Here is a 144,179-nt window from a genome sequence, read left to right on the forward strand (position 1 = left end):
GTGTCCTTGCAGCACTAGGACACTTAGGCTACTTCTCCTCAGATCTCAGCAAACAAAGACTGTCTTCCAGAGGAAACGAGAGCCGGACTATAGGGCACTGATCCTCCAGGTCTCTGAAGGAGTGGCAGCATGCAATATGCCCAAGCAGGAGCTTTGCTGTTCACTTTTTGGACAAGTGAAGCAGAAAGCCCACTGTGTGCTTTGGGACTACCGCAAGATAAGATGGTTCCCAGGTTGTAGGGGACAGCTGAAGGCCCCGTGATTCATGTTGGAGTCAGCATGTAAGCTCTTACCTGGAATGAAGCAGATTGAATGAATCAGTGGATGGGTAGTGTATCATATCAAATATTAATAATGTAGCATTAGTGATGATGATCCATAGCTTTTGGCTACTTGAAACTTCCTTCCTAGAGAAGGTTGTTGCCTCTCACCTCCAAAAGTAAACAGACATAGAAGCCAGGGACCTCTTGTCTCCTGCTATTCCGCCTTTCCGACAAAGTGCTAGACTAGAACAGACTGACTATGCACGTCATTCATCACCTATGGCTTTTGGAAGTGAACTCTGATGGGTTTGTGGGTCCCATACCTCAGTGGGATGCAAGATGCCTACCTAACACTACAGTCTGTCCTGCAGCATAGAGGTCTTCAGAGGGAGTGGGGAAAGAGATTCTGGCTATCAAAGGTGGCAGTGAAATGGCAGATGTGGCTGTGGGAAAGCAGGGAGATGCAAAGTAACATTTTGATACGGGCTTACAGTTCCATCCCCATTCAAACTAACTACAGTAATGAGAACAGTGGCTGCATGAAAACGGAGTTTCTGTGTAGGAAATGTATCTCTTCATCCTCCCTCTGCCTTTTACAAAGCTCAAGAAAATGACTGGAATTGTCTTTGCTGGTGATAGCAGATTTCCAATATGTTGTTACCCACAGAGGCAAGGATATTTTGGGGCACTTTTAATGTTAAAAGCTCATTTTGTCCTGGTACAAACTATTATCAAAATTAATGTTATTAATGAACTTTTGACTAAGAGCCAAAGAAAGAGAAGCTTTGGACAAAAACCCTTTTGAATGAACACACATCCTAGTCCAACTCTCTTCTGTTTCCTCTGTGTAACTGTGGAGAACCATCTGATAGAAAATAGATGCCGTTCTATGGAGCAAGGATGCTAAGTTCATATGGGGTTGTGAGTTGTCCCCCATTACAGGGACAGCATGTAACCTAGGAATCTGTGATTTGTAAGCCTCTTAAAAAGTTTTTGCACAATGAGAACCTGGAACTGGGAAAAGTAACTGATTTCTTATGTTGATTTATTGTCTTTTCCCTTCAAATAGTAGAAGTACTGCTGTGATACACGCCAGTTTTAAAAACAGACTACTGTGATGGTACTCTTCTACGAATAAGAAATAAATAAAAAAAGAGTAAACATATAATAAGATTAAGATACTATATATATCTGTGTCTAAAAAGCACTGTACTGGAATTGTAATACTACATAAGTGCTTTGGTAAAAATAAAGCTTTCAGTTTGTAATGTTCACGGAAAACACAGAGCTCTGGACCATCACCATCTCTCTGTTTAGCAAGATAGGAATGCAGCAGGTATACCACCAATTCAAGCAGCTATATCCAGATGGACCTTTAGAAGGCATTCCTTTTGTTAACAAAAATGGGTTTGGAGGGTATATATTCTACTGAGTGGTCACACACACCCCCCAAGAAAAAACCAACCCTAAAACCAGAACACATTAAGAGATCTGAAAGTATGTACTGAGGATAGAAAAAGGATTAAATTAATGCTAACAATGAATATGTTATTATTTATAACAAAACAACTGACTAAGGAATTTAATGATGTCACTAAGACACCAAGACCTTAAAAACTTGTATTTTCTTTGATGTTACTGAGATATTAGAAAGAAATCACTGGGAAAAAAATACAGTTATTGTCACAGGAACAGCAGTAAAATCAGAAGTAACAAAGAAGGAAAGAAAAATGCTTAATACATCCAGATCATAGCAATATTTAAAAAAACAATGAAAGCTGCATCCGAATAAACAACAACAAAAGATTAACAACTATCAAATTTGGAACAAAACGGTCATCAGAAGCCATAAACATCGAACACCAATGTCACTGCAGAATTACCTCTTTTATCAATTGACTAATCATAGTTTTTTGTCCTTTTCAAAATACAGAGCATATATTAGCATATTAATAGAATTGTTCATGTCTCAAGACTAAGATGATAATAAGAATCAGCAACCTGTTCAAAAGGAAACTCATGGAAGACAGCCAACATGCCTTTGCCTAGTGAAACAGACATGCAGAGAATTTGATTAAGCAATCTCTATAAACACAGTTGACAGCTAATGTTGTACATAGAAACAGAACTGTTAAAGCTCCAGGATAAAACTGAATCAAGAGTATAGCTTAAGTTGACTGTGAATTGTAGGATCACATTGGTTGGAAAGGACCTCAGGGAGGTGATCTAGTCAATCACCTCCTCCAAGCACATCAAGTTAGAGAAGGTTGCTCAGGTCCTCCTGTAGCTGAGTTTTAAATGTCTTCAGGGAAGAAGATTCTGTAACACACCTTGTTTTACCACCCTGGTGATAAAAAATATTTTTAAAGTTATAAAGTCATGACTTCTTCTGTTTTAACTTCTGTTTTCTCTCATCCTCCTACAGTGCACTCAGGCTCTGTCTTCTCTACACCCTCTCACTAGGTAGCTGTAAGACAGCAGTAAGATATCTTAGCCTTTAGTCTTTGGGGCTGAGCCAGTGCCTTCAACTGCTCCACATATGTCACGTACTCCTGCCTTCTGACTAACTTGGTGGTCCTGTTTTGACTCAGTCCATTCAGGACTTTCTTGTACTGGGGAGGCCATGGCTCAACCAAATACTACAGAAGTCATCTCACAAGTACTGAACAGAGAGGAGTAATCACTTCCCTTCATCTGCTGTCTTTGTGTTTACTAACCATTACAGCCCTTTCGTTCCTATATAAGAAGGTTCTATTAAGACTAAATTTTCTTTACAGCGACCATGTTTAGTCTAGAATCTTGTAACTCCTTACAAATGAAGCACTCTAGTCCTCTGACTAGAATAAACTTCCTACACTTTAAGGGAATATATGTTAAAGTAGCAAGATGACTGAACATTGGAACAAGCACACATCAGATCCAGAAGAATACTAAATAATTTACTAAGTGGCAGTTCCTGGACATCATTTCACAGAAAGTTGTGAGGGGCAATCAAAGCAATCTCCACTCAACAGACATGTTTTGCCCCTCCTTCCTGAAAAGAGCTGAAAAGCAGGAAAGAACAGGTCATACACTGATGGAGCCTAAACCAATTTACAAAGGATTGCCTGAAAACACCAGCAAGGCACTATGCCTTGGTCTGTGCTCTGAAAAAGAATACTTTAGTGGCAGAAAACATTTTATATTGTCAAAGAGAACTATATTTTACATAGAAGTGTAAAATTGGACACCCTGACTTCAAAAAATAGACAGTGCTGGAAACTGTAGGTCATGAGGTGGGGGAACAAGACATAAGTCTAGACTGTAGAAGCAAACCTCACCACAGCCCTACTCTAGAAGGAAGCAAAGCATATTCAACAGCAGATTTCACTCACTGAACATGTGGCACATTCATCTATCTTTTGGCTAGAACCTAAAAGGACCCACATGTTGCTGCCTGTAACGGAGTCCTATTAACACCAAAGGATTCCCAGGATCCTTCTAGGACTCGGTGTCTTCCAGGGCAGCAGCAATGTGGTCTCCTTCCCTTTGCTCAAGCAGCTATACTACTTCCTTCAAAATCCCTCAGATGACCAAGAAACCTGGTCTAGCGCCCAAGAGCATCCAAACCACAGCCTGTCTAAAAGATGCTTTATCTAATGTCTCTGACATTCTGGATCATGGTTAAATAACAAGTGTACAGACATAAAACTTTGCACATCAACCACCTTACAAATTCAGTGTTGAAAAAGTCTAAAATACTCAAAAACCAATGTTATTTGAGCAGTAGTATCTATCTATGCATTTATTTTTTTTTAACTAGTAGGGTGCTTCTGTGACCATGTAGTGACTTGAATGACTATTTCCAAACATGGATAAGTGAACAGAAAGCAAACGATTTGTCTCTTCTGCTGCTTGCTGATAATGACAACAGTTTTGGTCACCTTCTAGTCAATAACAGTCCTGAACAGAAGTCCAAGTATTTTTTTCAGGCAGAGATTTCCAATTAAGTATATGTTTTCCAATGCTTATATACCTGTAATAATGTCATCTTCACTCTTCCAAACTATCCTGAAAAGAAACTCCAAACCTTACTGGTAGTTGAGGTAGTAAGATAAAAGGTTTTTCAGGATGTCTTTCAAGAACTGTTCAATCTCAGATTATTTATTGAACTTCTTTGAGCCATCTTGCACTCCATCTGAAACATCAGGTGAGGCCACTTAATTTTTTGCTGCTGCTCCCAATTCTTTGGCTTTTGCCATTGGACCTGCATTACTGATATTAAAAAAGTTTCAGGAGGAAGCAGTTCAAATCATGTCCAAACTTCTGATTTCAGACTGTTTGCTTTTGAGTTTCCCTGCCATCCACTGAACTGTGTTAGCAAAAGTTTTCACATCATCCCCATACATTTGTCATCTGTATTTGTTAACTCTAATGCCACAGGGCTTTAAAGTGACATCAGTCCTCATTCTCCCCACCACTGACCCCACCCCATATCACTCCTTTTTACTGTCACCATTACAAATTGAATGATAGGGCAAACAACACTGAAGGGACAATGAGTTAAAATCATACATTTTATTGCCAATTTGGCATTTGAGCTGACTAGTAAAGGGTTTTTCAGATAACCAAAATGCATATTTATTCAGACAATCATCCTCTCCTGTACTTCTGAATTCCAAGAAAGGTGGGTGATAATCCTGACTCTCCATTTCCTGGGGAGTACCTCTCTACTCACTTCATTCTACTTCAGTATTCATGTAAAATCACTTCAGATCCAGGAAATCACACTTTATATTTCAAATTTGAGAAAAGGACTTCCACCACTTCTATTTAAATCTTTATTGTTTCTCTGTGATATCTCAGTCTTTCAACTTGGAATACCAAGACAAAGTTTGCAGACCCCCCAATTTCCAAAGCACTGAACTTTCAACATAAGATTTATTTCAGTTTTATAGAGAAAAGTACTTTTATAGCCAGTAACTTGAAAAAAATCAAGTCAGATATAAAACTTTCAGCAAATAACTTATTCTTAAAGTTGTTCTAAACCATTTACTTTGCTGATTTCATTATGCAGCAGATAGTGTACAAAACTGCCACAGAAACAGTGGTATTGAAGTCTACTTATACATCCTTACACAAATTCTAGGTTAAACTCAAGCAGTGAATACTGAGAGCACTTTAAATATGTTAAACAATATAGATGAGTAATAGCACAGCCCAAAAGCCAAAGTATCTGCCTATTTTATACAACAATTTTAAAAGCATTTGATGAAGTTGCATGAATTCCAACAGACATCACATAATTTATTTCAAAAGATGCTTAACGCAGACTACTTTTTTTCAAATAAATTCACAAGAAACAATATTCTTCTTGGGGCTGTGGAAAAAACTAGCATTATCGAAGCTCAAGTCTTGCTTCCAGCGATGTCAGTATGATTTTTGCCACTGACTTCAACTGATGTAAATATTTATTTTACACACTATTTTTCTATCAGATAAAAGGTGTAAAGGCCCAGCTCAGAGTTTACAAAATAGCTATTTGAAAAATATTTCCATGAGGCACATCTGCAATATGAAGATGAGTTATCACAGATATCAAAACTACAGTACTACTCCATGTGAAGTCACACATGCATTGCAGCATAAGCAAAGCAGAACAGAGAGAAGAGCACCACTGTTAAACTTTACCAAGGTCCTTCTTAAGGCTATGTAACTGTGTTCTGGGAAGAAAGACATCAACATTTCCTTTTTGGTATTACTTGCCCGGGTAAATGTATGGTATCATGTTTTTAACCAAGTTATTAAAATGTATTTCAAAATAAATATTTCTGTACACATGACTTGCTCCATAATTACAGATATGCTCCAACAGCCATGATTTAGATCATACATACAGATCTATAAAAACATATAGATCTATAAAAATGTTTTAACATTCACGTAGTTAAGAGGTTTAGTGAATCAAATGACTTCCTCAGTACGAACTGCTTCAGTAACAATTGTTAGTCTCATCTTGAGAAGCATCTAACTTTATACTCTCAGCTCGTTGGACATGCATGCCAGTTTCTGTCTAGAACCTACCTTTGCAATATAACTAGCTTGAAAACATACTATATTAATGTAGCTTTGAGTTCAAAGCTGGAATTAGCCTTTGTATGGCCACATCGAGCTGGAATTTGTCTGCAAGCACTGGAACAGATACACTCCTCACAATGAGGGGATTGAAGAAATAGAGTCCTGGAAATATGCCAAGCAACTTACTTCTTCAGCTGAACCTGGCAAAGCAATACGCCTTGTAGAATCAAACATTAATTTGCTTAAGAAATTAAGGGTAATATAAGCTATGTTAATTTATTTTCATTCCTGTTCACAAAATTAAGACAAAAAAGAAAAAAAACATCTAAACCACTACATGCAAATTAAAAGCCTGAACACCCTTGAGGGTTGAGAATCCTTCTAGTAACTATTTTACCTGAAGAATATGCTTTTCAAATGTTCACAAACACATAAGGCTGCATATTTTTATGTGAAATAAGAAGCTCCTACAAAAATAGCCAATAACAGCATGCACTTTAATTTGCAAAACATTTTCGGGAACATGTATGGTCTGCAAGTTTGCTATTCATTATTTTATGTTTCACAAGCTGTTCAAGATGAAACTTAGCCACAAAATGCTTCACAGTTAAGGCTCAGGGTCATATAATAACTGTAAGTAAATCTGAGCATGGAGAACTGCTTTCCATTTTCTTGGCAACAAATCTCACACTACACATAGTTGAGCTGGCTGAAAATTAAAACAACAACAGATGACAAGTCTTCTGCTAGATGTGTTTCTTCATTATACTAAGCCCCTTTTAGCAGCAGTCTCTGATGCTGTTCAGGGGACTCGCCTCTAGAGCTACAGGTAGCCAGCTACAAGGAACAAGAAATAGAGTGGATTAGTGTCAGTTACTGAAGTTATTAATTCAAAAAACCTTCTCCTCAAGTGAACAGATATTACCCAAATTCAGAACTGTATCACCTCTTCTGATCAGACCTATAATTTCCTGTCCCAGAGAGCTACTTGCCTACATTAACTCAGAGGAAAAAATGCACAGTCTATGAGCCCACTTCGACATCTTTCAGCTTTTAAACCATCATCCCATTTTGTTCATGGCATTCCCATAAAGCAAAGATCTTCTACTGCAAACAGTTTAGACAGAATGTCTAATGAATTTTAAAAATATTGTTCCAAATTCATAAACATACCTAAATCAAACATCACACGCTCACCTTTAGCTTGCACAATACAGAAAAACATTGCAAAACCCCAATAAAACCAGACAGCATTCTCCCCTCAAAGACTATCAGCTAACAATCTATACACAAAGTAAACAAAATAGAACACCTAAATAATATATGAAGTCTCAAGGTCTTGAATAACAAAGTATTAATAATTTTCTTGTGTTCTGTTTTTTGGGGGGTGTTTTTTGTTGTTGTCATTGGTTTTTTATTTTACACAAAATTTGAGATAAAACAAAGCAAGTCTTAATTCCCCACCTTCCCCAAGTCCTGGTTCTTCAGAATCCAAAGGAAGTTTGTGCTCTTAATCAGCATTTAGTATATATATATTCATACTTAGACTAAATTTTGTAGTTCCTTCCATGTAGAAAAGTAACTCAAATTCCCAAATATACCACATAAACACAAAAGTGAATTAATAAAATACAAAAACACTTCAATAATATTCCCATCACTGTTTTTAAGACTGATTTTTTCTGGTCCACTTTAAGTTGTGTAGGACATCAAAATAAATCTTGAGATTTATACTGTTAGGTATTATGCAATTCCGTTAAAATGTAAAAATGCGTAATTTTTTTTAAGTATCAAATCAATCTAACTTTAGTTGTTAAATCATGACTACTGTTGAACAACTGATCATTTCACTGATAACCAAAGATGTGCCTCACACAATAACTTAGTATCTTCACCTCTAAGCTTCTGTATGATAATTCTACATCAATCACTTTAGTCCTGGACATCAAAGTAGTCAATTACCGGCTCTTCTTTCAATGGTTTTGGATAAACCACTGTTTCCACTACTCCTGAAAGTATAAAAATATTAGATGTTACTCACCCACATGACAAACAAGATACAACATAAACTGAAATCACAAACTTCCATAATGAGTCAGTGAGCATACCCACACTACACCGATAAATGGCATGCATTTCTAAATTACGTTTTAATTGAAGTAGACTCCTCCAGAAAGCCTAACCAATTTTTGGAAAAAACATATATTTTATTAAACTTATGTACATCAATATGTACAAGCATACAAAGGGCTGAACTGATACAATTTGGTTTGAGGTTTTACCAGAAAAATAATATTTCCTGTTAATATTTATTAAAAAATACAATACCATACTAAAGACTAAGCGTTCAATGTACATTTTTCTGCTCATTTTTAAAAGCAAGAATAAAAAAAACTATATGGTAATACCAAATCTAAACACTGTAAAGATTTTTTCCATAAGATAGTATGAGATCTGCCAGATCTGCAGAATTAAGCACTTCTAAAGAAATTTCACTTGCAGCAATTAAAAATAAATGGCTAAAGCTCTTTTTTAATTTAATTTTGCCACATAATCTCCTTTCATTAAGGGTCACTGAGACAGGAAATAAAAGTAACAGCTTCTTTAAATTCACATTGAGTTATACGGTAAGCAGTTATTTTTAGGTGTGTGTTTTTGCTCTACATGCATAGTTCTGAAACAATTTTCTCAGACCAACCTATTTCGTATTACAACAGAACTTTAAGCACTGAATAGCTAAACAACAGTTACTGCCAAATGAAGGTGCTCTTTCTGCAAATGGTACTCCACAGAATACTATTTCAAATGCTGATTTGGGATAACTAGGGGGGGAAATAGTTACTGAAAAGTAAGCCTGAAACAAAGAATATGCCACCCATTTAAAAAATTCCAACTGTGATATGACTTACAGGTACCTGAAGCTGACAGATCACACAAAGTAAAGCCTGTTCTATTACACTATTCACCATGAAGCCTAATATAGCTTATCTTCAGTAGTTTTCACTATCTGAGCAAAAAGTAGTTTCACCTTTAGCCAGCTGTGTAGCCATGTATACACAAGAAAAAACATGTTCACTATCTGTCCAAATAAATAATTTTATGCCAGTAAGGACATTACTCTTTTGTATGTAAAGAGTAAAAGGTAAAAAATAAAATCCCCAAAACTCCAGCACAGCCATCTCTTCCCAACTATCTAATCTTTATTAAAATATAATTTAAAAAAAATCCATATTATTTGTTATATTACTACTCCTATAACATATAGTCCTATGTTTTCTTAGCATTTCATTTCCGGTTACTTCCGTGGAAAGAAAATCTCAGTGCATACTGCACAGCTCCAGAGATGTATGTGGTGTGGGAAAACAAAGAATCAGGAAGTATAAAGTTGAAGCTCAGGAAAGCTGTCCTCTGGTAACTCAGCACAAAACAGAGAAATACTGTTTTAAAAAAACAAATTCCTTACTTATCTGTTTGTTTGTAATGAGGAATAGGAGGCGGAGGCCTGCTCTGCATTTCTTTATCTAGGACAGAAGTTAAGGTGTTGCTCGGACAAATGGATTTCCCTCTAGAAAAATAAAATATTGTTGTTTAACTCAACGTGAAATTATATTCATTAAGAAGTTAGGGCAAAAGAGTTACATCTGTAAATAGCAATTCTGGCGTCAGTGCTCATACTTGTATACTTAAATCATCTATACAAATACTTAATTTTTCCAACCACGGAGACCAGTAGTGCAGCAAGTTCAATTTCATTATGAAGAACAGGATATCCAGTATTCTAAACAGTCTGTTGATTGCTGTCTATCAGAGATGCAGAAGCACCTTACTAGATTTGAATGTTGGTGTCTAGACTCCTTCCTTTCCACATGCAAAAGGCACAAATCCTTTCTATCATGAAGTACACAACATGATCAAATGATTAAATACAAAAAATGCAATACTTGCATTCTAGGGCAACATATATCTATTCTTTCACAGAAGAGGTATAATATCAGAAGCAACAACTTAATAGCTTAACTTAGCATTGTGAACACAGTTCACTGCATCTTCACAATATATTCTCTAAGGTTTTGGATGTATGTTCTTAAATTCTGTCAGCAAGTCACGTTAAACTCTTTTATCACTCTGCACTCAAAGCAGCCCAACTAAGCAGCACTCTTCCAGGAATAATGCAGCAACACTGCCACTTCCTTGTTAGCTAGCCCAGGTGAACAATATCAGGAAAATAACATTATGCATTAGGGGAGGAAAAAAATCTCTTCCTGCCCTCCAGCCTAGTTACAATCTATTATGCAACCACAACCACACAACGAAGCTTCCCACTTGTACTTGTCCCATCTGCAATGCAAGTGCTACCCTATGGCCTTTGCTCAGGGCAGTGTTTTCTCCAATACAGGAGGGCAGGTAATTGATAATTTATATTTTTTTCCCCACCATCCCTAGAACTCTAAGCCGTTGAAATCTCACATCAGTACAAAGAAGTTCTATTTCAGAGCATAAAAATATTAAGTATTTGTCTTATTTCTATCATGTCTTTTTTCCATGAATTCTGAAAATATAATGGCCAATTCCGGTGATACTGTGGCAACACATATGAAAAACTCCATTGCATTCTCAAGGTAAGTCAGCAGTCCACTAAAATATGAAGTAATGATTCCTGACCCCATTTTGGTATTGATTTAAACTGACTACATGCAGTCTGCTCAAATTAACTGCAAAATCTTGCTAATACAATTAAAAAGAAAGTGTCTCCATCTCCGTCACAGTGAAAGCGTTCATTATCTGGGAAAAAAATTACTCGCCACTGACCAAAAATTTTTCAAGATTATGTTTACATGTACATTTAACAGCAAGTATATTAGTGCCTCAGAAGAGCTAATTTTTTCCTCTTGTATAAAATGGGTAAAACCTCCTCTATTCCTTTACCTCCAAGCCTGGCATATAAAGCCAAATGCTCCCACTAGTATTTCAGTTACCTCCCAACTGGAGAGCTCTACCTGAAAAGACTAAAAGAGAAGAAAAGTAGATGGGAGAATATTTTGTTGTCTTCTTTCATTTTCATATTGGTGGGCAGAAACATGGAAACCAAACTGCATAGAGGCAGATATGGGAAAAAAAAAAAAAAAAAAAAAAGCGAGACGGGCCTTCACCAAGTAAAGTGTAAAAAAAACAAAAAAGAAAATTAGAGTTCTGGAATGCAGGAAAACAGAACACATATCAAATCGTTAAAAATGAGGAAGATTCAAAGCCTTGTGGACAATTACAAAGAGATCCTGGAACCAAATTTGCTTCGGTCACAACAAGGCCTAGCTGTGGTTTTGCTTTCAATAGATTTAGTGTCCTTTTAAATCAATGCACAAGAGAGTTATAGTGGACTGTCCAGCCACAAAACCACAGAGGCTTTAGAGAAAAAAAATTATTAATTTGCACTCAAAATTGTACACCACTTCCTGTATACCTGGGTGACACACAGGACAGACAATACTAGGCTGATTCCAGTCTCCCCCAAATTCTGTGCATCTTTTTATTCATTGTTGGTTTGGTTGAAAAAAAACCCAAAAAAACAAAACCCACAAAACTAAACAGCCAATCATATTCAGTTGATCTGGAAGAAAACCAAACAACTGAACTTAACTGAATAGGTGTATAAGGGGGAAAAAACCCTCTTGACTAATCAATTGACAGAAAGCAGAAAGAAAGCAGACCCTCCCTTCATGCTAATGTAAATCATGTTTATTTAGCATCAGTTGTAATAGAACTGTAATAGAACTGTTGTAATAGAAACTGTCTATCAAAATAGACATTTTGATACAAAAGCTTCCATTCTTCATTGTATTAACTCATTCTCAAAGTAAGGAAAAAAATACAACGGCCCACCCCAAGCAACAAAGTTGAGATGACAAATTTTTAGCAGCCCTCCACTGAAAAGCAGGAACAGAACTATCTGCTGACCATAAGGCACTAGTAGTACTGACAAGACAGCTTGTTGTATAAAACAGCTGTGGAAATGAGGACTAAAACTTATCTTTAAAGACCGGAAGTTCAATATTTATAACTCCCAGATGGATCAGCATTGATCTGTTTTGCTATGAACTACTATAAAATTCTTTGCCTGCAAATCTGTCCAGAACTGACTCCATGTAGTCTTGCAATAACAAGCCATAAGCTTTCAAAAAGAAAAGGTTTTTTTGAGAAGTGTCTCCAAAAGCTGTAAGATTTAGCTCTTTCCTGGAGCGAGACTGCTGTTAAAACCACCTTGTCTGGTAACCTATAGCATTATTTATGCTTATATTGCTTAAAAAGATCTACAGGTTAGAGGTCTGGAGATGTAGTCATTGGAAAAGGCCTCCATGACTACAAAGAAGAAAGTTAACTTTTTTCTCATAGTAAACAAGAAAATTCCCAGAGAGCGAAGGGTAGAATAAAAGTCCTTAAAGCAGTAGTGTACCTTCAGGAAGTCATCAGAATTTCTGTCAAATTGGAAGAGAAGTTATTCCAGATACCAGAAAAGCTGCAGAGACAGTTAAGTAAAATTAACTTGTACCTGGAGATTAAGTACTGAAGTGCGTCCAGAAAAACTTAAGGAAGCCAAAAGTAATTCTGTTTCCTCAGAGTATATAACATCCTTTCAACCCTGCCACTGCAATGTACAGTTTTGCCTTTTGTGATACAATTGCCATGATCCCATAAGGGTGTTTTATATAGTTACAGGGGTTTCAATTTGTCTTTATTCGTGCAGGTTTTGTGTTGCCTGCAGCTAGCTAAACACTCCTGAACTATCTCCAGACTAACTTCATTGAAAGGAAACAAAATCCTGGGTGAGGAACAATAGAGAACACATCAATTAGACTATGGCACAGTGTGGTTTTCTCAGTGATAATATTGTGCAGGGGCCTAGTCACCTTCCTGAAAACCCTATTGGTAATGAGGAAAGACTTATCCTATTGTTCTTCCTGGAAGGAAGAGGAAAAGGATGGGTTTTACAGGAATGACTGTTCTCAAAACCACTCAGGATGTCTCAAGTTCATACAAGATGCTTAAAAACACTGGCCACTATATAACAACAAGCAGACACCCCTTAAAAGGCTCTGACATCGAGTTATTCATAGGAGGAGGAAATTCAAATGAGAAGACTTCAAGAAACCATTGACAGGTACAGTGAAGTGCATGTCTAAACTTGGAAAGCTTTCTTCTTTAACCATACCAGTCTGGACATTGCCTTTGAATCTGGATCAGAAGGAATCTGGTATTGCAACTGCTCAAAAAGATGGGTGACCACAAAGATGACCAATGGGGGAAGCAGAGAGAAGGGCACTTGCAAGGGTTCACTCAGGGTCTTATACTTCAAATGACACCAGAACTGTAATTCATATCAACCTCAACAGTCAGTACTGAGAATGCTCTCTATGGGATTAGACACTGGCAATACTGTAAATCAGGGATTCTAACACAGCTAGTATGGCCAACTCTTACTAATGTGGTGGAATGATAATAGAAGCAGGTGCTGAGGCAATGCAGATTTGTGGTATTTGCTCCTTGATATCTGGAAAGCGAAGAAGTCTGGTTGGAGGAACCTTTCTTAGCACTAGTCACTCCTCTGACCAACCTGTATGATGATGTTACCATTTCAGTGACACAATGGAAAAGTGTGAGAGGAAGAATATTCTCTTTGCCTACCATCATTTTGTATTTATATCCAGAGAAGCCTGTAAAAGGGAATTACCATGGGGAATCTGAGAACAGGATGAAACAAAATTAATCAAACCACTTGGACATTCCAATGACTACTAGCTCCTGAACTTGAAGATGCTGTTGTGAAATACTCAAAAATATCATCCTGGAACTTGAGCTTTTACTCATCTGAGGCCTCATTTTTTTTATATCTTGAAGAAGTGGAAAACAAAAAGACAATGAAAAGAAGCTATGGATGGATCCACAATAAGGAACATTGCTACGTAGCCGAAGAATATTCTTAGTAGACTACTCTGCCTGTAAGACTGGCAGAACTGAAATAGCAGCATGTGCGTTCTGCATTGTACGCTGTTCCCTGGACAACACAAAGGAAGGAATAAGTGTCCAATCTTTCCTAAAACCATAGAAGAATGCCTCCCATTCTCAAGTGGCAGTATATATCTTTATTTTTAAAGCTGTTCCTTTCTCTGACACTTTATCCTCTTCAATAATTTCTCACACCCCCCGCTTTCATCCATTCCCTTTTCTTAAATAAGCTTTTCCAAATATGATCTAACAAATTTAGCAGATGACAAAGAGAAAAAGTTATTGCTAAGATTAACATAAAATGGCCTTGCAAAATCTTTTCTTAGCTTTCTTATTTCTAATTGAGTTTTCTTCTCTGAAGATCTACTTGCCTAGTGGAACTAGAAGCCCATGAAATTATCAGTTTACAAACTGCTTTAAAGAAAATTCCTGCTGGATGTTACTGCATGTTGCAAATTGCATTGTAAAGATACTCATTCAAGCAAGAAATAAAAACATCCAATTATTTAACTATAGTTAATAGATTTGAAAACAGTAATGAATTACATACTTCACTGCAGTGATAACAACATTACGCTTTGGTTCACTGTCATAGCTCACGCTTTCAATGCCATAAACCTGAGCTAATTCATGGATGATTCTGCGGTGATCTCTGTTCATTGGCGGGTAACAATGGCTTTTCTTGGTATGCTTGCCCTGAATTCAATAGAAAAGGTTAAAAAAAAATTGGTAAAGTTTTCCTTCAGGAGAGCCAGGAGGAAGAGAAAAGAAAACAAAAAGAGAATACTTCTACCTCTAACATTTTGCCATTATGACAAAACTAGTACCACAATTTGGTGATACCTTAGCATTAACAGAAAACTCATAAAAACTTCCATTTATTTCGAAAAAGTTAAATTACATTTTCTCTATTATTTCCAGCACCTCAAAGTATACATACATACATGTATCTTATAAGCTTTAAATAAAAATCCTGAATGTAACCATTCTACTTACATCCCAAAGAAGCAGTATAAAATGTTTTTCTTGGAATTTTTATTTTTCAGATTGATCTGCCAATTCCGAGTGAGATCTAATTTTATTTCTCATACTGGCTTTGCAATGCATATATTGCAGATAGCTACAGAGGTGTCAGATTTATTTATCTTTCAACCAAAGAAGCTATTTATCTGCAACATCTGCCAGGTAATGTCATCAATAGGCTTTTTATTAAATAAAAAAAATTTGTAGTTTTAATTTCATTTAACAAAGACTGATAATGCTTCATTTGACACTGATTGCTATATAAACACTAAAGAACAAACGAAAAAGCAGGGCCCTATGAGCCCTGTCCTAATGGGTTGGGTACCGTCGTAACAGCAAATGCAGATGAGGATGAGACACCCAGTGCTTCAGTCTGCTTCAGGGACTCAAGACTGATTCAGCTTTTACCTTGGTTGTCACCAAAGTCTTCTAGGCCTTTGGGTCTACTTACAGTGTTCAAGAGGAAGACTAACTACCAGTAGTACAGTAAGTCTGCGTCAGGGATTTCTTGAGAAATCCCAACCTATACAAGTTTCTGGGACTGCAGGCAGTGCATTTAAGGGTGTTGAGAGACCAGGATAATGTCTCAGTCTCTATCATCTCTGAAAGATTGTAAAGAATGCGTTAGGAACCCAATGACTAGAGAAAAGCAATTGTTTCAACTACGTTAAAAAAAAAGAAAACCAACATAACATCTATGGGTTGATCAGCTACACTTCAAAGCCTGGGGAAAAATCATAGGGCAAGTCCTTTTAGAAGCCATTTTTAGGTACGTGAAGAAGAAGATCTTAGGAGTAGTCAATGTAGATATACAAAAGGTCAGTCACATAAATGAGTGTAAAAAGAACACAAGTAACAGAGTGAGAGGTTCATTGTAGCTAGCTTGTAAACAGACAGTGAATATCTGTCTGCTCTTAGATTGTAAAATATCAAAGTTATAAATAGTAAGTGGATCAGAAACTATTGTCAATCATTTCCATAAGTCTTCATGGTAATCATGGGGTATAAACTTTACACAGCAGTAATTAGTAATAAACCTCCCACCTATTACAACACTTCTAGCATATAGACAACCATTTGAATAAGGAAAACTCTGTCTTCACGATGAGCAAGGAGGACACAGGGGCTCTCACCTCAATTCCTTGGAAGGTGATGGAACCCACCTTCCAGGTACATGAAGGACAAGCAACTTCTCAAGGGCAGCTGCTCAATGCCTCATCCAACCTGGCCTTGAACACCTCCAGAGATGGGGCATCCACAATTTCCCTGGGCAACCTGTGCCAGTTCCTCACCACCCTCATTGTGAAGAATTTCCTCCTTATGACTAGCCTAAATTTTCCCCTCTCCAATTAATAGTCATTGCCTCTGGTCCTATCACTGCAAGCCTCTGTGAAGAGTCTCTCCCCAGCTTTCTTGTAGCCCCCTTCAGGTACTGGAAGGTCACTATAAGGTCTCCTTGGAGCCTTCTCTTCTCCAGGCTGAACGACCTCAAGTCTTTCAGCCTCTCCTGGTATGGGAGGTGGTCTGATCATCTTTGTAGTCCTTCCCTAGACCCACTCCAACAGCTCCACATCCTTCTCATGGTGAGGATTCCAGACCTGGACACAATACTCCAGGTGAGGTTTTACAAGACAGGAATAAAGGGGCAGAATCACCTCCCTCAACCTGCTGGCCACGTTTCTTTTGATGCAGTCCAGGATATGGTTGGTCCCCTGGGCTGTGAGCACACAGGTTGAACTTCTCATCAACCAGCACCCCTAAGTCCGTTTCTGCAGGGCAGCTCTCAATCACATCATCCCCCATCCTGTACTGGAATGGTGGTTTGCCCCAACCCAGGTGCAGGACCTTGCACTTAGCCTTGTTGAACCTCATGATGAGATTCACACAGGCCCACTTCTCCATTTCCCTCTGGATGACATCCCATCCTTCTGGTGTGGCAACCGCACCACTGAGCTTGGTGTCATCTGCAAACTTGCTGAGGATGCACTCGATCTTGCTGTCTATATCATCAATGAAGATATTAAACAGCATCAGTCCCAGTACAGACCCCTGAGGGACATCACTCATCATGTATCTCTACCTGGACATCGAGCTGTTGACCTTTACTTTCCTAATACGACCATCCAAACTATTTCTTATCCACTGAACAGTCCACTCATCAAATCCACATCTCTCCAATTTAGGGAGAGGGATGCTGTGTCGGACCACATCAAAAGCTTTACAGAATTTCAGATAGGTCACATCTGTTGGCTTTCCCTATGTCCACTGCTGTGGTCACCCCATCATAGAAAGCCACTAGGCTGATCAGACAAGACTTGTCCTGGAAACTGAGCGCTCCTGTGCTTTATGGAAAGCACCCTTAAATATCTGTCAGCTCTGTTCTGATACTTTGCCCCTAAGGACCATATCCCAGGGGGGCCCTAATGACTAACTCCCTGAAGAGCTGGAATTCTGCTTTCCTGAAATATAGGGTCCTGACTGTACTCCTCACCTGTCCCATATCCCTCAGGACCTTGAACTCGACCAGTGCGTGATCACTGCAGCCCAGGCTGCCTCCGATCTTGACGTCACTGATGAGCTCACTTACGTCGGTGATCATCAGGTCCAGTATAATGTACCCCCTTGAGTGGCAGTCTCTATTAGCTGGGTTAATTATCTTTGATGCATTCTAGGAGTCTCCTGGATTGCCTACAGCATGCCGTGCTACTTTTCCAGCATACATCAAGGTGGCTGAAGTCCCCCAGTATGATGAGAGCTTGCAAGTGTGAAGCCTTCTGTAGCTGGAGGAAGAAGTCTTCCTCAGTAGGCTCTCCTTGATCACGTGGCCTGCATTTTACACCAACGACAAGGTTCCTTTCCTTGGTCTTCTATTCTAGCCCACAAGCTTTCAACTTGTTTGTGCCATGTTTTAAGCAGTAACAACCCTCCTATACATCTACTATCAGGGTCTGAGGTTAGAGGCACTTGAACACAAGACAGATGGCCCTCTAATGCGGAAAACAAAGGGCAAGAACATTGGACAGGTGGACAAGCACAAAGATTGCCTACATCATACATAAGAAGTAACAGTTAAGTAACTATTCTCAGGAGGCCGAAGGACCAAATTAATACTTTCTATAGAAAGTTAACTCTTTCTTGAGCTAAGGGCTGAGGATAGTATGGTTTATGCTGTCCTTTGAACCTCATAAACCAGGTCACGTTTAGTGCAGCATCAAGAGAGGAGTATGCTAATCTGACAAGCCTGAAGGCAGAATCCTGTGGTATCAACCTCTGTATGTATACTGGAGTCTGCCAAACAACTGTGGCTGAACCCGAGTCTCCTTATAGAAGGAAAAGGACTACCTCACATACTGGAAAACGCAGGAAGGTATCTACAAATCTGTGAGCAAGTTCCACTAAAGGGATCAGAAGAACCTAGGCTTTCCTCCTCAAAGTCTGAACCTTTAAACACTACCTTTGACAGTTAATTTCATTCATGGAGATCCCAAAATTAATGATTGTTCATTGATGCATTGAAGTCTAGCACAGGCTCAATCTTTAAACAAAGCTTAGCTGTTACCAAAATGATTCTGAATTCCTATGTCTCCTAAACATTTTTTCTATTTATAATTAAAATGCACACCCTGATCTCAACAGATCTAATGTCAACTCATAAGTATTAGCATTAACACTTTAGTAACATCAAACTGCCCCAAACTAAACTGTTTCTTACAGTCATGCATGTTTCTTAAAGTCATACAGACTATCTGAATACTGACCTTATTCACAGCTTCCACAAGCATTCTCATTTCCTTCTCGATGTCACTGACAAATTTTAAATCCTTCCTGCAAGAACAGCATTCTAGGTAAATGAGGCAAGAGAGTGTACAAAGGTAGAATATCTTCATCTATTGTAACACAGTCAACAAAAACAAAATTAAAGAATTGTCTGACGCAGAAGCAGCTGTAAGAGCACATTTTGGTTTCTATATTACAATGTTTACATTAAAAAAAATGTTAGTATGCTATCACTATGACAAAAATTACAGATTAATTTCCCTTCAACCCTTGGAACCCACCATAAAATTCTGTGATGCAACTTTACTGTCTGACAATACAAGTCTACATTTTCAAATGGATAATGTAGATTTTAAAGTTGCCATTTCAGTGCTTTTAAATTACTTGTCATTAATGCAATTCACTTAATTGGAATACATGATTAGACACAAAAACGGGGCCTGTGTATACAGAGTGGAGTTCTTTTCCAAGACAGAGGAAAAGTGTACCAACTTTGGTCTTCAAGTCATCGAATATAAATTAATAAGAATAAGGGAAGCAGCATAAGGCTACTTGCAAGCAAACAAGATGCTCTTGATACGAGATATTAAGGATTGTTCAAAAGTTTTTTTTTATCTTGCTTAAACACAGTAAATTAAGTCTTTCACGTTAAGTGTGAGCTTTGCATTCTGTTCTTAAATAAGCAGGTAGACTAACTCCTAACTTGTTAGGGCACAATTCCCATAAGGAAAGAAGGCTACCTGAATATTTCATATCTCAAAGCTGGTGAGTAGTAAATAAATTAATTTATTAAAGAACAGGCATCATTCCAGACCAACACAAAACCACTTTGTGAATGATGTCAGAATTTCATTGGTCAAGAAGTGCCTACCAACACAGGCACTACCATCTTTAGTAGCTATTCTACTCAAGTTATGAATGCTGAAGTGAATGTATGATCAAAAGACCAAGTGGTCTCAAGCAAACATGCAAAATAGCAACACTGAATAATTTGGTTACCAACATCACTTGATCACTGGTACAATGGACTCAGCCCATCACTTCAAGATTTTGCAATAGTGGATGGACATCACATCTAGTTATCAGAACTCAGTGGAGAAAAGTATTACATGAGGGGAATTGCAAAAAGGGCCTAGATTTGCAGAGTCAAAAAGAAAGGGGCCTTCAGACACCTAGGCTATGAAATAAAGAATCAGCCTATGTGGCATGAGGCCTTGGAAAGAATATTACAGCAATAACCTCAGGTTCAAAAGTAAACAACCAAAAACTATTAAAAACAAAACAAACAAACAAACAAAATTAATTTAAAAAAAAACCTCAAACCAAACTAATAACAAAAGAAAATAACAACAAAAAACACTAATCCCTTCAGGAAGAGCTTGACTCCAGAGACTCAGAAAGCACATGGAATGCCAGCCATGAACATCCAAATCATAAGGCATTGCGACCACAGTAAGCAAGTTAAAAAATGGACCAACATGTTTGTTTTGAAAGAGGTACCCTCAACAAACATCTGGACAGCAATCATCTTGAAAGGCAAAGGGTAACAGAAACTATACATTAATATGAGAGAAAAAAAATGAAGCCTGATGTAAACTGATCACAAGAAAAGAAATTCCTGCAGATTCAGTATTCTCTGTACGGTCCTGATCAGATACCTGTGTGAGTAGGGACTTATTTCTCACCCGTACTTTTTCTGGTTCTGGTCCTGCAGTTTTAGGTTGCTTTTTTTGATGTGTCATCAACTTGGTTATATCCTGTTAGAGGAATTTCATTTGTGGTTGTCATGAGCTGGAATTCACTTGTGTATTTATAAATTAACTTTTAATTACTTTTACTTTAAGTACTTTTAATTCTTTCAGGTGACTCATCCTACAATATGTTTTTCAAGTTTCATAAAGTGTGTTCTGTTGTTATTTTAAAATTAATATCATTATTACTTACTAGCACTGAAATCATGATTTGCACATGATGCTTTCAATTAATCTGTTTATGGGTGATTATGACCAAAAAACCAGTTAACTGCTCACTGTCATCTCCTACATTCCAACTTGCAGTAGACACAATGAAAATGAAATGATGTAGAAAATGAACTGGTTCTTGGAATAAACACGTATGAGCTGGCAGTGGGTATACTGAAATTCTGCAATGTGAGACTTCAACTTTTTCTGCACAGCATCTATAAATTGTGTATGTTAGGCTTCTCCTCAGCTCCTTGCATTGCATGTAAGCAGAAATATGCCTCCTGCTATTTCAGTTCCTCACAACCATACAACTTAATAATAACATTCCTCGTGAATTTTTTGCTTTCCCCAGATATTGCTGACTTTGTCAAAAGCGTGCCTAATCTTGCCAGTGCAAGATTTTGCTTCTAGGTGACTGACATTCCAGGCCTGCAGTTCACAGGTTGTGTGCTTGAGAAGTTGCCCTCACTGCGCCCTTCCTTCAGACTTCAGTTCTTGGTTAAGAAAACTACAAAGGTCTCCTACCCCTAAACCTATACACCGCTCCTGTTGCCTGATCACACATAGGAGTGCTTGGCTCCGTCTTCATTGTATACCACAGCAGGTGGAGGGTTAAATCTGTGGAAGACTTGCTAAAAAGATGCCTATGAAGGACCCATTGATCCTAGGTTTCCCAGGTCCATATAGATGCTGTGGGGTCTTGCACAGCCAATGCAAAAAATAAGAAAATCCTTTTCTGTGTTAACTCCATGTAGCCAGATATTCCAGATGTCCTCCTCCCCTTCTCCAGTAGTCTTAATAGTAGTCTGCTATTCATCCAATAGCAGCCTTAGCACCATCCTTGTCAAACCGGGCATTGATACTTGTACCAGTGTACCCTGCAACTTCATCTCAAAGGGCCATACTGAGCATTTGCTCACTCTCTGTGTCTATTTCTGGAGCCTCTTCAAAAGTTCAGTGATGTGTCCACCCAGTGAATCTGTACCTCCTGATTTGTGCTCAGTTGTGCTAGTACAGTTATCTCCATGCTAGAAGATGGATTACCCTCGGCAGCAGAATATCTCTTCATGTAAAGCTGTATGGTGTAGAGACTTTTCTTCTGACCCCTTGTCAGGTTCTGTTTAGGGTTCTGTAATTAAAGACTGCAGCTCAAATAATGAGTTTTGTCACAGCTTTCTTGAGTTCTCATTTGTAGATGTGCAGTTTTCAGCCCTTGTCAATGTATCATCAGCTTCACAGATCAATGGAGTGCCCAAACAACATAATATCACAGCATTCTACTCATGGCTTTGGCAACTGCCACCTTCTTGAGGGAATGAACAGGATTCTTGATTCTGAATGAACAGGAAGGCAGCTGTCATAGCTCTCGTCACATAAACAGAATAACTTATGCTCTGCAGAAAACCACAAGCCCTGAACTCTTGCATTATTGGAGTGACCTGCTCAAGCAAGAATAAATACACCCGTCAAAACTCAGACAGAATGCTGAAATATCTGAAAAAATATGAGATACCCTCATAGTAGCAGGATGTACCTAATGGCAGTGTAACCCAGATCTTTAGGAACACTGCTAAAGGCAAATGATCACCAAGAACAGTCAAGGAAGTTCATGAAGCCATGCCTTTACAAATTAAAGATTGCTGCTCATATAAAGGGAGATATGTTAATACAGGGAGAAACTGTATCTGGAAGACTAGATAAATGAAATCCAGCAATTTGATGTGCAAAGTCCTTGACTTAAGGACTAAAAAACTTTTGCTTTAAGCTGTGAATCAGTACGAATAGCCTGGGTGTATTAGTTTATCGTGAATTACCAATATAAAGTGGCTACAAAGGAAATGCAAGTAAAATCACAGAATGACTGAGAAGAGATAATTTCATAGAGAAGCATGGAAGCATTAAGGCTACTTTTCAAGGTATCCATTAGACCGTCTGGAATATGGTGCATGATTCTGGTCAGTTCATTTCATGAAAGATGAACACTTTAGAGAATGGCTGACAGGAAGGTGACATTGGATTGTACTCCAAAGAAAGAGCGGGGATTACACGCGGGATACAAGGCAGTAAACACAGTAAGAAAGTGAAAATGTGTGCTTTGTTTGCTGAAAGAGATAGAACAAAACATATTCTATACACACTTAAGAGAACAGTCCTTATTAAATACTATTTTTAAGTGCAAACACAATAGAACAGTCACTCCACAATGAAAATGCTCAGCTCTTATCTTGCAGTAGGCTAATCAGTAGAAAGTAAAGCAAGAGGCAATTTACTCTTAAATTCTGCGTGGCTATTAATGTAAAATTTCCACTCATCTTAACTTATGAGCAAATTAAATAAAGGATTTTCAAGTAGCAAACTTCCTCACAAAAATATGCATTTTATGTATCATTAGGATAGTGAAACAAGGGCAAAACAACATTCAGCTGTTCTAAAAAGACAGAGCTAGTAAAAACTGTCATGCCTACAAACACACACAAGAAGAAAAGCTTCTTAGATGACACTCATCATTTAAGCATGTTTTCAAAAAATGTGCCTGATCCCTCTCTGTCATTCAAGATTGAACAGTATTTTATTAGTGCAATGCTTTTGGTATTACCTTGGCTCTCTATTGCCTAATTTAAGATGTTTCTGTCTAGCAGCCCTCTTTGCAGTGAGCACTGGCATAGGCTTAGCTCTGCATCAATTGTTTTAATTCCATTTTGTCATTTTTAAAATGAAGACAGTAAGGCAAAAAAAATAGATTGGCAGAGGGACAGGCTATGAGAACACATTTCATTACTTAGCTATCACTTTTTTCTTTGTCTTGAAAAGTTTACAAGGAGCACTGAAATGGGGGTTTGTTGTATGAGGCAGCGGAAATGTGAGAAGTACAGATACTGATTCATAGTAAGAAGAATGTTGGAAAATTATGTTCCCATTTAAATCTGTTGCTGTTACAGAACAAAGAAACCCATTAGCGACTTTTTACTTTCCAGGTTCTCATTTGAGAGGTCTTGAGAAGCGTACACCTTCTTTGCCTCAATTATTACCTATTGCAAGGCTGGGGAGAAGAGTAAACATGGTCACTTTTACAAAAATCAAGTAGAAATATTCTGCATATCTCACTTTGCTCTCGCCACTGTTTACCTACTGCACCTGTCATCGTTAGAACACATACCTTGCATCTTCTTTTAGAAGGTCACTGTACTTCGGTCCAGAAGAACGGATGTTAAAAGGATCAGAATTATCATCTATTTCAAGAGCCTCAGCAAGATGCCTAAATTTAAGAGTAGGAGGGAACACCAAAACATTACAAAAACACAACTCAACAAAAGTAAACACACAAATACCCCCAGCCTCCCAAACACGTTGTCACTGAAGAGTAAAGATATGGGTTACTAACATAAATGAACAGCATGCAAAAGGCAGTCTGTACATTTGAAACCATTCATCTAGGACTTTACAACAGAATATTCTAATATGGCCTGAGACCACTGAATATAGATCCTTCATATTTATCAGTTTTTATCATTTATCCATATTTATCAGTTCTTTAGTGTGGGAATAAAGCTAAATATGGGGAGAAATGGGAACGCTACAGTTTTCTGAATTTTCCCCCCAAGTGCAGCAGTGTTGAGCAAACTGGATAAGATCAATTGTCCTCAAGTGATTGCTCAGTGTTTGCTGTAACCAAACAAGCTGGAAGGTTTATTTTTGGTCTTGCAAGACTGCCAAAGAAAGGGTTAAGCAGACTGGTAGACTTTCCCTCTGAAGTATCCCGTATCCTAACTTAAATCATATAATCCTAGAATCCTACAATCACTAGGTTGGAAGGGACCCACTGGGTCATTGAGTCCAAACATTCCTAACACTCCCTAAACCATGCCCCTCAGCACCTCATTCACCTGTCCCTTAAACAACTCCAGGGAAGTTGACTCAACCACCTCCCTGGGCAGCCTGTTCCAATGCCTGATGACCCTTTCTGTGAAAAATTTTTTCCTGTTATCCAGCCTGAACCTCCCCTGGTAGAGCTTCAGGCCATTCCCCCTTGTCCTGTCCCCTGTCACTTGGGAGAAAAGGCCATCTCCCTCCTCTCCACAACCTCCTTTCAGGTAGTTGTAGAAAGCAATAAGGTCTCCCCTCAGCCTCCTCTTCTCCAGGCTAAACAACCCCAGCTCTCTTAGCCGCTCCTCACAAGACTTGTTCTCCAGCCCCCTCACCAGCTTCGTTGCTCTTCTCTGGACATGCTCCAGAGCCTCAACAACCTTCTTGTAGCAAGGGGGCCAGAACTGAACACAGTATTTGAGGTGCAGTCTCACCAGTGCCGAGTACAGAGTGAGTATAACCACCCTGGACCTGCTGGTAATGCTGTTTCTGATACAAGCCAAGATGCCATTGGCCTTCTTGGCCACCTGGGCACATTGCTGGCTCATGTTCAGTCAGCTGTCAACCAACACTCCCAGGTCCTTCTCCTCTAGGCAGCTTTCTAGCCAGACTTCTCCTAGTCTGTAGCACTGCATAGCGTTGTTGTGCCCCAAAATCCTAATTTAAAACTTTCTCAACCTAGATTATTTCCGAAAAAAGGCGAGCAAATTCATTATCCACCTGTTCCTCTGAAGAGCTAAGCATTCTTCATCACACTGCAATCTGAAAGAAAAATACAGTTAGAATTACTGCTGCTAGTCATACTTTTCAAACTGCAATTTTGTTGGTGTCATATCATCACAGCCTAAAGAAGCAAGAAGAGTGCGTGAGTTGATTGTATTAGATCATATAATACAGCTAAAACCAAACAAACAACAAAGATGTTTGAGCAAACAACCCCTTCTGCAGGTCTTAAAGAGAAGCAGCAACTACCAAAGCCATATAGAAGCTGAGAAACACAGCTTTTGAAGTAGATATTATTATTTTGTTAAATTAGATCATTTGAGAAAAAAAATGCAGTTGATATTAGCATTGAGGGGATGCTAGGAAGGATGGGAAATTAGTAAAGGAAGATGTGACAAGGTCACTTACTCCTGTGCATCAGAAAAAGTTATCAGCCAGGAAAACCAGGGAAGTTAGTCATGTGCATGGAGGATTATAATACACCAAAACAATCAGTATTTCAACTGAGCCCATAACTTCTTGTGCTAGTGGAATTACGAATTTCCATTTTCTGTCTCATCTTTGAAAAACATTGTATAATTTTATTGTAATGGACTAAAATGTGACAGGAAGATCAAGAGTTTCCAAAATTTCACAGTGGCACTTACAAGCTTCTGCCCTTAGGCTACATATGTGAATTGATTCTGTTTATTATAGTTTCTTGATTTCAATAAAAAAAAATTCTACAAGAGAAATAGTTTCATTCAGTGACATGTATTATGTATGAAGACACACAGCTATAGGATCCTGAACTTCTGGTGTTTTACTCAAAGGAGGCAGAGGAAAGCTAACGTAATTTAAGATCAACCTAGTACTGTTTAAAGTTACCTGCCTCAAGAATCATTTTCTCCTTTTCTAAAAGAGGAATGTAGGCAATTTAGAGAAGCTACTCTAGAACTGACCAAACTTGCCACAAAAAGACCCAAACCTTAATAAGAAAACCATAATAAGAAAATCTAATAAAGCAACCAGTATAAAATGTCTACGGACAGGACCAGAGAGAAACACAGAAAGGCAATCTCTGCACAGTTTGCATAAAATATTCTGCTATTGTAAATGAATGCAGCAGATTTGTAAGTCACTTTGAACATTGCCTGACAATAAAGTAAAAACGTAATAACAAAAATTTCATGGGCCACTATCTCTTCCCCCTTGTTCCAGTATTTTGTAGATTAAAAGAGTGGGGAAGGGAGAATTAATACCATGCTCTTTAAAGTTGCACACAGGAATTAGTACAGTTCTCCCTCTTGCACCTTGTTTTCCCCTGCTCAGCTTTCTTCTCAAGTATGAAACTAGAGTGAACGTGAAGTCTGCAAGAAGCAGCTGCTTCCATGAGTCATTTCTGGTGACAGTTCATCTTGCTTAGACATTCAGTGTTGAAATTACTTCAGTGTACAAAATTGTCTAAAAGGATTTGGTAATATTGTGCTCCAATTTAATAGACATTAAACAAATAAACAGAACGGAATGACCAGCAACAGCTCTTGAAGTATGCCGGTATGAGCTTTTGATTACAGAAAGTCATGAAGCAACTGTACGGGAAATGTCACTATTTTGACTTCTCCTTAAAGAAATTACACTAAAAGTAAAATGACAAGCTATTCCAGTCCTGAGGAACATCAAGAGGAACCAAAAATTAATCACCAAAATTAAGTCACAAATGTTTTTGTGATTTAAAAGCAGATTTGTAGCACGAGCTACTATGAGAACACAGAAGTGCCAATCAAATCAAGATACAAATATAAGAAATGTAAAAAGGGTAACAGAAAAATTTTATAAATAGTAAGATGATGACTAGTGGAAAATATACCCTATTAAACATCCACAAAAAAAATGCTGGATTCTGAAACAGAAGATAATAGTAAAAAGTTATACTGTCTAGGAATAAGAAAACAATCCAGAGGAACTCTAAGGAGTTTTCCAGGTAGGAAAAAATTCTGAAACCACAATTATACTATTCCATACATAACTATAGCCACAAATCAGCCCATGATAGAGAACTTATTCTACAGGAATGCAAAACCCAGAACTGCTAACTAATTACAAAACACTATTTTAGCAGTACTGTTACAGTAGAGTCAGGTTATTCAGTTAGGATTTTGCTTACAATATTATGCATTTTCCATATGACCTATATTTCAGGCTTTCAATGTTTTTACATGTATCTCCTTACCTGGCCTGCTTCATTTCTTTTTTTGTAATAAGCCTACTGATTTCCACTGAATCTCCAAGCTGTAGGTCTGTTAACTTAGTGGCTATAGATATAGCAGCTATTCTGAAAAACAAGAGCGTTACATTTCATTTGAGGCAATACATAAACCTTTGAAAAGGTGTATAAAGCTGCATATTTAAACCTCCAGATGGAAGAATTAAGACAGACTGACCATTTCCTCATCAGATTTCAGAATGGGACCCTAGTTTCACATCACCTAATTTTAGGAATCTACTCTAATGTAAATTAAGAGGTTACTCTCATCTCCCTCAAAGCAGCTAGGAGCAAGACTAACAACTGGACACCCTTCTTCAGGGAATTTTTCAGAGTAGCAGTTCTAAGCAAGTCTAAACTAGAGAATGCAAATACTTTCTTCCCACCTGCTTATTATTCAAACTACATCTGACTGTAAAGCTGTAGTTGCCTTTTTATGTGATTCTTCTGTGTACAACTGAAACCTGTAAAGTGAATTCATGAAGTACTTAGAAATTCACTTAAAAATTATGGATGATATAAGCCATAAGGAAATAGCAAAATGCCTGAAACAGTTACTATTTTCTTGATAAAGATCCTTCATCATTCCCTTCAACAGCAAGCCTTCCCTGTCTGATTTTCATGCTAAAACTTCTATAACTAAAATATACAATAGTTTTTAGTGAAATATCCTCCACCATTCTCAAACAAAATCCTGAAAATGAGACACTCTATCCTCTGAATCATCTTTTCTGTTAAATTCATATAAAAGGATATGTTTATTTCTATATGCTTGGCATTGTACACAGAGAGCTAATCATCTACTGGGAAGGAGAATGATCATATTACATAAAAAAACACTGAAAAGCATCATCAGCTTCCTATTTATCAGGTGGTGACAAAGTCTAGGTAATGAGCCATTAGATGATACATCATCATCACTTGCATCATTTACAGATATAGCAGCACACTCCCTTTCCTGTTCCTTGGATGCTCTCTCACTGACAAAGACTAAAGCTGCTTCATCTTATAATGGGATATCCAACTTTTCTCAGAAACATTATCTTCCTGACCTTTCCACAGTAGTACTACATGAGTTACTTTGTTGTGTTTGGTTTTCTGTTTGGTTGGGGTTTTGTTGGTGTTTTTTTCCCTCCCCAAATGCGTAGATGGTGGGGAAAATAAGCCAAACCTAACTCACACAAACCCAGAATGTTTTAATCTTTCAGCAACCTCAAGAGTTGCAGTTAACATCTGATTTTACTCCTTCTGATTAGCAGGTTTTTCTCCTTGTTTTCATTAGGTAGTATTAAGCACCTATTATTATGTAGATACTAAGCCATCTTCTGTAAGAATTTGAATCTGGGTAGTGATAAGTAGGAAAAAAGCAGCATATCCTAAGCTGGGCCGGTATGAGGACCTCAAGAAGTTCCCAATAAAACAATCATTAGGAAGCTTTCTTTGAAAGAGAAAGAATCTGTGACTGTTCTTTCTTACCAACCAGGATGCAGAACAGAACTCTGGTTGCATATCAACTTCCCAGATTAAGTTGGGGGGGTGTATTTATTTATTTATTACTGTTTTGCTATTTTCATTTCAGAAGTTCCAAAGCCCTATTGCAATAAACAGAGTGAAGTAGGACTCAGTTAGCATATTAAGAGAGAAGATTTAGATGACAAAGCTCTCCTGCCTAAATTTAGCTATTTCAGAATGACTTGAAAATCACTCTTTAGCTTCCATCATCTGGACAGTAACTCACAAGTGGACTGCTATATGTAATCACCTACATTCAGAAGCCTAAATCTGACCTGCCTAACTAGTCTGAATTTAATTGCTCTGTGTAGGTAGTGTAGAGTTCCACATATGGGAGATTCAAGCTGTGACACACCACACACAGACTAATAACAGGGAAAAGAGGAATGCCTTCTAGTACAGCATAGGTGATATGAAAGCTCAGGGGAATAAAAAAAGTCACTTGTGAAACTACCAAAAAAGTGTGAAAAAGCTTGTAAATTAAATATATTTAGTCAAGCCTAAAATTTAAGCAAACTGCAAAGAACTAGCTCCAATGAGGACTGAAAAGAACTATTACAGTACAAACCTTTGATATGTATTAGATGCTTCAGAGCAAATCATACTCTCCTTTCTTCGTCCGCACTCACACTGAAGATCAACCTGTTTTAACACACGAGAGAGCAGCCTGTCTTTTTATGGCCATGGAGGGGCACAATGGAGGTAAATTTATTCATTTCAAAACTCCTATTTTAGTGTATTAATGGCTAATTAAAAGTGATTACTATTTTTTTTTAAAGTCGATATTACAAGTTAATGGAAAAAAAAATCATGCTTTCAATATACAAACACATCATTTTTTTGCCACAGCTCTTATTGACTGATAATTAAACCATACAATATATCTGTGAATTTGCAGTGGATTTTCTTTGAGTATCTAACCTTTGCACAGCAGGACGTTGTCGGACAGGGTGAGGAAGGGTGACATGGAGCCATACAGGGGTGATTACAATATAGCCTTGGAATAGTACATGGTTGTTTACATTCTTCATCTATAAGACATTCTCCTTTATGACAGATTCTTTTACATTTATGCATTCCACATTTTAACATTTGATTGCAGCGAAGTCCACAGGAAATGTCAGTGAGATGACAAGGAATATTGCTTCGCAGCTGGAAGAAAGGAGGAAAAAGATGACAACTAAAAATGAAAAATTATAAATGCAAATCTTGACTGTTCACACCTTCTTTTGGCACTGTCTGAGAAAGAATCATAATACTTAAATATCTTAAGACAAACACTGATGGGTTTTTTTTAAATCATAGTCCAATACTATGGTCTGAATGTGTATGGCATAAAAGATATACTTTTCTAATTTAATGATATTAGACTCAAACTCTAATAACATATTCCATTCCAAAGATGCCACAAAAATCTAGGCCTATAGTTTCAGAACATTATTTAGTATACAAAAATATTAAGTGTCCAGACTTACTTCATGCTTTCCCATACACCATTTCTGAGTGAGATAGGTACAGGGTGGACATTTCTCCTCACTATGACACGAATGATACACTGTAGTAACAGAAATATAAAAGCCAGCACAGTTTTATTAGCATACTTCAGTCAAACGCATTAAAGGAGACAGGAAAAACTATCAAATGTGAGTTTGCATTTCAGAACTACACAAATTATGGGAAGTATGATGCTTCATGCAAGGATAATCTGTTCTTTAAAGTACTCTTTTAAAAATTATGATGGCAATTTTTCAGGTGAATATTCTTACCTATTTTCTAAGGTAAATAGCAGAAAACTTTGTAACTTTGGAGCAGCGTTATACTAACAGACAGAATTTGTCAGGAAGCCTATCTGTTTGATCTATGCTACATTTTTTGTCATCAGCCAATGTAATTGCAAGGAATGCAGAAATTAAATGTTTGCTAGACTATCCTACTCTTTCAACAGAACACTGAATCTTTGGAATATAGCAATTAATGTGTTGAGACTACTAATAAGGATCAGGAAAAAAAAACAATGCTTTTACCAGTCAGAAGTGCCACTACTAGTATTCATCGCAAGTTTTCAGTTGGTTGGCTTTTAAGTGTAGACTTTTGGAAATATTCACAACTACCAAAAAAGCAAATATATTTTCCAACAGATCTATGTACATATTTCGATTTAAGAAAACCCAACCAAAACAAGAAATCCAGGTAAAACTGAATGGCCAGACTTACCCGGATGATCACAGTCATGTGGCCTGGTGCATGATTTTTTACACTCTGGCGGCTGAGTACCACAGGGGACAGGCGGGTAAATCACGGACTCACCACAATAACAAGTTAATTCATCAAAACCTGAAAAAAAAACAAGTCAAATATATCCAAATGGCTACATGTATTTGCACTTCTCCACTATGAGAAATCTAAATAACATGCAAATGTTTTACTCCCGCTTCATTTTTTTTTATATTAAGCACCACCATAGCGAATTTCTTAGTTTTTGTGGCTCCTACAATAAACTGAACTATGATCACTTCATCAGGAATTATGCTTGCTTTTAGAGAGTGGTTCTTTGACAGCAACATTTTGAACTGGAGCAAGAAAAATACTTGTGTCAAGTTGAAAGCTGTTGCTGTTCTAGTCTTGACTTGAAAATGGGAGATATCACTTGAACTCCTTTCCAGAAAGCACTTGTGCTCCAAACTTCCCTATGCCTTCACTTTTTCAGACCACTGGTTGGATTCTGTCTTCTTGCCAAGCCCCACACATGGTACTGGGAAGATTCCAGAGAAAATTACCAGAAGGCCACCAGTCTGTAGACTTCTTCCTATAATTTCTTATATATACTACTTTATGCCATTTAGTATTACTTGGATCCTCGATAATCAGTCTATGAACCTGTCCAAATACTTCAAAGCCAACTTTCTATGTTTTGCAAGTTCTCTGTCTCAGGCAGTATACATTTCCTTCCTTTTTTTTCCCTTCCACATCTGGGAAACAGATTTAAACTCTTATCACAATGTTCCAAATCTCAGGGGAAGAACATAGGGATAGAAATACTTACATACACCATCCCAACTAAAATCAAAACACTGCACAAAAGTTAATACAGTTCAGTGCTGGTTTTCATACTACAAAGAAACTGTGATGGAGACTGACTGGAATGGAAACTACAGTTCAAACAGATAAATCCTTGGAAAAACAGGACACTAAGAAAATATTAATATCAGAAGTCATTTAGAAAGAGATCTGAGAACAACAAGAGAATATGATTGGTCTATAAATCAATAAAGAGATATTGGATCAGGGAGAACAAGAGAGAAAGCAGGACGGGGTACGATAATAACAACAAAAAATTGTCATAACAATAAAAAAAAAAAAGTTAAGATTAGGATTGACAGTTGTCATCAGGTGCACAGTGCTCTGACAGAGAAGTGCACAGACCAGCAGTTTCATTTGTGCAAATAGTGCCTTTTTATCTACCACAATAAATTTATCCTCATTGGTCCTAGTTTAGTTACATCTGTACCCACATCTGCTGTTCCTGGTATGATTAGCTAGGTCACCCCAGCAACAGAGCTACCTAAGTTCTGTTAGCCTTGCAATATCACATTCCCAAAAAAATGTTCCAAACACCTCACTCCTCCAATTATCTCTGCAGCTAACTCTGGTTTTTGTTATGCTCAGAAATTTCTCATGTCCGTTTTTTATGGCCTCTTCAGCTAAATCTCAGGCCTGGTCCTAGTCATTTGTCCACGTATCTCAGAGTGCAGCAGTTAGTAAAAGAGAAAGGATCACACTTTTTGCCTAATGAAATTCGATTAAAATAAAATCCAGGAAATAAAAATGCTGGGGAGAACAAAACACTAAGGTATAGAAGAAATAAAAGCAGAAAGAAGTAGTAGAAAACCTGAGAAGTTTCAGAACACTCATCGATCTTCTGTGGAAAGAAAGCAGGAGAAAAAGCAAGCCCAAGGACGGGCTTTTGTTGTCCCCCACTACAGGTCTTGAAACAAGCTATAACCCTCCAAGGCTTCAAAGCCACAAATCTTCCTTGGTCAAGGAAGACAAGAGACCAGAAAGCAAGGTCCCTGGAAGACCTCAATGTTGGACAGGTACACTGGCTCCTTGCTATTAATGAGAAGTGATACATGAAAAATCGTAACTATAATGAAGGGTCCTTAACTAGCACTAATCAGGATAATGGAAAGGGAGTGCAGAGGGGTCTGATCCAAAATGCTGAAACACAACATCTGACAACTTTAAAAAAAAAAAAAAAAAAAGCTGTCTAATGCTAACCTCTTTCATTATCCCTAAGAGATACATCGCTGTCCTGAAATACTGAAGTAGGCTGGGTGTGTATAAAGATCCCCTAACACAAAAGGGGATCTCACTTCTAGCACTGAGGAAAATGACTCTGGAAAGGTAAAGTACCTGTGAAGCACACAGAACCACAGCAGTGTAGAAGCACTCTAGTATTGCATATTGATGTCAGCCCTCACCATTCCAGCAAAACCAGTAGTGGAGATGGAGGCAGGGGCAAGAAATCCAGTCTAAACTGTGGCAAATGGCTTGCAGCTGACATGTCATGGCACACGATACCACGGGTGATGCAGCCCAGCTACAAGAGTGGTGACTACAGAGATGAATCAGAATCAAGCCCAGTGCTGTGAAGCCGCCATCAGCTATAGGGTCAGAATCACACAATGTACGCCTCTGAAATCTGAAATACCATCATCCAGGGAAAGCCGGTGAGAAATCTCTGAAGACGGTGTTCAGCTGATTTACCTCCGGACAGATTCAGAATAGGAGACTTTACGGACACAAAGGTTTAATCCAAATGATCATTAAGTATCTGGCTCCTTGAGTAGGTAGCTGCTTTTCCTGTGTTCAGAAAAGGGCCTCACTGCAAAATTTCAGCAGTGAAGCTTGACCTTTTAATTGCATCGCATCCATCAGTGGAACCATCTACAGGGCAGGCAATCCTTAGGTCTCTCCAGACTAAGACAGACATCTGAATCTTAGGTCTGAGAGTGAAATACAATCGTCAGAAACATTGCAGCAAGAAGTTTAATGACCTGAAAGATCAAATCCATGAAATCCAGTGAAGAAAAACAATCACTTAGAAAAATCTGTGCATTCTGACTTAGCTAGACCCTAAGTTACTAACAGGACCTCTGAGATGTTTAGATTACTGCACTGTTTTGTCAAGAAAAAATGTTTAGACATAAAGACATTTATTTTTTGAAAGAGGTACAGTTGGCATGCACATCATACTCACAGGATATTAAGGCAGACTACAATGCTATTTCAGCTGCAGGAAGCTTTAAAGGCTCTAGTATCTCCTCTTTTCCAGGACATTTCCATGAAAAGTTTGTCTCCATAAAAATGGAGTTCTTTGATAACGTTCACATGCGTATGATATAAGAGACATGTACTACTGCAGTTAAGACACTTCCAATTGTATCCTGACAATGTACAACAGCTGTCTCTTTTTCCATGTCATGAGGTCTGGTTCACACTTTCAACCTCTCACTGTCCTCCTTCCCACATTACAGTAAGCAGAGTTGCAAAGCAGTACTCAGTTTTTAAGAAAGAAACTCACTCTTCTCCAGCAATGACTGCAGAACTACTAAACAGAAGACAATATTTGATTAAAGTCAAAAGGTGAATATTTATATTCCATTCTAGAGATACCCTCTCAGTTTTATTGTAGATTACAGCAGATGCAAAAATAAACCCAGAATTCACAGCTGTATGACTTAATGATGACGAATTTAAAGACAACTTTCAAACTTCTTAAGCGAACTCTGAGCTGAAAAATAGATACAAGCAGAAGAATCCACTGAGGGTGTTTTCTGCCCAACTTTCAAAAGCTGCGTTTAATAAATAGCTTATAATTTCTGTGAAACTACAGCTATATAAAGAAATGGGAAACCTATATTAAAATACAGCAGATTGAGAAAAAAAAAATCAACTGCTATCACATTTGAAAATGTACCATATCAACTAAAGGTTCTGCTACCAGAAGGAAACATAAGTGTTCTTCTGTCTGCTTCAGGCTAAAATCAGGAAACTGAGTATTATCTACCTATTCTAATACTGCAAAATAATCAACATATGGTGCCCTGCATCAAGTGGGAAAAAGCAGTTGTAGAAAGCTAGTAAATTTAACTGGCCCAGCTTTTAACATATACATGTCTAGAGCTACTGCACCAGCTTAAATCTTTAAATAGTTCAACAATCCTAGGAAAATTAATACCTGTTGGCTGTCAATCTATTTCTAGCAATTCAGTACTAAATCTGACCATTCAGAACATGACCAGAAAGCCTAAAACACACAACTACATCTCTTATTTCTTCAGCTGGTCCTGTCCAGATAAAAATCACTAGTGTACCAAGTTGGCAAAGTCTGAATTCTAAGCAACTAAACAAATTCTGCTACATACTTCAATATATTTAACAGTTACTTTGAAATTATCTTTCTAAATTCCTTTTTTTCCCTTGCATGATTCCTCAAATTTCTGAAGTGACTGTTGGATCAAGATACATAACTGAATACATTTCATTGCAATTCAACTTTCACTATTAAAAACAACCCTTAGTAAACTCAGCTAAAATTAAATAACTTTCTCTTTCATGAAAAAAAACATACAATCAAAATTAACTGCATACTCTTCAGGTTCTGGTCAATTCAGACCACATTCTAACTCCGTCAAGTTAAATGAATAAATTTTTATATGAAATAATGTAGTCTTGCACATAACTCACTTGTTTGCCAGCATGTTTGACAGCTGCCCCGATGACAGGGTTCTTCACATCTATGAAGCCCACAGTTGAGTTTACGACCACAAACCAAGGAACACTTATGTTCTGTGTCCTAAAGGAAAGCAAAAAAGAAAAGCAAACCAATGGGGTTTATAGTTTCTGTGTGAGGTCATTATCTAGTAACAGACAAAACCGTACTGTGCAAAAAATAGCTTGAGCCTGATCTATACAGTTTTTCCATCACTGTACAAAAACATGATTTTTAAAGAGGTTTCTACTGCAAATATAGCTACATCACAGCTTACGCTTCCTGTATTAATATCTTTCTGATCTCCATTCTCCCTGGAATCACTGCATTGACAAAAAGCACCTTTACACTGATTTAATTGCATTTATGCTAGGACATGCTTTTACATTTACAATTATACCCATAAAACAAACGTTGTAAAATAAATGCACACACAAACTGCAAATAGAGACTGAAGATGCACAAAAATGGAAAGACAGAAAAGCAAAAAAGTCTTTTAACATCACAACCAAAACCAAACACACATCACAATAAACATTATTATAAAACCACAGGCAAACTTACCACGCAGCAAATTTCATTACACTTGTGTCGTCCACATGATCTTTTCTTGTTGCATCGCTTGTCACACATGAATGTAATAGCAGCTATTAAAAACAAAAAACAGTCATAACTTTTATGTCTTTGCTTATGCTAAGAACAAAAGCTGCAATCACAATGTTATGCTAAGGCTGTTGCAGAGCATGGTTTGGAGACACTAACATAGAGCAAGACTGCGAGCAAACTTTTAAATTAATTGCTCTTCCACATTAATTCTGTACGTGAACACTTGGCTTCCATTAAGCAAACCCGTGTTCAAAAGGATTTTGAAGAGAAGAATACACAAAACTAGTTTATTTCAAGCTAGCCTTTACACCATAAAAACTGCACAATATAACACAGAACACAGGATATCCTGATACACTGCAGTACCACAAATGTCCAATTTAAGACTGCTGAAATTTGTAAAGCAGTAAAAGTCAACTAAATACAACTAATACAAATACGCTCATTAAGTTAGTGCTAACAAAGAACATCCTTATGACCCACAAGTAACAAAAGCAATTACTTCTGGCTTCAAGAGAAAATATCAAAGTAGGAAACATGCATATAAACTACTTTATGTATTGCCAGTAAGTATCTCAGCATGACAAAGGTCCATGAAGTAAACATTCACTATGGTGAATTTTGAAATGCTACATCCAGAATAACAAGAAGTGTCAAATTGGAACTCTCTGCCAAGCTCAGATGCAAAGACCAGCAGCATATAACTGTGAAGCTAAATCAAAGCTTGTATTTCCCCTGGGACTTGTACAAGAGCAGAGCAAAAAAAAGGCATTACTCTGGATCTGAGCTAGGCAAGTTGACCCAAAGATATACAGGATACTGGAGGCAGCTAATCTACTGAATATAACAGGGGGAACAAAAAACTGTTCAAATTGAAAGAGACAGCTTGTCTGGAATCTTTGAGATGAAATACTGAAGTCTTCCCTTATGTAGAAGATGGATAGAAACGCAAGATGTTTATTTCAAACTTCTTCCCAGAAGTGTGAACAACAGCATCTCAAGAAATGACTGACTTGGCATAGAAGTATGGATAAAAGCAGTAGTACTGATCAGATGTTTGCCAGCTGTGTGATTCAAACATAAAATTATTATGAGCTGTGTATTGTTTTTATAACAATTTCACATCATATATGTAACGTAACATTGTACCTTTATTTCTGAGGAGAGCACATGGTACTTCCTAGGAAGCAAAGAGAGAGACCTTAGGTTAAAACAGATGAAACAACTGAAACGTACTTATCTAGGAACACCTAGTCACATGACACAGAAAGAAGTAGCACTCTGTTTTTGGGAAGTTCTCACTTAGAAGTTTTAACTTCTGTATACAAAAACAAAACAAAAGGTAGAAAAAAACCTCAACTCTTTTAACACAATACTTTTTCCTTAGAGATTAAATACCAATTAAAAAAAAATGTGGTTTTGTATTCCCCACTTAATTCAGCAGACAATGTTGTGAGGTGACAGAAAAAGGTTTGTCCTAAGGAAACAGAAACATGTATGGAGGAATCCAAAAGAGCTCTCCCAGAGAATAGTGAGAACACAAATTTGTGCCCTGACCAAGTGTCCCAAAAATGCAAGTCTGACATGATAAAAAAAAAAAACAAAACCAACAAATATACATTTAAATCTTCAGTCATCACAACTTCACATTCTGAGTTGTCATTTCTGAGCATCACATTTTTAAGAACTGACTTGAATTATTGTTGTAGTTCTGGTGTCTGAGAAGCACAAACTGAAAACTCCATTTTTACTACTTTGTTCCAGGCCTCAAAACGAAAGATTATCTGAAGCCATCTACCCCATAACTACCTTCAGCAATCTTGGAGAAAACCGTTCCAACCTCACGTAAAGTTTCGGTCACCTGCACGTATTTAGACATATATTCAGAAGCCATCTCCATTTACAGATTATATATAACAGGTCAGAAAAGTCACCAAGGCTTCCCTGACAGTAGTCAAGACTTCAAAGCTATGATTACAGAAAATAACATAGTTTAAAAATATAGTAATTATTATATAACAACTGCTGTGCATCTGCCTGGTCACTAGATAGATGTACAAAGAATAAGGACCATTGAAAACTTCAAATTCTCTCTGAAAAATTCAACTACAAATCTACAAGCTATTATTATACATTTTTAGTTAGCTTTTTATGTTAGGCTACCTTTCTTCTCTCAGTTTACATTATTCTTGGTAAAAGTACCATTCTTTGTGCTATACAAATACTGCGGGATAACATAAGACTTTGCAGCCAGCATAAACAAACGGAATTCTATGTGAACTCTGAAAAAATACTTCAAAATTGACTTCACAGTAAGCAGCACTTCACAGTATAATCTAGTTAGCATCTGTAAGTTTGTACAGAATGGAGGTTCTTGCAACTAAGGAGCACAGCACCTCTTATACCTCTCAAACTTCTTTTCTCTATTACTTCAGTTCCTTTTTCTGCCCAGCTTGCCTACTTCCACGGTCAAGCTTTATACACTCACCTTTTTTTTGAAGCCACACCTACAATAAATATTTGATGTACGAGAACACGGTCTGCAGTCGCCTTCATGGCAAAGGCTTTCACACGTATGAATGAACTCTAGTAAAATGAAACCACAAATATTAATAATTAATAAAAAAATTAAATCCATTACCTGGAACATTCATTACGAGCAACAGTGGTCAAGGATATTTAACTTATGTGCAGTACCTTTCCAAACAAATTAACTATTTTGAGTTAAATGTACATAAAATTTTGCCATTATTTTCAACTTTTTAATCCTGAATCTGCAGACTAGAGTTTCAGGTCTACAATTAACATTGTAAAAAATATTTAAAATGTATGCATTTTCACTAACATATTAAAAAAAAAAAAGATTGCGTGATACTCTCTCACCCAAGTTCCAGGAATGACTTACAATAACTTACCCTCATATTTCACTTACTAGGTTAATTGAAATTCAACTAAAAGCTAAATTACTTATTCTCTTTCTACGTGTTGTGCTTGGACTGACAAAAGGGATTTGTCATTAATAAGAAGCTTGACTTGAACTTGACAGCATTGCGCTCTCTCTTTCTCGCTCTCTAAAGTTTAACCAATCACAATCAAATATGTAGTGTGTAAAACTGGAGCTTCACAAAATTTCACCATTAAATACACCTGAGTTACCTAATCTACTCACTAAACTGCCAAGTCACTTCTGCACATAACTTCCCCCTACTTTCCAATGCTACTTTTAAAGTCATGACCCAGAGTATTTACTAGAGGCATCTGAACAAAGTCCTCTACCAGTCTCAACAGGAAAGTCAAAGATCTAGGTTGCCTTTTAAAAGATAAGTACGTACTATTCTGTAAATTCCTGCAGCTCTCTCTGTTCCTCTACCAATATAGCCAAGGTGCATGTAAACAAAACTTTGAAGGCTGGCTAGCATTAGTGCTTCCTAGACAAATGTATTTCCTGATTTTAAGGTATCATTATGAACAAGCAGCCAAACTGCAGGCTCTGCAGTGACTTTTAAACTCAGTTAGGTTAAAACCCAAAAATAACTAATAAAAAAAACACAAACAATGAGATAATTTGAATACTTTGTTGCAGAAAGTTCCAATTACCATAGCTACCACAAGAAAGAGGTTTGCCACATGTTTTTCCACACGAGGGGATCGGGTCTGTGCATATTTTACGTTCAACACATCCTAACTCCAGTAACTTGCTGAGAGGAGTCTGACCACAAGGACAGCGATATACTACTTGTGGAAGCCGTGGACAGAGCTGACAAGGCTGAGGATGGCATACTTGCGTACAGTTGTGCCTCCCACAATTTAATTTTCTAGGAATAAAAATAAAGGGGGAATTATCCAAGAGCATCGTGATCACCAAGTGTGAATAAAGTGGCTTTATCTTTTCAAAAGCCTAAATCTTACTTGCCACATATGTTCTGACATGAAAAATTCCCAAATCCATCAGAGAACTCTTCCTTTGTCCCACACAATACTTCTTTAAAGTTGTTTCCACAGTAGCACACTAAAATATTACACAGAAAAGACAAGAGAATCAGTGACAAAACACCTCTGGCAGTACAGCAAACATAAAAATGTAAAATGTGAAAAATTGTTAGTTTTCAGAAGGATAATGAAGTTGCTGTACTTTAGATTTATTTCAGCAATAGAGGTTTCCCAGTCCTAGAAGATGGAATTCCCATTTGTTTTAATAAGGTGATAAAAGACTACAAGGGAAATAGTATTGGCACAAAAAGCTTACTTTTACACACTTACTTTTTACATATTACAAGTTAACTACCTTAAAAGTTGAGAAAATTAACTTGCAGTTTTCTATATTAACTGTCCAGCAAAACTGTATTTGTATAATGGTACATATACTTGGACAATTTAATTCCCATTCAAGACCAAGTTTAGAAAATTTTAACAGAAGCCAAGAGCAGCTTGTTGAAATATGCTTTCCTATACTTGTTTCTATTCTTCCGTGTACCGTTTAATCACATCTCAGAACTATACTAAAAGATTAAGTAGGATCACAGGACAATTCCGGTCAGAGGGGCCCTCTGGGAATCAGCTAGTCCAAACCATAAAGCAGAGTCAGCAACTCTGTTCATGTTACTCAGTGTTTTATTCAGCTACATCTTGAAAACCTCCATGCTTCCAAGAAAGGTGCTTTTCCTTATAGCTAATTATAACATTTCAACTTAGGCTCATTGTTTCTCATCATCCCACTATGCACAGCTTGTCTCCTGGACTACCTCCTATTAGCCATTGAAAGAGGACTACTCATCCTTCTCAAGCTAACAAAGTCCAGTACCACTAGTACCATCCAACAGCGCACATGTTCCAACAGCCTAATTACCTTTGCATGATTCTATCTAATCATGTTTATATTCTTATTTAAATATACAGACTGACACGTTTTCCATTTTTTAAATATTCTAGCAATTGATTTTGGTTTTATTAAGTAAAAATAAAGCACTTGCTCCTTGGTACTGGGGTTTCTTTCACCCCCTTTCTTTTATAGCACAGAGCAACTATACATAAGGCTTATACATACCTTGCTGCACTGTTAACTGGCAAGGTGAACATTTTCCCGCATGGCACACTTGAGTACAGCTGTGCTTACCACAGTTTAAAGTATTTCCACATACATTAGAACAGTGAAATTTTGTTGACTGGCCACAGCGAACTGAATGACTGTAGGGAAATGACATCACAGCCTGTAAGCTACCATAGTATTTATAGAGCATTTAATTAAGAGGAAAACACTTTCAGTAAAATGTCAAAGCCTCTGAAAGGGAACATAACTCATTAATGCAAGTTCTTAAGAAAAAAATCTGATATTTTCCTCCCTGCTTCCCCTCTGCCATCCCTCTAAAGTAGGACACACTCTAAAGTGAGTCTACAGAACTTTCGCTCAACAGCGGGGGGGGAAAAAAGGTTACACTATAAATTTACAGATTTAACGTAACGTATGGTTACAGATCACCCCAGAAGAGCATATATTTTTATTATAGATATCTTTCCAAAGACTTAAACAATCCTAAGTCCACTGACCATAATGAAGACAAGGATGCGAGCCTTAATATAGTGTAAGTAATCTATGAAAAGAGTTGGGTTTTCTAAATTCAATTGTTTAAAAAATGAGACAAAACAATAAATTCTCCTATCCTTCCATTCTGGCTGGCCTCATACAATGGCTGTAAAATGCACATTTGAAATAGCAGCTTTAAACCATCTTGAAGTCAGAGGTGCCATACTATACATCTTGGATGCTAATATAGTACGTATGAAGAAACATTATCTAGAATTAAATTTTAAGTATCAGATGCAGTATTACAAAAATCAGCAATCTGATTAAAGTTGTTGGCACCAGGGAAAAAATAATAAATCAGAGTTGGTTGTAGGTGATCTTACTATGTAAAATAAAATTCAGTAATCTACAACCAATACACTTTTCTCCTTAAGACAAAGTGCTTTCAACTGCAAATATTGCCACAGAAATGGCTGTATTTTCTTTTGAAAAATGAAGATAATTTAATTTTATATTCAAACTTTCAGAAATAATGGTAAAAAGTCTGAAAACCTTTTCTCTAGAGCAAGAATTCTAACATTGAAATCATGTTCTGTTTGTTTTGGTTCTGGAAACAACCACACGCAAAGATTTTATTATACAGAATCAGTTCTAGCTAGCTAGAACAGGGACACTAAAGACTCAGAACTGAATAAGAGCAATCACAGACAGTATGGGCAGTACAGTCCTGCTGTTGGCAATGACGCTATATATATCAAACACACAAGCAAAAGATAGCCTTCAAGTCTGGAATAAACTACAGACTTCTCTTTTGCTAGTGTTACAGCTTCCCAGAAATGTATGTGTTATTTTTGGAATTATTATTTCAGGAATGGAGCAATCCAACATTAGATTCCATTCAGGTAGAAAAGATATGACTTTTTCTACTTCTTTCTCTTTTACAAAATAAAATAAGTAAATACTCAAATAGGACTTCAAAATCAAATAAACTCACAAACAGCTTGAACAATTCAGCTACAAGTGTCATCAATTGATTTTAACACAGACAACTCTCATTAATTTTTATGTTTTAAAAGTAATTGCATTTTTTAAATATAAAATTCTTCAAATTATTTTAGCACATAAAATTACAGCTTAGAAGAAACTCTGTTCTGTAAACTTACAATAAACTACAAGAAAGAAGTTATTATTTATTATTATTTTAACATACTACTATGTAAACTTTTGTTTGTACTTGAAGCATTCTCACCTTGTTTGTCCACATTCACATGTTTTTGTCACAAAGGCTGGGCATGATGGGCAGGGTCCTGGATGGCACAGGCTTAAAAATAAGTCATAAAAGCAAACAGAATTGTAAAGTTAACTTCAGCTTTACTACATTCCTAGAGAAACAATCCACCATGAGTCATTCTGCAGTGCACTTTCAGAACATTATATAAGCCACCTACATTCCTGCAGGGTATGAATTATTAACATACACACAAAATTAGATTATTACAACTGCATCCATCTCAAATGTCACTGATGTTGAAGGAAAACTTCAGTATTCCTGCTGCTGTCAAATCAACAGTAACAGCACTACCTACACATTTTTTATTTTGCACTTCACTAGAAGATTTGCATCAACCCAACTATGTTCCCCATTGATAACGCTCAAAAAACAAGCAAATATAACATGTCAAACCACTAATATATTTCTTTTTTCAGTGATCTTTAATAGATCAGAGACAAAAACTTCACTAAGAATTTCTTCTTTTGAGTTAGTGGCTTTATCTTGGAACTCAGAACTTCTACCACCGGCACTAATTGTTGCTCCCTGAAGAGTGGCTAAAATCAAGAAGCCACCCTGTGAGCAATCCTAGCACTGAGTATCAGCGTTTAGAAACAAAGCCTTAGTGTAAGGCTTCAAGGTTAAGGTGATCTCAGAGGAATTTTGCTGTGCCACGAGAATGAGGGAGCTGGCTCAAGATAATTAGAACTAGGCATGGGAACAAAGATGTGTGATCTAACAATGTAACTCTGCGATTAGAATGTTTTGTAAATATCTTGATTCCATGGAAACATGTAACTTGGGAAATGTAACCAATCACTGTCTGTCGCTAGGATGTGTCATACCAATCATCAATTAACATGATTACTAATTAGAACTTAGTTAGGTATAAAACCAGAATGAAAGATTGAATAAATGACTTCACTCTGATCATATTGGTCGCTGTGTGTTGTTCCTTCTTCCGTCGCAATTGGCACCCGGAACAGGGACATAAGCCCTGTGGACCCTCAGATCGGACTTGGGCACTGCTGCCTGAGATATATCCGAAATAGGAAAAGAGCCTGAGGGGATGGAAAAGCCGACCAGAGAGGTGAGTGCTGGCCCAGCACTTGGGATAATTTTGATGAGCTGCAGCTGCTAGTATCGAGCAGGAAGCTCTAAGGAAACTCGCCACTGGCCAGCTAAGCGGTCGGGGAGGAGATGGGCCCCGTGCATTCATCCGAAGATAAGCTCGGATTGAAGCTGCATTGAAGCTCCTCCAACATATTCTCTCTATGAGAGGAATTACATATAAGGAGACTGCATTGCGGTCGTTATTAAGATGGGCTTATGATAGGAATATTATGATAAATACTGAAGCCCTATTTAAGAAAGATATTTGGGAAAAAATGGGACAAGTGTTGTTTGATGAATGCTCTAAAGGAGATAAAGAGCTCGTACAGTACCTTACACTGTGGCGATTAGTAAAAGAGACTTTGTGTAGTATGGAGACTGAAAGAGTGGTTGCAGCCTCTGCGTATGCCGCTATAAGCAGGAAGCAGGACATTAATGCTGATATTTCTTTGTCTGCGCTTTTGTTTGGCATATCTAACATGCCAATGTGGGGACCTTTTCCTAAAGACTGGCCTTCCACTCCCACAGCTGGAGGAACATGAGGAGACCTTGGGAGATGACGAAGAAGATAAGAGGGAGAAGAATCATGTACACCGACCCATATATCCTTCCCTCCCGAAAAGTCCATCAGTCGCATCGTTAGGTGACTCTTTTAGTGAAAATTCTGATCACGAGGTGCCGCCTGAAAATTCTACCTTTCGACAAGACTTTGATAAGCTTTTAGCGAAGTTAGAAGAGATCCGGGCCTGGCATGAAAAAGCAGGCTGCTCTCCGGAGCTGCCTCCACCAGATTACTCCGGCTCACATCCACGCTGTGAACCAACTGCCCCGGCTCTGTCAGCCATGCAATCCCCAGGGTTTGAAGCTGTTGGAGCGGTTGGGGGGGGCAAGCTGTCAGGGGCCAGGGGCATGATGGCAAGGGGTAATAAGAGGTGCGATTTTAGAAGGGGTAACAGTGGAAGCTTTTCCTGTTTTGCTCAATACACAGATGGGTAGAAGTGAGTGGGATCCGTTTGATTGGAAATTGTTGAAAGAAGTAAAAGCTGCTTGTATGCAATATGCCCCCCCTCTTTCCGATGTAAGATCTCCACTGAATACCACTAATCCACTGCTCTGTCCTCCACTACTAAGTGAAATTTCTGAGGATGAAAGTAATTTAGATGGGCACAAGTCCTTCTCCTCAAGGAGGGAGGCGCAGCTGCGGGGACAGGTAGAACTGTTGCAAATTTTTGCCATGATTTATCACGAGATGCAGATCTTCGCTGGGAATCAATGTTATGAAGCGATAAAAGAAATTCGAAAAGCTGTAAAAAGAGAGTCCTTTGCCATGAAAATGCTGTAACAACCAAAGGCTATTACCTGTTAAACAATTGATACAAACCTTATTCTATAACATATGTGCATATTTTAAGTGTTGTATGTGTTCGCTACCATGTATAGTTTAAATATTCATACCATCATTCTATTCTTATTGACTGGTCATAAACAACATTGTATGGGTATATTAAGCTAGCTCTCAAAAGAGTGGTTCTGCGTGTGTGTGTGTGTGTGTGTTTAAAGCGCTTTAAACGTTTGTAATATTCACAGATTGGGTTTTGGTTATAGGAGTTTGAGCCTCTGTTTTGATTAATCTTAAAAATGCAACTCTGAGACCTTTCGATCTCAAATGTCCACTAAGCCGGCAAACAGGTAGATTTACCTGGGACCTTTGAAGTGAAAGGCTGCAGAGGACAAAATTTTAAAATACCCCCCAAAAAAAAAAGGAAACGGAAAAAGAAGAAACAGAAAATAGAAAAATAGAGAAAAGAACATAGAAAATAGAAAAAGAAAAAAAAAAAACAAACCCCAGCCATATGGCTGTGTGTGAGTCCTCCCCCCCTTCTTCCCCCTCCCCTTTTTCTCCTGATTTTTTTTTTGAATGTGAAGTGTTTTTTTTTTTCTTTCAGCTTGGGAGTCCTTATCTCTCTGGGGGAGTAACAATTTATGAAGAACACTCTGCATTCCAGTGTCCCTTCTCAGATCAGCAACCGCTGGGTCCCAGTGCAGACAACCGTAAAGGGGATTTTAGCTAGACACTAATGAGAGCATAAGTTAAGAGTCCAAAAGGGGTATCCTCTGAGATCAAAAACTTGCACAGGAATAGAAAAGTTAATGCATATGCAGGCTTGAGAATTCCCATACAGGTAAAAACAGACAAAAGGAGCCAGGAATTTGACAACACCTAGACTGTTACCATAAACGTTGAAGAGGCTGTCACTTTACAAATCAATGCCATTCCAAATACGATATTGGGGGTAAACCATTAACATTAGAGAACCAAGGAAACCAGCAACCCAGCGCGCAGCAGAGACGTGTGGCAACAGTAAATGCTCCCGCCTGGATATTCTCTACAGCGTCCTCAATCACAATAAAGGATTAATATAGTCACAAGGTATCGCTCCAAGCTTTTGGTCCTATCGGTAATGTTTAAGTGTTTGGTTAGTGGGTCATTTGAATGTTACTTTGCAAAGTCTTTTTGTTTAACCTGGCTTACCATCTCCGCTAATGATACCCAAGGATTGGGATTTGTTTAACAGTAGATCTAGAAGATTGTTTCTTTACAGTTCCGTTACACCCAGAGGATGCGGAAAAGTTCGCTTTTTCCATCCCGGCGGTTAACAAACAAGAACCTGCGAATCTATTTCAATAGGTGGTGTTACCACAAGGTATGAAAAATTCTCCGACCATATGCCAAAATTTTTTTGCTTGGGCGTTGCAACCACTTAGACAAAAATATCCGTTTTTATTGGTGCATCATTACATGGATGATATACTTGTAGCTGGAGAAAATTTACAGGCAAATCAAGTATTGACAGATTTAGAGGACATGTTAGATCATAAGGGACTGAAAATAGCTCAAGAAAAAACTCAACAACAATCCCCATGGAATTATTTAGGATGGCAAATAACCGGCAACATGGTAAGACCGCAGAAGGTAACCATACATACTAATATAAGAACGTTGACTGATGTCCAAAAGCTAATGGAAGACATTCAGTGGGTCCAACCCTTGACAGGAATTACAAATAATGATCTCCATCCCTTAATGGAATTATTAGGGACCACCACCTCAGTGGACGACAGACGACAGTTAACTAATAACCAAAAGGAAGCATTGGACAAAATAGTGGAAAAGATTTTACAGTCTAATGTAACTCGCTGTATTATGGACAAACCACTGGAGTTAATTTTAATTAATTCTGGCCAAAATTGAAAGCATCCTTTAGGCCCTTTGGGACAAACTGATAAAAAATTTCAAATTATAGAATGGATATTTTTACCATATCAGCCGAAAAATACAATAACAACAAGGCTGGAACTTTTTGGTCAATTAATAACGAAGGGTAGAAAGAGGTGTTTAGAGTTATCTGGGGTCGAGCCTTCATGCATTTATTTGCCAATTAACAAAGGATATTTGGATTGGCTCGTAAAGCACTCACAAGACACAGCAATTGCATTAGCAGATTATAAAGGAGACATTACCAATGCATTTCCATCTAGTAAAATCTTGCCATTAATACAAAATCAAAATTTTGAACAAGTGCCAATGCGTTCAGAAAAACAGTAAAAGAAATAACATTTTTTACTGATGCAGGTAAGAAATCTCACAGGGCTGCCATCACATGGCAGACACAAGGAAAATGGAATCATAAATTATTAGCCAAAGAATTGGGTGACTTGTTACAGACGATGGAACTACGTGCAGTGGTATGGGTATTTCAAACTTACACTTCACAGCCTATAAATGTGGTTTCTGATTCACTGTATGTTGTAGGAACAGTTTGTCGATTGGAGCACTGCCATGATACGGGGAGTTCAAAACAAGGTACTATATGCTTTGTTGTTACAATTGTTGTACCTGTTGGAACAGCGTCAACATGAGTTCTTTATCACTCATATACGTAGTCATCAACCTGATTTTGGCTTGGCAATAGGAAATAATCACGCTGATCGCCTTATTGCTGCAGTCTGGAACGATCCTAGAAGCAATCTTTTTACACAAGCCAAAGCCTCACATGAATTTTTTCTCCAAAGTGCTAAGGTGCTCAAACGCCAGTTTAACACTCCCCTGTCGGATGCACAAGGTATAGTCAATTCTTGTCCGGATTGCCAAAACCAAGATATGGGGTTAGGGTTTGGAGTGAACCCGAGAGGGCTTCAGGCCTTACAATTATGGCAAATGGATGTGACCCATATTCAGGAGTTTGGTCAATTGAAATATGTGCACGTTTCTGTAGGTACGTTTTTTATGGCTCTATGGGCCACAGCACAGACCGGGGAATCTGCCAAACGTGATTAAACACATGTATGCTACTATAATGGCATTAGAAGTACCTCAGGCAATAAAAACAGATAATGGACCAGCTTATGTTTCTCACAAATTTAAACATTTTTATATTCAGTGGGGAATCCGTCATTACACGGGCATCCCACATTCACCAACAGTCAAGTAGTTGTAGAACGCTCTCATGCAACCTTAAAGTCACTTTTGCGGAAACAAAAGGGGGGAGAAGTGTTACCTCCTAGTGAAAGAATTGCAAAAGCGACTTACGTGCTGAACTTTTTACATTTAACTGGAAAGAGAACTAGCCCTCCTATTGTAATCCATCACTGATCGCTAGAGTCAGGACTGAATAACCAGGACCAGCAAGGTATCAAAGTACAATACAAAGACTGGGACTCAGGCGAATGGAAAGGACCCGTTGAGCTAAAAATGACAGGAAGAGGCTATGCTTGTGTCTTAACAGATACTGGACCTTGCTGGGTGCCGCAAAAGTGGATCAAGCCCTGGAAGGAACAGAAGTCTATGAAGCAGGAGAATCCCACGACAGAGGACTTATCCAAGAAGTGCACCAACGACTCATAATTTGTGATGAATGTTTTAGCTGTGACCCATGGGTAGAGATTCTTTGTGGAGACTGTCAATTGCGGTATTACCAAAGAGCTTTGTTAACATGCAGATGGTGTGAATTGTGTCTGCAAAATAGGTTAGAAGTTATAAGCCAAGCTATTAGGCTTGCAGTTGTTAGAGGTCATGAGCATTTGCGCAACAGGCCGTGTGGCAAGAAAAAAATATATAGAGAAAGTGACATCATTCAAGTATTAAGAACGGTATGCAGTAGAACTGCACTAATTCCTCGTATTTGGACAGTTTTTGGTCAAGATTGGGATTGAACAGTTAGGAAGTGTGAGAAACATTTTCCTGGAAAGGGAAAAGACGTGAAGAGATGATAGGTGATAGTTGCGTGATTGTATTTTGTTTTGGGAACCTTTAAGGGCCCTTTCAACATGAGAATTTTGCAGTTTTTATTTACGCTTTTTCTTAACCTCTTTATGCATAGTGTAGGTAACTACATTTCAGTTTCTCAGAGACCAAATGTATGGGTTACCCTGACAAATGTCACTAACAGTAGCTCACTATGCTTATCAATGGCAACATCCAACAATCCCTTTCAGACATGTCTTGTAGGTGTCCCACTGGACGTAGAAAGTATGCCAAAGACAGTGGGCTCATTATATATTTGTACTAACAAAATGCAAGGATGTATGGATATATGGAATGTATGGGCAGACTATTTACCCAAGATGCATCTAGAACCTCAAGAATTGGGTATTTTAGGATCAGTCAAAGCTGATGCATGTGTAATCTTTGATTGTACAGGTAAAAATCCTTCCAATGCAGTTATCGTGAATGCTACGCATCCTGTCTTTAGAAATCAAACAATGTGGTGCAACTATACCACAAAAAAAAACCTTAGCTAAATCCCATAAAAGGCCACTACAGTTACCACCAGAAGTGTTTTTTCATTTGTGGAGATTGAGCATGGCCAGGTATACCTTCTAACACTTGTAGAGGACCTTGCACCCTAGGCAGATTGACATTGTTAACACCCAATAATTCGATTATTTTAAACATTATAAAACAACATCGCTCAAAGCAGAATATACATGCATACAGCAAAGACTGCAAGGATGACCTGAACTTTTGGGATTTGGATAAGATTGTAATCACGAGTTTACTGGCACCAGGAGTAGCCGCTGGCAGAGCTTTGGGTCAACTCAACAAATTAGGGTGTTGGTTAGCGAAACAGAATGCTGCTACATCTATGATATTACAGAATCTTTTGTTAGATTTAGATTCTGTTCATCACGCGACTTTGCAAAATAGAGTGGCCATAGACTTTTTGTTGTTAGCACAAGGACATGGATGTGAAGACTTCGAAGGCTTGTGTTGTATGAATTTGTCTGATCATTCCAAATCTATATTTAAACAATTACAAGAGTTAAAGGCCCTAACAGTAAAATTAAAACAGAGCAACATTGGCTCTGGGAATTGGTTTGCATCATGCGGACTGCCTGATTGGGTAAGAGAATTGTTAAAGCAAGGCTTAATCATTTTAATAATGATTGTAGTAGTTTTAGCTGTTGTACCATGCATTTTATCTTGTATAAGGAAAATGACCAACACAGCTATCAAAAAGGCATTCAATGGTGTTTGGATTTCTCAAAAAAGAAGAAGAGGGAATTGAAGGGGGCCTAAAATCAAGGGGCCATCCTGTGAGCAATCCTAGCACTGAGTATCAGCGTTTAGAAACAAAGCCTTAGTGTAAGGCTTCAAGGTTAAGGTGATCTCAGAGGAATTTTGCTGTGCCACGAGAATGAGGGAGCTGGCTCAAGATAATTAGAACTAGGCATGGGAACAAAGATGTGTGATCTAACAATGTAACTCTGCGATTAGAATGTTTTGTAAATATCTTGATTCCATGGAAACATGTAACTTGGGAAATGTAACCAATCACTGTCTGTCGCTAGGATGTGTCATACCAATCATCAATTAACATGATTACTAATTAGAACTTAGTTAGGTATAAAACCAGAATGAAAGATTGAATAAATGACTTCACTCTGATCATATTGGTCGCTGTGTGTTGTTCCTTCTTCCGTCGCAATTGGCACCCGGAACAGGGACATAAGCCCTGTGGACCCTCAGATCGGACTTGGGCACTGCTGCCTGAGATATATCCGAAATAGGAAAAGAGCCTGAGGGGATGGAAAAGCCGACCAGAGAGGTGAGTGCTGGCCCAGCACTTGGGATAATTTTGATGAGCTGCAGCTGCTAGTATCGAGCAGGAAGCTCTAAGGAAACTCGCCACTGGCCAGCTAAGCGGTCGGGGAGGAGATGGGCCCCGTGCATTCATCCGAAGATAAGCTCGGATTGAAGCTGCATTGAAGCTCCTCCAACATATTCTCTCTATGAGAGGAATTACATATAAGGAGACTGCATTGCGGTCGTTATTAAGATGGGCTTATGATAGGAATATTATGATAAATACTGAAGCCCTATTTAAGAAAGATATTTGGGAAAAAATGGGACAAGTGTTGTTTGATGAATGCTCTAAAGGAGATAAAGAGCTCGTACAGTACCTTACACTGTGGCGATTAGTAAAAGAGACTTTGTGTAGTATGGAGACTGAAAGAGTGGTTGCAGCCTCTGCGTATGCCGCTATAAGCAGGAAGCAGGACATTAATGCTGATATTTCTTTGTCTGCGCTTTTGTTTGGCATATCTAACATGCCAATGTGGGGACCTTTTCCTAAAGACTGGCCTTCCACTCCCACAGCTGGAGGAACATGAGGAGACCTTGGGAGATGACGAAGAAGATAAGAGGGAGAAGAATCATGTACACCGACCCATATATCCTTCCCTCCCGAAAAGTCCATCAGTCGCATCGTTAGGTGACTCTTTTAGTGAAAATTCTGATCACGAGGTGCCGCCTGAAAATTCTACCTTTCGACAAGACTTTGATAAGCTTTTAGCGAAGTTAGAAGAGATCCGGGCCTGGCATGAAAAAGCAGGCTGCTCTCCGGAGCTGCCTCCACCAGATTACTCCGGCTCACATCCACGCTGTGAACCAACTGCCCCGGCTCTGTCAGCCATGCAATCCCCAGGGTTTGAAGCTGTTGGAGCGGTTGGGGGGGGCAAGCTGTCAGGGGCCAGGGGCATGATGGCAAGGGGTAATAAGAGGTGCGATTTTAGAAGGGGTAACAGTGGAAGCTTTTCCTGTTTTGCTCAATACACAGATGGGTAGAAGTGAGTGGGATCCGTTTGATTGGAAATTGTTGAAAGAAGTAAAAGCTGCTTGTATGCAATATGCCCCACCTCTTTCCGATGTAAGATCTCCACTGAATACCACTAATCCACTGCTCTGTCCTCCACTACTAAGTGAAATTTCTGAGGATGAAAGTAATTTAGATGGGCACAAGTCCTTCTCCTCAAGGAGGGAGGCGCAGCTGCGGGGACAGGTAGAACTGTTGCAAATTTTTGCCATGATTTATCACGAGATGCAGATCTTCGCTGGGAATCAATGTTATGAAGCGATAAAAGAAATTCGAAAAGCTGTAAAAAGAGAGTCCTTTGCCATGAAAATGCTGTAACAACCAAAGGCTATTACCTGTTAAACAATTGATACAAACCTTATTCTATAACATATGTGCATATTTTAAGTGTTGTATGTGTTCGCTACCATGTATAGTTTAAATATTCATACCATCATTCTATTCTTATTGACTGGTCATAAACAACATTGTATGGGTATATTAAGCTAGCTCTCAAAAGAGTGGTTCTGCGTGTGTGTGTGTGTGTGTGTGTTTAAAGCGCTTTAAACGTTTGTAATATTCACAGATTGGGTTTTGGTTATAGGAGTTTGAGCCTCTGTTTTGATTAATCTTAAAAATGCAACTCTGAGACCTTTCGATCTCAAATGTCCACTAAGCCGGCAAACAGGTAGATTTACCTGGGACCTTTGAAGTGAAAGGCTGCAGAGGACAAAATTTTAAAATACCCCCCAAAAAAAAAAGGAAACGGAAAAAGAAGAAACAGAAAATAGAAAAATAGAGAAAAGAACATAGAAAATAGAAAAAGAAAAAAAAAAAACAAACCCCAGCCATATGGCTGTGTGTGAGTCCTCCCCCCCTTCTTCCCCCTCCCCTTTTTCTCCTGATTTTTTTTTTGAATGTGAAGTGTTTTTTTTTTTCTTTCAGCTTGGGAGTCCTTATCTCTCTGGGGGAGTAACAATTTATGAAGAACACTCTGCATTCCAGTGTCCCTTCTCAGATCAGCAACCGCTGGGTCCCAGTGCAGACAACCGTAAAGGGGATTTTAGCTAGACACTAATGAGAGCATAAGTTAAGAGTCCAAAAGGGGTATCCTCTGAGATCAAAAACTTGCACAGGAATAGAAAAGTTAATGCATATGCAGGCTTGAGAATTCCCATACAGGTAAAAACAGACAAAAGGAGCCAGGAATTTGACAACACCTAGACTGTTACCATAAACGTTGAAGAGGCTGTCACTTTACAAATCAATGCCATTCCAAATACGATATTGGGGGTAAACCATTAACATTAGAGAACCAAGGAAACCAGCAACCCAGCGCGCAGCAGAGACGTGTGGCAACAGTAAATGCTCCCGCCTGGATATTCTCTACAGCGTCCTCAATCACAATAAAGGATTAATATAGTCACAAGGTATCGCTCCAAGCTTTTGGTCCTATCGGTAATGTTTAAGTGTTTGGTTAGTGGGTCATTTGAATGTTACTTTGCAAAGTCTTTTTGTTTAACCTGGCTTACCATCTCCGCTAATGATACCCAAGGATTGGGATTTGTTTAACGTAGATCTAGAAGATTGTTTCTTTACAGTTCCGTTACACCCAGAGGATGCGGAAAAGTTCGCTTTTTCCATCCCGGCGGTTAACAAACAAGAACCTGCGAATCTATTTCAATAGGTGGTGTTACCACAAGGTATGAAAAATTCTCCGACCATATGCCAAAATTTTTTTGCTTGGGCGTTGCAACCACTTAGACAAAAATATCCTTTTTTATTGGTGCATCATTACATGGATGATATACTTGTAGCTGGAGAAAATTTACAGGCAAATCAAGTATTGACAGATTTAGAGGACATGTTAGATCATAAGGGACTGAAAATAGCTCAAGAAAAAACTCAACAACAATCCCCATGGAATTATTTAGGATGGCAAATAACCGGCAACATGGTAAGACCGCAGAAGGTAACCATACATACTAATATAAGAACGTTGACTGATGTCCAAAAGCTAATGGAAGACATTCAGTGGGTCCAACCCTTGACAGGAATTACAAATAATGATCTCCATCCCTTAATGGAATTATTAGGGACCACCACCTCAGTGGACGACAGACGACAGTTAACTAATAACCAAAAGGAAGCATTGGACAAAATAGTGGAAAAGATTTTACAGTCTAATGTAACTCGCTGTATTATGGACAAACCACTGGAGTTAATTTTAATTAATTCTGGCCAAAATTGAAAGCATCCTTTAGGCCCTTTGGGACAAACTGATAAAAAATTTCAAATTATAGAATGGATATTTTTACCATATCAGCCGAAAAATACAATAACAACAAGGCTGGAACTTTTTGGTCAATTAATAACGAAGGGTAGAAAGAGGTGTTTAGAGTTATCTGGGGTCGAGCCTTCATGCATTTATTTGCCAATTAACAAAGGATATTTGGATTGGCTCGTAAAGCACTCACAAGACACAGCAATTGCATTAGCAGATTATAAAGGAGACATTACCAATGCATTTCCATCTAGTAAAATCTTGCCATTAATACAAAATCAAAATTTTGAACAAGTGCCAATGCGTTCAGAAAAACAGTAAAAGAAATAACATTTTTTACTGATGCAGGTAAGAAATCTCACAGGGCTGCCATCACATGGCAGACACAAGGAAAATGGAATCATAAATTATTAGCCAAAGAATTGGGTGACTTGTTACAGACGATGGAACTACGTGCAGTGGTATGGGTATTTCAAACTTACACTTCACAGCCTATAAATGTGGTTTCTGATTCACTGTATGTTGTAGGAACAGTTTGTCGATTGGAGCATGCCATGATACGGGGAGTTCAAAACAAGGTACTATATGCTTTGTTGTTACAATTGTTGTACCTGTTGGAACAGCGTCAACATGAGTTCTTTATCACTCATATACGTAGTCATCAACCTGATTTTGGCTTGGCAATAGGAAATAATCACGCTGATCGCCTTATTGCTGCAGTCTGGAACGATCCTAGAAGCAATCTTTTTACACAAGCCAAAGCCTCACATGAATTTTTTCTCCAAAGTGCTAAGGTGCTCAAACGCCAGTTTAACACTCCCCTGTCGGATGCACAAGGTATAGTCAATTCTTGTCCGGATTGCCAAAACCAAGATATGGGGTTAGGGTTTGGAGTGAACCCGAGAGGGCTTCAGGCCTTACAATTATGGCAAATGGATGTGACCCATATTCAGGAGTTTGGTCAATTGAAATATGTGCACGTTTCTGTAGGTACGTTTTTTATGGCTCTATGGGCCACAGCACAGACCGGGGAATCTGCCAAACGTGATTAAACACATGTATGCTACTATAATGGCATTAGAAGTACCTCAGGCAATAAAAACAGATAATGGACCAGCTTATGTTTCTCACAAATTTAAACATTTTTATATTCAGTGGGGAATCCGTCATTACACGGGCATCCCACATTCACCAACAGTCAAGTAGTTGTAGAACGCTCTCATGCAACCTTAAAGTCACTTTTGCGGAAACAAAAGGGGGGAGAAGTGTTACCTCCTAGTGAAAGAATTGCAAAAGCGACTTACGTGCTGAACTTTTTACATTTAACTGGAAAGAGAACTAGCCCTCCTATTGTAATCCATCACTGATCGCTAGAGTCAGGACTGAATAACCAGGACCAGCAAGGTATCAAAGTACAATACAAAGACTGGGACTCAGGCGAATGGAAAGGACCCGTTGAGCTAAAAATGACAGGAAGAGGCTATGCTTGTGTCTTAACAGATACTGGACCTTGCTGGGTGCCGCAAAAGTGGATCAAGCCCTGGAAGGAACAGAAGTCTATGAAGCAGGAGAATCCCACGACAGAGGACTTATCCAAGAAGTGCACCAACGACTCATAATTTGTGATGAATGTTTTAGCTGTGACCCATGGGTAGAGATTCTTTGTGGAGACTGTCAATTGCGGTATTACCAAAGAGCTTTGTTAACATGCAGATGGTGTGAATTGTGTCTGCAAAATAGGTTAGAAGTTATAAGCCAAGCTATTAGGCTTGCAGTTGTTAGAGGTCATGAGCATTTGCGCAACAGGCCGTGTGGCAAGAAAAAAATATATAGAGAAAGTGACATCATTCAAGTATTAAGAACGGTATGCAGTAGAACTGCACTAATTCCTCGTATTTGGACAGTTTTTGGTCAAGATTGGGATTGAACAGTTAGGAAGTGTGAGAAACATTTTCCTGGAAAGGGAAAAGACGTGAAGAGATGATAGGTGATAGTTGCGTGATTGTATTTTGTTTTGGGAACCTTTAAGGGCCCTTTCAACATGAGAATTTTGCAGTTTTTATTTACGCTTTTTCTTAACCTCTTTATGCATAGTGTAGGTAACTACATTTCAGTTTCTCAGAGACCAAATGTATGGGTTACCCTGACAAATGTCACTAACAGTAGCTCACTATGCTTATCAATGGCAACATCCAACAATCCCTTTCAGACATGTCTTGTAGGTGTCCCACTGGACGTAGAAAGTATGCCAAAGACAGTGGGCTCATTATATATTTGTACTAACAAAATGCAAGGATGTATGGATATATGGAATGTATGGGCAGACTATTTACCCAAGATGCATCTAGAACCTCAAGAATTGGGTATTTTAGGATCAGTCAAAGCTGATGCATGTGTAATCTTTGATTGTACAGGTAAAAATCCTTCCAATGCAGTTATCGTGAATGCTACGCATCCTGTCTTTAGAAATCAAACAATGTGGTGCAACTATACCACAAAAAAAACCTTAGCTAAATCCCATAAAAGGCCACTACAGTTACCACCAGAAGTGTTTTTTCATTTGTGGAGATTGAGCATGGCCAGGTATACCTTCTAACACTTGTAGAGGACCTTGCACCCTAGGCAGATTGACATTGTTAACACCCAATAATTCGATTATTTTAAACATTATAAAACAACATCGCTCAAAGCAGAATATACATGCATACAGCAAAGACTGCAAGGATGACCTGAACTTTTGGGATTTGGATAAGATTGTAATCACGAGTTTACTGGCACCAGGAGTAGCCGCTGGCAGAGCTTTGGGTCAACTCAACAAATTAGGGTGTTGGTTAGCGAAACAGAATGCTGCTACATCTATGATATTACAGAATCTTTTGTTAGATTTAGATTCTGTTCATCACGCGACTTTGCAAAATAGAGTGGCCATAGACTTTTTGTTGTTAGCACAAGGACATGGATGTGAAGACTTCGAAGGCTTGTGTTGTATGAATTTGTCTGATCATTCCAAATCTATATTTAAACAATTACAAGAGTTAAAGGCCCTAACAGTAAAATTAAAACAGAGCAACATTGGCTCTGGGAATTGGTTTGCATCATGCGGACTGCCTGATTGGGTAAGAGAATTGTTAAAGCAAGGCTTAATCATTTTAATAATGATTGTAGTAGTTTTAGCTGTTGTACCATGCATTTTATCTTGTATAAGGAAAATGACCAACACAGCTATCAAAAAGGCATTCAATGGTGTTTGGATTTCTCAAAAAAAGAAGAAGAGGGAATTGAAGGGGGCCTAAAATCAAGGGGCCATCCTGTGAGCAATCCTAGCACTGAGTATCAGCGTTTAGAAACAAAGCCTTAGTGTAAGGCTTCAAGGTTAAGGTGATCTCAGAGGAATTTTGCTGTGCCACGAGAATGAGGGAGCTGGCTCAAGATAATTAGAACTAGGCATGGGAACAAAGATGTGTGATCTAACAATGTAACTCTGCGATTAGAATGTTTTGTAAATATCTTGATTCCATGGAAACATGTAACTTGGGAAATGCAACCACTCACTGCCTGTCGCTAGGATGTGTCATACCAATCATCAATTAACACGATTACTAATTAGAGCTTAGTTAGGTATAAAACCAGAATGAAAGATTGAATAAATGACTTCACTCTGATCATATTGGTCACTGTGTGTTGCTTCTTCCTCCGTCAGCTGCTCTTCCTATAAGGTAACATGAGGGAGATTCAGCAATTCTGCCTCAGGTTTGTTTCTTGTCATCAAGTGCAATTTTCCGTGTCATCAGTGCCAGTCTTCTGCTTGATGATCAGATCTCGCCTTCAATTTCAAGAAACACTAGATAGTCCCTATCTGTACATAGGGCCTCTGTGTGGAAATGGAATAATTTGCTTCTAACAGAAGGAATCCTGCTATAGGACTGCAGTCTGTTATTATGGGTATTTACCACTTTCTTATACTGATCACCAATATTTTTTGCTGTTGTGTGGTATGGTATCATCAGGAAATGTGAATGTGCCAAGACTAGGATCACGGAAGCAACGTCAATATTATTTTGCTCAACACTGTCATATTCAAGTAAAATACTAAGAAGAAAAAAATAACGTGATACAACTTCTGAAGATGTTTTTTTCCCTTTTCCAAGTAATGAGCTGTATCATAGTATTTTCACAAGCCCAAGCCTGTGAAATTACACTTAACCAACTTGGCTGCACTCTTCCTTAGCCAGCTCCCAGTTTCCTTCCTTTGCAAATACAGCAATTCTCATGCGGAGCAATTATTATCAGGCCAGGACTGACAAGCCCAGACATCCTAGCAAAAAATACAGTTAAGGAAAACAAAACAAAACACCTACACACCAAAAAAGCTCCATAAAAACAGACTACCCAATTACATAGTAATTACTAAATTCCCTGAGTACTATTGCCACACAAGTACCAATTAGTATACCAGTTACTATAGTTATATGCAATACAACTGAATCATGCAGGCAGTTTGTCAACAGCTCTCTGGCTCCATTTTTCTTATAGAACCATTAGGTTGGAAAATTCCTTAGAGATCATCAAGTCCAACTGCACCTGTCTACTACTAAATCACATCCCCAAGGACCTCATCTACCCACTTCTTAAACACCTCCAGGGATGGTAACTCAACCACCTCCCTGGGCAGCCTCTTGACAACCCTTTCTGTAAAGAAATTTTTCTTCATGTCCAATCTAATCTTCCCCTAATGCAGCTTGAGGCCATTCCCTATTGTATCACCTATCACTTGGGAGAAGAGACCAATATCCACCTCTCTGTAACCTCCTTTCAGGTAGTTGTAGAGAGCAATAAAGTCTCCCCTCAGCCTCCTCTCCTCCAGGCTAAACAATCGCAGTTCCCTCAGCTGCTCCTTGTAAGACTTATTTGCTTGTACCACTACCTCCCAGGTGACAACAAGGCCTAGTCTATCACCCAACTTACGCCTGCTTTAACAGTATAGACAAACCATTACACAGTTGACCAATTCACCACAAAAAATAATCATCAAAAACAAAACAAAAAAACAAACCACCAAAGAAATCACAACCCTCCCTCTTTAATAGGTCAGTTTTATGGCATAATGAAGAGTCAAATAAGTAACAGGGCAGGCACAAGGAAAAGAAGGAAACAGCAAAACTGGATGGATCAGGAAAGACATGATACAGAGGGAAACAGGAAGAAAGCAAACCCATTAAAGTAATTAAAACTCTATTGTGGAACTTCAGACAATGAGTATTAACTTATGCATTCTGCAACAGAAAACCTCTTGTAAAAGGACAGCACTATATAAATCACTTGGTTTGACTTCAATTCTCACAGAGCCATGTAGGATTCTAAAAGCTGTATGCCAGCTAATAAAACTTAAGAATTAGATTAAAAGTAGATATAAGCTCAAAATACTATGATACAGCTCATAAATTGGAAAAGGGAAAAAACATCTTCAGAAATCGTGTCACATTATTTTTTCTTCTTAGTATTTTACTTGAATATGACAGTGTTGAGCAAAATAATATTAACATTGCTTCTGTGATCTCAGTCTTGGCACATTCACATTTCCTGATGATACCATACCACACAACAGCAAAAAATATTGGTGATCAGTATAAGAAAGTGGTAAATACCCATAATAACAGACTGCAGTCCTATAGCAGGATTCCTTCTGTTAGAAGTGAATTATTCAATTTCCACACATATTCAAGTTTTGCTAATGTGTATTTCTGAGAAAGTTTTAAATAAACTTGTTTCCTTTTTTTAAATGAACAGAAAAAAACTAGTAATGCAAAACCTAATCTTTTGAAATCAAATTTCTGACTTTAAAAATAAGCATTCTTTATGCATCCCTCCAGATACAAGCACTTGCATGCTACTTATTTAGCAAAATTGTCTCTAGTACAACATAGTTTATGCAGAAGCTACAGGTAATCCACAGCTCTAGGATTAACTTGATCAATACAACAACAGTTGAGACAGAAATTCAAATTTCACTCTGCACACAGATACACACAGGAAATGCAGATAACTTTACTTCAATGATGGAGATAGGCGACATGTTAGTTTTAGTCTGTCTTAAATCATTTAACTTTTTTGCTTAGTCCCTTAAATGTTACAAACTAAATGTTACTTTTTTGCTTAGTCCCTTAACTAAATGTTAAACTCCCACTGAAGACTTCAGTATTAACTTCTGTTCATTCAAGGCAGTCTTACTTCAATTGAAACTCTATTAGGTGTCATGATCATGGAAGACTTCTGTCACAATATGCCGCTATTGCTGTTCTACAGAACTGGCATACAAAAAAGGTTATGATGACAGATACATCCAGACACAGGAAAAAAACCTTCCATTTGTCTGACAGTGAAAATACTAGATACCGTAAGATAGCCTAAAGAGACCTCAAGTAACTGCTGTGGAAATGTTTACAGCACCAAAAATCTGTGAAGGAACACGAGACATTGAAATTTAAACTAGTGAAGAGAAATTTTCACTTATTGCCTCTATAAGACCTTCTTCTAATGCTCTCAACGGCTTGCAGTTGGCAGGGAGAACTTCAGAGTCTTAAAGTTTGTCACGAAGTTTATTATCAGGAACATTTTCTTGAAGGTTCAGCTAGATATTTCTTTGATGTAGAACCTAACAGAGTGTATTTTACGTGAAAATGTGAAGAGAACTCACTTCGTGAAGTGCTATGTATACCACAGCTCACACTAGCACAAGTCTTGAAAAGCATTCCCATTTCAAACAGCAGCTTGCCTGTTCCTCAGCTATGACAAGGAAGCCATTCACAGATATAGCTACTAACCCATTTCAATAAATCTGAGATTAAAGATTTATTATTAAACTAGTGTAAATTAGCTTCACTCATTTTCAAAAAAATGGGCTAGCTAGTGCCACACTTAGCATGAGCATCAATTAAATTCTACACCATGGAAAGGAGACCCACATAATGATATTTACTCTTAAAAAAAAAGTCAGACTGAGGAAATAGAGTTCAGTTCGGAATTAGCCAACAATTAAAAAAAAATCCATATGCAAGAATTAGGGGCGGGGGGGAAAAAAGGCAAACTCCCAAAACTCAAACGATAAGTGACTAACCAAAACATCGCTTCAGTAGAAAATCATTTGTTCTGGTGCTGTTAAGTGGATCAACACATAGGTGTTGCAATCAAGTTACAGGCAACAGTAGGCTGCAGAATTGCTGTATCCAAGTAAGCTCATTATTGAAATTTGAATGCCAGTTTCAGACATGCCTTAGAAGCATACAAGAGATGCCAAATAAATTGAAAAACATAGCCACCAGGGTGACAAAAGCTAAGAAAACAGCTCTGATTCAAACTGAAGAATATGTAGGATGCATACACCTCATTATCTCATTTTAGACCGTGCTTAAGAGACACAGGCCTCAAAACTGATGATCTAACACTGCCAAGTAAGAAACTATGGCCAGTAAGACCTCCCACAAACATGCCTCATCTGAACCTGACTGTCACCCTAATCTCTATTAAGCAGAGTATGAACCTCAATATCCTTTCCAAAAGCATGTATGTGATTCTGAGACCTCTAGACATTCTAACTGCTGATATAAGGATCTGGTCTCCTTTGCATCTCATTAATGATCTGCATCAATTTCTTGCAGTGAGATGCCCTCCCTAAAAGAATTAATCTGATGCATTCTGAATCTGCCACCTTCTGATTTAATTGGAGGTCTCATTTCCTAGTCAGGAAACACAGCAGGGGGATAATCTCCATATTTTCAGTGCTTTCTTAATAAGACTAATCACTTCACAAAGTATTAAAAGATACAAGTCTTTTCCCATGACTTTTAATCCAATTCTTTCTCCTCAGTCACAAGAGTCTGATACTTACTCAGTTTTAAAGGATAAAGAGATTCTCAACTAACTTAAGCCACTTTGAGCCACTTGAACTTGCTACTTCATATTACATTAAGAATAACCTAATCACTTAAGCAGCACTTGAAATAGCACAAATGGCACTACCAAAAGATTATAACACTGGTCACATTGCTCTCAGAGTTGCTCATTCTATAGGAGACAGCCTAGCATATAGCATAACACAATGCATATAGAAGGCAGATAGCGAGATGGAGGCTGAGGTTTAGACTAACAACTATTACAACAGCTTACTTACAACACCTCCTGCAGATGAGAAATGGGGACAGTGTTTGTTTAATCCTTGTAGTGTCACATCAAATAGCCACAGGATAGACACACGGTGCGTGGCTTCTGAAAACTCAGACAACTGCAATTCAGATTCTGCTGCCAGGCATTATAAATAAATAATTCTGATATAAATACCAGGGGATAACTATAAGCACTTACATCCCCCACATGCTGCTTGCTGATGCAATAGCCAAAGACAGACAAGAAACTAAGCAAGAATCCCCTGACTCAAACAGCAGGTTCCCCAAGACTCAAAATCAAGCCCCACTAATGAATAGAGTTCATAGAGGATGCATCCAGATTAGCTCCATCAGAGGCTCATAGACTGCAGATAAAAGTCTACTCAACTGGAAGATGTATGGAGTCAGAGATGTATGGAGAGTCTCATATACTTCAACCCTGCAAAAAGTTTCACAGAATAGATGGGATTAAATACTGGAGAGAGGGCAACATCAAGAATACCACATCAAGACTCAGACACCATACGTCACTCAGTCCACCACCCACAACGGATGCAGCCCTACTATTAACTAAAGTCACACAGACTTGAGAAAAGCATGAACAGTTTACCCCAGAGACTAACATTCTCCTGTCATACAGCCTGTGAGGCTGAAGGCCTTAACAATGACATGAAACATTTGACTTGGGGCATGAGGGGGAAGGGTTGGGCAGGTTAGGGAAGGGAAGAAAATCTAAAAAGCTTTTAGAATCTCGGTGAGCAGAATGGCATGTCTAGTTCAAACCTTATCACCTTATGGGAACCTGTAGAGGCAGGGAAAAACAGGCAGACAGCAGATCCACAATCCAAAGAAACAAGTGCTGACAAGAAGTATTTCTGAGATCAACTAAACTCACGCAAGGACCTTGAAACATGCCCTGACGGCAACAACTCCACCTTTGAGTACTCTCAAGCAAAAACTTCGCATAGATACAGATCATGATCCAGACTTCCAGATCAGTTGAGGTTGTCCAGTGAGGAGGAGCTGGCAATACAGACTGCTAAAGACACTTAGCAGATAAAGCTGCACATCTCTAACCCCACCACTTCCTGGTATAGGGAGAACCAGTTTACTACTTGCTTTTTGATACACCAGATGGAGGCCGAGTGTGTCCTCAAACAAACTCAGACTCCTACATGGAAAGAAGTGTCCAACACATATCTAGGAATGTCCAAAACTGGATGACACTGATGCTGAAAAGCCCATTCCTCTCCAGATTGCTACCACAAGTTAAAGTCCCCAAAAACACATTATTTTGATCTGGACCCTTGCTGTTTCTTTACCTCCAGGACTGTACGATCTCAGCATGGTTTTACTCACATGGAACAAGCTGAGTATTAACATTTCTAAATTTTCTACAACTTAAACCAGTAGCAAATTGGGACTTTAAAAGCTCCCAATTTGGACAGTTCTTGATGTAGATCAGACTACCAGTGACTATGAATTCATAGCTTGCAACAAGCACAGTATTTCTACCATGGTTCAGAAGACTTCCTAGAAGACAATGTCAGAGACAGACTATGCTGCAGACTGGGACAAGAAAAATGAAGAAAAGAACAGCAGTTTCTTACAAGCACTGTAGGCAAGTTTGTCAGGTAGCAAATTGCAGTTGGGGAGTTCTCAAAGTAGTTAAGGAATCTAGTTGTTTCTGATTGGGCAAAGAACTCTACCATGGACACGTGCCTCTCCCAAGATGGAGGCCAGCAGCTGGCCTCCAAGAGAATCAGTGTTCTGCGGAGTCAGGATATCAGCTATATTGAGTGTAGTCTGAAAGCTTATCTACGTTTCAGTTTTACCCTGCAAACCACAGTGAAGAGGATCTAGTACAATGATGAAGAAAACAACTATAGCACTGAAATAATAATCTGAAAATAAACCTAATAGAATATTTTCACGTGTAGGAAAGAAGCATTAAAGAGTAAAGAAGACGTTGAAACATAACACATTGAATACAGAGTTCAGAGTAAAGTTGTAATAAGTTCTATGTTTCAGTAAACCTTGGAAAAAGTACAAGAGCACTATGTATGTTTGAATGACTAAAGTTTATGGTTATGTACCAAGAGCAGAAACAATTGCTTCTGAATATTAAACATTTCTCAGAACAGAAATATGAACAGGTATCGTGGACCAACCTCCATACACGGAAAATGAAGCTAAATACACTAGGAACATTATATAATTTATTTTTTCAGTGGGCCAATGGATACATCTTTAAAATTACTTCTATTTACTATTACTCCTCTACTTCAATGGAAGTTCTTGAAACCAAGTCAAGCAGATGGTTCAGTTTCTAAAATACAATGGAAATGTTGCCACAACTATTGTTGCTGACCTCCTGTTTGTTCTTTCATATGAATTCACTTTATAAATACAAATAAAAATGGGCTCCATTTCTTCCAGACTTCATTTGAGCTATAAATCAAGTACACCTCTAAACATATTCTATAGTCAAAAAGTATCCAAATACACTCTTCAGGAATTTTTCTCTAGATCATTTCAATATTCATATAATAAGCATCTACTCACATGTTACAAAGATGGGGACAGTCCAAACACTGTCTCTTCTTTCCACAAAGTTCCCCACAGCTATGTGGGATGTCAGTTCTATTCCATTCAGGATTGTGCACCTTACCTATACCATGTCAAAGACAAAAACATATTTATTAACTTGAATACAACACTGAATTTGGAGAAAATATCACACAAAACCCAAAAAGCTGCACTTTTAATACTGGAAGTAGTTGCCTTTGAAGAAACAAAATGTCACAAGATGTTCTTCATTTTCTCAGCTTTCAGCACTGATATATACCCAATTTCTTTAATGCCACTGGAGTATCAAGCTCTGGTGACTCTTGCGTTCTATCATCTCAGCAGGCACTTAGGTAACTGGTATTTTACATTAAACTAAACTGAAGAAATGCAAGAAAATTAAAAGCCCATTTCAGCTGGTCAGGCTACACAGTAGGTAAGAAAATTAAAGGGTGAAACTTCTTTGCTGCCACAACAAAGAAGAAAAAAAAACAAAAAACCCCCCACGTTATCCCTAGAAAGTAAGATCTAGCTGGAAAGGTGGCGGGGAATAGAGGGAGAATGAAATGACTGGGCAAATTATAAAAATCACTTCTCTAAAAAGTAGCAGACACTAAATGACTCTAAGCACTAAAGGTTGACATTTTGATGAACACAGCAGCAAGTATGGAACAAGAAGGGATAAATCCAGTATGTTAGCTTCAAGTATTCTGTAATTCAGACACTGAAACTATACTTTAATTAATTTGACATACCGTTAGCAAATCTCACAGCTCTAAGGGCATGAGATGACCATCAGGGTTAAAGTTAATTGCCATGCGTAACACATGTAAACGTAATTTGGCACTCTGCAAGAGGGTAATCAAATGAACAATGAAGCAACCGAGCCCATGTTACAAATTTGGGTTGGAACAATTAGAGACAAGAAAATGTACTTTTGGTGAAATAGTTATATTATTTTAACTGTTTTAGTACACTTTTGTATATTCTACAACTAGCAAGTTAGGAAAATACAAGTAACACCACAGATGGCATTTATTCACCTGAGTTTCATTTAAACTAGTTGAACACCCAGGAAAATCCTGAAAATTAGAAGGTTCAGAAAAAATCAATAGTAATTTCCTCATTGAATGGTGAACAAAACCCCACACTTAACACATAGTTAGCATTTTGCAGGTGCAACTGGTGATTTACATAAGACAACTCATTCAAATGCTATACTGCTAAAGTAACTTTATCTAGAGAAGATAAAGGACTTAGGTTCAACATGATGCTCTGCTAATATCAAGACAACTTGAGGTTCCTACTGTAGATGTCCCCAAACTATGAAATAGGCTTTAAGCCTAAACAGAATTTCTTTCCAATTTAACAGATGGAACACCTGTCTTAAAAGTGTGATTTTCATTTGGAATCAAAACATTAATTCTAACTGCCTTATTATCCCTACACTCATATTGAAAATAAGAAAAATTTTTTTAAAAAAAATCTGTGTCTTACCTGCATTGCATTGTTCTTAATTGACTCACTGACATTTAGATAAGGAGAACTTTAGATAAAATTGTTACCTATTACAACATAAGTCTAGTTTCTTTAGGACAAGTCCACTGACTGACAGTTTCTGTCTCAATTCTAGACTATTCTGTTTTGTAGAAAGTGTTGTGAAACTTTCCAGCAACTCTGACTTAAGACAGGAAAATCAACACAAACTGCGAAAGTATAAATCCCTAGCAACAATTATTTGCATGTATGCAATTAAGTAACATAATTTCTCCTTTTTGTCATATACTCATGCCTTAGTAGACATGGTGCGTACCTCATTTACCTCTTTTATTAAATATGTATCTAAATAAAGGTCTTAAAAGTCTTAGGATTTTCTATTTAATCTTTATGTGTCCCTGATCAATGCAAATGACAACATTTAAAAAAAAAGAAAATCAATTTAAAGGTTTAGATAGCTGTATGCTTGAATTATTATGTCTTTCTTTGTGGCAAGATACACCAAAATAACACATGCAGGTTATTTCAGACCTTCTACAGAAGAAAAGCTTATAGGATAGCAGCCCAATTCTATCATTATTGTGTAAAAATCACTGCTTGTACATAGTAATATGAAAATATTTATCACTTATGCTCTAATATTTCTTTTTGAAAATGGTTTAGGTAACATATGTATAACTCTCTGTGCAGCCACCTTCCTGTATATGAGTTTTAAACCAGGTCAAATTTCAGGAATGCAGGCAAACAAGCAGCAATATTCATAATCAAATTAAAAGGAAGAAACAAAATGATGAAATTGTTTTTCTTGGCAAAAGCACACAAGAAACTCACCACAGAAACAGGTGTAAGTTTTAGGAACTTGCATAGATGCATTCTGACAAGCTGGACATCTCCAACCACTGTTACCATCTGTAGATTTAAAAAAAAAAAAAAAAAATCAAGGATAAAAATTACTTGAGGTAAATAAAGAAGCTAATTTGCAAACCCAGAATAAGCGCTCTTGCCTTTTTTCTTAACACAGCTGGAACCAAACTAAGTTTTCCCATTTACTCATAAACGGTGAGAAAACAGGTTAGTAAAAATGCACTTTATACAGTATTTTGAATAAAAGCAGTGGTACTTCATTTGACCAGGCTCCAACAAGTTTTAAAATTGCACTTTCTCTATTACCATGCACCCTGTTACAGGACATTCTACTCGAACATAGATAGTCTTCAACATATCTAAAGGTGTGAGGAAAAAAAAAAATGTCGAAGTGCAGGAAATCGGTGAGAAAAATATAATTACCTACAGGCTTGAGCACAAACTATATCTTCCTTTTTCATTACCGTCTAATGTTTGTCTGTGTGTTGTAGAATACCAGTTTAGTACTGCTTCACATCCAGAATAAAACATGTCCAGCTATATAAACCAGAATGACCTAATTTAATTAAAGGTAGCAATACCTAGCTATTGACTGAGACATTATTCTTCCAGTTGGTACCTTATTGAATAGCAGTTTTCTTGCTCCTGCATTTCAGTAGGGTCCTGCTTAACAGTAAAGAAGAACTTCAGTGTACAGAAAGCAATATTCATGAAGATGTTTCCCAGATTCAGTACATATCTGGTTATGAAGAATACCAGTGTGAAAGCACTACTGAACACAAAGGAGGGCAGAGAGGGGAGGTATCTAGTACATATACAGATATAAAAATATATGAACTGATTATCACTTACTGTTTCTTAATCAATAAATTTGGTGCTGGTAAATTAATAAAGCCATGATTTTAGAATGGTTGTTCACAATAAGAAATCTGACCCAGACTTATGATATTTTTATGTTATGAATGCAGAAGGGATTGCAAACAGGAAGCCCTATGTGTTACAGGACAACTGCACTACAATGACAGGGACCCTTAGTTTGCCATCATCTGGATTGGAGACTTCTTACATTAACCATCGTAATGTACAGCAGTAATGATTTTGACAAACTGGAAATGATCCAGATCAGACTGCCTTGGCACTCTTGAAATGCAAGTCTAAAGCATGTCTGTTTTTCAATAGCTGGTGCCCATTCATACACCTGGTTATGCTGGTTTATATCACTGTACTACCAAGACAGCTGCAGACAGCTGGTCAATTATTAGCTGAGCAGCTGTAGGACAAATGGCATAAGGAGTATACTCTCATATTCATGCTCATGACCAACCTGCATTTCCTGACCAAGATTTTCTTTTTATTTGACTGCTACACACTGAAGCATCTTGGAAAGCAGCATCTCAGAACTACCAAAACCCACTGGTGAAAACCAGCAGCAGGGTACTGAAAGGGATATCTGCTGAAGAAGCTGTCAGAGCCTCACATGACTTCTCCCAACGCTAGCATACTAAACCGTAAGGGACTCACTATGCGACTACTTTGTACAGTATACACAACTATTATGTTAACAATTTCTTTCATGGTCATGTTTTTCAAAAGCTGTGAAGGTAAGCTCCAGAAAGCCAGCAAAAGGCCTCTTCTATCAACAACTCTCCTGGAGCAGGACAGGTAGTCCTCTACAAGCAACAATTTCTCTAGAGTAAAGTTCCTTGTAACCTTTTACCAGCAACCTTTTACCAAGCAAAACTGCCTTTCAAGATATACTTTTTCTTCTCAATCATTCACTACCCTCTGCACCTCTAAGACACAACTACTCCCCCAAGGAACGTGCATAGTTGCTTTCCTCCAAAAGCACACTTTTCTTCCTGGATTCAGATGCAGTTACGTTAGGACAGAATGACAATAGGATGAATCCCGACAACCACATTTGTAAGGAGCAGTCCTGTAACTACTCCTTACAAATCTTTATTTTCTTCAGAAAATGAAGACACTACAGAACGAAAATTCTACTCTCATGAATCTTCACATGAATAGGAGTAAAGCAGGCAGAGTTCCAACAAAATACACCCAAAATGATAGCTGTTGAAGCAAAGACAACACACCTTAACTCCTATTCACTAGTAATTTAGTATTTGCTATCCTGTCCTTTCAGGACACAAAGATTCCTTACTTGTAATTATTTACCAAATTTTTTCCACACACTTCCATATTGCAAGCATCCCTATTTGTAGATCTTTCAGCCACAAAAATCCTTATCCGTGGTAGCATGCTCAAAACCTATCCCTTCCTTCCTATTGTGTATTTGTTGTCATAAAGGCATCATGAATTATATCCTCAGTTTCCAGAATTCTAAAGGATTAATATGGTTAAAAGAACCTTGTAGGAAGAGGTGGAAATTACATATGCAGACCAGGGACTTTTATATGGAGTTTCAAACAAGCAACTTTCTTCTCTACATGGTTGCCTAGATGAGTCCTATGCAATTACATAATAAAGCTTCCAAACACATCTGCTGGAATAAAGAATGAATGCTAAAAGGCTACATTTCCAAGGCAGCAGCACAGCAGAAATTTTCAAAATACATGCAATGCTACGTTGACATATCCCTCTCCACCATGAAGCTGCTGAAGAAGAGCTGCTTTGCTAAGCCACGGGGTGGAGAGGGCACCCACCGACATCAATATAACATCAAGGATCCAATCCCTCCGAGCACTGAAGCATCTGCAAAAACTTCACCTGCAGCAACCTCATGGAAACAACTAAAAAGACTTTATTACTGAACTCCAGCTCCAGACAGGTTATATAGTCCCTCACAAACCCATACAGGATGCTAATATTGGTCTAGACTTAGGTTTACATTCTTGACTTAGAATTGTAAAATTACAGGTAATAAACTGAATGTTTAAATGCAGTTCTGGGTCCTACTCTGTCTCCCTCAGTGTGTGACATAGGTACTTAAAAAGAACTCCAAATAGAAGATTTTTGTCACTTCAATTGTAGTAGAATATACTAGTATCAACACTAGCAGTTTCATGTTACCATTCCTAAGAAGTTTTATGCAGTTCTCCAATTAAATAATCTATCACAATAAATTATTGCTTTAATTTCTTAGCTAGACACAATCAAAAGCTTTAGCTTCAGTAACAAGAGTAACAAGAGTAATATTTGTCTAATATCCAAGTAACACTGAATGGCTTCAGCCCTTGAATAGCATGGCTTAAGAGGAAAAAAAAGGCAGCAACCAATCATTTCTGCAAGAGATTTACTGTCTGTAAAAACTCTCAAAGATCTGGAAGTAGCTGACAAAATTATATTTCCCCAGTCATCACAGAGAGAGACAGAAAGACACAAGAAGAATGTTAAATGCTAAATAAGCAGGGTACAGAGAAAAATTAACCCTACTTCAAGATTAACATTAGTCTTCAGAGCATGTCAGCATCACACTATTGAACACAGCAAAGGCTGCAACTCGCCCTTAACTTACACCAAAGCATTCAAAGGGCAGAATGTAGAGGTATGAGTTGCAAAAAGTGGTATAACATGAAGAATCTGAAGCAATTCAAGCTAATGACAAAGACAGAAGCTTTTTGTTTTCTCTGAATCTCATTTCACTGCATGGTATCAGTGACAGATTTCGGGAGTACTTTAACTGAGAACAGAACTAAGAAGTGGTTGAGTAAAAGCAGACAACTCGTGCTTGGAGTGCTGCTTCTGTCTGACTGCTCAGCCTAGCACAGAGGAGAGAAGACAAGATATTCCTTGGTGTGTAAAAACACAGTCACAGAGCTTTGCATCTTGATGCATTGATTTCATTGAGTGATCTTATGTATCTAAAACCTTGTTTTATTTAATACTTGCTTTGTTTACACCTTACTGGTTACCTTAGACTATTTATAAGTAGTTTTCTAACACAAGAACTTTGCTATTATAAATATTTGAAAGAGAAAGTGTGCAAAAGAGAATACTAACCTTCAGCTTGTGAAGCAGGTGATCGTGCCCACTTCTTAATGCAATTCAAGTGGAATACATGGTAACAATTCTGACAGCTCCAGACTGGAGCTACTATTCGGACCACCTCACAGCAGACCATACACTCGTACTTCTCTGTGGCCAGCTGTTCAATCAATGACCCTGCAAATGAAAAGATATTACGTCTCTATGAAGTGTCTGCTAGCTGAGAAATAAAAAATGAAAAAGAGAAAAAATGAAATTGCAAAAATCAGTTTTAGGATTGTCCCTCTCAAGACCTATAGTACACAACGTTCAGAATTTTACTCTCCACTCCCACAACATTTATGTTTTAACAGGGTGCCCGACCAGGCCATCATGTGCAGTTTGGTAATACAAAACCAAACAAAAAACTTCAATCTGTTCTTCCCTCCTAAACTTACAGAACACCTTCTCAGTCAGAAACCACATATTTACATTTCATTCTCCCCTTGAAACTAATATTGACCTAATGTGAAACAATAAGCCTTTTCCTTTTCAGCTAGTCAAACATGAAGGCAGTTTAAATTAATTAATTATTCAAGATCATATCTTTAACACAGGAATACAGGACAGGCTAGAAAGCTTACCTGTGTGAGTTTCTTTGTTTTTTGGTACATCACTTTGCTTTTTCCAGTACTGGGTCCAGCTGAAATGAAGTGCAGGTGCCTGATCCCCCTTTAAGAGGAACTTTCTTCCATTGTGTCTGACAGAATCAGACAGTTGATGCCTGATCTCACTAGGCAGTTTTTCATCATTTTTGTGAACAGAGAGTTCTCTCTTCTTCTCACTTTTATCTTTTGGAGTATATGCAAGAGAAGACTTCTTAACTACTTTTGTATTTTTACCATGGTGAGAATCATGTTTTTTCTGATACTCCTTTTCTGCTGGGGGTTTATTCCATACAGGCTTCCGGGGATATCTTTTATTTACATAATTGTAGCCCTTCTGCTCATCTGCACTACCAACAGGTGCATCACAGAAAGCCTTTCCAACAGATGATTCTGAAGAGTCAGACTGAGTCAAATCCAAAGATGGAACATTTTCTAGCTGATCCACTTTCTGTTTAGAGCTCGCTCTCTTTTCCCGGTCATGTATTTGCTTTCCCTTCTCCCTGACACCTCTTCCAGATGCATGCATCAGATGTGTTTTCTTCGGCTTTGCTCCTCTGCTATCTGCATCAGGTACCTCCCTGTCGCTCTCTGAAGAGAGAAAATCATTGCATCCTCTAGGAGGAGCTCTTCTCCCAGGTACTACTGCAACATGGGACATTCCTGGACTTGCAGAAGTATCCACAGTGCTCTGCCTTATCTTACTTCTCGTGTATGTGCTATCGTTTCTGGATCTGTTCCACCTCTGGTTTTGCAAGCTGCGATTCTTCAGACTTTTACTGGTACCAAAATATTGGTGTAAGTCTTCAGAATTCCCATAGCGATTTTCTGGATGCTTTGTGGAAGAGCTTTCATTATCTGTACCTCTTTCAGAAGACAGACTAAGAAACGGTAAATTGCCTCTATTCTGATTACTGTTAGAGTCCTTCCTATCTTTATTTACCCAGTTGATATCTGTAGGTTTTCCTTCTCCTGGAATAGAATCGGCAGCATCAGAATTGAAATTCAATGCGCCTAGAAAGTGAAAAAAAAACAAAAATCACACATAAGACTATTAAATAGTAAACACCTCTCTTCAACAAAGTCAGCACTGTACCTACACAAGGCATGCAAATGTGATAATCAGTCCTTAATGTATGCTGAAATTTTTCCTAGCACATCTACACACACACACAAACCTGAAGAAAAAGGGGTCCTTTAAACACAGTGTCTACATCTGAGTTTTTAATATTACACAGCACTCTGAATACAAATAAAATTAATCAGCCAAAGAGCAGCTATAGTAAATCATAGAATCACCAAGTTGGAAAAGACCTCTTGGATCATCGAGTCCAACCATTCCTTTCTGCCACTAAACCATGTCCGCAAGCACCTCGTCTACTCGTCTTTTAAATACCTCCAGGGATGTTGACTCAACTACCTCCCTTGGCAGCCTGTTCCAGTGCCCGATGGCCCTTCCTGTGAAAAAATTTTTTCCTAATATTCAGTCTGCACCTCCCTGGCGTAGCTTGAGGCCATTCCCCCTTGCCCTATCACCTGTCACTTGGGAGAAAAGGCCAGCACCCTCCTCTCTACAACCTCCTTTCAGGTAGTTGTAGAGAGCAATATGGTCTCCCCTCAGCCTCCTCTTCTCCAGGCTAAACAATGTCAGTTCCCTCAGCAGCTCCTCATAACACTTATTCTCCAGCCCCTTCACCAGTTTCATTCCTCTTCTCTGGACATGCTCCAGAGCCTCAACATCCTTCTTGGATCAAGGGGCCCAAAACTGAACACAGTATTTGAGATGCAGCCTCACTAGTGCCAAGTACGAGGGAGAATAACCTCCCTGGACCTGCTGGCCACACTGTTTCTGATACAAGACAAGACGCCACTGGCCTTCTTGGCCACCTGGGCACACTGCCGGCTCATGTTCAGTTGGCTGTCAATCAACATCCCCAGGTCCTTCGCCTCCAGGCAGATTTCCAGCCACTCTTCCCCTAGTCTGTAGCACTGCACAGGGTTGTTGTGCCCCAAGTGCAGGACGCAGCATTTGCCTTGTTAAATCTCATGCAATTGGTCTCAGACCATCAGTCTAGCCTATTCAGATCCCTTTGGAGAGCCTCCCTACTCTCAAGCAGATCCTCCCAGCTTAATGTCCTCTGCAAACTTGCTAAGGACAATCAATGCCTTCATCTAGGTAATTGATAAAGATATTGAACAGGACAGAGTTCATGCAAGCATGAATTCTGATTTTAAGTGTCAGCCTCACCTTTGTGCCTGGGAAGATCATGGAACAGACCCTCCTACAAGCTATGCTAAAGCACATGGAAGAGAAGGAGGTGATTAATGGCAGCCAGCATGGCTTCACCAGGGGCAAATCTTGTATGACCAACCTAGTGGCCTTCTATGATGGGGTAACCACAGCAGTGGACATTGGAAAACCAACAGATGTGCAGTTGGACTCCCTGAGTTGGACTCAGTAATCAATGTCGGTCCCTTCCAGCTGAACTATGCTATTGTATCACTAGGACTGCAGACCCTAGTAGGTACAAAATATTGGGCAAAACTTTAAAATACCTAGCATAAAAGGAAAAAAAAAGAAGAAGGAAAAAACCAACGAAAAAGTGAAAAAAAACCTCAGCCCTGCAGCTGTGTGTGAATGCCTCCCCTTCTCCTCCCTGAATGTGAAGGTTTTTTTTTTTACTTTTTAGCTTCTTTGCTGAGTCTGCAGGAGTTAATCATGTTATCTCTGTAGGGGGATACTAAGTTATGAGCAATTTTATCTGAATAAAAACAATGAGGACTCCAGTTATTATTGGGGATTCTTAAACAGGCTTTATTAAAATACAAGGGAAATGACCCTTAAAATTTTTAATAGAGTGCCAGCTATGGATTTATCCAAAATTCATTGTGTGATTATTTCTGCAGGCAGTTTTATTGTTGTACGTGTATAACCGGGGAACAATACGCACAGTTTTAGCATGTGTGTGTGTATATTATGTTTACCAGTAATGTAAGAAATATTGAACACCTGCCTAATTGGTAGTTAATCCCTATACATTACTAAATTAAAAATAACCAGATATAGTCTGCAGTGCTAGATTATTAAAAAAAACAAACACATTTTTCTGCCTGTCAGTAGCCAAGGAAAGTCAAAAGATATTTGCATTTGAAGGGAAGAGTTCTACATCTTGTAGGAAAACCCAGCTTACTTGTATGTTTTTACCCCAAGGTTTTAAAGTTAGCCTAACAATTTTTGGAAATTAATTATCACAAGAAAGTGAAGCATGGGATTCCCCCTTCTAGAAATGTAATCCTTCTACAGTATGTGGATGACTTGTTAATAGCAACTGAAACAAGACCTGAGTATCTTCAGTGGACTATAAATTTGTTGAATTTTCTTGAACTAAATAGATATCAAGACTCTCAACAGAAAGCCCAAATGGTGCAAGAACGAGTGCCATACCTGGAATATGGACTATCTGGGGGACATCGAGAGTCCGGAACCGAATGAAAAGAAGGCATCTGTCAGACTCCACTCCCACAAACAGTAAAAGAAATAAGGACATTTCCAGGAATGACAGGTTGGTGCCATTTATGGATTTACAATTATGGGGGGATGGTAGAGCTGTAACATGAGCTTTTAGAAATCAACCCTCTCCAACTGGCATGGTCTAAGGAGGCTATGAATGCATTTGAGATGCTTAAAAGGAACTTACGAGAACTCCAGCTTTAGGTCCACCAGACGTGATCAAAACCTTTTGGCTTTTCTCTTATGAAAGCAGGAAATAGCTCTAGGGGTCCTGGCTCAACGGTTGGGACCCTCTAAGAGGACTGTAGCTTACTTCCCCAAACAATTGGATGAAGTAAGAAAAAGAATAAAATTAGAAATAATTAGGAAAGGAAACATGCCTGGAAAGCGTTGGCAAATTTATTTCCTGAACTCCCAAGAAAAGGGGGGTATAGATACTTGTTAGTATTCACAATACCTTTTCTGGATGGCCAGAGATCTTTCTTTGCTGGAGAAATAAGGCAAAGGAATTGAGAAAGATTTTGTTGAACGAAATAATACCCCAATTTGGAGCACTCACGATTATGTCATCAGATAAAGGCACTCATTTTTGTGCATAAGTAGTATAACAAGTTAGTAAAACATTAGGGATCAATTAACAATTGCACACTCCATATAAGCCCCAGGCAAGTGGGCAAGTAGAGAAAATGAATCAGTTAAAACAGCAAATAGCTATAATATGTCAAGAAGAAAATTTACATTGGTATCAGGCTCTACCCATGGCCTTACTTAGGCTGCGTGTAAAGCCAAGAATGAAAGAGAATCTGAGTCCTTTTAAAATTTTCTATAGGAGACCGTATCAGAGGAGGTATAAAGGAGATTTAAATCAACTAGGGAATTCTTACTTGCAACAATATATCCTTTCTTTAGGAAAATAACTAGAGAAAATTAATAAAGCTGTGTTGGGGACCAGGGCCAAGGGTTGGATCACCCATCCACATTTAGCCCTGGGGATTGGGTTTATGTTAAGAATTTTTACAGGCGATGTGCTCAAGGAGTAGTGGAATGGACCGTGTCAAGTATTATTGACCACCTTCACCTTGATCAAGATTAAAGAACAACCCACTTGGATTCACTATTTCCAAGCGAAGACGGCTTCAGAAAAACAGTGGACTTCTGAACCTTTAGGGCTCTTAAAGCTGGGCCTACAATGACAATAAGAAGAATTCACAAATATTGATTCTAATAGCTGATATTGTTAGTATTATAACTTCTTGAGATCAAAATATTTATCTGTGATTGGTACAAGAAGTGGGTAATAGTCTTAACTTGCCAGATTACTGTGTATATACAGCTCTTTCCACAGGAAATATGCAGTTCCCTTTATTTGGAATTCTGATAAATCATAATAACTGAAATTGACCGTTTAATGACACAGATCACCGATGTCAACAAAAGGAAAATTATAGCAAAGGTCTTAAATTTGAATTGAAAAGTCTGGGAAATGCCACCTTGATAAGGCAAAACAACTCTGATACCTTAAAAGTAACGACTTTTATGTATTATTAACACCCCTCCTGGAAAAGAATTGGCCGCACCATAAAGAATCCATTAATAGAATGGCCCATGGTATATCACAGTTTTGTTAAGCAGTTGTTTCCTCAGTTAGGACTAAGTGCTGGATGACATATGGATCCTCATATGGATTTCCGCAAAGCTGGGAGAAGCTTACACCCTGGCTGCCAAATCTGAAATGGCCCAAACAAATCTTTGTAGGAATTATTATAGATATCGTAGTCTATATAATACTTAGATGTTTCTTATGGCGTTGTCAAAATTCAACAGAAAGTTATAGTGAAGTGAAACAAAGTCAGACACCAAATGTAAACAGAAAAATAGTTCACTAAGTCCCTCGAAAAAGATGGTGTCTTATCAAGTTGCAAAAGAATTCGCAATGAAATTGAAAAGTGGGGAATTGAAGGAAGAAATTATTTGTTATAAATTACTTTCCTATTACATGTTTGAATATTATGTACAGTTTTGTGATTTTAGAACTAAAATATAGGATTAGCTTGAGTAACAACTTTTAGCTAGCCTGCACCTGGATACTTATGCTTACATAAGGAATTTTAACAAGGCTGCAGTTAGAAAGAATGGGAAAGAATGTGACTGTATCTAATTAAGCCAGATAACAAGGATAACAATAAGAGAAAGAAGAATGGGACCAGATGCAACCTTGAAGAGGTGCCCAAGCTGTCTAACAGAATGCACAAGAGGAAGAGTTGAAAAGTTCACTGTGAAGACTGCAAACCTTCCTCCAGAAGCCCTCAGCCAAAGACTCCCAGAGGGCAGAGCGCATGCGCCAAGGGGAGGAAACCTTATGTAAATAATTCCAGGAACTGATTATAATAGACACACCTATTCCAGGAAAAGTGATGAATATGTATGCTTTGACTGTATATAGCCTTTGTGAATTGTGCCAGAAGTCATAGGCACATTAGGTTGTACCTATCCCCTGCATGCCCAAACATCGCATAAAAGGATACCTTTACTTAATAATTCAAATTGGTATTGATTATTGAGTCTGGCTTTTCACGGCATCAATAGCAACTCCCCAATATTTGCACTTTAATGATGCATTGTACCATGTCACCTGTCTGAAGGCGAAAAAACAATATTACATTCAACAACACCACCAGCAATTGATAGAAAAAAAATCCATTAATGGTTATTAAATACAAATACCAGCTATCCCTTTGTAGGTGCACAGGGCTGTAAACTAGAAAGGCATATCAATGTGAATAATCATCATACAATTGTCTTGTTTCTTATATTCTTCTGCTTTGTCTCTTATGCTCGTTCCCTGGGTCTCAACAGTCATTCACTACTGGCAAAACATCCTGGATGGGTTGCACATCTGTCATTCTTCGACCTCAACTGCTTCCCCAATCTACCTTCAGAGCAGAAATATCTTTCACATTTAAGCTCTCACTATCATGCATGCACTCTGTCTATGACGATACAGGGCAAAAGCCAGTTCCCATGCTAATATTGCACAAGCACAGTTTGAACTTAACCTATGAGACAGGTCTTGGTGACATAACAAGAAATGAGCTCCAGCACTTAATGCCACATGACAATACCTGTGTTGGCTTCAGTATTATAAAGCAAACATAGAAATCATATACTATCCAGGCTATTCTAACTGCTTTTAAGATCAATTTATTCAAAATACACATATGCTGTACAAAAGGTTTTAGGAGCAGAGCAGACTTGCAGCCTGACAGTGTGGAAGACAGACAAGCAGACATTTGCCTGCACCAGCTTCTCTTTACTGAAACTATCAGTCTCTGCCCTCTGAACCCCATACCACGCTGTTCCACTTCCCACAAGGCAGCTGTAAACCTATTTTCAGCCCACCAAAAAAATGGTAAATCTAACAACTCTATAAACAATGAAGTTAGTGAGCTCATCAAGTCACCCCAAAGTCTTATCAATTACCTGCAAGTCTATCCAAACTGCAAAAAAATCAAGAGACACGATTAAATCACTAAATATAATGAATTACTCTGGAAAACAGTGTCATTTGTAGTGACACATTCAAGACACAATTACATAATGCTTCTTCCATCGTTAAGGCCCATAATATACGGTAAATCAGAGTATGGTCATAAAGGTCAGTTTCCCTCTCCTCCTCAGCTGCCACACACAGTAAAATGAAAATTAATCTGAAACCGCATCTCAAGAGCCAATAGGGAAAGACAAATAACGGAAAAGAAGTATTTTCTTCCCCTTGCGGAATTCGATCCTACTCCAGACGGGGTCCCCCGGCCGCTCTCCGAGCACTCGGCACCTCCCGCGGACAGCGCTCCGCACGCCCCGCCCTGCCGCTCCACGGGCCTCCGCCGGGGCGCACGGGCACGGGAGAGCCTTCCCGAAACCGACCCGTTCCAGGTGTCTTTTCCTGGAGTTCCCGTTCATTCGTCATCCGCTGGCAGCTCGCACACTCTTCCTCAGGCAGGGTGTCCCTTCGAGGCTCTGCGGCGAGGGGCGCTCCGGCCATTTCGGGCGCCGCGAAGTCGCTAGGAAGGGGCAACAGGTAGTGCCGCAGCGCGGGTCCCCTCGGCCGCCCCGGCGCGGCCCCTGCCGGGCAGCGCCGCCCCGCCCCTCCGCGCACAGCGAACCCCAACGGCCACGGCCACTACCCCCTCACCGTCCCGCGCACAGCGCGCGCACTCACCCGCGCCAGGCCGCGCCTCCGCCATGTCAGCGCCCCCTCCAACCCGCGCGGGCCCAGGGTTCGGCTCACCCCTGGGCGCGCACGCGCGCAGCTCGTAGCCACCGCCTCCACCCCTCCGGCCCGCGCAGCCGCACTGGAGCTGCGAGCGCGAGCGGGATGGGAGAGGCCAGGATGGGAGTGTGCGCGGGGCGCGTACTCGGCGGTGGCGCGGCTGATGCCGGAATAAGGGAGAAATAGGGGTTCTTGTCTGATACCGCAAAGGAGGAAAAAAGCTAACAGCGGCAGAGGAACGCGAGCGCTAACGATAACTTGCTGTTTGCTTGGCTGTCGGCTTGCCCGCTGAGGTCGGTCCCCGAGAGGGGCTACCTGTACTGGCTGCATCCCATAGCCTGGCTAGGCAGGCGGGAGCAGGAATGGCACAAGAAGTGGTTACTATTACAAAAAGTGGAATATTTTGATTTAAGCTAAACTACAGTTAAGTTTCGTCTAAGCAGTTGTGGTTTTTTTGAAAGTTAGACAGCCCTTCTGAGAGCATGTTTTCTTTCTCCGATAGCATGTTTCCTTTTAGACAGTGTTTTCCCAGATGCTGATCTTTCTTTGAAGATGACAATGTCCTATGTTCAGTTTGATCTGTGCTGAAACAGGTGTCTCTTCTTCTGTAATCCCCTCTGTCTGGATTTCTGTGTAATCTTAAAAAGCCAAGGTCAGCAGAGAGCTGGAGCCAGCTCCAAATTAGCAAGAGATTTTACTTTTGTTAAGTTTCTCATGACGTTAAAATTAGAACTTGGGAAGTAATAGAATATTGATAAGATTTCTGAGGAAAATTATACATATGCGAGTGGGAAATATGTTCTGTAACCAGCCTTTGTCCCATTGCATGTGACTGATAGAGATCACTCCCACATGTTGCTCAGACCCTGATAAGGCTGCTTGCTTTCTAAAACTCCAAAATTAGTCTAGGAGAGTTTTATTTGCCAGAGTTTTCAGTATCAGGATGGTGGACACAGACAGCTCATCCACTCTGTGTCAATGCATAAAAGAGGTGCTTTACTCTTAGCCACAGGGTAGAAAGTAGGGATGTGTCATCAGGCTATCTATTGCATCCTGTATGTTCTGCTCTGGGGAGGTGCCAAGACCCCACACATTTATCCCAACGCAGTGCTCCCCACTTAAGCATTCTGTTAGAAAGCCCCCACACAACGATTCCCATACGACTGCTGGTGCTGCAGACAAATCTTACGCTCAAGCTTCAAGTATTTAATGATTCATCATACTGCGGGTTTCATCTCGTTTTTAACCATTGGGTGATTCACACTTCCCTACAGAGGTTTCCACTGTCATCGTTACAGTATTTCTACAAGACAATTTTATGCTTTTACTGCTGCAATGTAGCTCCAGAGTCCTTACAGAGCTGCTGGTCTTTTCAGAAGCTGAAGAGGAAATTCACAGTTCTGTAGCACCTGCAGCTCTCAAGAATGGCCCCTCTAGAGAACAGCTGCACAGTCTCTCTGCATTCTGCCCTTCACAATCTCTTAGTGAAATTCTGAAATCAAAGTTCTGTTTGCTGCATAGGTTTTTTCCTCCTAGTGGGCAAAGTTCATGGCTCCAAAGCCCTCAAAGAACAAGTGAGCTTACTGCAGAAACCCTAGCTGTTGAAATGCACCCCATACTCCTGCCTCTGCTGCAGAGGAAGCATGCAAACTGGTAGGCAGCACCCTTATGAATATAGTACATCTTTTGCCATGGATTTTGAGTATGTTTGAAATGCTTTGCTGTATGTAAACATTGTGAACATCTGAGGTTGCAAGGAAAGGTGTGTGGCAGTGGCAACCTTTCAGAGGTGATGCATAGTTTTCCTGCTCCTGTCAAGAAATTTTAAATAGTCCTCTGGTTCCTATAGACTTCTCTGTCACTAATGTGGAGATGTAACCATAACATTCACATAGAACTACTACATTTTTTTAGCAGTGCATTATGTGAATACCACAACACTATCTCTTCAGTATTCATGCTCTTTTTTTGCTATTATCATATAATAGGCAGTTGTATGAAAATTTCTTATCTGACCCCGGTGGTGTGAATGAAAGGAAATAAATTAAATATTGCTAAGATAAGATTAAAGAATAAAACAGAGAAGACACTAAATGCATAAACAGATAAATGTTGTACCCAGTTTTGAGCTCCTCAGTACAAGAAGGACATTGAGGTGCTGGAGCGTGTTCACAGATGGGCAACAAGGCTGGTGAAGGGGCTGGAGAACAAGTCTTATGTGGAGTGGCTGAGGCAACTGGAGTGGTTTAGCCTGGAGAAGAGGAGGCTGAGGGGAGACCTAATCTCTCTCTACAACTATGATGGGGTAACCGCAGCAGTGGACATGTGTAAACTTATGGATGGATCTATCTAGACTTCTGTAAAGCCTTGACACGGTCCTCCACAACATCCTCTCTCTAAATTGGAGAGATATAGATCTAATGGGTAGACTATTTGGTGGATAAGAAATTGGTTGGATGGTCGTATTCAAAGAGTAGTTGTCAATGACTCAAAGTCCAGATGGAGATCCATGACAAGTGATGTCTTTCAGGGGTCCATACTGGGACCAGTGCTGTTTAATATCTTCATCAATGATATTGACAGCAAGATTGAGTGCACCCTCAGCAAGTTTCCAGATGACACCAAGCTGAGTGATGTAGTTGCAAAACCAGAAGGACGAGATGTCATCCAGAGGGACCTGGACAAGCTGGAGAAGTAGGCCTATGTGAACCTCATGAGGTTTAACAAGGCCAAGTGCAATTGCCTGCGTCGGGGCAATCCCCGATTTCAGTACAGGATGGGGGATGATGTGATTGAGAGCTGCCCTTCAGAGAAGGACTGGAGTGCTGGTCGACATGAGCCAGCAATGTGCACTCGCAGCCCAAAAGGCCAACTGTATCCTGGGCCGCATCAAAAGAAGCATGGCCAGCAGGTCGAGGGAGGTGATTCTGCCCCTCTATTCCTCTCTTGTGAGACCTCATCTGGAGTATTGTGTCCAGGTCTGGAATCCTCACCATAAGAAGGATATGGAGCTGTTGGAGCGGGTCCAGAGGAGGGCTACAAAGATGATCAGAGTGGCTGAGCACCTCCCATACAAGGAAAGGCTGAGATTTGGGGTTGTTCAGCCTGGAAAAGAGAAGGCTCAGAAGAGATCTTATAGTGACCTTCCAGTACCTTAAAGGGGCCTGCAATAAGGCTGGAGAGTGACTATTCATAAAGGCTTGTGGTGGTAGGACAAGGGGGAACGGATATAAACTGGAGAGGGGCAGAATTAGACAGGACATTAGGAAGAATTTCTTCACCATGAGAATGGTGAGACACTGGCACAGGTTGCTCAGGGTGGTTGTGGATGCCCCATCCCTGGAGGTGTTCAAGGCCAGACTGGATGGGGTCTTGGGCAGCCTGATCTAGTGGGATGTCCCTGCCCATAGCAGGGTAGTTGGAACTAGATGATCTTTTAAGGTCCCTTCCCACATCATTGTGACTTCTAGTCAAACTTTCCTACTTTGTGTAATTTCAAGGAAAAGAATACAAGAGGATTATATCACTGGCGTGTCACCAGTTTACAATAAATTTAAATGCTTTTTTAAGAAAGATCTTAAAATTTAGATATGGCAGATTTCAAATCTTGTAACCAGTACACTCTCCTTCCTCTACAACTTACCAATATGTGACTCAGGTTACAAACTCCACCCTGATGCTGCCTCAGAGATCACTCCAGCCAATGAGTGTCATCATGACCATATATGACCACATACAAGCCCCAGTCCAACTAGGGTATAAATGAAGTCCCACACCACCAGAAGCCATTTTGAGTCCTCCTGAAGAAGGAGGCCTGTGACACAAATTAGGGACACCTAGCACAGCCATATTCTTGAGGCTGAGTGCCTTCATTTTAATGAGTGAGTAAATGTGCTACAGAATCCTCCTTCCAAAACCCTAAAAGTTTTTCGATGACCCTTATAGTAATACTATCACCATTTGGTGACCTTTACCATTCTGTAACTAACTGCAGACCAGCTCCTGTGACATACAAATCTTTGAACTGTACTAACATCCTGTTTTTGAACTAATTGTGATTAGTTCTTGTTCCATCTCTGATAGTCAGTGATTCTTGGTTCCATGACAACGCAGTAAAAATACACAGGAGGACCATATTAGATAACTTACTGCGTGGATGTTCTCCCAATACTGAGAAGAAACACTAAGAATGACAATTCAGGAATGATACATAAAAAATCTTTGATATCATGGTAACAGAACAAAGAACCAGAGCTCTTCTCAGAGTTATTTCCATAATCAGAAGAAACTGTACTTCTGAATTGATGAGCAGCCTGTGGCAGCAGAGCTGCCTTCCAATTTCTGACAAAATACAGAGGAAAAGAAAAAAAAAGTCTAAAAATTGGTATTGCAATACTGAAGAAATATGCATAGAGCAATGGAAGATAAGGTAAACAAGGAGGAAGCCTGAGAGTGGAGATAATATGTCACATCATTTTCACCATGAACTAAGGGCTGATTCACTCAGATTACTACACAATGTCCAAGAGAGTATAGGAAACAGAAGGGGGTTTATGTCCTATAGTACACTTATCTGAAAAAAACCCTATATATTTATTCTTGGGACTCTGAATACTATGCAATGATAACATAACAGCCGAGTCTGCAATGCTGAACATACCATTCAACTGATGTGTCTGGATTTGTCTTAGGCTAGACGAATAAACTGAAAAAGCAGGTGAAAATAGAGCCATTCAAAAGAGCAAAAATTAGCATATTCTGTCGCAAATTCCTTTGCTGTGAATTTGTGTAACAGAAACTCATCATTCCGTAGAATGTGTATATGTCTGTGAGGGAGAGAAAGAAGAAAAATAATAAGAAGTTAAGATAAACAAAAGGTAAAGGACTCCTCTGTCAGTTACCCTCTTGCTGGCAACCTAATTAAATAGCATTTCTTAAAGGTCAACACTGAGGCTGACACTTTAACATCTCACCAATGACCTGGAAAAGGGTCCAGAGGAACCTGATCAAGTTTGCATATGACACAAAATTGCAGGGAGCACACCATATGCTCAAAGGCAGGCCTGTCATTCAGATTGACCTTGATAAGTTAGAGGAATGGGCCTCCAGATGCCTCGTAATACAGGGAGACATTGAAGAAACTGGGTTTGTCCAGCCAAAAGAAGAGAAAACTTGATGAGGGATCTGACTGCTGTCTTCAAGTACCTAAGGGAGTTTATAGAGAAAACTGAGCCAAGCTCCTCTGAGATGCACAGCCAAACAAGAAGCAACAGGCTCACGCTGAAACAACAGAAATTCTGCCTGGAGAGGAGAGAAAGATTCTTCAATCTTAGAACAGTTAAACAGGTTTGCCGAAGAGACAATAGGATCTACATCCTTAGAGATTTTAAAAAATCACCTGGACAGGGACTTGAGCGATCTGATCTAACCTGTAGTTAAATGCACTTCGAGCAGGTTGGACTACAAACCTTCAGAGGTCCCTTGCAAGCTAATTTTTCCTATGGTGCTATTATATTATTTATAATAATAAAATTATAATATCCTTGCCAGCTAACGTCTCAATAAAATAGCTGTTTCAAGTCTGTCTTAAATAAGTTGTTTCCTTACCACTACTGCATCACAAGGCACTAGGGATAGGAAGCAAGAAAAACTGAAAATTGCACTTCCATCCCAAAGCCTCTCCTATTTGTCTGTGTTTCCATTCTGGAGATGTGAAGTACTTCGGAGACCTGTCATTAGACTGTCAATAGGGAACACCACAAGAATCTGAAATTAGCAACAGCAGCTGAAACAAGATTCCACTGAAAGGCTGCATAGAAATTCTGCTTAGAAAATCCCTCTGCAGAACACTACAGCTGGGATAGATGGAAGTGGCACATCTCCATGGAGTAATATTACTAATTCTATATTTTTGTTCAACATTAAGGAAGACATCTGGATGCCAGTAAAGTCTTTGAAAGAGTTTAATGTAGGCAAAATAGTATTTATACTAGTGAAAATTCATATTGATACAACAACTGTAGGGGTGTAGTGTTAAAGGGAAAAAACCCCAAATCCATGTTAGAGGGATATTAGGCCAAGGGACTTAATTTATATAAATCCTTAATAATCAATCTATTATATATCAGTCCAATAATAGTTATTATTTTTATCAATGGATTTCACATCAGATTAAGTCCATGATAAAAGAATTTTCTAGGGACACTAAGCATTGTACATGGGGAACTGCAACAGCATACAGAACTACTAGGATATTTTAGAGAATCAAGTGCTAACATCTCAGTTAAAGGTAATGGTTCAATATCCAGGCCATGTAAATAGTTTAAATCAGTCACAGTGCTTAGAAACTCAAGATGAAGGGGGCAAGTAGGATCTTCAGTTGCAAGAGGAGATGAGCTGTCTGCAAAGTTAAAGATACAGAGCTGCTGTTGTCCAAATCACAAGTAATTTCCTTATCTGGAATTTAGTTCATGTACAGCCCTGATCATGTATGTTTAAGAAAATATGATCCACAATTCAGGGAATAGAAGATTTTTCCTAAGAGATAAAGAGATTGTTTAGCCTACCAGAGGCCAAAACAAAACAAGGCAAGGTCATGAGAATCCAAGATAAAGTTTGGAATTGTTCTTCATAAATACAGCATATGAGTACACAACTGGAAGTAAGAATAACTGTTTAGGTAATAAGGTAATAGAAGAATTTGCAGAAGAACAAAAAGATATAAATTGGATATGATTAAATTTAAACTGGAAATTAAAAATTCTGGACCAATTTCCAATAAACACAGAAGAATAATAACCGTAGCTGATAATTGCATAAAGGATTACATGTTACTACAAGATGCTTGAGTCACTGATTCAACAGATTTATTCCAGCTCCCATGTTCCTCATTTCTATATAAATTATGAATACATGGTAGCATCATGAACTACCACCAATATATCTCCCAATGACATTATCGTCTTTATCAACTTTATTAACAGTTCAGTAATAAAATCATTACTGTATGATCACTTGGAAGAAGTAGTATGTCACCGAAGCACAAGCGGGGATGTCATTAGCCACTGCCCAAAATAAATTTTAAAACTTAATGCTACTCAAGAAAATTTTCCCAGGTCATCTTATTGCTCAGGTCTGATCACAGTGCTAAGTTGTAGCTTTCCCACTGCTGGTTGACAGACTGTAGCTGACATGGCTATGCAGAACTAGTCATGGAAATAAAAAATATGTTTCTAGTAACTGTATTGATGATCCTTGCATTGGCTGAGAGATAAAATTTACATAAGCATTTTATGCTGATGATAATTTGAAGACAGAAGGACCGTAGTTTTGACTCTTCTGTGGCAATAACTTGGGAAATGTTAGATGCAAGCTAGAGTGAGAAAGTAAGAACTTTCAAATGCCATATGCTGAAAGCATCAAAGCTGACAATAAGAATACTTCGTTTCTGACTGCAGCAGAGTTATCCTATTTGAAGTTCTGGAATGTCAAACCAAGGCATCTGCAAGGCATTCACATTTTTTGAATAGTTGATATTAGTCAAGATTAAAGTGATAATATTTGGTTTTATCTGCGACTAAAATTTGCTTTGCAGATAGATTTTATAAAATGATTTTTTAAATAATTCAGTTGTAACTAAATTTGATTAAAATAAACAAATTTTACTCTCAGTTATATAAATGTTACTTTCTTGGACCTCACTGGAATTTACTGCATGATAAGAATGTGCATTGATTAAAACATTAATATATTTTCAAAGTCAGCCAAGGCACCTAAATCAGACAAGGCTTTTAAAAAGAAGATGCCTGGGGACAAAACTACAGCTGCTTAGCCTCTCTGAAGGTAAAGTTACCTGGAGATGAACAAGAAACAACAGAAAAATAGTGTTATGAATCAATTAACTAAAGGTGAAATACTAAATATAGCTTTACATCATCCAGACAAAAGTTCTGATTAAACAGTCATGACTTTGTGATATTTTAGTTGTGTTTTTAGAGCCACGCTCCCTACTTTTGGAACATGGAATAAATTACAGATGTAGTGTGGGTATGTGGCAATGCACCAGGTGCAAGGGGAAATTCTCCTAGCTTGCACACCAGGTGTCAAGGCCAACACATATTTATTGTGCTATACTATACATATGCATTAGGTTAGTATACATAGTCATGGTCATCCCAAGAAGTGGGTTGGGTTAGTAAGATTAGTTATGGAAACTCATTATCATAAGTCTCCCCCTCTTAGCGCTTGCACGTTTTCTCGTGGTAATGATCGATAAGGGTATTTGGGGAGGAAGGCAGGCACTCTTGCTCGCATTGAACTTGTCAACTTTCCTTCTTGCACATGCTCTTAGACTCTTTGGGCCCTTCTTCAAGGCCACATCTGGTCCTAGTTGGTTCTTCTTCCCCTTATCATTGCACAAGTCCTTGTTATCGGTTTAATTAGATAGTCACATTCTTTCTCATTCTTTCTAACTGCAGCCTTGTTAAAATTCCTTATGTAAGCCTAAGTATCCAGGCACAGGCTATCTAAAAGCTATTGTTCAGGCTAATCCTGTATTTTAGTTCTAAAATCCCAGAAACTATACATAATATTCAAGCTTCTAATAGGTTAGTAACTTGTAATAAATTATCTCTTCTTTCAAGGTAATAGGAGGGAGACAGAGAGAAAGAAAAGGAAAGAAATCACCACATCGGTGGGCAGTGGCAGTTCCTCAGGAACATGTGGTCGCAGCAACAACTTCTTCTAGGCTGCATGGTCCAGGCTGCCCAATTGAAGTGATGGTCGAGAGAGAGCACGCAAGAGAATGCAAGAGAGCACAAGAGTGAGAGCTGAGTTGTGTGGTTCCTTGCGAGTTCTTTTATGAGGCCTGTCCCTCCACATCAGCACATGTTAGGGTGGTCTTGCCATGAGGGTCCCTCCCAGGCCATCCGGCAGGTAGAGGAGGGGATGGGGGTAGCGCCTGGTGCTGCATCAGCCCCCCTGCATCAGCCAGCTCGGGACCTTGAGCTCGGCCAGGTGAAGGAGAGCAGTGCTCACTCCTGCACCTCCCCTCCATTTAACCGGATGCCACAAACAAGGCCCTCAGGTGACATTCCAAGCTCCATCCTTGGGGCGCTCTGCTGCTGCACCGCCTCCACTATTCCTTGCTGGGCCACAAAACAGACACACAAATGGCCAGCCTTCAGACAAAGTGTTTAAGGCAAAGAAAGAGGCATAGTTGGACTTTACACCTGGGTCTGCCCTGCTTGTTTGGGGGGTAAAGGCCCTGCCCAGCCAGTCTGGTTATTGTTCTTAGCCCCAGGCTCCCTCAAATGATGTTTGATCCTGTCTTCTAAACTTCCTAGGAATTGGTATGTGCAAAACAAATTTAGTATTCTCTTTCCAGTGGTGAAGTGTGACTGGTAGCCCTCTTACATGAAGTTCAGGGATGAGATATTTTATTCAGATCATACTAAGTTTAACTTACAGTTGCTGGGTAACGCAAGACAATAAGCAGCTTCAGAAGAACATGTGTCAATCTTCAGCTTTTCCCTAAGTAACCCCATCAAAACTGGTGTCATATTTCTAGCACTAAACTAAAAATGAGGGCTCTTTTACTTGTGTATGTTCACAAATTTGCAGGAGTAAAACCAGATTCAGGATCAATATCTTTAATATAAGCTATTAAATTTACTTTTCTGTATTCTGACACAATTCAAAACACTGAAGCAAACCCCTCTGAATGTTTATTTTCTTGCTATTTCTGAAGATTTGTGGCATAGTCAGTACATAGACATTGGCCTCAAAGCACTGACTGTGAATACTGAAACACAACTATGAATTCAATTATCTTTCAAACCATTAAATAAATACTTTTGTGGCTTACATAACACAGTTTTAATATTTTATTTTCTGCTTTCTTAAAAATATTTTTAGAAGAATCATGGCTTCCTTGCCTACTAACGAAAGTATTTAACCCAGGAATACTATGTAACTGAAGCCTTAACGTGGGAAAATTTTGTGTTTGCAAAGAGAATTTGAATGGACTTAGCCTATAGAAACCCTCAAACTATTGGCTGAAAATATTCTAGTCATTGGAAATGTTCCATTTGTTTTAGCTATTCCTCCAGCAAAATAAAAAGCAGAAGTGTAACATGCAAGGACCAATACCCACTGAAATAAGCAGGAGTCTTTCATTAACTTCACTTTGATAAGACCCTAAAATTACCTAGGACACATTGCAATAGTTTCTACTTCCTTGCACAGAACCCATGACAGGAGCAGATTGGAAACCACTAGCCTAATCTAGAACAAAATCATAGAATCATTTAGGCTGGAAAAGACATTTAATATCATCAAGTCCAACTGTAAACCTAATACTGCCATGTCCAACACTACACCATGTCCCTAAGTACCACATCTACTTGTGTTTTGTCTTCAGGGGTGGTGACTCAACCACTTCCCAGGGCAGCCTGTTCCAGTGACTGATAACCCTTTCAGTGAAGAGATTTTTCCTAATATCCAATCTAAACCTGTCCTGGCACAACTTGAGGTCATTTCCTCTTGTCCTATCACTTGTCACTAGGAAAATGACACTGATGCTCATCTTGCTGCAACATCCTTCTAGCCTGATAGTGAGTAGAGAGTGACAAGGTCTCCTCCCCTCAGCCTCTTTTTCTCCAGCCTAAACAATCCCAGTTCCCTCAGCCACTCCTCATAAGACTTGTTCTCCAGCCCCTTCACCAGCTTCATTGCTCTTCTCTGGACACAATTCAGCAACATAATGTCCTTCTTGTACTGAGGGGCCCAAAGCTGGACACAGCCTTCAAAGTGTTGTCCTCACCAGTGCTTTGTACAGGGAGATGATCACTCCCCTACTGCTGGCCATGCTGTTTCTGATAAATGACAAGATGCTACTGGCCTTCTTGGCCACCTGCGCACACTGCTGGCTCATATCAGCTGGCTGTCGACCAACGCACCCAAGGGCTCTTCTACCAGGCAGATTTTCAGCCATTCTTCCCCAAGCCTGTAGTGTTGCATGAGGTTGTTGTGGCACAAGTGCTAAACTTGGTCTTGGGCCATTGATCCAGTCTGTTCAGACCCTCTGAAGAGGGATCCCTCAAGCAAATTAACACTCCCTCCCTACTTGGTATCACTTGCAAACTTATTGAGGGTACACTCAATCCCCTCATCCAGATCACCAATAAAGATATTGAACATTGATAAAGATATTATTGATATTCATCAAATCTATTGATAAAGAACCATCCCCAACACTGAACCCCTGGGGGCACCATTTGTGACTGGACTCCAACTGTATTTAATTCCATTCAACACAACAATTTGGGCCCGGCCAGCCAGCCAGTTTTCAATCCAGCAGAGGATGCATCTGTCCAGGCCATTGGAAGCCAGTTTCTCAAGCAGAATACTGTGGGAAATGGTGTCAAAGGCTTTACGGAAGTCCAAGTACACTATAACCACAGCCCTTCTCTCATCCACTAATTGGGTCATCTGGCCATAGAAGGAGATCAGGTTGATCAAGTAGGACCTGCCTTTCAATAACCCACAGTGGCTGAGCCTGATCACCTGCTTATGCTGTAAGTACTGTATGATGACACTGAAAATTATCTGCTTCATAAATTTCCCTGGCACTGAGGTCAGACTGACAGACCTGTAGTTCCCTGGATCCTCCTTCCAGCCCTTCTTGTAGATGGGCATCACATTTGCCAACCTCTAGTCAACTGGGACTTTAGCCAGCTAGCCAGGACTGCTGATAAATCATGGAATGATAGATTATTCCATTCCCTAGATTGAATGATTGATTCCAGTGACACTGTTACTTAAACTCTGTTTCTGTTATATTATACTTTACTATATTGTTGTAAGGCTCTCAGAGTACAAAAACTAAGAAAGTCTGAAATATTGTGTTTGATCAGAGCACTTACACAGGAGTTACAAGTTTCAATGTCTTAATCAAGGTCCCATTAACCATGCAGCTGTATGCACTGTTGTTAGTGAGAAGGAAGAATTGACATGGCTTTGCAGATTTAGAGATGGATAGTGACTTCCCTGTGGAATATGTGCAAACTGGTAGGAAGACAAAAGTGAAAAAGCAATTTTAAGCATATGGATAATCTGTGAACCACAGAAAGTTTCAGATAAACTAAAAGTTGCATAAGGCAACAGCAATGTTGCAAAGAGCTTTCAGTGAATGAAGTCCAATGGCATGAGCTGGGTAGGAAAAAAAGCCACAAACTAATTCACACTGTGTGCAACCATTTACCTTGTGTACTGGAATGGAATGATTGCTACAGAAATAATGTGATGGGCTCATACCTCAACAGTTAGTGTCAAAGAACACAGCAGTTATTATCTTAACTTCTGTTTCTCTAAGCAATCGAAAGCATGGCCTGCATCGCATGAAGTCTTCTCCTAGCTTGCTTTCTGTATGAAGATGCAGTGCAAGTGGTAGATGCAGGCTGGCACAATGACAACAAACGATGCTAGATATTGCCCTTAAGAATCTCTTTATGACGGCTTGGATGGAATCTAAGGTTTGATCTCTTGCCACGTATAGCTGCTCCCACAAGATGCAGCCTGAGCACGCGAAGCTGCGATGCTCCTGCGTGTCAAGGACAGCTGCACACCCCGCGCCACACCCCTTCCCCGCGGCATGGTCTTAGCCTGCCGCCTCGGCCTCAGCCCCGCCTCGTGGGGGAGGGCGGGGAGGCAGGCGTGAGGGCCCCGCCCCCGTGCTTCGGCCTCGGAAGCGGCCCCGCCCCTTTACTTCCGGGTCCCAGCGGCGGCCTTGCCCAGCCCCTTGCGCCTCAAGAGGAAGCGCTGCGTCAAGGCCGTCCGCGGCAGTGCCCGTGCGAGAGAGGAGTTAATGGTACTTGTAGAAAGCCGCGCCAGTTGCGCGAGCCGAGACTGCGTTCTCCAGGCGCTTCAACCCCCGGCCCCCGCGGAGAGCGCCGTCTACCGCTGCCGCCAGACAGTCAGGCAGCAGCGGGGACGCCTCGAGAAGCCTTGTGAGGCGGTGGAGCGTGACGCGTTTCTCCCGCGCGGCGGGCGCGCGGCTCTTCGGGCGCTGCCGGACGCAAGGCAGCATGATGCCCGGAGAGATGCCGCCGCCGGCCGGGACCGCAGCCGCCGTGGTCTGCGCTAACTGCGGCGCCCTCCAGCAGGTGCGAGCGGGCGCCGGCCCTGCGGCGCCGGACAGCCAGGGTGGGGTTCGCGCTTAGCGACGCGAGGTGGGGGAGCGCGGGGTGCTGCACCGGCGCGGTGGGGGCTTGGGTCGCGGATGTGGTAGATGGCAGCGGCGAGCTTTAGCCGGGCGAGACGCGGAACAGCGTCTCGTTCTTGCGCGGCGGGCCTGGTGGGATCCGCTCGTGGATTTGTAGGCGTGTCCTTCCGAGTTTGCTTCGCTGCAGGAGAATCATAGAGTGGTTTGGGTGGGAATAGGCCTTAAAGCCTATCCAGTTCCAACCCCCTTGCTGTGTAAAGGGATCTCCCACTGGACTACGCTGCCCAAGCCAACATCCAGCCTGGTCTTGAACACCTCTAGGGATGGGGTATTCACGACTGCCCAGGGCAGCCTGTGCTAGTGCCTCACCACCCTAGAATTTCTTCCTAGTGTCTAATCTAAACTTTTTCCTCTCCAAGTTAAAGGCATTTCCCCTCATTCTGTGACTTCATGCCCTTGTAAAAAGTTCCTCCCCAGCTTTCTTGTAGGCCCCTTTCAGGTACTGGAAGGTCACTATAAAATCTCTTCCGAGCCTTCTCTTCTCCTGGCTGAACAACCCCACCTCTCTGTCTGTTTTCATATGGGAGGTGCTCCAGCACTCTGATCACTTTTATAGCCCTCCTTTGGACCTGTTCCAACAGCTGCATATCCATCTTATGCTGGGGATTACGTAACTGCACACAGTACTCCATGTGGGGTCTCATGAGAGTGAAGTAGAGGGGGAGAATCGCCTCCCTCAGCCTGATGGCCACGCTTCATCTTGTTGTAAGGATCACGTTGTTGAAGAGTGTAATGCTTTTGGCAATGTTTATTTCCCCCTTAAGTGAGGGAAAGGCTGTGCTGAAAGTTCACAGGTTGGAGGAGGTCTTCAAATACCCTGGGGTTGAGAATGGATTGAGGATCTGGAGATGAGCTAGATGTTGTTTATTGGTAAAACTCTACCAAAAAGAATAAGTTATGGGGATTTGTAGTACATAATCTACTCTAAGAGCAGAGTTTAAAGACCTTTTTTAGTAAAACCTCATGTAAGTATGTATACTTTATTTTGGAGCTACCTTCTTTATATGTATTTGTATGAATATATTTTTGGTGAACTGGTAACTTGTTTGCTAGAAAAACTGAAAAATAGAAGACATTGTGTTGTGTAGAAGATTAGCAATCAGTTTAGGAGCTATTTTTACAGCCTTTGGTACTGTTTTTTGTGGGTAAAGCTTCTTTCCTAACTTCAGACTTTTCCTTACAGAATATAAATGAATACGTAGCTGCATTAATTGCACTGAAGCAAAAAATGATTGATGGAGAGTAAGTATAATTGCACATGTGGTTTTCTTGGTTTGGTTTTTATTGCTCTTAAGTTTTAAAAGCAATACAGTAGGATTGTTTTGTGAAATGTAGATATTTGTTAATGTTAAGTTCTCCTCAAAATGAAAGCAACTTCTTCATAAACAGATCCTAAATCTAGACTGTAAGACTTTTTTAATTTATGACCTAAAACCTCAGTGTGTAGAGGTAGTAGAACAGGGCTATTTGTTGTAGCTGTAGTAACTTATATATTATGAATACTAGCAGAAGCAGCTCTTTGAAAATATTTATTTCATTTTATGTGTTGTCAAGAATGTAGTATGAGAACTAAAAATTGAGCAGAGGTGTATGTGAACCTTTTTAACAGAAGGTGTAAAACATGAAAAGTGAGACCAAACATCAGTCAGCACAGTAAAGTTCTAAGATGCTTTCTCATTACTTTCTTTTCTGTGATTGCTTCTACTTCTCAATAACCATCACTGTATGGAATAATGTATCAAGATGCGCATACTGTGGCCTAGTGTCTTTGCTATGTCTCCTAATTGTAATGTTTAATTTCTCATGTACCCTTTTCCAGATGCATGTTGATCTGGCTTTAGCGGGTCTAAATTTCAGTTTTGGAAACCATCTTGATTTCCAAACAAGTATTTAAGAGAGTCCTCAGTGTCTTAACTGGGACTTCTCTCTGTTCATAGATTCCTTTTCTTACCTCCAAACTTTGTGTCACTCTGCTTTCTACCAATGCATGCATTGCTTGTGGGAATTACCTCCTCTTTAACTACTCACAGTTCAGCCCCTTTCTTTTTCACCTTAATTGATTACTCTTAGATATTGAAAGAGAAAGTAATGCAGGCCTCTGTACTGGAGCAACTGCTGGGTATTTCTCATTATTATCCTTTCTTCTCTTCGTTGTTAAAAATCATAACAGTTGAGGAAAGGAGAGAATAGCTTTCCTTGGTGCTGTCCCACTGTACATCAACATGTTACTCTCTTATGCCTGTTAGGAGAATAGTATAAAGATTCAAGTCTTTTAGGGTCTTTTGCTTCTTCTTAACATTTATGTGTTCTTTCCTAGGAAAACATCCTTTTAAGGTTGGGAACTAGGATGTGATTACATGTAGTTTTTTTTTTAATTATATGTATATTATGTTATTTACTTAGATAAGGTTTTGGGCTGGGTTTTTGTTTTGTTTATTTTTTTTAAAGCTGCAAATAGTTAATGGCTAGAAATTTGTTTAATTTCCAGTTGGGTTTTTGTTGTTTTGGGTTTTTTTTTCTATTTTAAAGCGGCATGAGGTTTTGCAAATTTGAGGTTTGAATAGCTTAGTGGAACAAAAGGATTATATTCTCTACTATCAGAATGCAAACCAATCTTAAACTTTCTGTATTTTTCTGTAAAGCAGAAGGAAAGGTATCCTAAGACATGGTTGTCAAAATCAGGTGAGAACATGAGTAATGTCTTTTTTTCTCCTCTTGCAGTCGTTTGCTGACAGAATATCAACAGAAATGCACTGATATCCTTTACTTGTTTTCTTAAACCGGCTTGAGGCTTTTTATTGAAGGTTTAGGTAAAGAAATGATGCCTCTAGTAAAGAACAGGCAGGATAGGCTTTGTAAAGAAAAAGAGGGCTTTGGAATTAAAACTGTACACTTAACATTTGGTTGTGTCTAATTTATGGCTTAATATATTGAAATCTGCATTGCTGAGAATGACTTGAGTTTTTTCCTGCAACAGAAGCAGATCTGCTTTATTCACTTCAAATGTACTGAAATGTTTCAATTAAACACTGTTCTGCGAGTCCTGTGTTTTTTTGAGTGATAGTGTTTATTGATTGTTTCTTTGCAAGTGGCAGTTGGATTGAAATATACTTACGGATGTATGATAAACTGTCTTTAATTTCTACCTTAACAAGAGATTACAGCTTCATTTTGCTGAACGGTAAGTCTAAATCAAACTTTAGTAAAGATGCTGTGTTCCTGTTTTCTTGGAAAGCTTTAGGAATCTAATGTTGTAACAGCAACAGACCTGGGTCTAGGCTGAGCTTTTAATATCCTTTCTTTACCATGCTTCCTAGGCCATAGTTAGCAAGGATACCCTTGATGAGGAGAGAAATCTGTCCTTCTAAAATGCCCGTGTGAAATTCTTTCCTGACCTTGTGTTACATAAGACTCTAAAGTGACCCAGTGGAGATGCAGAGCTTGTCTTTTGATGGTGGTTAAATGTAAGCGTATTTGGGGTGATACTAGTTGTATGAAGCATTTTGTCTTAAGAGTTGTGGCTGTGTGCCTTTGCTTACTCCACTTGGTTGTAGAGGAAAAGGCAGCGTGTAGTCTTTAATGACTCTATCCTGCCTGTAAAGAAAGTCCACAGTTGGACCGTGCTCTTATTTCTCAGCACTACTTATTTAGAGACACTTATTCCTGGCATTTCAGTGTACTCAGTGGAGCAGTATTCCTGTGTGGCATATGCCATCTGCTTGCATCTAGATTTAGGGTTAGTCTAATGTTTTTTAAATCAGATCTTACATTTTCTTTGGATGTAGAATGTTGGATGGAAAAATGACTCTTAAATGCTGTCACGCCCCAGACCCACGAGGCACACACTTGGGTCCAGGCCCAAGTGGCTGGGTGGGGGGTCGTTTATCTGTGTGGTGATCTGGAGGCCAACAAGGTCACTCCCAGGGTGAAAATCAAAAGCAATATTTATTCTGGCTCTGGCAAACATAAACAGACCAAAATACTTGTGTGCACAGCTGAGACAGGGGGATGCGACTTCCCAAAGTTAAGGAAATTAATCTCAACCTGTTCAGATCACAATCTGATCCCTGAACGCAGCCCAGGTCACTCAGATCCGATCTGACATGCATGCCGTAAGGTAACGGGAGTGAGACAGAGAGAGAAAGAGGAGGAAAGAAATCACCACATCGGTGGGCAGTGGAAGTTCCTCAGGAACACGTGGTCACAGCAGCAGCTTCTTCCGGGCCCCATGGTCCAGGCTGTCCAATTGAAGTGACGGTTGAGAGACAGCATGCAAGAGAGCATGAGAGTGAGAGCAGAGCTGTGTGGTTCCTTGCGAGTTCTTTTATAAGGCCTGTCCCACCCCATCAGCACATGTTAAGGCGGTCTTGCCGCGAGGGTCCGGCCCGGGCATTCCGGCAGGTGGAAGAAGGGGTGGGGGCAGCGCTGGGCACTGCATCACTCCCCCTGCATCAGCCAGCTTGGGACCCTGAGCTCGGCCAGGCAAAGGAGAGCAGTGCTCACTCTTGCACCTCCCCTCCATTGAACCGAGTGCCACAAACAAGGCCCTCAGGTGATATCCCAAGCTCTGTCCTTGGGGAGCTCTGCTACTGCACTGCCTCCACTATTCCTTGCTGGGCCACAAAACAGACACACAAATGGCCAGCCTTCAGACAAAGTGTTTAAGGCAAGATAAGAAGCATAGTCGGGCTTTACAAATGCTTTTGGGTGTCTCACAGCATTTTTCTACAGGAGAAAGCAAAATTCTCAGACATCTTCCTAAGGAATTGGTACATTAAGTTTGAAAAAAAGACATGGTTTTTGGCAACATTTTCTTTAATCACAGTTCCCATTTCAGAGAGATCTCTGCTCTTCGTTGCCAAGTGGAGCAGATGCTACAGAAAATCCTGCTTCTGGAAAAGTGCCAGGAAGAGCTGAGTTCCTTGAAAGCAGAGTTGGAAGCGAAAAAGGTGTGCTTTTAAGGTTTAAATAACTGAAACTTTCTCTGTTGAAGGAAGTGCTTATATTTAATGCTCATCTTAATTGAAGCAGGTTTTAATGACCCCAGTTATTTCCAGCTCACTGGGACAGGCAACTGTTTTTAGGTGAAATTAGCTAAATGGCAGGAAGCTTCAGCTAGGCAGAAAGCTCAGGCTTTTGTTGTTCCTGTGACTTTTTATCAGATTATTTGGAGTTTATTTCCTTATTTGGGAAGGAAGTAGATATGTTCCAATTCCTTTGGTTTGCTCTTTCTGATCTTATTAGATTACTGAACTCTATAACTTGTAGTACTAAAATGCAAAGTGTCTATGCAGAGTAGGATTTTGCTTCTTTTACCATTTTTAGCATATGCTTTTATGTTATTAGTTGCTTGTGTTCATTGCTAGTTTCTCTTCCATTCCTTAGCTGAGATTTAGTCTACAGAAGAAAAGCTTTTGTGTGTTCAAATTGCCTAAATGTATGTATTTTCTAGTTGTTAACTATTATTTCTGCTGAAACTGCCCTGCCCTCTTTTTTGTTTTTTTCCATGCTGGTACAAGGTAGGATATAAACATCTGTTTTGTCACTGTACCTGGATTTTCTTCTATGTTAGGACTGCTTTTTTAAATCCTCTTCTCTCAGTGAGGCTTAGTAGCTGTGTATTAGCTTTGTCTGTAGATACCAATGCGCAAAGACCAGACCACTAAATCAAGGTTAATTGAAATACATTTTATTGTTCAAATAACCTATTACACCTAGCTACATAAACTTATCAGCTTACCAACCTATAAAGTGGTGTCATCTCACCAAGCAGGAGGAGATGATGAAGCATGGTGCTTGGATGATCAGAGTTGCTAGGTACTGCACCTTCAGGGCCTCCTCTGGTAGAAGGTGTGTGTGTAGTCCTTCTCCACACCTACCCGTTGAGGCCAGTTCCTTTTATCTTCCTCTCGGAACTGGAAAAGAGTTAGCAACAACACCTGCCCCTCGCGTGGCCAGTGTGTGAGCAGCTGAGTGCCAGCTTGGTTTTTGTCCCGTGCTAAAAGCAGTTTTGACACCATGCCCTATTCCCATAACAACTACAAAGCCACCTTTCCTGGCTACTCATGCTTCTTGGGCTCTGCTTCAAGGTCTTGTAAATACCAGGCAGTTCCAGCCACTTTTCTACTTTTTTTTATCTGATTCCCTGCCTTTTATCTTCCTAGTTAAGTACAGTCACATATTATTTCACCCCAAGCTGGCTAAGAAATGTTACTTAAGCTAATTCACTTCTTTAAAAGATGAGTGTGCAATACTTTAACTATAAATATATATGCCATTTGCGTCTGTATGTACGCCATGTGTCACAACGGGGCATTATTTATTATCTCTGATACAAGCTGGTGTCCTGATGGCGTATTTTCAGAAAAAGTAGGATTATATATATGGTGTATAATAGTTGTGTTCTTGACTTCAGCTTTGAGTTCCTATCCAGATACGTGTTGGAGGCACATAATCAAAAGATAGGTAGGTGAGTGGGTAGGTAGATGGGTCGGTGGGTGGGTGGGTAGGTAGGTGTTTATTATAATTTTTGCTTTTAAAGAAGAATAACCTGACTTTTCAACCTGCTTGTTTTCTTATAAAATAAACTCTTCTGGCTATGCACTGTTTGTTGGTTTTTTTTTCAGAATAGGTAGTGTCTGCCATCTGATTTTTTTTTTTTTGCCCTCAGTAAGGATGTATTTTAACTGTTTCCTTCTCCACAGAGTTCTCTCAAGATTTATCAGGAGAGTCAACTGGAATATGTTAAAATTAAAGAAGAAATACTAAACAGTGATGCTGTGTGAGTGATGCTTTTTTTTTTCCACAACCTTTCTTTCCCACTCTTGCCTCTTCCAGAACTTGATCTTGTACCTTACCTAGTTACGCTTTCCATTTTTTAACATTTTTATGCTTATGGGTTCTTTGAACCGGGAGTTCATAAAAGAATGGTCTTAAATTTTATAGCAAACACTGTGGAAGGTAGTATTAGTTTAATTATTATCCAGTCTTGAAGTGGCTTTTGGGGGTTGTTTAGTGAAGGTTTTGAAGAAAACAGAATGAGATTGAAGAAGAAGCTGTAGTTTCTCCAGTTTTAAGTGGTTCTTAGTAAACTTTGTTATCGTTGTCTGTTTCTGTTGTGCTGATAAGTCTCTGAGGACAATGTATAAGTGATATTGCCCAAGTGATCTGCATTAAAAGTGAATCCTTAAAATGATTGTTTTTAAAGAAACAGCTCAACAGGCTCTGAACTGTACATTGTGTTTGGAAATGGGCAGGAGGGATTTGGCACCAAAATGCAGAAGCCACTTTTGCTGGCGTAGTATGGAGTATTGTGAAGCTGTGCCTTGATAGTTTCCAAAGTTTGTTCTTCTAGTAACCAGTCAATCAAAGGCTGCTTTGCCTGTATTGTATGTGTGTGTTATGTCTTACAGCTCTTTAAGGACTCTCTAATGAACTTATCTAATTGCTTTTTAACACTGTTATACTCCTAATCCCTAAATCACTTGTATTGGGGGACTGTAACTTCTCAATATTGTATGGAAAGGGATTTAAGCTCTCAGAAGAGAACTAACTAGTATCTAGCTGGGTGTTATGAGTTTGTTGTGGTGATTATTTTTCTGCATGTGCATCACTTTGCATTCATCAACACAATGAGTGCTCTCTGGTCACTTGGAATTCTAAGATCCTTCTGCTTTTTTTGAGTCAGCTTTTATTTCTGATGCGTTCCACCACAGATCCCAATGAGACTCCAGTGGTAACTCCTTCCTTGCTTGTAAACAGGCTATCATCTTTAACTTCAGTGTTCCTAAGCTATTTTGGTATTACCAGCAGGTTGAGGGAGGTGATCGTTACCCTCTGATTAGCACTGGTGAGGCCATACTTGGAGTAAGTACTGTGTCCAGCAATGTAAAAAAGATATATAGATGTACTGGAGAGAATCCAGCAAGGGGCCATGGAGAGGATCAGTGGACTGAAGCATCCCTCTAATGAGATATACTAGTATCTTTACATGTCTTGTGAAAAAGTACTCACAAGAACAGCAGAAAGCCACTGTTGAAAAGATTGTACAAGCAGACTAGCGCTGTCATCCCTTGCTGTTATTTCTTCTGCCAGACTGCACTTATTTCACATATAGGTACTTTAAGTCTTATAAGCTTAAAGCAATCTTTAGTATGTTGTCTTATTGAAGAGCAGATACCCCACTGCTAACTGCATCTTAAGAGGGAACTCACAAGTCTTATATGCTGGTAATACGCTGCCAGTATAGATATATCACTTAATCTGTCACTCCTATCTTCAAAAAGGAGGAACCAGGAAAACAGTCTGGTCAGCCTCACATTCATCCCTGGGAAGGTGGTGGAGCAGCTCATCTTGGAACACATTTTCAAGAAACTTCTCGGGAGTAGTCAATGTTGTGTCACCAAGGAGAAGACATGTTTTACTTGTCTTGATAAGCTACTATGATGAACTGATGTGCCTGATAATTGAGGGAGCAGTGGCTACTGTCTACCTGGCCTTCAGTAAGACTTTTTGATGCCATCTTCCTTAAGAGCCTCATAGGCCCTCAGACTGTTGCTGCAGGAGCTAGATGAGCGGAGCTGGATTGAAAACTGGCTGAATGGTCAGGCCCTAGGGGTCATGACCGGCGCAAAGTCTAGTCGAAGGCCAGTAGCTATCAGTGTACGCTGGGAGGAGAGAAGGATGGCCGTGTACTGGATCCAGTCCTGTTTGACATCTCTGTTAGTGATCTCCATGATGGGGTAGAGCATACCCTCAGCACATTTGCCAGTGATACAAAGCTGGGAGGAGTGGCTGATAGGCCAGGGGAGCATGCTGCTGTCCAGCACAACCTTGGACAGGCTGGAGAAGTGGGCTGACAGAAACCTTAGGGAAGAGCAGCAAGAAGTGCAAAGTCCTGCATCTGGTGAGGAACAACCCCACCCACCAGTACGTGGTGGGGGCCACCCAGCTGGAAAGCAGCTTGCTGGAGAAGGTCCCAGGGCTCCTGCTGGACACCAAGCTGAACAGTGATGTACCCTTGTGACAAAAAAAGGCTACCAGTATTTGCATTAGGCAAAGTTGTTGCGAGCGGCCTGAGGGAGGTGCTCCTTCCCTTCTGCTCAACACTGGTGAGGCAACACCTGGAGTACTATGTCCAATTCTGGGCTTCCCAATACAAGAGAGACGTGTAGTGAATCCAACGAAGAGCTGTGAAAATAAGTGATTTGAGCATCTCTCCGATGAGGAGAGTCTGAGAGAGCTGGAACTGTTTAGTGTGGGGAAGAGAAGAGTCAGGACTGATATTATCAAAGTGTATAAATATCTAGAGGGAGGGTGCAAAGTAGATTAGATCCAGGCTCTTTTCCATGGTGCCCAGTGAAAGCACAAGAGACAGTGGGCACAAACTGAAACACAGGAGATTCCCCCTAATCAGCAGGAAGCACTCCTTACTGTGAGGATGACCGTACCAGCACAGGTTGCCCTGGGAGGCTGTGGCCGCTCTGTCGTTGGAGATATTCAGAAGCCAGACACGGTTATGGGCAGAGAGCTCTAGGTGGCCCTGTGTGGGCAGGGTGGGTTGAACAAGATGCGCTCCAGAGGTCCCTTCCAGCTTCAAGCATCCTGTAATGCTATAGCTTTGATATTGAGGCCATTTTAAACAGTAGGTCACCTGAGTTCAGAAATTTGAAAGCTGAGTTTCTTCAGAATCAGAATTCTACTGAATTTGTCACAAAATGAATGTAAGTCTACAGTTAGTGTAAAATAATTTGTCAAAAATGATCTCTCAAGTCCTTTGTCAAATCCGCCATTCAGAGACAATGTCAAAGTTAGGTTGCCGAGGACCTTGAGTAGTTGTGTTTTGAATATTTACAGGCCTATCAATTCCCCAATTTTGAGCTTATAACAAGCGTGGCAACTTGAAGCAAATGCATATGTCCACAGTGAAGAAGAGAGCCAGTTCCAGGGAATTCCACCCTCTCAGTGAAAAACCTTTTGCTAATGCCCCACCTGAGCTTCAGCTGATGCAACTTTGTTCTATTTCCTTGTGTCCTATCACTGGTCACCAGAGAAAGGTGATCAGAACCTCCCTGTGCGCTGCCTCTCTTGAGGAAGTTGTAGGCTGTGATGGCTGTAAAATTAAATTCTGTTAAATAGTCTTTTCCTCTCATGAACCCACATTGGCTATGACCAGTCACTGCATTGTCTCTGAAGTGTTTTATAATAACTCCCAAAATAATCTTCATAATTTTACTAGGCACTGGAGTGAGTTTGATCTTTGTAGTTCCCCTGTGTCGCTTGTCATTGCTTCCAGTGTCCTTGCGTGCAGTACTTCTATGCATTGGTCAGAAGATAATCTGCAGAGAAACTGAATTTTGTTATCTGCTGTTTTATACAGGACAATCCCCCCCCTCCCTCTTCCCCCCCTCCCTCTTCCCCCCTCCCTCTTCCCCCCCTCCCTCTTCCCCCCCTCCCTCTTCCCCCCTCCCTCTTCCCCCCCTCCCTCTTCCCCCCCTCCCTCTCCCCCCCCTCCCTCTTCCCCCCCTCCCTCTTCCCCCCCTCCCTCTTCCCCCCCTCCCTCTTCCCCCCCTCCCTCTTCCCCCCCGCCCTCTTCCCCCCCTCCCACTTCCCCCCTCCCTCTTCCCCCCCTCCCTCTTTCCCCCCTCCCTCTTCCCCCCCTCCCTCTTCCCCCCCTCCCTCTTCCCCCCCTCCCTCTTCCCCCCCTCCCTCTTCCCCCCCTCCCTCTTCCCCCCCTCCCTCTTCCCCCCCTCCCTCTTCCCCCCCTCCCTCTTCCCCCCCTCCCTCTTCCCCCCCTCCCTCTTCCCCCCCTCCCTCTTCCCCCCCTCCCTCTTCCCCCCCTCCCTCTTCCCCCCCTCCCTCTTCCCCCCCTCCCTCTTCCCCCCCTCCCTCTTCCCCCCCTCCCTCTTCCCCCCCTCCCTCTTCCCCCCCTCCCTCTTCCCCCCCTCCCTCTTCCCCCCCTCCCTCTTCCCCCCCTCCCTCTTCCCCCCCTCCCTCTTCCCCCCCTCCCTCTTCCCCCCCTCCCTCTTCCCCCCCTCCCTCTTCCCCCCCTCCCTCTTCCCCCCCTCCCTCTTCCCCCCCTCCCTCTTCCCCCCCTCCCTCTTCCCCCCCTCCCTCTTCCCCTAAACATGCCACTAATTTAAGTTTTCAACTTCAGGGATGTGTTGGTCTCACAAATTCTGGGTCTAGGAAGTTTGTTTTCTCTAAAGTAGCTAGATTTTTTTCTGGGTTTTCATGCAGCATAATTCTGTAAAAAAAAAAAGATGTATTGATGCTTCCTTTTTTAACAGGAGGAAAAAACTGGAAATAAAAGTGAAGAAACTTGAAGGTAACTTCCTACATCATATTACTGTGCTGTTGTCCTACTGCATCTCTTGATACCATTTTCAGCCAAAGAAGTAATTGCACCTTTTGAACTCTGAGGCCCAAGGAATGAGGCAGGGCAGTACTGTGTGTAGTGCTTAGTCTCTGAGTTACATCAGCCCTTCAAAATATTTTCTGTTGAGTATCTCAGGCATGTGGTGTAAATGAAGTTGGAAGGGAACTCCTGGTCATGAAAACCTCAAAGGAGGTTCGCCTAGTCTGTCCAGACAACTGGACTGACTTCACAGTGAAAACATTTTTCCTTCTAGCCAGTTGGAAGCTCTTTTATTTCAGCTTATGTCTGATGTCTCTCATCCTTCCACCATGTGTCACTGAATGGTCTCATTATGTCTTCCTGATACTTCCTTGTAATTACAGGAAAGGTGCTCTTGGATCCCTTCTTAAGTTTTCTGTTGTTTTTTTTTTCCCCTCTTCAGCTAATTAAGTCTAGTTCAACGAGCTTGTTTTCATAGCACATGTTTGAGCATTCTAATAATTTTCGCAGGATTCTTCTATTCATGTTTATAATCATATTTAAATAGATAGTGAATCTGACACTTTTTTTCTGATTTTAAAATTTTCTGGTGATTGGTTTTTGGTTGGTTGGTTGGTTTGTTTGTTTTGGCTTTAAGTAGATATAAAGTACTTGTCTTGTGGCCCTATGTTTTTCTTGTTTTGTTAGTAGAGGGTGGATATCCATAAAGCGTTCTGATGCTTGCTGTACTGTTAGTTGGCAAGGCATATATTTTCATTCATGGCAAACTTATGGCTGTGCTTACCACAGTTTAAAGTACAACAAACTGAGTTACTTGTATCTTAGTGTTAGAAGTCCTCCAAATCCTACCGTATAGAACATTTATTTTGATGAGTGTATTGAAATTGCATCACATGGCAGCAAGGCTTTTATATCTTCTTGCTCCCAAACCCTCAAATTCTGGGAGAGCTAGAACAAAATACCATGAGATAGTTTCCATTCGCTCCAATCTGAGTGACTATTTTATCTGTTTTGTTCTTTTCTGTGTTCATGAAATATCCCAGACCCCATATTTGTCAGTCTGAAATTTTCACGTGATTGTTTTTGTCAGCTTCCATCTGAGTTAACTCTTTAATGCACTCTCTTCTCTGAACTGATCTGATCAGCAGGCAAATTCCATCTGCATTTTTTCTGCTGTCTGTATAAGTCACCAAGCTGATCTTTCAGGAATTCTCTAAAATATAGTTCTCACTTGAGAATTTCCGTAGGAACCTCACATTCAATACATACTTACCTGTACTCTTTATCCTCACCCATCTGCACTCTTCCCAGATGTCAGTCAGACATTAAGAAATAAGGTAGTCTTCTCTGTTTATTAGTCTTGAGTGCCATCTCCATCTTTCTAATGCAGTTGGCTGTGGTGTTTCAATCTTTGAACCAGAACCCACTTATAAATAAAAGAATAATCACATGAAAAAACATTGCACCTTGTTCTTAATTTTATTTTCTTTTTTGCTTGATGTATATTCTTCTACAGTGTCATTACAATATGACTCACTCTTCATCCTTGCATGTAAGTGAGAGAAGTAATAAATGTATTTCAGTAGTTCAGAGCAGTAATTATGCAATGGAAGATGACATACTTGTATGTATGAATTGTTGTCTTAATAGGCCAAAATATAATTCCAATAGATCTGTATTTCAATTTTCTTTTTCTAGTAATTTGATTTGCAAACTGGTGGCTAACTTGAATTTTGGTTCTCTTTCTTGAAGAGGTTGCAACAAAACATACACAGGATTTCAGACAACTGAAAACTGAAAAGAAGAGACTTGAAAAGGAGCTAAAGAAGGCACAAGTAAGGTCTTTTGGATGAAGCCTGTTTTAGTATTTCTGGGGGGAAAAAAGGAAGCTAATAGAGATACTGAAGTAAAATTACATTTGTTGGGGATATTGACTAACTAAACATAGCATTTCACCTGAAGAGATAGATTTTATAACTGAAGCGTGACTTGTGAAATGTTGATTTGTATTTCATGCTAATTAAGAGTAGGTGCTTTGCAAACTACATATGGCATGAAAAATTAATATTTAATTTCAACAGGGAAAACTTGACGGTGTACTTAAAGAGAAGTGCAGAAAAGGTGAGTGTTCACCTTCAATTGCCTTCAGATATATCTGTGTTATTGTTCCATTTGAACAGTTCCTTTCCCCCTTTTCCTCTTTTCAACAGTTAAGCATGCAGAGACCCAGAGTTCAAGTGAAGATCTTGCAACAGATATAGACAAAGGTAAGATTTTTTGCAAGACCGTCATCTGTGCGGAACGGTGAAACCAGCCATTATGAGTTTATTTGCTGTAAGAGCAGATAAAAATATGTTACACTGATAAAGGACTAATTTGATAGATTACTATTTTCAGTTTTACGGTAAGGAAATTACTTGATTCATTATGATGACTAGTTTACCCCATGCATGTGTGAAGTCAGTTGATACGCAGTTATAAAACAGAATGCAAACACTGAGAAAAATACAAACAATTGCATTGTCATTGAAGCTTATTGAAATCATGAAGGAAGCATGCAAAGTAAGAGACACGAGAGGAGTGTCATCTGCTACAATTTCTGTTGTGAGTCTCTGTAAATCAAGTGGAAATCCAGGATGTATAGTTGTTTCTTATTGACTTTTTTTTTTTCCTAATGATCTAAAATATCTGCTACAAATTATCTTAATCTAGCCATGTAATGGAGCAAACTCCTTCTAAACGTCTTCTGAAGTACTGAGGCCAAACTTTAGGCAATTTTTTTTTTTGCACTTTTGCAGTCTATTACAATACTGATTTTGCTTTTGAATTGTTTAGAAATTATGAAGGCAATTTTCAGGTAAAAGAAGAACTTCCCTGTTCTATTTCTTGTTTTGAAATATTTGTATTTAAAATTTGTTGCCAAAATTATTTTTTTCTGAAAATGGTAGACCTTATCAGTTCTTGTGTATCTTTGCACACTTTTACTGCCTTCTGAATTGTACAAAATTGGTGCCAAATTTTCTCCTTTATTTTTTACCTAATGGCAAAATGGGAAAATTAAGATCTGAGCTTCAAATAGCAGCAAGGCTTTATTAATAATGAGAAATTGTTAGTTTTTATAGTTGTCATGCAGAATTTGGCCGATATTCCTCTCGTGTGCTGAGAGTATGTGCTGAGAGTTTTTTAATATGTCTTTTTATAAAATAGTAGCAGTTTGGTGTGGCGTTTGACTTGTGGAATCGGCACAAAACCAATAGTCTCAGTTCCTGATTGCTGGATCTGATTATAGTTTTGGCTTGTGTATTTTGTTGAGTTCTTGGTTTGTTTCTCCCTCTCCACTTGCCTTTCTGGTTCTGGAACTCAGTTGTTTGGCATCACCTAGCAATGGTGCTGTTAGCACTTAAAACAATGTCTACTATGTGTCCTGATAATTAATTCAGATACATTTAATATGTTGTTATTCCATGGTAAGGCTAAGATGAGTTACTACTGAGTGTGCATAAAGAAAGAATGCGATAGAAATACTTTCTTCCTAAAACACTTCCTCCCCCATTTGTTTATGTCACCTGAGTTGTTTTAGAAAGCTGTTGAATTTTGCTAATGCTACATTCAAATAATCTTTTACATTTTACTCAGTTGGCTGCTATGACTTTTTTGCCACTCTCACTAAAGCATTCTGCAACTGTTCCTTCAGTCTGCTGTGTGGCTATGGTACAGGATCCTTTCCCTCAATTGCATCTAGCATTTCTCTTTCACTAAAGCTAAAATGCCTCTATGTTCCTTGTCCTAATTTTTGTTGTGGGTGGCTTGTATTTTGTTGCAGGCAGGTCTGTGTTCTGAGTAAAAGTAAAGAAGCATAAATTCTTAGCTATCTGAGCAATTGAGGTTTTCATCAATTTATAAAAGCGTTTGTTTTAACAGGAAAAATAAAGCTCTTGTTAGAAGAACTCTGGATGTGCATTGACGGTGCAACAGGAAAAAGAAGGAATCAGGAAAATGATCCTGTGTTGGGTGAGATGGCATGCAAAGTCGTGAAATTTTCTGGAAGCTGTCTTTTTTTCTGACCAAAAATAAACATTGGTACATTTTTTCAGCTTCTGTTCAGGATAAGGCATGGCCTGAGAAAAGAAGACGGACTGTTACAGAAGGTAGGTTCCAGTAAATGTTAATTTATTAACATGAAAATGCATTAATTTACTCTTATCACCAGATTGGGTACTGTTTGCCTAACAGTTTTTTGACAGACTTATGTTCCTTGGTGATAGCTTAGTCAAGTATATGTGTGATTAGAATATCTGAAAACAGTTGCAAATATTAATTTGAACAGCCACATAAACTGGAATGCTCTTCTAATTGAAAGCTTTTGTAATCTGCTGTTGCAATTGAGAAATCAAGTTCTTTTGCTGTCTGCTGCTTTGACTATTTCTAAGTAGTCAAAACTCACCTCTCATGTTTGTACCTTAATTATTACATTATTATAAACTCTGTGGTATTTAATGTGAATTATGGGATGTAAGCATTCTTTTTAGTCAGAAATAAAACACGTGGTAACAGTTGGATTGTAAAATTTGAGAAGCTGTTGCCACCATTTTCTTCATTCATACCCACCTGCATAATAATAGATAACAGTGCTTTAATTTTCATATTCAAGATACATTGAAACAAAGTGTATTGTTTGATGATACTCCTACTTTGGTTTTCTGTAACTTAGGCTGTAGAGATACTGTCTGGGAAAAGCACCCTGCCTTATTAAGGCCTTTGAAGGTGAACTCTTTTCATGTCTCCCCACCCTGTTAAATCTGAAAATTTGCTACAAGTGTAGATCCCAATGAATCTAGTTTCAGATTGTGTTCCAGTGGAATCTACTTAAGAGATGCAAAAATATAAAGACCGAGTCATAAGCCAGTTTATTAACCTTACTCCTACAAGTTTAATGTAGCAGATCAGTGGCTTCAGCTCCAAAACTGAACTAGACAGATGTCCCCTGAGATTCTGAATTTTATTTCTTGATCAAGGGTCAATCAGATGCGAAGAACAAGTATGATAATCTGAAGAGTTTGAAATATGGGTGATTTCAGGGCTATCAGGTTCTAGAGTCATTCCCTTCCCATCCACCACAAGGTGAACTTTAGATTCCGGGAGTCCTGTCCCATCTTTCCTACTAACATCTTCTCAAGGAAACTACTGTACTTTCAAAAAATGAAGCAGTTGTCCATAACAGGCCATTCTAGTTGATCCCTCTTGTTTTTTAATCTTGTTTTTTCACAACAAGGTGAGAATGTCCTGAAAGCTCCATGTGACCATAGCTTGTAAATAGCTTTATAAAACAGTGCATTGTCTTAAAACTTGTAAGATGCTGTTTTGTCCAAGGGAGATGTCAGAGCTTGTTTGTCTTTGGGGAAAATGAGGTGGACAGGCTGTTCAAGCTGAACTGTTTCTTCCTTCTCCTCCAATCCATTGCAGCAGTTGAGGTTTTGACATGGAGCTGCTACGTGAAGTGACTGAGGTGGATCTTGGAAATAGCGGTTTTGATCCATTTTCCTACTAACTCCTTTAGCAGAGCAAACATGTCAGAATGTGCTTAAAGGTTATTGGGAGACAGATCTCTGAGAGGTCATTTTCACCTTTAAACTAAATGAGTATTTTCAAATCATTGATGCTGCTTCAGGAATATCTCTGCAAGATCTAGTACTGGGTATACATTGACAGCAATTATGAAGCACACTGTTCTTTTGTATTTTTCCAACAGAATGCAAGTTGTGCCAATGAAATCAATACATCCTCTGTTCCAAGCCATTTTGTGCATGTACTGTTCTTTATAATGTGGGGTTATACTTGGATATACACAGAATAGCTTCATCTGTTGCTTGAATACTGCTGATTCTGTGTCCAACAATGTAGGCACTGTAAACAAGATCACACAATATTTGGAAGAGTTGCAAATGCTACAGAATAGGTTCTGTTAGGTTGGTATGAAAATAATTGCCATTTTTAACCATGAACTTTAAGGCAGTATATCTCAGTTCAGAATAAAATCTATTAATCAAAATAAGAACCATTATATTCTACACATTTTTGCCAACAAGAAACAAGTCTGTCTGTTCTGGTAGCATAGAATTCTGAAGTCTTGGAACTGATGAATTCTTTGAAGGCATTTTGAGCTGCTGCTTGGTTGTGGAAAACCTTCTCTTGCACGAACTTGCCGGAGATGCTTGAAAATGTGGTTATAGGTGGGAGAGAGGTCTGGTGTGTAAGCTGGGTGAGGTAGAGCTTCATAACCCAGTTTGTGCAGCTTATGCAGAATCGTTTGCAAGACCTGCATTTGGGTGCTGTCATGGAGGATTGGTCCTTTTTGACTAGTGTTGGATGTAAACATTGCAGTTCTTGGTGTGTGTTGTTGATTGGCAGTATTTCTCTGCTGTGATGGTTTTGCCAGAATTCAAGAAGTTGTAGTGGATATTTTGACTTGCCGACCACCAAGCGGTGACCATAACCTTTTGATGCAGCTTTAGTTTGGGGGAGTGTTTTGGTGCTTCATGTTGGTCCAGCCACTGCAAAGAACACCAGTGGTTGCTGTATAGAATCCATTTTTTGGCACGTGTTAGCAATTTGTTCAAGAAATGAATGGTTTTGTTGCACAATAGAAGCACAGGGCAAACTTCAGAATGATGATTTCCTTAATTTTCATTCAGCTCATGTGGTACTTATTTGTCAGCCTTCTTTGATTTTCCAGTTTGGTGCAACTATTCAAACCACTGTTGAATGGTCAACGTTTAGTTCTTCTGCAACCTCTTAAGCTGTTTTGTGTGGGTCCACTTCAATACTGGCCCTCGTTTGGTTGGCATCTATTGCAGAAGGACATCCATGAGCCTCCTTATCTTCAAGGTCCTTGTTTCCATCATAAAATATTTGGAACCAATGTTGAGCTGTATATTTATTGACAATCACCTGGCCAAATGCTTTGTTGATATTGCTAGCAGTTTCTGCTGCCTTCCATCCCGCTTTGAACTCCTCTAACAAAATTGTTCTAATTTGCAATTTTTCAATCTTTGATTTGAGAGTGTAATATTGAGAAAAAAAAAGCATTGAAAACAAAACCATTAACATAAATAAGTAGAGCAAGTTTTGTGCTTTAAAATTGTTACGTGAACACAGTTAAATAATGTTTTAATCTAAACTAAGATTTACAATGACAAAAATGGCAATTATTTTTCCACAAAACTAATAGTTCCATGTGGCACACTGGTGTTTGGCAAGTGTTGATTTCTACTGTTTTATTGGAGGTCATGTTTTCTTTTTATAAAACCATAGAATTTAAATTTTAGGAAACTGGGACATCTTTTCAGTGTTAAAAGTATCTAGCACAATTTTAATCAATATTTAAATTCTTTGTCTCTACTACTAGTCTTTCCTCGAGTAATTTTTTGACTGCATGCATAAGAGGAGGGTTACTGTGTGAAAAAATGCAATATGAAAAGGAACAAACCAAAAGTACAGTGCAAACAATCACACAGAGTATTTGGAATTGATTTCTTGCTGATAGAATAGCTGTGTAGAACTAGTATAGTTGACATTATCTTGGAAGGGTTGTTAACTGCTCAGTAGCTTTCATTGTCTTAGTGATTCAAACTCCTTTGTGCATAGGTACATTGTGGGAGCAACCTTACTTCTACAAAAGTGTTTTTTTTAAGGTTTCAGCTTTAACTGAGTCACATCATTAAAGACAAAATCTTGTATGATTAGACTCAATATTGAAAGTGAAAAACACTTCAAAAGCATATACATATTAAATCATAAAACAGGAATACAGCTAAGTGAGGAATGTCACTGCATGCTTATCCTGCTTTCCTGAACATCAATTACTGGACTAAAACTGAAATAAATCATTGAGCTGTATGGACCTTCAGTCCTACCCAGTGTAGCCCTTCTTGAAGACCACTCTTCTGAATTTTTCTGATCATGATCCAAGTCAGAAAGTGATTTGAGGGTGAGCTCTTTGCAAATACATACAGCTTTGTCATGGAAAATGGATTATTTGTGAATAACAATACCTGATCTCTATAAGGAAAATATTTCTAAAAGTGATATTAAGTGCTTCTTATTACTAGTCAATGGAAACATCACTTGAAAAGAAGGTAATGCATTCTTATTACTGTGAAGTATTATCTCTGTATAGAAAAATGGGAAGGGGGGGGAAGTCGTAGTATTTTTGTAGCTTAGAAAATGTACAAATCCACCAAAAGATCAGGAAGCGTGATGGCAAAATGCTACCTTGGTATTCTTCACTAGAAGGTGCTGGAAAGGAAAATTCTATAACAGCCGTGCAACTTCAAGCAAGTACTGAGCCTTTTGGAGGTGACTGTGTTGAGACTACAGAAGAATGTCTGCGTGGTGGTGAGGATGAAACTGTAGAGGTGATAATACAGACAGACGGGGCACACAGCAGTTCACACTTCTCCAATCAGGCGCAAAAGGGCCCCAGTAGAAATGTGATGGATATATTGAATTGGGCCAGGCCTCTCCCTGCTCTACTTTCTCCAGTACAGCTTTCGCCACTAACTGCACAGGTGAGTTTCAGGATGTGTCTGACTTGGCACTAACTTGGTTGTATAATTACTGCAAAAATAATTATTTTATATCCATGGGCTTTTTTATTTTCTTGAGTATCAGTATTACTTACTCATGCTCTGATATGGTCTCTGTGTGTTTAGATCTGCATGGATAATTTTTACCTTCTAGCAACTGCCTATGGAAAGGGGCAAAACATAATTTTCAGAAGTTTATTTCAGACAAAGTCACCTATGCCTCAACTGCTGTCTTAATTTCTATTTGCAGTGTTGCAGACTTAAAATCTCAACTGCTGTTGGGTAAAAGTGTGGCTTTCATAGCAAAATTCCACAGCTTGAAAGTCAGGGAGATCCTACTCAATTGTTGTTTTCCAGTAATCTTAGTATGCAAGTAGGTAGTGTCTGGCTTTTCATACAAGTACTTTCTATTTGCTAAGAAGAACAGTGATGGAGAAGGATGCTATTCTGTTGATCAGCCTTAGTCTCTTAAAAGCACTGTATGTCAGAGCCACCAGTGTTATTTGTTTAGAGAAATAGATCTTAAAACTGACACCATGCACTGGAATATTAACTTTATATTTTTCATTAAAGGACATATTGTTTGGAGAAATCACAGGTTCCAGTGATGAAGAAGTTGATTGTAGTGCTTCTGCAGTGGAGGATATTTTACAAGAAGACCTAGTTCAACATGAGGGTTGTAATGCATTCAAACTCAATGAGGAGTGTAAGAGACAGAGCAAATTGTGTGAGCGTGATCTTGATGCAGAAATCTCATGTAACCCTAGTTGGAATGAAAAGAATGTTCTTACTCATCCAAAGATATCAAGTAAGGAGGAAAGAGATCCTGAAAGAAAGCAAGCTGAAGCCGCTACTTTAAGTACAAACATGGAAAATCAGAAAAATAGTTTGGTGGAGATTTCTGAGAACATGGAAACGGAGAAGAGAGAACGAACTGAAGCAGCAGCACATGAATTGGAAGCTATCGAAGAACAGAAAGGAGATAGTGAAGACATGTGCAGTGAAGAGGGAGGTTCTTTAGCTGATACTATGTTATACAGTTTCAAGCCTCAGAATCGGATGGAAAATTGCAGTGAGGTAGAGCAAACAGAGAACGTATTTGTAATCAGGGCTGTTGATTATGAGGGTATACATGAAAAGCATGGTGAGTTAATGAAAGCAGAAAGGGATGGATTATCAAAAGAGAGAGAAACTTCTAGGGTAGTATCTGGTCCTCAAAATTTTATTCATTTGCCACCTGAGCAAGGCATCGGGCTTCAAAATGGAGATTCTGAGGAGAAATCTGATGTGTTGGTACAGAATAAAGTGGTTGAAAACGAATCAAAAAATGTAATCAAAGCAACTAATATGGCACGTGATTTAGGGGAAAATATAAAACAAGTGATAATTAGAGAGGAAATAGCTGCAATACAGAGGAAAGGACACTATTCAGAGGCAGATAATGAGAGAGAACTCTCTGAAGATGTTATGTCTGATTTCAGTAGTTCAAAATCCTTTTGTGGAGTTGAGTGCCCTAAAGACCTAATGATACAGCATGAAGGGGAGGGAATAATTATGGAGATTGAGGCAGACACTGGAGCAATTGAGATCTCTGCACACTCTCAGTGCTCTGAAATAAAACATGACAGTGAAGAGTTACTGGAGAAAGAATGTGTGCAAACAATACAAGATGAAGTGGGCAGTGAATGTGAACCAGAGACTGTTAAAGTGTCTAGATGCTACTTACCTGCATCTGCTATTGAAGGAATAAGAAATTCATTGTCCATGGATGACATAGACAAAAATGTAGGTATGGAGGGAACTGTTTTGTCAGCCTTTCTAAAAGATGATGGACAGCTCAAAATTGAAGACATAACTATGACAAGACCTGAGGCTATTAAACTAGCCATGAAATTTAGCAGAGAAAGTGTTCTAGAAATAGCTGAATCATCAGAGCTACTCCATAATGCAGAAGATGGAAAATTGGTAGATAAAAAGGAGGGGGGATATTTAAAAGGCAAACCACACCAGGAAGACTTGAAAAGTATATGTGCACTACCAAAGAGGTGTGCTATTGATGCAGAAAGCAAAGTAGCTAAGTGTGAATCCTCTGTGTTAGATTTCACAGATGTAAAAGATAAAGTAAAGCAACCTGAAAACCTGTATAGTACATCAGAATGTGGGTTGTCCAAAGATCAAAACTTTGGAGTGTTTGAATCTCAGGAAACTGAATTCAAAGTTAATCCAGAAGATTTTGGAGAGGAAAGCAGTGAGCTGTTAGAAAGAGTGGATACCACTGAATCTGTATTAGTAGAAAGCAAGGTGTTGGTGACTGAGACTTGTTCCAGCTCGTTTAACTGGGAAGAGAATGTTGTGAAGAAAAATAATATATCAGAGATAATCTGCCAGCCTACTTCAGAAATTGTATTTAATAGCAGCTTGGCTTTTTCCAGTCAAAGGAACTTGCAGGTGGGCTGTATAAATACTGAAAAAACTGATTCTTCTATGCAAGTGGAAATTGGCTTGGAATCCACAATGCCTCCTGATCTAAATTTCAGTCTTCAGAAAGTTGGCAGTTTTGTTGAATCTAATTTCACAGAAAAGCCTGAGTCTTGCTGTACATGGGAAAATCAAGGACATAAAAATTCTGTTACAAGTAGTGCATTTAACTGTTCTTCAGAAAGCTTAGAAGAGGGTGCTGACATTCTTTCTGCTGGAAAAGACAGTATAGGCTCTGAGAGGGAATACGTACATAAAAATGAAGTGAAAATTCCAGATGAGAAGGAGCAGCCGGTAGATAAAGAGTCTCAGACATCTGTTAAATCACAGATCCTGCATGCAAAATCTTGTGATAAGAATACGTTTTGTCTTCAAAAGTTTGATTGTCATAAATCAGGATGCAGGACTCCTGTGTGGGAGGTTAGAACAGATCCTTCTAAAACTGGTTCACTAACAGCTGGTATAGGAAGCAAAGAATTTAACAGTTTTGAGGCATCTGGGGAAAATGCTATAAAAAGGTCTAGAAGTGATTTTGATATGCCAGAGCAGAGCAATGAATCTGAAGAGAAAGACAGTTCTATAAAAAAAATTAGATATGTGAAATGTTCTGAACGTGCTCCCATGTTCAGAAAGGAACTGGGAGCTTCCAGGAGAATTGCAGTCGGTGCTCTGAAAACTGATGCAATTGCTGGTACTGATTGCCAAGTGTGTGAACTTCATTCAACAGTGCACCCAGGAAATGCCTTGACAGTTAGTCATCTACACACAGACATTATGATGGAGACAAATACACACTGTGAAACAAACACCTTTCCAGATACTGCAAATGAGTTGTCAGGTGTGGTTGGGGAGAGTTATCCTAGAGACGTAGCCTCTTGGAAACGAGAGTGTGTAGTAGTAACATCAAAAAATACTGAGGGTACTAATGAATGCATGGTTGATTCTGACAGAGTTGGTGGCATGAATGATAGTGAGGAAAATCTGTTAAAAACTGGGACTTCAGAAGAAGGCCCTGTGATGCATAGATTGCCACTATGCCAGATGTTAATTGGATTCTCACAAACATGCAAACTGGCTGACAAAAACAGTAAATTAAATACAAGAATGTTAGCATTTGGCAATTTCTTCCAAGAAAATCATGCTGACATATGTAAGTCAAATGTGGAGCAAAGTCTACTACATGCTGTTGATATGCAGCTCTCAGTGTTTGAAGAATATAATCGTAATCAGCCTTGCACTTCTTGCAACATAGGAGAAAACAACACTGATGATAGCAGTAGAAAAACAAATTTTGTCAAGTATCCTCAACATCCAGACCTGTCTGATGCAGAGTGCAATTGTCAGGCAGTTAGGCAGCCTTCTGAGCCACAAAAAACAGTATTTGAAAAGCTATGTATGTTGGAATCAGAATCTTCTGTGGATGTTGCTCTCAAGAAAAACAATATATTGAAGTGCAAAGAGCAAGAACCATCTGAAATTTTGACAGTTTCAGCCAAGAATGCTGCCCAAATAATGCATGCTAAGCTATCAAAGAGGTTAATTCAAGGTAAAAGAAAGACAAAGACTCTCAAAATTAAACTAACTCGGCCAGTTCTTGCAAATGCTGATACTTCTATGCCAACAAAATGCTCCTCCGAGACTATCAATAAAATTAGGCAAGAGATGGGTGTTCCTCTGCCCCCCTTGCTACAGCCTTTGATTGCTACTCCTCCAAAAGTTGCACGTACTGTGTCCCCAGTAATGTCTTCTACTGGTCAATCGTCTTTGCTTTCCCCTCTCAATGACCTGATATCCCCACTATGTGAAAGTCCTGTTCCTCCTCTCATGTCTCCATTAGCAGATACTCCAACAGTAAAATCTGCCCTTTTATTTTCTCCCCCATCACCCTCAGAAATGGCCGTAGGTAGAAGGACTCACTCCTCACCTTTGAAATTTTGTACTTCCATTCCAAAGCATGCCCTTCCCGTACCAGGAAGATTTCCTCTGTTTGCTGCTGATACTGCTGCTCCAGGTCCTTCTCAAGAGAACTCTGTGAAGATACTGGACACTATGTATCCAGAACTATCTGCAAGGGCAAGGACACTGAACATTCTGAAAGGCAATATTCAACTTAACTGTTGTGCTTTTACAGACAGCCAAGGTTTGCCAGGACCTCTGGCTCGAATAGGTGGGTTCAAAGCAATTGCATCTACATCAACTGCTTTTGTTAAAACTGGGAGCAATTTGAAATCTGATAGTAGCAAAGATCAAGAAAAAGATGTGCAAAATCAGCAATTGTTTTCAAGTTCATCAAATCACCTTGAAAAACGGACACTGTTGCCAATATCTATGCCAAGAGGTGCAAAGAGATTGAGGTTAGACAGTGAACCACCAAAGCTAGAGTCCAATGATACTGTTGCTATCAGAAACACTAAAAATACAATCTCTGAAATGCAGGAAGTTTTCCCTGAGAAAAGCTGTGAAACTAGTGAGTCAGCTCAGAGTTCCAGTTTAGAGGTATCATCACCTGTAAAGAAGGTCATTGATCCTGACTGCCAGAAGGTTTTTTTGGCATTGAAGAAAATTGCTGAATCCTGTTTTGACTTGTTACCAGTTATTAAAGGTCATGTGTATGTCGGCAATATCTCAGAGATTCCCATAATGAGAGATGAGGAGAAAGAAGTTGTCTATGAATTTGCTATAAAAAACAAGGTAAGTAGTACAACCTTTAATTTTGTGTTTTGATAATGACTTTCTACAAATGAAAAGATCTTAAATATGTGGTACTTGAATTCTCAATTGTTCAGGCAGTTTGCAGGGCCAAAATGTAGTATCAAAAGGTTTTCAGACATATAAACTTTTATAACTTCAGCAAATATAGAACTTCATAAGAAATTGCTGTTCACTGTTGTCCAAGATGCAGAATTGCATTTGTAAATGTTTGCTTTCCTGATATATGTGTGAACCGCTTTATTTTTGCAGCATTTTTTGTAGTGGATAGTATGTAATAACAATTGTAGGAGGAGTTCCTCTAGAAGTGTGAGGTTCAATTACCTTTTATCTTTTTCAATTAACTAAGATGAACTGCAGTGTATATACAATAGTGACATATCCTTTCATTCCATGTTTACTTTTTTTATTCTACATCAGGTAGTTCAAATTATTTTTACTGGAAATATCTTTCATTATTTTGTTTCTCAGAACTTTCTTAGCATTAGTATTGAAAAAATTCACTTTAATGGCTATCTTTCTCATAGATAATTTATAGCCTGAGGCAGATCAGTTCACGAACTGATGCATGGCAGCATTTTGTCCTGTTCCAGTTCTTGACCGTAATTAAGTTCTCCACAGAAGCTGCAACCAAGTTCTTAGGTCACCCTTGTTAGGAGTTGCCAAATCTGGTAACTTCATAGAAGCAAGGCTGCAGCAGCTTTAAGTTTCCAGGTCCAACCAGTAGCAAGGCCAAGTACGTATTCCTAATAGGCACACATGTGCACAATACGCACTTAGTCTTGTTCCCTTCTCTAGCTGATAAGAGTGAAAGCCTGGTAGGGGAGAACACATACATATATATACAGATAGTATGGATCTTTCCAGTAGCTAACATTAAACACTCAGTATATCCAGCAGCTGACTCTTGTTCTCCACACTTGTCTCGTGAACTGACAGACTTACAGACACAGAAGTGGGCACACATCCCTCCAGTAGCTGGTCCCCACACCTGTGGTCTCACCTGCATACCCCTGGTCTTTCAAGTAGCTTCCTTGAACCTTCTGGTTCCTAATAAAGCCAACACTCAGACTCCCTAGTGTCTGCAGGTACCCAGTCTGAACCTGTGGTCTCTCCATTACTGGGCTCCTAAGCCTCTTGTTCTACTCCCTGCTTTTAGCCCTCCCTCTAACCGTCTTATTACTATATTGTCTTGCACAGTCTAAATGTCTGCTTTCTTGCTTCTCATGTTGAGTCCCATGTTAACATATAAACAGTAATACCCCCTCCTTACCTGCAGTGTGTAAGGTGATCTGAGGAGAGGCTCAGCTGTTGACTAATCTAGTAAATCTCACACTTGGACAATGGTCTTTGTGTCTTCCTGTGGCAACTCTAGGAGTAGCCAAGTCAGGGCGCTCCATTTGCTCTGCTTAGGTTATTTGGGTTCCTCTACCTGTCATTATCCTCTCTTTATGTTTGTTTAATAGTTTTTAATTACATAACTAAACAATTTATATTTAAAGAATAGTAATCCTGTTCTGCATTTGTTTAAGGCATGTTTGTTCAGGTAAGTTGCTCCTCATTGTTTTTTTCTTTCACTGGTTATCCCTGCATTTTTATATGTATGCAAATAAGTTCTTTTTGCTTGTCAAACTACTATAACGTTATCAAATATTCTCAAATATATAATAGTCTTACCGTTTTTTGTGCCTTATAGCATTTAGCAGAGTCCTTGCTGCATGTTATTCTCAGTAAACTCAAGGCTCAGAAAACGGCCACAAATTACAATTTCAGTCAGGCTCTGTGTCGCGTCTATACAGGAATTTGTCGACAATTGGGAGATTTGGAAAGAGCCCGCCTTTTCTGCTATAGCTTACTTAAAGAAGGTATAGTATGGATTAGTGGTCTTGTATCTTAAATATGATCTGGGCTCTTAGTAGTCTGTTTGTTTCTCCAAAGAAATATTTCATTTAGGCTCCTCTGTGCTTTCATTTGTGCTCCACCATCTCCAAAATGATAATGTGATTCCAGGGGATTGTGTGTCTTTTGGTTATGAGTAATTTCTTATTTTGAGTAAGCACTGATTCATAAAGCAAGTGTGATTTAAAAACATGTATTGGCTTAAATAGTGTCAGGAGTTGGACAATACCTGAATCAAACCCAATGCACTTGTACAACATGTCCTCCTTAAAGTTTTATTATTTCCCAGTATATCCAAAGTCTCACTTGGTTGAGAGGTTTTTTTTTTATTTCGGTTCCCTTTCTCTCTCTTCCTTCTGTTCCCAGTAATAAAGGTAATACATACATACCATCACTGTACTATTAGGAGTCTGTCTTAGTTCTGGAAGGACTTCAGTTAGTTTGAAAATACTGAGTCATCCAGGGCTTAAAACAGTATACTGGCATCTGTGTTTCAAATTAAAATAACATAATATTTGACAGCACTGAGGAGGAAGATTCTACAACTTTTGTTTGCTTCTTTTAGTTGTTATCTTCCATATAATATGTCTGTCCTTTAAGATTTTTTAATGTTATTAGGAAGTTTTTTTATTTTGTTCTTCATTGTTCTTCATTGTCTTTCTGTTGAGTTGGAGTATTTTTATTTTGTGGTACCTTGATATTTTGTCATTTTGCAGGCTCTTGCAAATGTTAAAAATTCCTCTTTTTTTCCCTTTCTTTTTCCTGCATAAGGTCCAAACTTCTGTAGCAACATGTAGGGTTTTGTTGAATGTTTTCCTTTTCTATATCTTGAATTGCATAAATTCCCATTGTGATTGTTCTGAGGTTTTATTGTTATCTTTTAAGTGTGAACAACTGTAAACACGTTAAAGGTTGGTGTGAGGGTTTTTTTTCTTTTGTTTATTTTTATTTGATTACAATGCATTCATTTCAGGGTTTTCTCTTTTGTGTAGTTTCACACATTACTTCCCATCAGAGTCATGGCAACACAAGTGTGAGCTATGTGCCAGCTAGACAATTGACAAATTCACTATGAACATTCAGTGCTCATTAGGTTCACGTAATCTGTTCTCTCGAGTTCTTGTCCATCCTTTTTTGTTCTGTTCTCTTTTCAGGTAATCTGCCTTAAAATGCTGGAAATTACATGATACCTTTATTTGGTTCGTTTTCCTTTTAACCCTGCTCTGTTCCTCTTTCTTTTTGATGTTCTTTTTATGTCCCTCTAACTCTTGCTCATCACTGAGTGAGTCTTGTAAGTGTTCCAAATGCATGGGTAGGCAATTCAAGTTGCAGCATGCAGATAATTCTAGTATAGCAACAGTTGGTGTTCTGACAAAAAAGTTCATTCCTATGTGATGGGGGTCTTCAGAGTGTAGGGAAAGACCATCCAAGACACTTGATGGAATTCTGTAAATTCTTTATGCTCAGTGAATTCAGTAAAGCTTCTTGATTTGTCATATTTTCCTATGCTCTCTAGTTCTTGAGAACTTTCTAAAAATGTAGAAGTTACGCTGAACTGGAGATAGATGATACATTCAGCTTTACAGTTTTCATTGGATTTTTATAGCTTTTTACAGTGATAGTAGTGTTTCAGGTACATGTTTTGCACTATTACGTTTCATGCATGACAGTGATATCTACTTCTTGTTTATTCTATTATACTTTGTATCACTTGCAGTCTACACACTCATGTTTTATCTTAATACTTTGCCTTGAAGATCTCTACTTTGGTGTTCAGAAGGGTCTGTTAACTTCCCTTTGATGGCCTGGAACTCTGTCCTCTTACTTGTAAAGCTCTGGATATACAGTTGTCGGATACTTGCTCTGAATAAATTTAATCAATGAGGTTTCTTCAGTTATATGAGTAGTATGCTTCTCACCCCCTTAAAAAAAAAAAAGTGAAATTACAGTGGAAGAGGTGGCTTAAGAGGATTGACTTTTTTGGGGGGGGGTGTCTTTTTTCCTTATTTAATCTCAGGACTGAGGTGTGTTAGTATGACTCCCTCTCCCTGGGATGCAGTTGTTACATAACTTCTATGCCTTCTTTCCTAGTTATCTTGCAGAAGAGTGTGCTAGCTTTTAATGCCTGAGTATTTATTTTTTTGTTTTTAAATGTTAAAAACTTACTTTGTTCTCCCTTTTGTCCTTAGACTTTCCAGACTCAGAAAAATTGATTTTATTTATCACAAATGTATGGTCTGACATATTTGTCTTCCAAGGTGCAATTAACGAAGCTATGCAATTACTTGTCAGGCATAGAGCAAGCAATGAGATGCTGGCCTGTTTGAGTGCTTACCTCAACTGGGAACAGGTAAGATGTCTGCTTTCATTGTCAGTATCAGCTTTTGTCTGCATTGATCACTTTGCTGTCTGAACAAATCAAACAGATTACTTGAGATGAAGGGTGAGAATCTGTGAAATCTCCCATAGAGTCTGTGCAGTTGCGCTACTAATGCTTCTTCAGGCTTTTTCCTGTGGTTGTCTAGACCCTACTAGAACACAATACGTTTCTTCTTTTCTCTATTAAATACTAATCTCTATAATAAACATTAAAAGTAAACATTGTTTTTAAACTTTGACTGGAGTGTTCTTGGACTAGGGAATTCTATCCTTCTATAGAACTGTGACTTTGATGTTCTTTAAGGTGGTTTTTTTTTTTTTGGTTTGTTGGGTTTTTAAACATGTATTGGGCTTGTCTGTCTTTCGTAGTGCTCTGTAATAGGTAGGTAGTTATTACAGATAGTTTCAAGATGAGCCTCTCTTTTTACTCAGTTTCTCTCTGTAAGGTAGACTGTAATACCCATCACAAAAAAAGCAGTTGGCGTGATCAGTACAAAATTTCAGTGATGGCAGAAAGATCACCAGTGTTAAAGACCTAAGGACTTCTGAGATTTGACTGCAAGTCTTTGAGCCTTTGCATGAGTAATGTAATTTCTGACAGTTTTCAGCAGGTACTCGTTACCATACTGAAAGGGATGTTGGCAGAGGAAAAATTTGGACACACTTGATATCAGTAGGAGCCAATTTACATCACACAGATGGAAAGCCAGAAATACTTTGCTTCTGAAGAAGGAGTTTGCATAACAGGCTTGTGTGTTTCCTTGAAGTGCAGGACCCCAGTAGTTTCAGAAACCCATGTTAATGCTAGGCTTGCTTAGTGGAAGTGCTTTAGTTCTGTAAATATCAAGTAAACAAAATCATCTTGATTCATAGCTCACTGATTCCTTATATTAACATGCTGCTCCATGTCTGCCCTGGGGACTGCAGCTAGACTTACTGCTGCCAGCGTAGCCTTTAGGTGTTGTACCTACTAGAAAAAGCACGATAGTTTTTGGTTTTGTTTTTAAGATCTCAGACCAGCCCCGAATGAGGGAAAAAAAAAAAGCCCATTGGTCCCATTGGAACTGGTACCACAGCCTTTATAAACCTCCTGATTTAGATCAGGTTTACAGTGAAGTGAATTAAGAGGGCATGGATTTGTATGTGGTTTTTTTTTGATTAAATTACAGTTGATGTAGCATTAAGCTCTGGTATTCAGAGTTATGTTGTATTGCAATCCCTATCTAGCAAAGAATTTGTTTTCTCCATTCTGTTAGGTTACAGCTTTTAGTCTCACGCCAGTAGAGATGCACGTAAGTATTTCTCAGTAAACATTCCTGATAATATTAATTCTGTGCACTCACACTGCCTAATTTCTTTATGGATCTCTGTGAAACACGAGAGCTGCTCAGCTGGGGAGAGGGAACTCAGAATTTTCTGTATTGATGGTAGCAGATGACAGCCTGTCTGTAAGATGTGCTTTAATTAGGTGGAAACAAAGGGACAAATTTGAAGTGGATTGTTGTTGACAGTCTTATTATACATCTAATCTTGTAAGAAGATGATTCTACTTAGGAAAGAAAAGCTAATGTAGAATCGGTATTTAGGTCTTCAATAAAGTATGCTAAGTTAGTGAATTCCATCATTGCAGAACTTGCCAGTCACAGCTTTTTTACCAAGAAGATATGCTGAGCATCCACTGTGTTTATGTGCTATGCCTAGACTTTTTTCTTAATACTGCAGATATTAAAATGATGTTTGATTTTAAATTTCCTTGCTTGTCCTGGCTATTTAATTAGCAGAATTTTTTCACTTGACATGTTTAATTATTACTACCTCAATCATTGAGATTATTTGCTTGGAAATTAGCTCCTAATGAACAATAAACAGTTACAAATTTCAGCATCAGAAAATAATTTAAACATAAAATAAACCTTAGAAAGTGAGCAGGATTACTCTAATCTTGCATTGGGAAACACTACTCTGATCATAAAGGTTCATTGAGAGAAATAAAAATACCCAAACTGTAGGAGAGAAAAGAGTTGGTATAGGGTTTGTGGTTTGTTGGTTTGTTTTCAATTTCTCTTTTTAGTAAAAGCATCAAGAAAAATACTGAATGCTTGAAGATTTTGATTTATATACTCTTTTTGTTTGCGTTGAGTCAAGCCAAAGTTGAATTTATGCTGTAGACAGTCAAAATTAAATATATGTGAAGAATTTGGTTCTGAGTTCATAACTCATAGTGTGTTAAATAATCACCTTCTAAAATTCCAGAGTTCCTCTTTAGATGCTGGTATTATGGTCTCAAACTTGCTGTTAGAAATGCAATCATGTCCAAAAGTAGAATTTCAACTGAGTGAGCATTATGGAGAAGATCTGAGTGAAGATGCTTGGCAGTACATATTTGCTGTTGATCTTCTCTGCTGTCACCTAAAGTGGGATTGGACACATGACAATGTTATAAGGTATTGTGCCAAACAGTTCTTTCAAATGTTTCCCTGTGTGGGTTTTTTGTGGTTTGCTTTGGTGTTGTTTTTCTCCAAATTTGAGACGTTATGACTTATCTTTCAACATAATAAAACATTATATAGATAGATATGAGGGCATTTTAACCAGATGAGACCTAGACTACTGTGTTTGTGTGCCTTATTTTAAGATAGAATAAGTGATCAATGAGGAAATGTATGGTATTGGTCCAAGAAATTAACCCTGTTTGAACCATTCTAATAAATAATTACTTTTAAAATAGTTATATGTGGACAACTGTGAAAGATTCAGAGATGAATTTTTTGTCAATGAAGGAAAATGATTGATTGTCTTCTGCAAACTTGAATTTCCCTCCTTATCACTAGAAAATGATGGAACTTTTGATGTGTAAATAGAACTCCTTCAGTGCTGAAATTGAAATGCAATCATACTCACTAGTATACTATCATGATTTCAGTCTCATTTGAATACTAAAATCATTATAATACTTAGATTCAATGTCTTAAATTTTCTTTGAACCCTGTAATCCAGTGTATGAACTGCTACCATACTTAACTTGGTTTGAAAGACTTCATTTTGGAACCTATCCTAATCTTTGATACCTACACTGGTCTTAATGACCAGTTAAGTTATGTAAGGTTACATAACTTAGTAGAGTCTCAAAAAAATATGGCATTTGTTTAACTGTGACACAGCGTAATCATTGAGTATAAAGTAAATGCAAATAACTTACAATCATCATCAAGTCTTTTATACAAGTTCCATGCTTTCAAATAGTAAAGAAATTGGTGCTAGTGAAATACTTTTAAAATTAATACAAAGTAATTTCAATATGCCATTTTAACTAAAGCCATACAGAGTTTGTCTGTGTGGAGTTGTGTTGGTAATAGGTAACTAAGTCTAATAGCATCTGAGCCTGGAGAAGAGAAGGCTGCAGGCAGACCTTATAGCAACCTTCCAGTACATAATGGGGGCCTACAAGAAAGCCGTGAAGGGACATTTTACAAGGGCATGCTGTGATAGGATGAGGGGGAATGGCTTTAAATTAAAGGGGGGCAGATTTAGATTAGGCACTAGGAAGAAATTCTTCATCATGAGGGTGGTAAGACACTGAAACAGGTTGCTCAGGGAAGTTGTGGATGCCTCTTCCCTGGAAGTGTTCAAGGCCAGGAGCAGCCTGGTCTAGTGGGAGGTGTCCCTTCCCATGGCAGTTGGGTTAGAAGTTGGTGAACTTTAAGGTCCCTTCCAACTCAAACCATTCTATGATTCTATGAAAAAGTCATATCTTGGCTCCTTTCAGGTTTAAAAACAAGCATCAGATCCTACTTGTAACATGCAAGCTGAATTTTCAGTCATATAAGAATCCTGCATAACACCTCAACATGACATTTGATAGTAATGTGACTTGGTATGTGTCTATGAAGTCAGTGCAATACTTGATTTTAGGTAGACATGCAGAATGGTGCAGGGAAATGAATGAAAGATGAACACGAGTACTATTCTGAACAGGAATTATGCCTCCAGAAAGTTAGCTTTGATTGTTTGGGTTTAAAACCTTCTTTACATTACTCAGATTTGTGGATGCTTGGAATACTATGAATTTCCCTAGAAGGTGAATTAAATATGCAAGCAGGGCTATGAAAATGCATAGTAAACAGAAGAACCATTTGTGTTCATTATTGTGTAAATATTTTACCACCTGTTCATGCCATGTCAGATTTTCAAATTCATTTGTCTTTCACAGCAAAGTGCTTTGGCCTTCTATGGATAAGTGGGTAAAGAAGAGAAAGGGGCATGAAACTGCTCAGTCCGTTCCTGATAGTGTTATAGCATTGACACTCAGGCTAATTGGTAAGTAATCTAAATTCTCAGTTGAACTTTTGCTTTGTGTATGTCCTTTGAAAGCATCAGCCTGCCTGGAAAGTGAATTAAAGTATTTTTGCATATTTTTTTAATCTTAATTTTTTTCAATTGTTACAAAAATTTTTACCCTAAAAGCCAAAGTCTTACAATCTTATGCAGATATTTTCTGTTTGTCAGCCTGTGGAAAGCATGTACTTCAGTTGAGAGAGAGATTACTCTGATTTCACAATAACAAATACCAACATATTTTATGTATTTAGAATTATATCGTTAGATGTGTAGCTATATGTGCTTTAGAGCAAAGTGTATAAAATAAGGTTTTGTATGCAACATAGTACCTCTTCCTGAAATGTAAACTTCGAGTTTCAATAGATATTTTCAATATGTAGGTTATATAATATTGTTTGTTAAACAGAAACTGCATTCGTTGTGAGTTTTACACTTAAAATTGTAAGCCTGCAGGAGGTTGGATCAATCTGATTAAAAATGGCTTGCTGTCTTTAGTCACAAAAGTAATAGGACAAGGGTTTTTCCCAAGTCAGTATGGTAACAAGAGTGACTAAATCTTGCAATTGAAATTTGCATTTTCTGTTGATACTTCAATAGACAACTAGTAATTCTAAAAATTAGGAAGTTGACTGTCTAAATGTGTAACCTTTTTTGCTTTCAGGTCGACTGGGCCAAATAGGTTTGAAGGAAGGGTATCTTGTTGCAGTGAAGAACATTAGTTCTATAATTGGACTTTTTGTACAGCATGCAAAAGAGGAAGGTAATGTTTATTTAGAGGAACTTTAGTGTAATATCTGCAATTTGAAGTTTTGCCAATGTAAAAATAACACACACAAATTGAGAGAGACATGCCAAAACAGCCTGCTTGCACAGTTTTCTGTTAGTCTGTGAGGTAGGAACAGTTTTCAATTTGAGTCTTTTTCTCTAGCAAAGTTAATGAAGAATGTGTATCTCTTTATGTTTGAGACAGAGAACGACTCTGAGGTAGTTTTAGCCACCTTGGCATTAACACTGCTTCATGTAACAGTGTATCAGCTGCCTGTGAGAACTTAAAGAGTGATCTTAACCTGAGCAGTAATAGCTAACTTGTTACCTGAGCAGCTCATGCTGAAGCTTGCTACTAGCTAGATTGCTGTATTGGGAAAGGGTTGCACGATTGTCAAATTCCCGAGGCAAAGCAAGGCAATTAGGGCAGCAGAGGTCTATATTGCTAAGTTGTCCTGGATGTTTAGTACATTTTGCAGTGAAGCATTGGGTAATGTGAAGGAGATACTTTAAACTACTTGTGTAGCTTGTCTTCTTTGCAATCTCAGGTTCTTCCAAGTAAGTAGTAATATATGTCTGTGTCTGTTTCAGGCTCTGTGTAAACCTTTTTTCATAGAAGTCTGATCACCCTTAACTGGAGTAAAATTGCTAGATGCTCAAACCTTTTATGCCCTTTGCATACTGAAAGCCTGCTGAATTCAGAAAACTGGGAAGTGCTACTATGAAATGAGATGTTATGGAATTTGTGTGCAGGTTGTCACTTTGCTGCTTTCTGGTTTTAGGGATACCGAATGTTGATGTGTTTAAATTACAGTTCTTGAACTAATAGTTCCTTTAGATTCAGGTTTCAAAAAAGCCATTAAAGCATGTCAAATATTCTATAAGCTGATTTCTGTTAACTTTTTGCAGGTGTTTCCTGGGGTGTGCAGCTGGCAGCCATATATTCTCTGTGTGACTTGGGTTCAAGCAATCCAGAAGGTATTGTTCAGGCCATCCATGCTTGGAGAGCAACTGTTCTTAACGACCTCCCTTTTGCTGTCATAAGTGGCATAGCTGAAATCACTTCTCTGTGTAAAATGGAGCTAAATTAAAATCTAGGGAAGTGGACTGATCTAAAGGAAGAAGTGCCTTACTTTACTTAGCAGAGTTGGTTCCACTTAAAAACAATAAAAAGTGTGTCCTTTTCTATTGTTTTTATTAACAGAATATTGGATCACACAAAGCAAGCTCAAGTATTTTATTTGGCTTTTCTGTTTGAGGGAAGAGTTAAAAAAATAAATAAAACTACTTGCTTTTCCTGCTGAGTGATCTGAAAACCAGTACATCTTTGACTCTTGAGATATTTCTGGTTTGATGTCAATAAAAATTATTAGTAGTTTCCCTTAGTTTACTTCCATAAATATGGAACATGGACTATTTGACAAAACATAAGATATAAGCCTGGCTGAAAACCTGTCTCTGTTATTTTGTACTATATTTAAAAAGTAACCATTCAGACAGCAGAACTGTTCCCATATTCTGCTTTATTTTACTTGAATAGTCTAATAAGCTTAATTTAAAATACTTGTGACAGATAGGTAGGAATTGACTTTTTCTGTAAAAATCATGTATAGAGTAACAGAGATATTAAATCTTTGAGCTTGTACATAAGGTATATTCTGAAAATGTGTCTCACATTTTATATTATTCCATTTGGGGAATTTTGTGTATGTAAATAGAAAGTTGGTTCAAAAAAGTTTCTAATTATAGTTTCATTACACTCCGTGTTTTTTCTATCTTTCATAATAAAAGAAGCAAACACCATTGTGTTCTTGTTGGTCTTTTAAATAACACAGAATTAAGTGGTTTTTCTAGCTTATATAAATACTACTTTGAGGGGCAGGAGGAAAATACCTGTGAGGTCATTTCACCGAATGAACTGCCTATTACACTGCAGTTCTGGCCACTGGGAAAAGGGTATATTGCATCTCTCCAGAATTTTCTCATATACCTTGGGGGCTAGGGAGGCAGCTTTAAAAATCCATGGAAAACTTCTGTTTTCACCCCCTGATTACAACCATATGAAGGAGTGAGCTTTGCTAATGCAGGTTCTCGTTGTAATGGTGTGGTGGTGTGCTCACCCCCTAGACACTTAAGCTATAACTACCAGTAGCGGGTTGTGGTGGCTGCATCTGCCTAACAGAGGGCTTTGGAGGACAGATGGCAACACGCTTGCCAAGGATTGTCTGGAACAATGACCCAGACATCTTGCTGGTATGCCACTATGACTGTAAGTCAATCATCTTGCTCTATAAATAGTGGACTGCTCAGGGCCTCCTGAGCTCACCGGAACAACAGAGGGATGTATGCCAGGATATTCTCTCGAGTAGAGATGCCTCTCAAGGTTACTCCTTGAGTCTGAGAGATTCCTTGTTGGAACAAATTCTTGGTAAGTGACTAATAGCATGTAAGTGGGAAATACCTTCTGTAACTATTCTGCAAATATATTCTGTAACTAGCCATCCTTCAGTTTTCAAGGACTGCAAGGAACCAAGAACACCACAGCAGCAAAGGACGAAGTCTTCTATAGGAAACGGGCATGTAGCACAGAGATGGGGACAGGTAAAGCAAGATTTTCCTCCACTCTACTTCCTGGAACTATTGCAGTCTGCATAACCCCCGCACACCTCGCACCAGGCTGAAATGGGCGTGGGCAAAAGGAGCTGGTCTGCATGAGGTGCCTGGTCTGAAGAGCTCCTTCCTCGAAGCTTTCAGATGCCCAGCCCGGGGGGTGGCCCGTCTGGCGATGGGGAAGAGGAAGGGCCTGTTGAGAGCGCTGTGTCCTCCTCACTTTCCGACAGGACCGTTGCTTTCCTCCCTTGCCCGCGTTTCATGTTGGGCACAGACTCGGTCTGGGAGCAGGGGCTGATGGATTTCTATCGCCGAGTCCCCTGGACTTCGAAGAAGAAAATTCCTCAAGGCATCGGGCTGGGGATCCGCGCGGCTGTTTTCAGCCACGCACGCGCGCCGGGACCCGCTTCGGGCGGGGCTTCGGGAGCGCGCGAGGCCGGGCGCCGCCATGCGATTTCGGGCCAAGATCGTGGATCTCGCCTGCCTCAACCACTTCAGCCGTGAGTTTGGCGGGCCGCGGGGGCCGGGCTGCGCCCTGGAGAAGGGAGCGGGAAGGGCCGCGGGGCCCGGTGGGGAGCTCCGCGCGTCTCCCCGGGCCCAGGACGAGCCGTGCGCTCCCCCCCCCAGGTGTGACGGGCACGATCGCCAGGCTGGCCCGGAGCTGCACACTTCGTCTTACCGCCGGGAAGCTCTTCTTCATCCTCGCTGATCGCGCGGCCGGCGGGGGTGCGGGGTTGTGGTGCGAGCTGTGCCAGGTGAGCGGGGGGGCGGGGTGCAGAGGGCAGAGTGCAGAGGGCGTGACGGGAGTCACGGGCACGCGTCCCCTCTGCGGCGGCTGACAGCTGCCCGAGACTCGAAATGGGAGACAAGAATTTCAGATGGAAGGAGCAGCTGCAGAGCACAATGAAGTCTGTTTAGTAGTGGTGCCTGGGAAACTGTCGAGAGCATTAAAAACTGCCCAGGCGTTCAAGATCGAGCTAACTAACAAACGCTGTTTCTGTCTCAGAGTTGCTGTGTAGCTAGTAAGTGCAACCATGCTTTTATCTTTACCTTTAAGAAAAATTGTTAAGGTTGGAAAAGACTTATAAGCTCGTCTGGTCCTATACCACCATGTGTACTAAACCATGTCCCAAAGCACCACATTACATGCTTTTTTAAAACCTCCAGGGATGGAGACTCTATCACTGCCGTAGGCAGCCTCTGTCAGTGCTTCACCTCTCTCAGTGAAGAAATTTTTCCCAATATCCAATCTAAACCTGCCCTGGTGCAATGTTGAGGCCATTAATTTCCCACAGGGATAGTTACGATATTTTCAGAGCTCAGTGCTCACAGGCAAATGTTCTTCTGAAAATCTGGCCATTTTTTGTGATGTCTCAGTAGGAAAGGGGTTACTTGGGGACGCTTGGCCTCTGCCTTAGTGCTGAACTCAAAGAAGTCAGCGGGGATCCTGCTAGGCTCCCTGGCCTGGTGTTGGGACATGGGGCCTCTACGCATCACCAAAGCTTCCCCTGCCACTGCCTGAAAACATTTCCTACTTACAGGGGAGTTAGTAGAGTTAATTAACTGATGTGACCAATGTGATGATAGAAAATGCTGTTTACCAGATAAATACTGCTAGTGCCCAATGGGCATTTGCAATTCCAATATGCTATTCCCAGCAGGGACTGTGTCATTGCTATGGTGTCATTACTGCGGAGCTGATTAGACGGCTGTCAAATTATTTCAGCCTCCAAGAAACCAATACTTGTCATCAGACAATGCACTTTCCCAGTCAGTTGTCGGTTTTGCTCAGAAAGCCGACTGTGTCCAGGGTGGCATCAAAAGAATCATAACTTGCCCATCACACCCCTTGTTTTGGGGATTGTTAGGTGGTAGGAAGGATCTGAAATTAATAGATTTAGCCTAAAGCAAGGGGTTTTCATGCTTCTGCAGCCTGTCTTGATTCCTGCAGTGATACCAGGCAGAGCAACGCTTCCAATTGTACTTGTGCAGTTCAAAGCTTAAGGTCTGATAGAACTTGCCCCTCTGTCTATTTTTTATTATTTTTTAAAATTTGCTTTGTTTGATTTCCCAACTTTAAAAAATTGTAGGGCAATTACTTCGATGAATTTCAGATGGAAGGAGTAGCTGCAGAGCACAATGAAATCTATTTAGAGGTGGTGCCTGAGAACCTGTCGAGAGCATTAAAAACTGCCCAGAATGCTAAGGCGTTCAAGATAAAGCTGACTAACAAACACTGTCCCTGTCTCAGAGTTGCTGTGGAGCTGGTAAGTGCAACCATGCTTTTATCTTCATTATTAAGAAAAAACACTTAAAAATTAAGTGTTTTTGCTGAAATCAAATAGAAGTTCTGGTAATCTTTGCTGTAATTCTAGAAAACTAAAATGGTGCTATTTATTTTCCTGCTCTTGTGGTTGGTAGTGCACAGAACTGCTTGTATTTTCCAAAAGGCAAGGAAGAGGTGGAGGAAGAATGAAAACTACATAATAGAAACACTGTTTCCTAATGTCTACTTTTCTCTGTTCCTTAATTCTCTAAATCTTCTGTGGATTATTGCATCTCACTGAAGCTGTTGGGTGAGGGAGGCTACAGCATAGTGTTTGGCTCTTCGTTTTGATTTTGATTGTCCTGCCGTTCCATTTCAAACTGCTGTCTTTCTTTTTTTGTTGTTGTTGTTGTTGTTAACACCTCTTCATTGAGTCACCTCTTCAGCTCTAAGGATGGCCTTTAGGCCATGTCATACCTCACAACCTTTTTGTTATTCAAAAGGGAAGTCCGCTTAATAGCAGACTGATAGGAACACATAGAAAATTGGAATTGAGCACGTGGGGCACTCAATTATAGTATTTCCCAGAGTGTGTCTGAAAAATTACGATTTAGAGTTCAAGTCCTGTTTTTAACTGCACAAGCATCCTTTCTCTCCCTCAAGCCATCCTTATCAACCAGCAGTAGGATTGTGACACATGACATTCCCGTGGGGGTTATTCCCAGGAGATTATGGAATGACTTCAGAGAGCCCAGTGTGCCAGACTTTGATGTAAGCCCTTCTTTTTATATTATCTATGGAAAGTGGAGGTTGCAACTGGAATGCTGTTGCTGCTGAGTATGCTTCTGGTGGGTTTCGAAGAGAAGGTGAAAGGAAAGAGGAAAGGCTGAATGCTAGAGGTTTGAAGAGCAACTTTGACAAGAGAGCTCAGAACCTGTAAAAACGGAGCAAGTAGTTGTCGGTTGTCGCTGTGATATTCAGAGTGTAAGAAGAGAGGAACACCTCCAGACCACACCCATTTAGACTGTTCCTGCACCAAATGGTCCAAATAATCTGTTCTTTCTGGAATTCATGGCTTGCCTGACAGGGTTAGATATGTGTTTTCTCCTGATTTCTATATATCTTCTCCATATCCTTTAGACTTTTAGCAGAGTTGCAAGGAAGAGTCTTTGTGTAAATGTGCTCCTATTTGAAATTATAGATGTCTCTTACAAAGAAACAAAGAGTATTTGAATTTTGGAGACATATGACTCAGTAGAAACTTGATGTATTTTGTCCAGTTATTTCAGTTTCACACTAATGCAAATCCAGAAATGATTACAGTGCCATGAGAATCACGTTGTTTCCTTTTTTGGCTATAGTAACTATTAAATGCTCAGTAACAGAGATAGAGAATCTGATTTGCAGAAACCTGTCTCTGCTTTATTTTGAACACAGACTTGGGATAATATCTATAAAAGCATGTTAGTGTAAAGAGTTCCTCTGTTCCCGACTGATTTTCTGACTTCAGCTAAATATTGTGCTTTCTGCACTCAATAGATAACTGAGTCCAATATAGGATAGAATTGAAGGGAGAAATGAATGCACTGCATCTCAGTCACACATGAAATATGCGTGTGAATGCAGTTCTTATGTCCTTCTAGGTCAGTATTTACCTGCCTGTGCTTAAAACAATGAAGAGTGTTGTGGAGAGGATGAAGAATCTCAGCAATTCCATTGTAAGTTAAGGCACCTCAAGCATGTTTCCTACAGACTTTATTTTATCTTACCCTTAGCACTTTTCCCTGTTGCCTGAACTGGTACCCCCTGTGTTGTGTTTTATTTTGGGAAGGGTCAAACATTAAACTAAAGGAACTTGAAAACTGTGTATGATGGGAATTAATTTAGGATTTACACTGAAGTCCTGGGCTTCACAGAAAGTGTTTTTTGTGCTGCGTCCACGAAAGAACATGGCATTGAGTTACTACAAGCCACTCTTTATAGCTGGTAAGAAATTATGGTCCTTCAGGAAGCTTGATGGAGGCTTTCCAGGTGATTTCATTAGAAAAATACCTGTTAAATGAGTCTTGTCTTAGAGTCTGTGTGAATAAACTTCAGGTAAACTTAAGGTAGGATTTAAAGGAAATCCTACTAATAGCTCCTGGGTGCCTATGCCTTAGACTCTGATGTGGTGGGTTTCCGGTTCAGCCAGTGTTTATGGAGTGCTGGTGGGCCTTCCATTGAAAGAAGCCCTTTACAGTTGGCCAGAAAAGAGGCTTAGTTGGGTTTTTTTTCGGTTTTTGTTGCTCGTAGTCATCAGAATTGACTGACATGAAAGTTAGTAACTAAGCACAGAACTTTGGAAGAGTTTCGTTTTGGAGCTGTTTATACCAGTTTGAGAAATGGGAAATTTTCTGTAAACTGGTAGTCCTGAAGTTGGGACAGTCTCAGTCTTCCAAGGCTTGGAAGAGTTGACCTGCATTTTTTGCCCTGCATTTCTTGACAATTTTGTAAATGGCAGTTATCCTGCAAGTACAAGAGTAAGCACTTCAAACTCTTCTCCTTTGTCAGTCTTTTGCAGTTTTTTTTTTTCCTCTTTATTTACCCATATCCTCAGTGGAAGTGCTTACACACGACTAAGCACAGTGTATAATTCCTTAGTATCAACACTGGGCATACCCACCTTCCTTACCTCCTGTGCCAAAGCAGGAAAATACATCGCTAATAGCTTTGATAGCTCTAAGGGAGGAGGCAGACTACATGCATCCTCTACATGCTTTCCTGTTGTTGAAGAACAAGAACATTGTGTTACAATTAAATATTTATGCTAGGTGCCTCCTGGTAGTAAAACTGGTCAAGAAAAGTGCTGTAAGAAGGGCTTAGAAGCTATTTCAAATCATGCTTGGCTGTTTGGGAGCATTCATCTTTGGGCATCTCTCCTGTTTTACAGGAGATTGTGGTTTTGATATGAACCTCTTTTAAAATTATTGAGAATTCTTCTAATCACAGAAGTAAAGTGCTTAGATGTGCTTTAGGAATCGTCTGATCTACTTGGGTTTTGTGTAAGAGCATCTATAGTCTCCCTCTAGTTGGACACTTGTCAGGACAGAATTTGAAAGCTTTCAGCACTTTTTCAGGATTTCTAGTGGTTCAAAGTCCTGCTTGGAGTTACTGCTCTGGTGCAACTGTTGTCTGTTTTAAAGTCTTGGAAAGTAACACTACAACTGCAGATCAGCTTGTGATGCATTCTGTTTTCTGCATGTGACATATGGATTCTGTAATTGCCTTTCTGTTTGTTGAAAAGCTGGATGGAAATGCTGGAAACCTTCCATTTCTCCAGCTTCAGTCTCTTACTTTTAAAGCTTTTCTCAGCACATGAACTTTCCAAAGCCAGTACCTGTTCTAAAAGTATGGGAGAGCAATTGAATTTCTTTTCATAATTTTGAGGGCACAGATCTAGGATAATTCACACAGGAATTATTAGGAATGCATTTAGTAGCTGAACATTCAAATGTTCAAACCATCTTCAAAAAATACATTTGAGCTGTGAAGGCACTGATGTGCTTCTGGAAGCTTGCATTTGAACAAAGCAGTGCTTGATTCTTCTGTAATTCTGCAGTGTGAAAGTTGTCTAAAATTGAGATTGATTGTATTGCAGGTGATTGAAGCAAACCTGAGTGGAGAAATGAACTTGAAAATAGAAACTGACTTAGTATGTGTAACAACGCATTTTAAAGACTTAGGAAATCCTCCCTGGGGTAAGTTTCCCTGCTTCTTGTGCCTGTCTGATATCGTTATTTAAGTGTGATGGATGCTGGTAACAGTTCTTAGAAAATAGCATCAAGTACTTTGAAATCTTCAAATGAAACCTTAAAAAGAAAAGTAGCCAATGACTCGTGTTTGTGGAGGAAAACTTTTCCAGTATTCTTGACAACTTTGTGGGAAAACTGGACTTTCTCTTCCTTGCACTGCTGTTTCTGAAAGATAACGCATTTGATTATCAGATGTGTCCTTCTAGGTGTTGAAACTCCTCTGATGTTTTCACATCATTGCATTTGTATGCTTTTAGCATCAGCAGATGGATGTCAAAGCTCTTCTCAAGGCAGAGATCCAGAGAGCATGGCTGAGGCACGCATAGACATCAAGAAGCTGCAGCAGCTGCTTGCTGGACAGCAGGTTAATCCCACAAAAGCATTGTGCAGTAAGTTCAACAGCTCTGCTTGCAAACTCTATTTAAGGAGGGATGGTTGCCATGCTTGTAGTCTTAACAGAACACCATATCTTCTGTTTTGTCTATTTGAAACTTGACTAGTTTTACTGTACCTGAGGACTTTTTGTTATTTCTATTTTTAGGCAGTAAGCTTCAGGCCTTAGGTGTTTGAGGAAGAAATAAACCCATGAAAAATAAATTAAGCCAGGCTGTTTTATAGGTATCAAGTTGAATACTCAGACTGACTAATCATGAGTGTCTTCTTATTGTCATTTTTAAAAGTTATTATTTTTTATTGATATTTTGAGGTATTAATTTTTTGAAAGCTCTAGTTTCTAACCGAGAAACTGAGAATTACTAACATGTTTGTTTTGATTTTGGTTTTTTTCTCAGATTCTTTCTTACATTCAGCACCAAATTCATCCCAATACCAAAATGCTTTTATGCAGCTAGTGTTTCTAACCACAGAAACAGTATGTTCTTTCTAGCAGAAGCCTATGCAATGTTTTATACCCTGTTTTGATAACTCTGCATGCTTTTCCTGAGAACATCTGTGTGTTATGGTTTAGTGCAAATGCTAAGAATTTCCCAAGGAATATCTAAATCGTGAATATAGCATTATATGCCTATACATTACATATTTCCTTTTTGATATCAGCTTTCCTAGTCTCTAGTAATGCTTCATAGACTATCAAGGACTAAAATACTATGGGATGGTATGTCGAGTCGTCCTGTCAGAAGTGGTACAAGTATTGTATTGTTGTGGTGGCGTTCTGTAGAATATGTAAATATAATTATTTTTTCCTGTTTAAAGCTATATTTGTGGTGGTGTCTTTTTTCTCCCCCTTTTACAGATATTGTGAATAAGAGAATTGTCCACTTTGTCTTGCTCCATGAGGATGTTTTGCTTCAGTATTTTATTCCAGCACTTGCCTGAATGTTTTGGAATCTTAGTCATTTTCCAGCCTGAGGCATTTTCCACAAAGTCTGAAAACTTTCATGAGTTGCTGGACTACTCTCGTGATATACTGTTAGATGGACACTATTTCCCTGTTTATGAAATTCAAAATACTTCCTTCTTGGGAAGGCTGTTTTTGTGAAGAGTTACATGCTATGAAAGACACAACACTGAGGAGCTGGCATATCTGAGTGTTACAAGGAGCAAAACTGAAATTTGTACATGCTTTTGGGATGCTTTGAGCCTTCGAAAGGCAACGTATTAGGTTTTTTTCTCATCAACAAACATAAAGGTATAATTGACCTCTGGAGCTGCTGCTGTACGTGCAGCTCAAAGTTGTCATAACTCCACGGAGCAGGAGAACCCTCTGCAGGGTTGACAGATTTGTATTTGCCTGGACGGGTAAGCACAGCCCTCCTGAAGTGGTGTGGGATTGACTTTGAATCAAGCAATGACATATATGGACTTGATGCTGCTGCATGTTGTGGAGCAGGAATGTGTCTGAGGCAGAGGAACTTCCCCTAGTTGCCAGCATGTAACAGGATTTAGCAGATGCTAAGGAGCACCCACAGCTCAGCAGTGTCTGTTTGTACCTAGTTGTAGCTTTTGACTTGACTTACTCCAGTGTACTTCAGTAGTTGTTAGTGCTTGAACTGATGTGTTTAGCTCTTGGCCTGAGAGGATGAGATAAACAGTCTGAATTACATTCTTAATGTGGGCAGTAAAGGTCTCTATCTACATGCAGATTGAATGTCGTATGAGGACATGTGTGAACACAGCAATTTGTGTAAAATAAAGGGCAAAATATCTGTGAGTCACATTTTTTCTCCTTTCAGATTGCAAAGCATTGCACAATCTGCGTTGTCATGATGTCAGACATGGTTCCATGTGATGAACCAATTGTTTTATGCCAAAAAAATTTTGTTATAGCTGAAGCCACTAAGACAAAACAGAGTTATGAGCCACTGATGCGACTACAAAATAAGACCAGCCAGCTTCTCTCCAGCACTTGGTTCTTCTAATGCACGCTTGTGTAGTGAGGTGTTAGGACTGTCCACCACCTCCTGCAGCTCTGGCTCAGAACTCCTCTGGCCCAGCAGTTGGAGCCTACCTTCAGATACTTGGATGCTGGGTGTGTGTATGCCCTGGACTGAAGGATGTACCTGCTGCTTTCCCTCTTGCAGGTTCAACAGGCACTGAAGCTGAGCTTGTGTCCCAGAGAGACATGCAGAAACACGCAGGGCACTGACATGACTGGTCACAGAATTCCAGAGACAAGCTGTGCCTTGAACTGCATCTACATACAGGATCCATGTAAAACAAGCATAGGCAGCCACATTCCCTTCCTCCTCTTCATCTGGCAGAGACAGAATGTCACTAGTGTAGGCACATGCACTATGCTCTCTAGATTCAAAAGCACAGATGTATTTTTAGATCCCTTGAGTACTGGTAACTGTTCTCCTGATACCCCTGCATAGATCCCGGCACTCTTACCTACCCTGTGGGTTCCCTTTGCAGGTCAGTGCTTGCAAGTACCCGGCTTTCCAGGTCAATGTTTGCTAGTACCATGCAACACTCGCACTGTTGTCCCACAGGCATCCCATACTCATGGGTCCCTCTGGATATGAGCACACACTCTTTGCCTGCCTAATACCCCAGACCTGACCCAGGCCTTCATACTCACTGGCTCATCCACCTTCAAGTTTGACATCAGCTGCACACCGCCCACACACCTAGTCTGGGGAACACACAGACACTTGTAACCTCCCCCCCATCAGCCAGCATTAGATACACAGATTGTGATCCATGGTCCTGCTCCAGCCAGCAGCACCAAGCCTCACACATGCCTCACTCATGCCAGTCTCCCCTATTAATTGAATTTTGGGACACACACCATTCCCACTCCAGTGGCTGAGACCCCTGCACTCGTTCCAGCAGCTGACATGAGAGCCTTGAGGTACCTATAAATGTGGGACACTGGAATTGTCCAATTTGTCAAGGCCAATCTTGCAAGAGGGCCAAACACTGCTGTGACTTTGTAAAAGGGAGTGGTTTGACTTAAACAACTTTATCTGGTAAGACATGGATTGGGTGGTGGTCTAATGCTCAAATCAGCTGAATGTCTTCTGGGGTGAAGTGGAGACGACACAGCCTGGAGTTCCTTCAGTCTTAACAGAAAGACCCTTGAAAGCATGTACTGGGCTCCATACCTTGAGGACGTGATGTCAGGCATCTGATGACAGGAGCAGCCTCCCAGAGTTTTCAAAACAAATTGGCACCTGAACACCCTTTTGTTGAGAAGGAGGAATTAAACAACCACCTTACTTGATGGACAGGTTGACGGGCCTGGACCTCTCTTCTACCCCAAGAATGGAAGCCCTTTTGGTAGGAAAAGCACCTCCAGCTTTGTCAGATATTCCCTGGGAAAATAACTTCTAATGCAAGTTTCAATTGTTACATCTTTTCTATATATATATTAAAGCATTGTTAACTGGTTGTAATAAGCTAGTGCTAATAGAGCAAGTGAATTTATCAATGGCAATTCTGAACTTGTTTTATCTGTAGCTTTAAATGAATTGTCTCAGCATTGCTAGATTTCCTCGGTGACTGCTGTGAGGGTCAGGCATTGCAAAATGGGGACCCTCTGACCAGCGTGCAGTTTGCTGTGCAGATCCCATCCACAGTGATAATCCACAGTGATAATCGGTGAAAATGGGTGAAAAGTTTCCAAAACAAGTTAAAAGTATTGAAAACAATTTAAAACACATCTAGAAAGGTAAAACCAAGAGAAAACAAGTTGAAATCACTTAAAATGAGTTAGAATGAGTGAAGAAAATTCAAAATGACTGAAAAACATTGAAAACAGGTGAAAACGAGTGAAAACAAGTTCAAGGCTGAGAACTATTGAGAAGGTAGAGTCTAGTCCTGCTATCCTTTTCACTGCAAGCCACAAACTATGATTTGATGACACTTCTCCTGCAGTGTGCTGTCGCACACCGATACCACAGTCCACTAAGCCTGGCTGTAACCATGTATGTGACCAGGGATTTCTTCTGAAGGAAGTGTATTAGCAGAGAAAGCTGCTGCTTGTTATTTCCTTCTCCTTGTAAAGCTTTCTCTGCAAACAGAAAAAAAATGGATAGGAGAATAGTTTCATTTGAAACGGTCATCTGTGACTCAACTGTGTTCAGTAAAGCCTGACTGCACAATCTGAAACATCCAGAGCCTCCCTACCCTCCAGCAGATCGACACTTCCTCCCAGCTTAGTGTCATCTGCAAACTTGCTGAGGGTGCACTCAATGCCTTCATCCAGGTCATTGATAAAGACGTTGAACAGAGCTGGACCCAGTACTGAGCCCTGAGGAACTCCACTTGTGACTGGCCTTCGGAAGAAGGAATGCTGTTCCTTCTGATTGCCGTTTTACTTCCCCGTCAAAACCAGAGATGAGCGCTTGCTACCGTCAAAGATGGTCATGTATGGCTCCAAGATGCTAAAAAAAACGCACAGCTTCTAAAACAGAAAATGTCCAAGGATTGCTCCTACAGGAAAGGTGCAAGGAGGGAAATCTGCTGCTAGGTAGAGTCTAGCCCTGCTATCCCTTTCACTGCAAACAACGAACCACGATTTGGTGAGAATTTTGCTGCAGTGCACTGTCTCGCATGAATACCACAGTCTGCTGAGCCTGGCTGTAACCAGGGATTTCTCTTGAAGTAAGTGTGCTAGCAGAGAAAGCTGCTGCCTGTTATTTCCTTCTCCCTGTAGAGCTTTCTCTGCAAACAGAAAAAAAATGAATAGGAGAATGTTGGAAGAGATGATGAGCAAAAAATGGCCACAAGTGTTATTAAGCCTCTGCAGCAGGAGTACAGAACATTTAATATCCAGCAAGCCATGGGCCTGAGAAGAATAGACATTGCTGGAACATGAAGTGCCAACATGGCAGAAAAAAGAAGTCATGAAAACAACAATTATCATGGGGAGGTTGGAATGAGAAAAACACACCGTGGAAATTTTTATGAGGGGCTTGTGGGAGCAGCGTTGACATTTTTAGTAAGGTATAAATATGAGTTTGTAATAATAAACTTGGTCTTAGCTTGAAACGAAAGCTGAGTCTGATCACTGAGGAACCTGAACATATGTAAGTCCATGGGACTTGATGAGATGCACCCCAGAGTCCTGAGGGAATTGGCAGATGTGGTTGCCAAACCACTCTCCATGATATTTGAAAAGTCACATCAGCCAGGAGAAGTCACTGGTGACTGGAAGAAGGGTAATGTTGTGCCTATTTTTAAAAAGGGTAGAAAAGACTACCCTGGGAACTACCGACCTGTCAGCCTCACCTCTGTGCCTGGGAAGATCATGGAACAGATCCTCCTAGAAGCTATGCTAAAGCACATGGAGGACAGGGAGGTGATTAATCACAGCCAGCATGGCTTCATCAGGGGCAAGTCCTGTCTGACCAACTTGGTGACTTTCTATGATGGGGTAACTGCAGCAGTGGGCACAGGTAAACCGATGGATGTGATCTATCTAGACCTCTGTAAAGCCTTTGACACAGTCCTCCACAACATCCTTCTCTCTAAATTGGAGAGATATGGATTTCATGGATGGACAGAAGTAGAATCACTTCTCTGGCCAGGCTGCTTTTGATGCCGCCCAGGACACGGTTGGCCTTTTGGGCTGCGAGCGCATGTTACCGGCTCATGTCGAGCTTCTCATCAACCAGCATCCCCAAGTCCTTCTCTGCAGGGCTTCTCTCAAGCACACCATCCCCTATCATGTACTGAAAATGGGGATTGCCCTGACTCAGGTGCAGGGCCTTACACTTGGCCTTGTTGAACCTCACGAGGTTCTCAGTCTCACTTCTCCAGTGTGTCCAGGTCCCTCTGAATGACATCCCGTCCTTCCGGTGTGGCAAGTACACCACTCAGCTTGGTGTCATCTGCAAACTTGCTGAGGGTGCACTCAATCTCGCTGTCAATATCATTGATAAAGATATTAAACAGCATCGGTCCCAGTACGGACCCTTGAGGGACACCACTTGTCACAGATCGACATCTGCACTTTAAGCCATTGACCACTACTCTTTGAATACGACCATCCAACCTGTTTCTTATCCACCGTACTGTCCACCCATCAAATCCATATCTGTCCAATTTAGAAAGAAGGATGTTGTGGAGGACTGTGTCAAAGGCTTTACAGAAGATAGATCACATCTGTTGGTTTACCTGTGTCCACTGCTGCGGTTACCCCATCGTAGAAAGCCACTAAGTTGGTCAGACAGGATTTGCCTCTGCTGAAGCTGTGCAGGTTGCCATTAATCACTTCACTGTCCACCATGTGCATTAGCATAGCTTCTAGGAGGAGCTGTTCCATGATTTTCCCAGGCACAGAGGTGAGGCTGACAGGTTGGTAGTTCTCAGGGTCGTCTTTTCTACCATTTTTAAAAGTGGGCACATTACCCTTCTTCCAGTCACTAAAATGAGTTAAAATGAGTGAAGAAAATTCAAAATGACTGAAAAACATTGAAAACAAGAGAGAAGGAGTGAAAGCAAGTGAAAGAAGTTTTAAGGACTAAAAATGGCTGAAAACTATTGAGAACAAGTTAAAAGTAGTTAAAATAGTGAAGAAAATTCTAAACAAATGAAAAAATTGAAAATGAGAGAAAACAAGTGGAAAGTAATCAAAATGAGTAAAAACACATGAAAACAAGTGTAAATGAGTGAAAAAAAGTCTAAGAAAGTGCAAGGGAGTAAAACTAGTCAAAATGAACGAA

The 144,179-nt window shown here is 39.5% G+C and overlaps 3 protein-coding genes across 10 annotated transcripts; 2 read left to right on the forward strand and 1 right to left on the reverse strand.

Annotated features, from left to right (window-relative positions):
- Window positions 1-8,252: 8,252 nt before the first annotated feature.
- NFX1 (nuclear transcription factor, X-box binding 1) lies at window positions 8,253-80,618 on the reverse strand. Its single transcript, XM_054060374.1, is given in 26 exon segments — window positions 8,253-8,303; window positions 8,305-8,329; window positions 9,784-9,885; window positions 14,869-15,014; window positions 19,100-19,166; window positions 24,240-24,338; window positions 25,667-25,708; window positions 27,882-27,983; window positions 29,995-30,068; window positions 30,348-30,578; window positions 30,902-30,981; window positions 31,641-31,760; window positions 36,177-36,285; window positions 36,766-36,848; window positions 37,957-37,987; window positions 39,296-39,393; window positions 40,405-40,622; window positions 40,717-40,816; window positions 41,852-41,991; window positions 43,578-43,649; window positions 65,855-65,960; window positions 68,186-68,263; window positions 72,182-72,343; window positions 72,790-73,824; window positions 80,246-80,382; window positions 80,541-80,618. Coding segments are annotated over 25 exon segments (3,489 nt in total). The 5' UTR covers window positions 80,364-80,382; window positions 80,541-80,618.
- Window positions 80,619-93,375: 12,757 nt separating this feature from the next.
- ICE1 (interactor of little elongation complex ELL subunit 1) lies at window positions 93,376-130,167 on the forward strand. Of its 7 annotated transcripts, XM_054060736.1 has the most exons (22): window positions 93,377-93,754; window positions 95,057-95,115; window positions 96,595-96,629; window positions 97,036-97,054; window positions 98,699-98,822; window positions 100,578-100,654; window positions 105,162-105,199; window positions 106,982-107,064; window positions 107,311-107,350; window positions 107,440-107,496; window positions 109,151-109,240; window positions 109,324-109,377; window positions 113,519-113,796; window positions 114,388-114,891; window positions 118,246-118,983; window positions 120,698-120,866; window positions 123,090-123,250; window positions 124,536-124,571; window positions 125,533-125,723; window positions 127,490-127,596; window positions 128,279-128,377; window positions 129,292-130,161. In XM_054060736.1, the coding sequence occupies exons 1-22, from the start codon at window positions 93,677-93,679 to the stop codon at window positions 129,471-129,473; spliced, it is 3,219 nt and encodes a 1,072-aa protein (XP_053916711.1). In that variant the 5' UTR covers window positions 93,377-93,676; the 3' UTR covers window positions 129,474-130,161. The 7 variants fall into 7 exon arrangements, with proteins under 7 accessions (XP_053916709.1, XP_053916705.1, XP_053916706.1 ...); XM_054060734.1 differs by having other exon boundaries at window positions 93,376-93,754; window positions 114,388-118,983; window positions 123,159-123,250; window positions 129,292-130,167; XM_054060730.1 differs by having other exon boundaries at window positions 93,376-93,754; window positions 114,388-118,983; window positions 129,292-130,166.
- Window positions 130,168-131,288: 1,121 nt separating this feature from the next.
- Window positions 131,289-142,654, forward strand: HUS1 (HUS1 checkpoint clamp component). 2 transcript variants are annotated; one of them, XM_054060738.1, is made up of 8 exons: window positions 131,289-131,492; window positions 131,620-131,747; window positions 133,083-133,259; window positions 133,922-134,029; window positions 134,902-134,976; window positions 136,896-136,995; window positions 137,307-137,438; window positions 138,302-140,850. In XM_054060738.1, the coding sequence occupies exons 1-8, from the start codon at window positions 131,441-131,443 to the stop codon at window positions 138,382-138,384; spliced, it is 855 nt and encodes a 284-aa protein (XP_053916713.1). In that variant the 5' UTR covers window positions 131,289-131,440; the 3' UTR covers window positions 138,385-140,850. The 2 variants fall into 2 exon arrangements, with proteins under 2 accessions (XP_053916713.1, XP_053916714.1); XM_054060739.1 differs by lacking the exon at window positions 133,922-134,029 and having other exon boundaries at window positions 138,302-142,654.
- Window positions 142,655-144,179: the final 1,525 nt, after the last annotated feature.

Source organism: Cuculus canorus, chromosome 2 (genome assembly GCF_017976375.1).
Source record: "Cuculus canorus isolate bCucCan1 chromosome 2, bCucCan1.pri, whole genome shotgun sequence".
NCBI classification, from domain to species: domain Eukaryota; kingdom Metazoa; phylum Chordata; class Aves; order Cuculiformes; family Cuculidae; genus Cuculus; species Cuculus canorus.

What these genes read in the sequence shown, in the direction of transcription:
- HUS1 (XM_054060738.1), top strand. Translation starts at nt 131,441, where the DNA reads ATGCGATTTCGGGCCAAGATCGTGGATCTCGCCTGCCTCAACCACTTC. An exon ending in AGAATCTCAGCAATTCCATT is followed by an intron (nt 134,977 to 136,895) that starts GTAAGTTAAGGC and finishes ATTGTATTGCAG; the next exon opens with GTGATTGAAGCAAACCTGAG. An exon ending in CTTAGGAAATCCTCCCTGGG is followed by an intron (nt 136,996 to 137,306) that starts GTAAGTTTCCCT and finishes GTATGCTTTTAG; the next exon opens with CATCAGCAGATGGATGTCAA.
- ICE1 (XM_054060730.1), top strand. Translation starts at nt 93,677, where the DNA reads ATGATGCCCGGAGAGATGCCGCCGCCGGCCGGGACCGCAGCCGCCGTG. An exon ending in AAAAGTGAAGAAACTTGAAG is followed by an intron (nt 105,200 to 106,981) that starts GTAACTTCCTAC and finishes TCTTTCTTGAAG; the next exon opens with AGGTTGCAACAAAACATACA. An exon ending in ACACATGACAATGTTATAAG is followed by an intron (nt 125,724 to 127,489) that starts GTATTGTGCCAA and finishes TGTCTTTCACAG; the next exon opens with CAAAGTGCTTTGGCCTTCTA.